General features: G+C 56.1%; 1 protein-coding gene across 1 annotated transcript; it reads left to right on the forward strand.

Moving 5' to 3' along the window:
- Nucleotides 1-51392: 51392 nt before the first annotated feature.
- On the forward strand, nucleotides 51393-113623 carry Elfn1 (extracellular leucine rich repeat and fibronectin type III domain containing 1). Its single transcript, XM_046428167.2, has 3 exons — nucleotides 51393-51526; nucleotides 87751-87896; nucleotides 109872-113623. Exon 3 carries the CDS (start codon nucleotides 110166-110168, stop codon nucleotides 112647-112649), a length of 2484 nt encoding a protein of 827 aa, XP_046284123.1. The 5' UTR covers nucleotides 51393-51526; nucleotides 87751-87896; nucleotides 109872-110165; the 3' UTR covers nucleotides 112650-113623.
- The last annotated feature ends 792 nt before the right edge of the window (nucleotides 113624-114415 follow it).

A 114415-nucleotide genomic window follows, 5' to 3' on the forward strand; every position in this document is an offset into this window, starting at 1 on the left:
TCTAGAAGGTGCGTCCAGGGACCCCCAGGTCTGCAGTCCTCCCTTTCTCTAGGGAGATCTAAGGCACACCCGTGGCCCCACCTTGGCCTGCCTGGACGGCTCTTGCATTACGGGAGTGGACCCAGGTGGGTGGCCCTCTTCAGAGCTCCTGGCCCCCAGCACGGGAGGAAGCCCGGCTGTCCCAGGTGAGTGCTGTCCTTCATGAGGGCAGTTCCCGGGTCCTTTGTGGGTTCTTCTGTGGCCCATCTTCTCGGCGGCTGCTTCTCCACAGAGGCAGGGACCTCTCTGCCAGTTGAGGTGACTTCTTCCTGCTCTGAGTGACCAGTGTCCCTGCTCCCAGGTGCTCTTTGTTCTTCTAAAAGTGATGCTCAGGGTCTCTGTCCCTTGTTACGGCCTTGCACCGCTATGGCGCCCTCTGAGGGGGGCTTTTCTGTCCATCACTTGCCCACGGGGCTGGGGAGCTGCTCTGAATGAGGCCCGTGGCTCCCTCCTTGGCCTGCAGGGTCTGGTGCAGGTGGGCAGGAGGGCGGTGCTCAGGTAGGGGCCATCCAGGAGCCTGGCTCCTTGGAAATCAGGTTTGGCTGCCTCCACCCCAGTCCCCGCCACCTCCTCTCCCTCCCGGCAGCTTCCGTCCATCCGGTCTGGCTTCCCTCTGCAGCCCCCAGGGGCTGTGGCCCGTGAAAGGCCACACTCTGGGAGCGGAGGGGCCCGAAGCCAGGGAAAAAGAACGCCGGGGCTTTGACTTAAACTCGTTAAACCCAATGAACCTTCCCGCAGAATGAGCCCAGTCTGCGCCGGGCCTTTTAATCTCGTTCGGGCCTCGGGATAATTTGTTTAGCTGGGCTGATCAGTGGAAGGTTAATTCAATTGGACTTGGGTTATTTATTTGTGCCCGGATTTGCTAAGTGTCATTGGAGGTACATGAGGTCTTTATTATGGGGGCGAGATGGCTTCATTAGGGTGGCACTGGGACCCTCCTCCTCGCTGGGCCCGCTCCAAGCCCTGGGGGTTGGGGACTGGGAAGCAGAGCAGGATGATGCCTGTTCCTGATGCAGCCTGGCGTGGGGAGTGCCAGGCACGGTCCTGAGCCAGCTCCCTCCAGCCAGTTGGTGTGGACAGACTGGAGTTCTGCCCGATCCTCGGAGCCAGGCGAGCGCACGCGATCCCAGGATCCTCTGTGACTTGTGCACATGGATACTGAGGTCGCAGAGAGGGCACGCACAGTCACCCAGGCTGCCGGAGCTCAGGCCCAGAGCTGCCATCCCTCCCTGGGCGGCTGCGGGTGATGGATGGTGATGGACGCCCTGGACAGAGGACTTCGCAGTCTGCCACAGGGGCTTCCTGTTCTCAGCCCCGCATCCTCCCACCCAGGCGTGGTGGATGGGGGCGCTCTGTCCCTGTGATGTGTGTCGGGGGGGTCCTCAGGCTGCTCGGCAGCCCCCACCTACCCCAGACACACATGGCCGGTGCCGTTGCGGAAGGAGGAACCCAGTCCCAGGAGCAGATATCCCCGTCTGGAGCCTGTTGAGACCCATGTCAAGGGAGCCGAGCGTGGGTGGCAGGGCTCCCAGGAGTGCCCCGGACGGGGGGCAGACAAGCGCTTGGGTTCATCACCATCTCTGCGCTGTAGGAACCCAGAGCAAGGCAAGGTGGGAAAGGGGCGCCCATCCCACCCACATCCCTCCACCTCGGATGGCGTCCCCTTCTATCCCTTCCAGGAGAGAATCCGTTCCACAGTCCAGAGCACAGGACCCCCCTCTGGGCTATGTTTCCCACATGATTACTATGGATTCTAAGAGCCCCAGGGACCTTGGACATCTAGGTCCATCCTTTTGTGGAACTGTGAAGAATCTGAGGCTCAGAGAGGGGCAGCAATGTCTCCAAGGTCAACAGTACACCAGGGACAGAGCAGAGAGTAATGAAAGTCACATGAGAGGACACTAGACAGGACCCTTCAGCCAAGCACTGCATCTGCATCAACGCCTCAAGAATACCCCCAAAGGGGGGCTATCATTACCCCTTTTCATATGTAAGGAAAGAAATGGAGACGCAGAGAGACCAGGTGCCTTGTCTAGGGCCACCCAGCTGCTTTGTCGTAGAACAGCAGTGTCTCGGCATCGTCAGCCCTTTCCTCTCTGTGGAGGGCAGCTTGGTTGTCACTGGGCTGGTTAACACCAGCCTCCCTGGGCTGGGCTCCCCAGAAGCCTCTCAGGAAATGCAGAGGGACGTCGGGGAGTACATGAGTCAGGGTCCCCCGGAGAAGCAGGACCAACACACCAAAGGAGATGGAGCGAGAGGAACGGGCTCCTGGTGCGTTGCACCTCGGGCGCCTACAAGCTGGACACCCCGGAAGCCAGTGGCGACACCCAGCTGCAGGCCTGGGGACCAGGAGAATGCCAGTCTTAGGGCAGGGGAAGGTGAGATGGGGCCCCCAGCTCGTCAGGAAAAGACGTGAACCCCCACTTCCTCTGCCCTTTGCTCTATTCTGGCCAGCAAGGGGTCGCAGGCTGCCGTCCACCCTGGGAGGACACTCTGCTCCCCTGAGCCCTCCGACCTGAACGGTGGTGTCAGGGGAGACAGGACCTCAGCCGCGCCCCCTCGGCCCAGTCAAGCGGACACACAGAATCAACCGTCCTGGAGTGAGATGGAGAAGTAAGACTGCACACCCCGGCTGGGTCCCCATGGGTCCCAACTGCAGCTCTCCGTCCTCATGACGTCCCACGGTCCTCGCTCACGGGTGGAGACAGTGAGATCTGGAGTCTCCATGGGCTGAGAGCAGAGAGCTCTGTTCCCTGGTCCCCTCCAGCTGGGCAGGGGCCTCGCCTGGGCTCCCAGTGCACCCTGCATCCCACCACGGCTGTCTGAGGCTTGCTGGTGGCTTGACAGGCATGCTCCTCACTCCCAGGGGACAGTTCCTTTGAGTGTCATCGTCACTGGCTAAGGGCTTCCTGGATGGCTGGATCAACAGCACTTCTGGGTGTGACCTGTAAGGATGGTTCTGGAAGAGATCAGCATTTTTTTTTTTTTGTACCATGGATTGAACTCAGGGGCACTCAACCACTGAGCCACATCCCCAGCCCTATTTTGTATTTTATTTAGAGACAGGGTCTCACTGAGTTGCTTAGGGCCTCTGCTGAGGCTGGCTTTGAACTCACGATCCTCCTGCCTCAGCCTCCTGAGCTGTTGGGATGACAGGTGTGCGCCTCCGTGCCCAGGAGATCAGCCTTGGAACTGGGGGTGGAGTAGGGAAGATTCTCCCTCCTGTGGGCAGCACCATCCCGTCCACAGAGGGTGGGACAGAACAAGAAAGCTGGAGGAAGTGTGAATTCTCTTTGTTCCTTGAGCTGTCCCCTCCTGCCCCGGGGACACCAGTGCATCGGGTTCTCGGGCCTTCATGCCTTGGTGGGTCTGTCACTCACCCCCCTGCTGCCCACTTACTTCTCAGGCTTTGGGATGTGGACTGAGCCACCCTGCTGTCCTCCCTGTTCCCAGTGTGCCTATGGCAGGTGCAGGGGCTTCTCGGCCTCCGTAGTTTCCTGAGCCCACGATCTCTGTCTCCCTGGCCTTCCCTGCACACCCACATCCAGGGGCTTCTGTTTCTCTGGAGAATCCCGACTCATTCCCTGGCCTCGCTGAGAGCCCAGGACCACACTCGAGGCACATGCAAATGTCACCTGGCAGTGCTGAGAGAGGCCTGTCGTCTTGGTCCCCGGCTGACCCTGTGTGGGGAAAGTTGGGGAGGGCCAGGGGGGAGCGTTTCTGGGAGGACCAAGCAGAGAGGGCCCAGGTGGGTCAGCTGCGTTGGGGTCAGCTGCACTCCTGCTCCATGGATGACATTCAGGTGACACAAAATGCCCTAAGGTCTGGCCAGCTCCTCTGAGGTGGCCAGAGACCACTCATCAGCAGTCTGCAGCATGATCCAAGGGGCTGGGCCCCCGCTGTCCTCACAGGGCCTCTGCTGTGGCTGCTGGATGGCTTCTTCCCACCGTCCTGTCTTGGCCCACACAGAAGTCACAGGGCTGCCGGAAGGCCTGGGGACCCAGGCCCTCGAGCGTGAGCCCCACCCAGTCCCCCTCTACCTTCAGACCAGGAGGCGGGGCTCGCAGAGGAAAGTGGGGGGTCAGGGAGGACCGTGGCGGCCACAGAGTCCTGGTGGTCTGTGTCCAACAGTGCTGGGCCCATGGCCTCGCAGCCACAGTGGGAGGGTGGGTGGGGGCGGAAACCCAACGGCAGACCCAGGAAACAGGCTCCGATGCCCCTTGGCTTGCTGCGTGGACCCGGGGATTCCTGAGAGCCACATAAGCATCGTGTGACCAACAAGGCACAAGTGGCCAGGATGTTCTGTCTCCAGTCGTCCCCTGGTGGCTGTCCTGCAAGGGTCCCCGTGGGGTCTGATGTCATGGGGCAGTTCCTGTCCTGCCGTCCCCCATGTCCTTCCCCTGAGCCTCCCACACCTGCCCTCCCTGCAGGGCCCCCACGTCCCCCACCCCCGCCGGCCTGCACTTTCCTGGCAGTCAGCCAGAACCCGACTCCCCCAAGACTCCGCGCTCATCAAATATCCTCTTCCTCATCACCATAATCTCCCATTTGCAGGCTCCACCGCACCTGGTTCTCAGCAATCTGCTAACTCTCTCCAACTCACAGGACTCAAGAGCCCCTGTCTCCCTCCTCCGTGACTCTGGGGAGGTGGCAGGTGGGTGTGGAGAGGGAGCCGTCCCTCACTGCCAGTGTGCACGGGGAGGGACGAGGGGTCCAGGCTCCCCAACCGAATCCACGGAGCCACTCACCGGAGAGCCTTAGGACAGAGGCCACATTCTCAGCCCCAGGGAAGGCAGGGGTCACCCATCTGTGTCCCTCTGTCCTTCTTTCCTGGCCTGGGGAACAGCCAGGCTCAGAGACGTTCCTCCAGAGAAGAAAGCACCCAGCATCTGGCACCTCCCAGGTTTCTGCAAACCTCAGCGACACTCACATATGAACCCTGAATCTTCACACACCCTATGGGCCCCATTTTGCACCCCCAAAACCGGGGCTCAGAGAGGGCAGGTGGTGTGGGCCCAGCTCCCTGGACAAGGGGAGGGGTGGTGGCAGGTGGGGGCCCAGGTCTCTGGGATTCAGCAGGGTTTGGAAGCTGTGTGGCACAGAGTGACAATGTCGAGTCCAGGGTGGGACTGCAGGGATCGGCCACAGGTTCAGAGGAGAGGACGGTGACTTCACTGGGATTGGAGTGCAGTGGACGCAGGGATGGCCTCCCTGGCAGGGGACACAGCAAAGGACAAAGGCAGGGGGCAGGGACACTTGGGGAAATGGCCCCGGGTCACTGAGTTCAAGAAGGGAGCAGAGGCCTAAGGCTGGCAGGGGGTGAGTTATTGCAGCTGATGGCCTCTGGCCGGGGGACAGGGCTTGGCCCCTTGGTAGAGGCCCTGCGGGGAGCTTGGCACGATACCAGGAGATGTTCACGGAGGTGCTGAAGCCGAGGACAGAGAAAGGACCCTCAGGAAATTAGGAGAGAAGCTGGACCTCCCCCAGCAAGGCGTCCTGGGACCTTGGGACCTGTCCACATCGGCAGGAACCCCAGAGCCGAGAAGCCCCTCTGCTGATTTCCCCAAGGCTCCTGCCTTTCTGAGATGGTCCCGAGGCCACCAGAAGGTACAAGGATGCTACTCTGCCTGCCTGTCCCCCTCTGTCCTCCCTCTCCCGCCCTCTTCCATCCATCCCCCCTCCCCAGGGCTCCTTGCCTGCCCAGGACAGCCAGGGAGCCGCAGCCAGGGAGTTTAGAGGCACAGGCTAGAAGGCCCTGCCTCCTCGGGCCTCTGCTCAGGAGGAGAGTGAGAGAACACACTGGAAACTCAGCCCGTGATCACACGTGCAGCAGCCGGGAGGGCACTGGGGACCCATGGGGGGAGGGGCCGGGATGGCTCTGGGGAGGGGAGTGCAGCAGGCTCTGGGCCTGGAGCAGATGCTAAGCCCCCCTGGGGGGAGGCTGGGAAGGTGGAGGAAGCCCGGGGCTCCAGGGTCCCACCACCACCGTGCAGCAAGCACACAGGGCAGGCTGGGTGGGCGGGATTCAGAGCAAGTGCCCCTTTCCCCACTCTGCCCCTCCCCCAGCCCTTTCTATAAGGCAGGGACCAGCCCATGCAAAAGAAAGTTCTGGAAAGTCAGGGGAAGGAGGGCCAAAGAGAAAGGTAAGTCCCCCTCCCCCAATTACTCTGAATGCCCTCAGGCAATTCTGGCTCCAGGGGGCGGCCCTGGTCTCCCCAGCAGCACTTAGGGAGGGGTGCTATTAACCCTCTCTGCAGAGGAGAGCTTCCTGAGAGACCTTGCGAACATGGCCTCACGATTAATTAAACTCTCCAGTCTCTCCCTGTCTCACAGCTGAACAACCCCCTGCAGCAGCCAAGGGGAAGGAAGTGGCCCTGTTTGTCTGCAGTGCCAACTTGTCCCCAGTCGGCGTCCTGGGTGCTGGGAGAGTGGGGACAGTTTACAATGCAGAGTGACAGAGACCAGATACGTGGGAAGATGAAGCAGTGGCCTCAGATAATGGGATTCAGAGTGCTCCAGCCCCAGGCCCCGTCCCCAGGACTCAGCTGTGAGAGGGGACATTCCCACAAAGGGAGCAAGGGACAATCGCACTCATTAGCTTCCTGGGTCTCACATCCTGGAAGTATCTCCCATGTGGGAGGTGACCCAGAGAGGCACCAGTGAGTGACAAGCCCCTGTCCTCTGTCTGAGGTCTTGCATCATGCACCCAGGGGTCCACCACTCAGCCCATGGCTCCACAGTGTCCTGTGTGTGCATGCTCTGTGACAAGTGCTGGGTGGGTTCCTGGGTCTCCCCAGGGATTGAGAGATGCTATGCCTGGCTCCATGGAGTTCACATGCAGATGGACAGGAAACAGAAAGCTCTGATTATTCAATGAGCCCATTTCAGATGGCCATGAACATCACGGAGGTACCAATGCAGAGACAGGCAGCGGTGCAGCAGGTGCTGGGTTGAGACCTTAATGACAAGAAGAAGTCAGGCAGGTGAGGCTGAGAACAAGCATTCATGGCAGAGGGATCAGCAGAGGCAAAGGCCCTGTGGCAGAAATTTGGCGGGCATTGAGGGCAAAGAGGGCAGGAGATGAGATCCTGCTGCAGTTGTAACAAAGTAACACACACTGGGCAGCTTAAAACAAGAGTCATTGTTGGAGTTCAGGAGGCCAGAAGTCTGAAATCAAGATGTCCGTGGGGCTGGCTCCTTCTGGGAGGTCTGAGAATCGGCTCGAGGCTTCTCCAGTTTAAGTGGTGCCAGCAATCCTCGGCATTCTTCAGCTTGTAGCCACCTCTGTCTCACCTGGCCTTTCTTTGTCCTCCTTCCTTCTCAGAAGAACATTTGCCATTGGATCTGGGACCATTAAATCCAGGATGATCCTTAATTACATCTGCAAAGTCCCTTTTCCCAAATAAGGTTTGGGGTCAGGATGTGGACATTTTGGGCAGCATGTGCTTGGCAAGCGGTGAGGCCAGAGGAATGTGGGACCACAGGAAGGAGTACAGGGGAGGGGGCTGGAGTCCATGAGACCGTGGACGCTGCTGACCAGGGGTGTGTCCCTGGGAAATGCACCTCAGGGCGCCCAAGGACCTGGGGCCTGAGCCAGCGGCCGCTGCTGGATTCTGCTGGAATCTGCAGGATTCAGCCCGTCGGATCTCTCCTGGGACACAGCCCTGGCTGCCTGGTAGGTGGCAGGCTGCAGGGTGACCAGGTATGAGCCTGGAGATCCAAGCAGGGAGCTGGCAACTCAGGGCTGGGGCCCTGGGGGAGAAGTGGCCATCTCGCACCCTGGGCTTGGGCTCAGGAAAACTGGTTTTCAGGCTCCCAAGGGGTCCTTGGGGACCAGGGCCTCTCCCACTTTGTTGATGGGAAAACAGAGTCAGAACTCTCCAGTGTCCTTTGGAAAAGCTGAGCAGTTAACAGGAAGAAGCGGGAAACTCCAGGAGGCCTGTGAGAAGCAGATTCTAGAGCCTCCTGACAAGGCGCGGCTTGCAGGGTGGGACACCAGGGGAGGCCGTGCACACACACAGGCATGGTGTACGGACCCGGAGGAGGAGGTTTGCCCTGAGGCCATGGCTGGACAGGATGTGATTTTAAGGCCTAAAATTACATTTATTAAAAAAATAAAAATAAAAATAAAGCCATTGGCCAACCTTGGGTGTTTGGGCCAATCTTCTTCTGGTGTGTTCTGGGGGGGGGGATTTGAGGGGGCAAAGTGGTGCTGGGTGCTCGCTCTGTGACCCTGGAGTAGCTCCAACCCCTGGAACCACTTACTTGTCACCTACATGGTCCCCAGGCCCCTGTCACCCTGAGACCTGCAATCCCCCAGCTCTTAGACCCATGCTCTGCTGAAAACCCAGCTCCGGCTAACGGGCACTGATAAGGAAGGTTCCAGTTCCTAGGTCCAGCAGGCCCTGTCCTGGGACTGCGGATGCCAGCCAGCCAGGCTTTGGAAAGCAGGTAGCCAGGTGGTGGGACTTCCTGGGACCTGCTGGGGCAGGCTCAGCCAATGTCGGCTGCAGGAGGAGGTGTGTCTGAGAGAGGCAGGACAGCTGGGGACACAGGCATGGTGTGCGGATGGACAGGTGTGGGTGGCCTCCACACCTAAGCCTCGGGAGACCAGCGCTGTCCAGGCCTCTGAGCCCGGCAGGCACTTGGAAACTGGCTTCCACTGACCACAAGCCCCAGACACAGGGGAATAACCCAGGAGGACTCGTTATCAACTTCTGACGAGTAGCAGCGTGACAGCAGGAGGAGGACATTCATCAGCAGCTCCGCGCCGCGTCCAGGTGAAGAGCCCTCAGGGTGCGCCCTGGCCTGGCAGAGGTGCCCGAGTGAACACTTAATCAGGTGTGAGGTGACATCTGGATTGGCAGCCAGACAGGAGGACCCAGAACGGAGGAGCCTGCAGCCGAGGGTCTCGAGTAGGAGAGAGGGGTGCAGCTGCCTCGGAACCAAGGGGGCTCTGATGGTGGGTGGGGGCCCCGCTCGGGCGCCGGCTGGGGCTGTTTGTGGTGCAAGCGGGGTCCCTGGCAAGTCTCCAGCGGAGGGGTGCAGGCTTCTGGGGAGTAGGGATCAGGAAGCCAAGGGGCTGTCTTCTTGAGGCCCCAACCTGGGCCCTGGGAGGGTCCCTGGGAAATGCACCTCAGGGCGCCCAAGGACCTGGGGCCTGAGCCAGGCAGTGGCCTATGGCCCATGTGATGACTGTGGGCCCGGGAGGAGCCGTCCAGGGATCCCAGTGTGGCCAGGGCTGCCCTGGGCAAGTCACCTGGCGTCTCTGAGTTGTGCCAAGTGTTAGAACACAGAGTGCCAGACTCCATCACAGACCGGGGCTGCAGAACTGGCCTCGCGGAGCTCAGAGTAAGGAGACAAGCCCCCAAAGTCAGGGTCTGTGACTGAGAGAAAGAATCTCCTCCACTGCATTTCAAGGCGAGGTGGCTGGGGACGTCCTTTTGACCTGCTGACCGTGACAGGTGAAGAGCCCCAACAGGGTACAGGAAGCAGTTCCCGTCCTGTGGTCGGGGAGGCAGGGGGTGGGGAGGAGGAACCCAGGAAATCTGGGCCTCCCCTTCAAGGCTGGGGCCTCCCCCAAGGTTGGCTGGGGACACCGGAGGACCAGTGCAGGGGTGGCAGGGCCCCTTGGCGAAAGCCTGCCCACTCCCAACAGGGAGGGTCTCTGGTGCTCAGGTCACTCAGAAGCCCAGGAGTTCCAAGAGAGGACAGAGTAGCTGAGCAGCTGCCCACAAGGACAAAGAGGCCACAGGCTGGGGGACGCTGTGACTGAGCAAACATCCTTGAGAGAGGACGGTGCCGAGCCACCCTCCTGGACACGGAGGCAGGGTGGACGCTGGCCCTCCCAGCTGATGTCCCCGCAGAACTCCATATGCCAGCGAACTTGGCAAGCGTCCCCGGATTCTAATCTGTGGGAGAAGCGACCTTTATATTTCAGATCACATGAAGTTAATTTGCACTCCAAGTTCAAGAGAGCTCCTGAGAAGGTAAAATGTGATTTCTCAACAGCTGTTACCGTGGGGCTCAACATGACAGAAAGGATGAGAAGCAACGATTCATTTTTAGATACGAAGAAACACTCTCTCTCTCTCTCTCTCTCTCTCTCTCTCTCTCTCTCTCTGGAGCTGACCCAGGATGGCAGCAATCAGGAGAAAGAGCCCAGGGGAGCGGGAGGGCAGGGCACTCACCTTGCACAATGTCCCCAGCCCATGGCTGCCTGATACTGTTTGAATGCCTCCAGTGGCGGAGCGCTCATTACCTGTAAGAGCAGCTGAGTCGAATCCTGTCAGGTCTGACGATGAGAAGGACTTCCCAGTGTTAGGTATAGAACTTGCTTCCATTGGTGCTGGGCTGCCCTTTGGAGACAGACCAAACAGTCCCCCTCCTTGTCCCTTGCCAACCCTATCATGTTGGGAGTGGCCAGCTCATCTGACCATCTCAGATTCCTTAACCATGTATCCCAAAGCTGATATCCGGGTCCAACACACCCTGGTTCCCCGGGATCCTTCTGGTTTGCCAATGTCCCTAAGGTGAGGCACTTGGTTGCAGAACAACATTCCTTCTTCAGCAGAACAACCGAGATTCCCAGGTGGTGGGAGAGCCCTTTTGTACTGAGTGTCCTGAAGCCACAGGTCAGGGTCCATGACATAGGCATGACTTGCTGGTCCTGGGCCCATTACAGCTGGAGGGTGGGCGGGAGGGCAGCCTGCTGGGGGTAGATCTGACCAGGCCATGGAGCTGGGCCCGATGAGGGCTGGTCTCAGGCAGAAGCTGTGGGTTCCTGGTGGTCCTTCTATGGGGGACCCCGCCCTCACACCCCACCCCTGGTGATCAGACCAGGACTGGAACGGTCAGGTACTCCTCAGGGATGTGGGGGAGTCGAAGTAGCAGGTTGGTCCCTCCCAGTGGCCGGGGGCAGTCTTATTGGCTCTGGGAAATCAAGGTTGGTTTGGTCAAGGAGGCTCTGGGGAGGGGAGAGGCAGGCACGAGCACAGGCAGGGAGAGTGGGGCGAGCACACTCCTGTGCACCTGCTCCTGCCAGCCCCGAGACCCACACCCAGGGTCCCCTGGGTGTCCCAAGACCTGACTCCACTTCCAACCTGTCTTTATGGATGAGGAGCCAGGAATATCTGGTGTCCTGGGGACCCACCTCCATCCTCCATCTTGGATGCCCCAGCCTGTGTCCTTGTCCTCTCCCTTGCTGCCTGGGGGAGCCAGGTTCGTGGTCAGCGGTGGTGGGCAGCTGCCTCACCTGGGCCCCTCCCACCTGGGCCTCGGGAGCCCTTAGTACCTCCTTTCCAGCCCCTCCCTGAGGGTGCTTCTAGCTGCAGGGTAGAGCCACATGCTAAAGAGGGGATTGAAGCCGGGTGCGGTGGCACACGCCTGTAGTCCCAGCAGCACAGGAGGCTGACGCAGGAGGATCGTGAGTTCAAAGCCAGCCTCAGCAACTTAGGGAGGCCCTAAGCAACTCAGTGAGACCCTGTCTCTAAATAAAATACAAAAAGGGCTGGGGATGGGGCTCCGTGGTCAAGTGCCCCTGGGTTCAATCCCCAATATCAAAAAAATAATAATAAAAATAAATAAAGAGGTGACTGAGGTTTAAGGAGGTTGTTGGGTGGCCCTAGTCCAAAATGCCTGGGGTCCCTACAAGAAGAGGAGATGAAGACATAGATACACACAGAGGGAGGACCCTGAGAGAACAAGGCGGGGGCTGGGGGACAGCCACAGATGGTGGCCTCAGGAGGAGCCATCCCTGCCTACACCCTGACCTTGGACCTCGGCCTATAGAACAGAGGAACAAATATCTGTAAGTCTCCTTGTGTGGCCATTTGTTACAGCAGCTATGAGAGGCCAATACAGACTCCTCTCCGCCTCACCCTGTTCATCAGGCCTTTAGAAGCCTTATGCAGGCAGGGGAGGGGCATGCAAGACTCCGCCTCTGAAGAAGATTCTAGAAGAGTGTGTGGCCCAGAGCACACGACTGGCTCTTGTGGAAGAGACCATCTGGTCCCACTGGAGACCGTGGGTCGGCTGTGGACAGGCTGGGATTCCTGTGGGGAGAGTGGAAGGTGGGGCAGGGTGCCCAGAACATAGGGTCGGGGTGCGGGGACAGCATGGCAGCTTGGAGCCCTGGTGGTGGTGACAGAGCCCATGGAGCGCAGCCTGTGGTGCCACAGGCCTTGTTCCCAAGGCTTCAGAGCAGCTGCTCACTGCTGAGCCTCCCAGAGCACAGGAAGCGCCAGGAGAGGTTCTCGCTCTGGGGAGGGAGTCAGCCGCAGCCTCAGCAGCTCCGGGGGCTGGGGGCAGCAAGGCCCCTGATGGAGACACCGTTGCCCAGGGCCCTGCTCTCTGGCTGGGACCTCAGCACCTGGACTGTGTCCACACCTGGACTGTGTCCACGCCTGGCCCCATAACTTCAGGATTTGTGCACCCGGTGGGCTGCAAGTCCCCGCGTCTCGGTGGCTTTTATTCCTGTCATTATTTTGTTTAACAGGCTGTTCCTGCCGCCTTCGACCGCGTGGAGCGGAAAATGACACTTTTTCGGGGATGTTGTTAAAGAGAGAGATGGGAAGGGATGACTCAGGGGTGAGGGCTGAGGACCCTGGGGCCAGAGGAAAGTCCAGGGCGAGAGGCCGGCCAGAGCCCAGATCCCTTCTTGGCACCTAGGCACAGGGACCCTGGGGTCCCTGCCAAGCCAGTGCTCAGTTCCCAGATGGCGAAACCCAGGAGTCCCCTTCTGTTTTCTCTCCCCCTCCTGCCCCCACATTCCAGAAAGAAAGCAGAAGGGTAAGGGGTGGGGGGAGGCAGCTAAGGGACGCAGGGGGTCTTTGGGTGGATGAAAACATTCTGAAGTGGGCACTAGTTGGCGTCTCTGAGACCATGCTGAAGGCCACTGAATCGTGCCCATCAGCGGGCGAATTGCTTGGCACATGAATTACGTCTCAATAAAGCAGTTAAGAAATAAGTGTCTACCTTCATGGGACTGTTAGGAGAATTAATTATTTTCTGTAAAATATAAAATACTCCCTGACACATGCTAAATGCTCAATAAATGTTAGCTACTTAAAAAGAGTCACTTCCCACTGTTGGAGAGTCTGAGGCGGAGGATGGCTAGAGCTCGGGAGTTTGAGGCCAGCCTGGGCAACATAAGGAGACCCCACCTCAAATAATAATCATAATACCATTTGACTGGGTTATCCCACTCCTCATTGTAAATTCAAAGGAGTTAAAATCAGCATACTATAGTGACGCAGCCACGTCACTGTTTATAGCAACACAACTCACGATAGCTGAGCTGTGAGGCCAACCTAAGTGCCTTTCAACAGATAGATGTATAAAGAAAATGAGGTCTGTGTACACAATGGAGTATTACTCAGCCATCAAGAAGAACGGCTTTATGACATTTACTGGAAATGACTGGAACTGGTGGCTATCATGCTAAGTAAAATAAGGCAATCCGAAAAAAACAGGTTAAATGTTCTCTCTGATACGTGGATGCTAACACACACTGAGGTGGGGAGAGAATAGGAGTTCAGTGGAAGGGCATGTGGGTGGCCATAGGAGAGACAGTGGGATGAACCTGACGTAACCTTCCTATGGGCATCTTCAAATCCACCACAGAGAGTCTCCTCATCACGTACATCCACAAGACTGGGATCCTAATCGGAATCAGATCTGCTCCATGTTTGTAAAACTGTGTCCAAATTGACTCTACTGTCCTGGGTAATGAAAAATATAATGATTTTTTTTAAGTCCCAGAATCCCTGCCTCCCTGAGGCCCCTGGGCCTGGACAGGCTGGGCCTCCTCAGGTAGGTGCTCAAGACCCTGCTGCCCAATGTCCACCCGCCCCTCCACCCTCAGCCCTGTTTCTTTTGACCATCGGGGTTTCAGACACAGAGGTCTTGGTCTGCCTCCTCTTCCTTTCCCCTCCCGCCTCCTCCTCCCCTTTCCTCCCCTTTCCTGAGGTCCCAAAAGCCCAGCGCCCTCGGCTGTACTGCCTCTTTGGAGTTTGTCCCCTGGTCCTCCCTTGACTCCCTTATTCCAGACCCCAGCTGCCCTGCTGCCTGTCTCTGTCTCTCTCTAGGTCTCTCTGCCTGTCTCTGTCTCTCTCTGTCTCTCTCTCTCAGTGTCTCTCTGTCTCTCTCTCGGTCTCTCTGTCTCTTTCAGTGTCTCTCTGTCTCCCTGTCTCTCTCTCGATCTCTCTCTCTCTCTCTCTCTCTCTCTCTCTCTTTCAGTGTCTCTCTGTCTCTCTCTCTCTCTAAGTCTATTGTCTCTCTTAGTTTCTCTGTCTCTCTCTCTCAGTCTCTCTCTCTCTCTCTCTTGGTCTCTATCTCTCTGTCTCTCTCAGTCTCTCTCTCTCTCTCTCGGTCTCTCTCTCTCTGTCTGTCTCTCTTGGTCTCTATCTCTCTGTCTCTCTCAGTCTCTCTCTCTCTCAGTCTCTCTCTCTCTGTGTCTCTCTCTTTCTCTCCCTCTCTCTCTCTCTCTCTCTCTCTCTCTCTCTCTGTCAGTCTCTCCGTCTCTCTGTCTCTCTCTATCTCTCTCTCACACACACACACACACACACACACACACACACACTTCTGACTGGCCCCCAGCACAGGTGTCGTGGATGTCGTAAATGATGACCTGGCCCTGGAGGCTGGAGCCCATCTGTCCCCAGACCCTGGCTGGGGGCTGTCTCAGGGAAGCAGGTGGATTTCTGCTCTGGAGGACAGGACAGCAAATCCATGGGCGAAAATTTGTAGATAACATTAAACTGACAGAATAGCTAATAATTTAGATGATATTAAAACTATCCAACTTCTTCCAAGTAAATTAGGAGAATAAAATGAGATTTATGAAGGGCAAAGCCAGCATAATCGAAAAAAGAGAAGGAATCAGAAATAGCAATGGAAGAAAATTTGGAACAATGGCAACATAGAGAAAGACCCGGAGGTAATCTCTGATGAGAAATTAAATATTAATCATGTTAATAAGCCCTCCAATTCCATCCGGGGAGCTCTATGTGCCTTACGATGTCACCTGGGCCACCCTGCCACAGCCCTGGGGGCACGAGGGGCAGGACTCCTGGCCAAGGGGTGGGAGCTGAGCCCCAGGTCCCAGGAGAACCCAGACTCCCGGCCAGAAGCAGGCCACAGGCAGTGTCCGCACGAGCAGCGAGCAGTGGCTCCACCCTTTGAGCACCTACTGTGTACGTGGCACAGAGCTGGCGGGGGGCGGGGGTGCCTTTTAAAACGCATTTTTTGAGCTGGTACCTTCTAGACATTTTCTCACTAAGTGCCCAGAACGACTCCTAGTCCCTGGACAATGGCTCAGAGATGTTCCAAACTGCCCAAGGCCACACAGCCAGGGGGTGGCAGAAACAGGGCTCGGTCCCTGAGCTGCTGAGTTCTGCAGGAGGTGGCTGTGGGGAGCCCAGAGCAGCTCCTGTCCCCGGCATGCGGCTGAGAAAGGGAAGGGGAAGAAAAGGACTTGCCTGTGGCACATCGAGTCCTCCTACGGTGACGTGGGGCTTTGGAGCAGGCACAGGCCGGTCCCTGGTCAGGGCAGAATGGAGGAGAGCCGGGAGCTAGCCCCGCCGTAGGTGGGGGGGGGGCGTGGGGGTGCCATGGGAGAAGTGTCCCCAATAGATGACAGGACAAGCACAAGGCTTGTGTCCCTGGAGAACTGCAAGTCACTCCAGACAGAATCTCTGCATGGGGGGCAGTGAGGTCCGAGCCGCTGGGGAGGTGGGTATGCCCTCAAGGGAGGCTGGACCTCGTCCTGTGGGCCCTAGGGCGGTGGGGCATGTGCAGGGGTGAGCAGGCACGGGCAAGGGCCGGCTGGGTGCTTTGGGGGCCACCTTGTCCAGAGACTAGACTGGAGGGTTGACTCTCAAGGCAGGGAGGTGGGGCAGGAGGCTGCTGAAGACGGTCCCTTGGGACTTTCAGAGGAGGAGAAGCCAACTCTAAATGAGTGGGTACAGAGAGCTTCTGTCTCGCACAACCCAGGGCTCAAGGTGTGGCAGATTGGAGGTGCTATTAGTCTCCCTCCCCCTCTCCTGCCACCTGAGGATGCTTCCTCCATGTAGCGGGGGACAACGCCCACAGAAGGTCCAATCCCATGTTCTCCCAGCATCCTGACCCAAAAGGTTCTCTGAAAGACATTCAGTGTCTCTGAAAGACAAACCCTGGCAGGGAAGGAGTTGTGTCTGCTGGCGCTGCGCTAGTCACAGTGGCCAGGGGGGTCAGCTGGTCACCTGTTCAGGAGAGGTTAAGCACCTTGACTGGCCGCCGTGGCTCAGGCCCTTTGGCACTGGGGAGGGCAAGGCTCATGCTCTGGGTCCTGCCCCTGTGGTAGAGGCCATGGGCTGGAGGCCTGGGCCAGCCTGGAGCAGGGGAGAGACGCAAGATGGGGAGAAAGTGGCCGGCAAGTTGTCTCATGTCACGGCAGAAACTGTGTCTTGAATGAGGGCCCCTGTGCCCTCCCCTACCCATGTCTTAGGGCATCCTTTGACAGAAGCAGAGGACAGTGGGCCTCTGGGAGTCCAGATGAGTCCAGCTCAGGCTCAGGTGGACACCACTGTTGCTTCCCAGGGCATCCAGCACGCCCCAACATGAACCCAGCCCCATGTCCCTCATGGTCCCCAGTAGCCAGCACTGAAGAGGCCTCACACTCTCCAAGGAGGCAGGCAGCAGGTGCCAGTCCCCTCAAACACTCCTTTGTCTTCCCATGGGCCTGGCTGGGCGAGGGACGCTGCCTGCCAGCAAGTCCCAGGGGTGGGGGGGACGCTGAGCCGCTGTGCTATCCCCAGTTCCCACGCCTGGTCAGCTTCCCCCACCCACACACTTAATGAGTGCGGTCCAGCTGAGGCCCACCCGGCCAGGGAAACGCTGGTAATGAGGGCAGGGGAGGCCTCAGCACCCAGGAATTTGACCAACCCCCTGATGGGGTGTCTGCATGGGGACAAGCCTGGCTTCCTGCAGCAGCCACCCAGGGGCCCTACAGAGACAGGGGAATGGGGTGGAGTGGACCTGCTGGGGCCAGGGCTTTGAGAGGGGCAGAGCGGGGAGGACGGTCCCCCATCACAGAGAGCTGCCCAAGAAGCACTAATGATGGCTCCGTGTCAGAGTGGGCGCCGTGGCTCTCGCCTGTGCTGGCATCTCCAGCGGCACCATGCCAATTAAAGATGAGTTGAGCATATCGTTAGTTTCCAAATTGTCAAGAATCCAATTAGGGCCGCCTTAGATCCACTTGAGCAGTTCTGCCGATGGTCGGTGCCGGAGAAGCCGGGCTGGGAGGGGCAGCTGTACTGACAGCGGTGATGGGCCTGGCCAGGCAGGGGGCTGGATTAAATTGGCCCAGCAAGGGCAGATTCGTGGCACCTCTGTGCAAGGGCCTCCGTCTCCTGACTGGTCAAGTGTGGGTTCTGGGTGTGAGGCTCCCTCCCCAGGGGGTGATGGGCTAGCCTGGCAGCTGTCTACTGGAAGACAAGTGCAGATGTCACTGTGCCCTCAGAATTGGCCATCTGGTCTACCCTTTATTTTAGAGCAAGAGAAACAGGTCCACAGTGGGGAGGGGGCCTGGGGCCACAGCCCCAGGGCTGGAAGGGACCCTAAAGGTCAACCTCGTCCAAATCCCAAAGTCCCAAACTGAGACTTCTCTATCTTCTCCCAACCAAGTGACCATTTGGCTTGGGTTCCTTTAATGTCGAAGGAGGTACCCTCCCAGGGCAACTCATTCCAACTGTGCAGAACAGCATTCTTTACTAGAAAGAAGCAGAGACCTGGCTCAAAGTTGCTGAGGCAAGGCAGGGATTTACCAGAAAGCAGGATTCTGAGGATTTGCCCATAAAAAGAGGATTGAGAGGGCCCAGGACTTCTTGACATCTCAGCACACCTGTTCCCTTTCAAAGCAAGCCTCTTTGACCTGGGGCAGGTGGGCTGTTGAGGGACATGGCCACCGAGAGCTTCAGAGATACATGGCACATCTTTCTTCGACTTCATTTGGAAAAACCCTAAGGAGGAACCATGTGCTTTTTGGTCTGGCTTGGTCAGGAGCTCACCAGAGTCTGAAGGAAGATGGCGGACCCATCAGAACTGCATGGTTGGGATTGAGCGATTCTGGGCCATGGGCTGAGAGACAGACCACACATAAGATGAAGATAATTCCAGACAGAGCTGGTTACTCTGAAGACAGTGCCACATGGTGTCCTAGAGACTGTAGACAATCTTTAGGACTTGGATACCTTGGGATGCTGTAACAAAACACCACAGACTGGGTAATTTATAAACAACAGAAATTTATTTCTCACTGTTCCAGAGACTGAAAGTCCATGATCAGATCTGGCAGATTTGGTGACCAGTGAGGGCTGCTTCTTGGTTTGTAGATGGCACCTTCTTTCTGTGTCCTCAATGGTGGAAGGGGCAAGGGTCTCTCTGAGGTCTCATTATTAATCAGGACACTTATTCCATCCACAAGAGCTCTCCACCATAATCCCAAGGCCCACCTCCTGAGACCACAGTGGCACACGCCTGTCATCCCAGCAACTCAGGAGGCCAAGGCAGGAGGATCGCAAGTTGGAGGCCAACCCCAGCAATTTAGCGAGGCCCTAACCAACTTCATGAGACCCTGTCTCAAAATAAAATATAGGAAAAGGGCTGGGGATGTGGCTCTGTGGCTAAGCACCCCTGAGTTCAATTCCCTGGTACCAAAAAAAAAAAAAAAAGGAATAAGTACCATAGTACAGTAAAACATTTTGGGAGAGAGAAAGAGAGAGGAAAAAAGAGAGAGAAAGAGCAAGCACATTTACATAATTCCATTACGCAGCATTGTTATTATAATGGTTCTATTTTATTGTCAGGTATGATTAATCTCTCACTGTGTCTAATTTATAAATTGAACTTGATCACAGATATGTATGTCTGGGGGGCAAACAGCACTAGATAGGGTTGAGCACCATCCAAGATGGGGGTCTTGTCCCCTGCAATGAGGATTCCTATGTCAGAAGGCTTCTAACGTGACAGCACCAATTTCCTCTGCCATCCCGAGGGGCGTTCCCATGGTTCTCCGTGGTCCTCAACAACCCTCCATCCTGCCAGGCTGCAGGTATTTGCCCACCTGGTGGTTTTGAGCAGCACCTCACCGAGGTTTTAATTGGTTTCTTCCTGATGATTACTGCAGTGGAGACCCCTCAGCAGCGGCCACCCACCAGGCTTCCTCTTCTGGGACCCGATGGAGAACTTCTACGGTTGCCAGCTCTCCGCTGAGCTATTCATCATTTTTTATTGATTTGTGGGCGTCCTTCATAGATCTTGGATATTCCTCCTTGGTTGGTGATGTGTGCTGCAAATATCCTGCCTGCGTCCGTGGTTGTCTTGCTGCTTGGTTTATGGCATGCTTTGTTATACAGAAATTTCTAATTTGGCTCTAGTTGGATGTATCAATCTTCCGCTTCATGATTTGCATCTTTGGTGTTTATTGAAGAAATCTTCCCCAACCCAGACATGGTAACAAAATTTGCTTTGCACATTGAATTCTTGTAATCTAGCTGGGGTGTTTGCAGTGGTATGAGGTTCGGGGGGTTCATCTAGCATTTTCCATCTGATTAGCTGCTCCTCCTCCTCCTCCTCCTCCTCCTCCTCCTCCTCTTCCTCCTCCTCCTCCTCCTCTTCCTCCTCCTCCTCTTCTTCTGTTCTGGGGATTGAACTCAGGGGTGCTTTACCCCGGAGCCACATCCCCAGCCCTTTTTAAATTTTTTTCTTTTGAGACAGGCTCTCACTAAGTTGCTTAGAGCCTAAGTTGTGAGGCTGGCTTTGAACTTGCGATCCTCCTGCCTCAGCCTCCCCAGTCTCTGGGAATACGGGAGTGCGCCACAACGCCCGGCTCCTCAGATTTCTTGCATAATCTATCTTTTCCTCTCTGACCGCCACTGCCACTCCACTGGATCCCAGATTTGCCTGTCTATGTCCCTGGTTTCTGGATCTTGATCTGCTCAATGCTTCTTCATGATAAAAGGGATGATTCGGAGATTTGGGGATTCCAAGGGGAGGAGCCCAGGAGTGTAGAAGGAGGATTTGCAGGTGGCGGGGAAGAGGTGGTGGGGAGCTCCTGGTGTGTGATGGGGGGGGGGAACACTAAACCACACTTAGAATGCATGAAAACTAGAGATTGTGGAAGGGGTGGGCAACATTTGGGTTCTGTGGTGACATCAGCATCCGTCACCACCAGATCTTCCTGTGGGTCTGCTATGGACTGACGGCCTTCCAGGGTTAGACTCAGGCCCTGCTGGCTCAGCCTGCCCTGTCCTGTGACTTCACGCCGGTGTGTGAAGGGGGACCAGGCTGTGGGCTCATGCTCCCCAAGTTGGCCCAGCCTCCCCACCCACCTGCCTGTGAGACTCACCCAGCGCCAGGGTGCTGAGGCTCCCAAAAGGCCAAGGTTAGATCAAGTGAGGAGACCAGGACTGGACCCAGGGCTTGGCTCAGTGGGGGTTCCTCCTGTGAATAACAGCGGCCACCACTCAGCGAGGGGACACCCAGAAATGCACATGACGTTCATTCCTGTGTCTCCTCCTCCCTCTCATCCCTAATCCTCACTCAGCCTCGGGGCTCTAGGTCCTCACCCCATGGTCAGTCGGTTTTTAGTTAAAGCTCAGAACTCAGGTAAATGGAGGGGCCTGTGGCATCGATAGGAAACTAGGGGCTGTCTCCTGCAGACTGCAGGGCAGAGGTCCTGGGGCCCTGGGACGGTATGCATGGGCTCTAGGGTAATTTGCTAGGAAGTCTGAGCTCAGGGAGTGGCAGGGCTGGCTCCTCCTGAGGCGGCCTCCTGTGTCCTCACATGCTCGTCCCTCTGTGTGTGTCTGTGTCCTGATCTCCTCTTGTAAGGATCCCGGGCAGGTTGGACCAGGGCCCACTCCGGTGACCTCCTTTGCACCTAATCACCTCTGAGCCATCCTGTCTCCAGCTGCACTCCTGTCCTGAGGTCTCCTGGGACAGCCCTTCAGCACGTGAACTTGGGGAAACACAATTCAGCCTATCAAAGGGGGGCAGTTGCTTAGCACCTCACTTTTGCTGAGGGAGAAGTGTGAGGAGTGTGGTGTAGGGACCTAGAGTGAGGGGCCTCAAGGGCCTCAGGAGCTGAGGGGACCTGGCCTCATTCTCTGCCCCTAGCCTGCAGGAGGTGACACAAATGGGGGACACTGAGGTGAGGGTGTATACAGGGTGTGCCATGTGGGACACGGGCCCTCCGGGAGAAGGATGCTTTGGGAGTCTTTGAGTTGCTATTGGTAGGAGATCTCAGTGGCAGGTGACATGAAGAACCACCCCCACCCCTGACACACATCCCTGGGAGCTCAGATCCCACTCTTCAGGGAAAGAAAGGGGAGCCCAGACGGACACGGAGAAGCAGAGGCCTTCAGCCGTGGTACAGAGACTCCTCATTCCTCTCTCTCCTGGCACACCTCAGAGCAAACAGAGCTGGCCCTAAAAGGAGCCCATGTCCGGGGCCTGTTCTTCGAGCCTCACTTCCCTCCTGAGCTTGGAGCTAAGTCACCAAAAAAGCCCAGGCCCCTCCAAGGCATAAGAAGTACCCACAGTCGCAGCTGTTAGAATCCCCTCACCCAGAGACGGTGGCAGACCCAGAGTTAGGGTCCACCCACAGGGTGCTGGGAAGGGGGGCTCCCTGGTCCCTCACCTGCTGTCCCCTGGCTTGTAAGTGGATCTGGAGCCACAGGGCTTTGGCTTGGGGAGGCAGTGGGGGGAGGGGATCACAGGATCACCAGGCCTCAGACTCCACAGGGAGGGAGCAGCGTCCAGATGTCCAACCACTAGGGTGGAAGCCAGGTGGGCGCAGACCTTGCATGTCCTGGTTCTGGGGTTCAGGTCTCCCCCTGCACCTTGGCCCTCACAGGCCCCCCTCCTGGCTCCCACCTCCCACAGCTCCTCAGCTGGGCTGAGGCCACCTGCCCTCCCACTGGCAGGATTAGATGTGAGGCAGGGCTGGCTGCTCAGGCTGGCTGAGCCCCGAGGCATTAGGCATCTCCTTCTGACCTTGACAGGCAGGTGTCTGGGTAGGGAGCAGCCATGGGGAGGAAGAGGGCAGAGTGGCAGGGGCTGTGGGCTCCCTCGCACCCCATTCCCTTATGTCATTCAGGTCTTTTATGTTGCTTCCATTTTTTTTGGTAGTAAAATTCATGCACCATAAAATTTACCATTTTCATGATTAAATTCATTCACCATAGTACACAACCACCCACATCCTGGTCTAGTTCCCACACTTTTTTGGGGGGTAGGTACTGGGATTTGAACTCCGGGGCACTCCACCACTGAGCCCCATCCCCAGCCCTATTTTGCATTTTATTTAGAGACAGGGTCTCCCTGAGTTGCTTAGCGCTTCACCATTGCTGAGGCTGGCTTTGAACTCACGATCCTCCTGCCTCAGCTTCCCAAGCTGCTGGGATTATAGGTGTGTGCCACCGTACCTGCTCCCAAACAGTTCTGACACCCCAGAAAGAAACTTTGTACCCATGAAGCAGGCACGCACGCACCCTCACACACACCAGCCCCTGGCAGCCACCTGTCTCTTTCTGTCTCTGTGATTTTTCTCTTCTGGATATAAATGGAATCATGCAGCATGTGGGGTTTGGGGGTCTGACTCTTTCACGTAGCACAATGCCTTCAAGCTTCCTCTGCACCTTAGTGTGAGTCAGTCCTTTGCTCCATGCTGTTCAGCTGTGCATGTGGACAGACCAGTTTTGCTTATCCATCCATCCACTGATGGGCAGAGGGTGGTTCTCACCTTTTGCCTATTGTGAGTAATACTGCTATGAATACCTGTATACAAGTTATTTTTTTTTGTATCAAGGATTGAACCCAGGGGTCCTCTATCACTGAGCCCCATCCCCAGCCCTATTTTTGTATTTTCTTTAGAGACAGGGTCTCACTGAGTTGCTTAGCACCTCACTTTTGCTGAGGCTGGCTTTGAACTCTCGATCCTCCTGCCTCAGCCTCCCGAGCTGCTGGGATGACAGTCATGTGCCACCGTGCCCTGCATGTACAAGTTATTGTTTGAACCTCTGTGTCCAATTCTCTGGGGAACACACCCATGGGTGGGACTGCTGGGTGATATGGTAATTTCATGCTGGACTTTCTGCAGAATCACCAGACTGTGCCCTAGCACCTATACACCTGCCAGCTGGCTCTCCTAACAGCTTTCCCAACGTCCTTGGCAATACCTGTGATTTTTCTTTTCCTTTCTTTTATCCTCTCCTCTTCTTTCTTTCCATCTTCCTTCCATTTTTTCTTTTGATCAAAAAAAAAAGAAAGAAAGGAAGGAAGAAAAGAAAAAAAGTTACTCTCTAGCTTCTGGCTTCTGTGAGGATGCGGTGGCCACCCCTCATTGGGCTGTGTATTTTCCTGATCCTTAGTTTTGTGCATCTTTTCATGCCCTTGCTGCCATTTGTAAATTTTCTTTGGAGAAATGTCTGTTATTGAGATACTTCGCTTGCTTTCAAGTTGGGTTGTTGGTCCCTTGTTCCTGAGTTTTAAGCATTCTTTATGTATCCTGGATACAAGGCCCTTATCAGGTATAGAAAATGTTTTATTTCCTCCCAGTCTGTGCATTGTCCTTCAATTCTCTTTTCCGTTACCTTTAAGGTGCAGATATTTTTAATTTTGATGAGCTTCACTCTCTTTTTTTTTTTCAATGGATCATGCTTTTGGCAAAATCTCTAAAATATGTTTACTAAGCAAAGGTCATGAAGATTTTCTATGTTTTCTTATAGAATTTTATAATCCTAGGTTTTGCATTTAGGTCAATGATACATTTTGAGATTGATTTGGTGTGGAGTGCAATCTGTGGGTCCAGGTTCACTCTTTGTACAGGTGGATATTTACATGCCCACACCACCTGACGACCCACCAAACTGCCTTTGCATCTTCATCAAAAAATCCTACTCTTCAAGGGGCTAGAGTTGTGGCTCAGGGGTAGAGCACTTGTCTAGCATGTGTGAGTCACTGGGTTCGATTCTCAGCACCACATATAAATAAATAAATAAACAAACAAATAAATAAAATAAAGGTCCATTACTATCTAAAAATATATTTTAAAAAGAATAAATAAAATACCATCATTAAAAAAAAATTACTCTTCGAGGCAGGAGCCGTGGCGAATGCCTACAATCCCAGCATCTCAAGAGGCTGAGGCAGGAGGATCTCAAGTTCAAAGCCAGCCTCAGTAACCTAGCAAGGCTGAGAAACTTAGAGAGACCCCTGTCTCAAAAGGAAAAAAAATTTAAAAAGGCTGGGGATGTGGCTTAGGGGTTAAGCACCCCTGAGTTCAATCCTTGGGACCAGAAAACAAAACAAAACAAAAAACCTACTCTTCCATATATGTGTGTAGCTACTGTTTCTGGATTCTCTTTATTGATCTGTCTATATTTGACCATATGACGCTGCTTGGATTACTCTCATTTTATAATATGTCTTGAAATTAGGCAGTACCCGTGCACCAATATTGCTCTTCCTCACAGCCATTTTGGTCTGTTTACGTCTTGGCATCCCGTATGAGGCTGACGATTGTCTTGTCAATGCTCACTGGCTTGCTCTCAGTCTGAGACAGCTGCCACTTATTATGATTTATAGTGGGCTGTTTTTTCTAGGATCCTGCTTTTCCCTGACGTGGTCCTTCTGCCACTCTGCCTGCTCACATCTCTCTCCCTTGTGCACAGACACTGGGTCCCTTGCTTAGCCTGCTGTTTTTTTATTTTTATTTTTTTAAGGCTGGGGATCATTGCTGTTTCTCCACAATCCCAAACCCATCAGGGTTGGGTATGCAGAATAGTTTGTCCTAAGGTTTTGATTAAATCCCCAGATTATTCCTTTGTTGTATGGACTAAAGTCAGGATGCTAGTGGGGTTATCTAATGCTGTGGGTTTCTTATCTGCCTGACACTCTATCCACCCATCTACTCCACCTGTGCACACCAAGAGATGCTTGCAGCACCTGTTCCCCTCACCAGGCCCAAACACACTTTGCTGTGTGCAAGTGTGCAAGGCAGTAGCTAACGTTCCAGGCAATGCCCGCCAGGGTGTAGGGCAGGCAGAGGGCAGTCAGGGATATTGACCCTTCCCTTTTGTCACCCGGGCTCCCCTTAACCTCCTGAGCAGCCAGTGCAATTCAGACATGATGCACTTTGAAAGCACAGCTGAGGTTTTTATCTTTTCTACAATTTTCTTTTTGCTCTATGGCCTCTGCCCGTTGAATCAGGGGCCCCAGCTGCCTCGAGGGGGGGAAAGGTGGACAGAGCTAAGAACAAATAAATCAATGGACTCTCTGGGGGAATTTTAAAAAACTCACAGCAGAGGTACTGTTCAGAAAGTTCAGAGGATTTCTTTTGCAAGAGCAGGGCTTTTTGAGGAAGTAAAAGGTTTTAGACAAGGACATAGATGTCATTGACATACGCTGCAGGGGCTTTGTCCTACCTGAAGAGGGGCAGTAGTTTACCAGGGGAAGCCAAGAGGGGTTCATGAGCCCCTCACATGGCTGCTGGGAAATCCAGATGAGTTGGAGGTGTCAGTCGAGAGCTTCAGAGGAAAAGCTCATGCTGACACCAGCCATGTCCCCGGGGGACAGGAGCCTACAACCAGGGCTCATGCAAGCCTGTGGGACAGCTCAGGTACTGGGGGCCTCTGGAGGTAGGCCAGGCTGGCAGGGAGGAGGGTCTTGAGGTCAGCATGAGGAGCCCCAGAATGGTAGAAGTGGACCTGGTTGCAGGGTAGACAGGCTAGAGCTGGAGACAGGACAGGTGGGAGTCCTCCCTGGGCCCACCCCCTGCCCGAAGTGCAGACAGTTGAGGGGTAGGTAGAGGCGGAGAATCAGCAAGGATGGATGGTGGGTATAGGTCCCAGAAACGGAAAGAGCTGAAGGCGTTGGCCAGAACAAGGAGGCCCCTGGAGAAGCTGAGAGTTCTTCCTGCCCATGGGCCGGTCCTGCCAACTGGACACCATTGAAACTGCCTTCCACCTGCCCCCTGGCAGTAATGTCCCTCCTGTGGGGTTTTGGGCATGGCCTTCTCAGGATACCCCAGCCCCACGAAGGTCACTGGCTAGGAGAAAAGGCTGCTTTGGGTAGAGCAGGGGCACTGGATGCACTTTGAGGCCACAGGTGAGTCCTCATCACTGCCATCCAGGACTAAGCAGGAGACGAAGGTCCCTGTCATTTGGGTCACCCAGTGGGGGCTGTGTTGCCTCTGGCAGAGATGTTGAGGGGGACTGACATTTGTGCATTAGGGGCGGAGGGGTCACAACGCTCATGCTGCCTGGTGCTAGTGGAATTTTCTGGATAAGAAAACAGCCCTCCCTCGACTTGGGCTTCTCCTGGGCTGGGACTGCCTTTCCCTGACAGTGGGGTTTGGGGGTCTCCCCCATTCCTGCAAAGATATGAGCTGTACTCCATGTGCCCCTTGCAGGTGTAAGGCAAACAGAGTTCCTTCCATCCCCATGGCCCCCTCTAGCCCTGGCCTGCGTGGTCTGAGGCCACTCACAGAGATCTCTGGGTCCCTGCCTCCCTTTGACTCTGGTCTCTCTCGGACTCACCTTGCAGGTGGGTGGGTGCTGTGGAGGCATGATTTGGAAAGGTAGGGGTTGGGGGCAGCCCTCCAGGGACCCCTCTGCCCCCACTTCAGGCTCTGCAGCAGTCTGCTAACTCCTCAGCAGCCCCCCGCCCCTGGGAGCACCTGGACTCCAGCCCCCTCCCTGACGTGATGCTGCTGAGTGACTGCGTGGCTCACTCCTCTCTTTTCAATGCGAGTGGCCCCTCTCGGGGCAGTCACCATGAGTCAGATGCTGAGCACGGTGCTGGGGACACGGGGATGGACCCAGCATGCCCAGGACTCAGGCTCCTCCAGCCCCTTCCAGATATTGTGGGAACTGAAGCTGATACCAAAGGATGCTAGGGCCCCTCCCAGGTACGTTAACAGATCCTGAGAGAGCCCAGAAGTTCTCAGAAGTTTCTAGAAACATCCAATTCAGGGGCTTGGCTCCAGGCTGCCAGTTTGCCACCCTTCAACCCCCCTCCCCACTCCTGCACATTCCACGGATAAATAACCGTTCTTTCAGCGATTTCAGCGAGTGGATGTGAGGGATGTGAAGTATCTGTAAGACCCGTATTTAAAGGTGATGCTAAGAATGTTGTTTATTAGGTGTGGTGGTAACCGTGCCAACCCGGGGGACGTAAGTGTTTACCACACTGTAAAGCTCCTGGTGAAGTGTCTCGACAAACTTCTTTAGAGACACTTCTTCGGTTGGGTTTTCAAGCCTTGTCATGAAGTGTTATTGCAGCGAGTGGTTATGATATATGTAATGACCTGCTTGTGGATACATTTTTTAAAAGATGATGTTTAAAATGTTACGTGGTGGTGTAGATCCACACTTAAACACTTAAATACACTTAAATACAGTTACCAACTGTGTCAGTCAGCTCCTCTTTCCGCAGACAAAAATACCTGAGATAATCAACTTGGTCAGGGAAAAGGTCTATTTTGGTTCACTGCCCATGGCTGCATCCTGGCAGGAGTGGGTGGTGAGGGGGACTGTCACCTCACGGCAGTGGGGAGGCAGAGAGGAAGGGGCTGAGGTCCCACTCTCCATTTAAGGGCCCGTCCCTAGCAACCTGACTCCCCCCCGCCCCCCCGCTAGGCCCCACCTCCCAATAATGCCACAGGCTGGGGATACGTGGGCCTTGGGACATTCCAGATCCCAACAATGGCATCCACATCTCCCACAGGGACAGTTGACAGCTGCTAGCCTGATAACTGTTACAGCCATAGAGTGACAGCTGCCCATTCAATGGTGTCAGGCAACAATGTTCTTTCATCTGTACCTTTGACAGGATTCAGTGGGGGAAGGCTTGTCTCCATCCCATGTGGCATCAGCTGGAAGGGCGGGACAGCAGCTGGAGTCCACTTCCAAGATGGCACATCAGACTGGCCATCCAGCTCAGGTGGTAAGCCGGGTGCTCAGCGGACTCTAAGCGTGAACATCCCCAAGAGAGCACGGAGGAAGGCCGGCTTTTGCGTGACCTTGCCTTAGTGATTGAGTGTACCGCTTAGTGTAGGGTGGCCAGCATCTCGCCAGGGAATTCTTGCCTGCTCAGAGAGAGAAGTCTCCGGAGAAACTCAAGTCTAGAATAATTAGTGAAGAACAAAAGATAAAGTCAGAAAGGATAGTTTTAAAGATGGAGCCCCTGATCTGTCCAGTCCACACAGGAGCTAGAGCCAGACAATTAGAAAATGGCTCCTGTGGTTTTTTGAAGGGGCTCCATCAAAGGCAGAGGAAAGATTTCAAGGGTGGAGTCTCGCTTCCTGACGTTTTGCAGTTAGCAGGTTGATTGGTATCTTGGCAGGTCACATTCATCTCAGAGGAACTGTGCAGCTGGGTGGTTGTAGCAGGTCCCCCATCTCCAGGGCTGTGTGGGACCTGACACAGGTTGCATAGGACTCACAATGTGTCTGGGCAAACAACCAGAGGAAATGTCCCCTGGAAGTTCCCAGACACCAGATTCTCCTATTCATTAGCTTCGAAGAGCGACAGTCCACATACAGCCCACGGACGGCTCTCAACTTCTGCTGTACTCTATGGGACAGGTTGGCCCGGAGTCAAAGGGAAGGTCAAGGTCATGTTGCAAGAAGAGAAACTATCATTGCAGCTGTCTTTGGAAAATGCAGCTTGCTACACACTCCCAGAGAGCTTGGGCCAGTTATCTGGGCCCTTCTGTGAGTGATATAAGTCCCATCAGGGACCTGACACTCACCTGGGGACCCTGAAAATAAGAACAGAGCCTGGAGGAGCCCAGAAGAGCAGTCACAGGGGCCCCACCATCCAGTCCTACTACTTCCCAGGGCCCTGTCTTCCACCTCTGGGGACAAGTTAGCTTTGCCTTCTGAAGATAAAGTGTGGCAATGGTTTAGGGAAATCTTAAAGTCTGACAAAGTGCTCTCGAATTTACAAATTTATTTTGGTTTCTTATTGTTCTATTTCTTGTTATTTTGGTTCACAAAGCAAATGGTTTGTGCATTAGGTATCTATTGCTGCATAACAAATTCCCCCCGAATTTAGCAAAGTAAAACAATTAACATGTATTGTCTCATACAATTTCTGGGGTATCTCAAGTGGCTGGCATGTGGCTCTGGCCAGGGACTCACATGCAGGTGTTGCAGTCAGGAGGGGGGTGGGAGGACCCTTGGGCAAGGTGCATGCTGTGTGGCTGGTGGCTGGTGGCTGCAGGTCTTGCTCCTCACCACATGCTGCTCACAGGCTGCTCCTGGGAACACGCAGCACAAGGTCACTTGCCCCCAATGTGAGAAATCCCCGACAAACAGGAGGAGTGACGTCTTTGTGACTCCACACAGAAGTCCCACTCTGCCGTTCCCATTGTCCTGCATCCTGTTGTTATCACGCTCCTCAAAATGCAACACCACTACCAAGGACAGAAGTGCCACAGGAAGGGTGGCTGGAGGCCTGGCTTTTACTGCAGCCACAGTGTGTGAAGTGCCTTTTGGACTCCGGAGCGCTTGAGTTTCCATGGCTCCTCCATCCACATCACGTTTTTGCTCACATTCTTTCCAGAACCCCAAGACAGTCCCATTTGTCCTGTGAAGGGGCTGAGGTGGGGATCTGCCATCACTGTGGCCCTCAGGCTGCCTTTAGCTGGGCCTCAGGGGTTGTCTGGGGCCCAGGAAGGCCCAGGCCCCAAAGACAAGGCCAGGACCCCAAATGAAAGGTCAGACTGGGTCTGCAAGGAACAGAGTGGGCAGAGGAACTGGAAATGTAGCACAGCCCATTGGGGACGGTCTGGATGCCAAGCTGAGATAATGCCCGGCAGGGACCATGTCTCCTGCATTCCCTCAGAACAGTTCACGCCCCAAACATAGGGTTCCTAAGATTTCCCCAGTGAACACACAAGGCACAGCCTGGGAGAAAATGTTTCCAAACATTTATCTGCCAAAGAACTTGTATTCCGAAGATGTAAAGATGTTTTACAACTCAATGATGAGAGACTAGCAAACCAATTTGAAAAATGGGCCACATGTCGAAGCAGACATTTTGTTAGACACACACACACACACACAAATGCTCACCATCATGAATCATTAGGGCATTGCAAACTAAAACTGCAATGAGATACCACTGCATGCCTATTACAATGGCTACAATTAGAAAGATGGACAGCAGTAGGTATTGGTGAGGATGTGGGGTCACCGGAACTCCTGTAGGCTAACTTCTGATGGGAGACTGTAAAATGGTGTGGCTACTTTGAGGAAATTGGACAGTTTCTCAAAGAGTTAAATATACTCCTAAGACCCGGCCCCACCCCTCCTGGGCACCTGACCAAGAGAAAAGAAAGCATCTGTCCACACAAAGTCTAGGGCACCAATGTTCTTAGCTGCTTCGTTTTTTAAACAGGGAGAACACGAGTGCTGGCCTCTCTGGACTATTATGGTTGGTGGATGCCAATTACTTGGCATAGCTTGGCACATGAGATGCTTTGAATATTTGCTGCCATTAATTTTAGACACTCCCTCCCAATTTCCTTCATCATACCACTGTCTGCATATGGGGAAACTGAGGCTGGGAGAGGGCCAGGGTGTTGCCAGCAGGTCAGTGTCCAAGCTGGGCCCAGCTCCGGGTCTCAGCCCCTGCCCTGTGCTCAGCCTGGGGACGTCTATCTCCCTTCCTTCCTTCGTCTTGGTGGGACCAGCTCCCTGCTGTTGAACCTCCCCATCTCAGGGGATCAGGGTTGTCTCCAAGCTTCCCTCTGAGCTGGCTTATGGCAGCATTAATTGGGCAGAATCCGGAGCAAGTTCCCCTCCCTGAACCACCCAGCTAATAAGCACACCATTAAAACCCGAGCGGGAGCGCTGCCCGGAGCCCTTGCTGGGCCGGGCTAAATTAATCCAAAGAGCCAGTGATGCCGAGCCCACTTCTCCTAGGCAGCCTTGACAGTGGCAGAGGTAGGGAGGGCTTTGAGCGTCTGTCCCCTTTGAAAACTTGAGCCCTTGAGTTCCCAAGTGAGGACAGGAAGGTGGCAGCCTCCCTCGCCGCTGATGAAGGAGGCTCAGAACAGTCCTATCTTCCTTCTTTCCAAAGCAAATCAGGTTTGGGCGGGGGGGGGGGGGCGGCTAAGAGGTGGGCGGGCTGGGGAGGCGGGTGGTGCAGGGTGGGAGGGGGCGGGTCAGGGCGGTGGGTGGGGCTAGGAGGTGGGCAGGGAGGATCTGGGAGGTGGGCGTGTTGAGTCTGGGGCAGTGGGCGAGTCAGAGATGGGTGGGCGGAGTCAAGTTGGGAGGCGGGCAGAGTCGTGGTGGGAGGTGGGCGGGGTCAGGGTGGAAGGTGGGCGGGATCAGGGTGGAAGGTGGGCGTGTCAGGAAAGTGAGCGGGGCTGGACGGGGAAGTAAGTGGGGCTGGGAAATGGGGACCAGCGAGGTAGGTGGGCGGGAGGGGACATGGGAACAGGTAGGCAGGCGGGCAGAGTTTTGGCCCACCTTTGGCTGCCTGATGGAACAGGTTTCCCTCTTGTTTCCATCCCAGATTCGGGGCTTAACACAAGGGCAGGCGTCTGTTCTGCTTGAGCATCTGCTCTTTGGCTGAGCAGGGAAGTCTCTGCCCGAGTGGCATTGGGAGGGGCAGTTCCACTGGGGGCTGAAAGACCCTCACTTAAGATGGACCACTCACTTGCTCTGGGGCTGGTGCTGGCTGCGGGTCTCCTTCTGTGGCTCGGGTGTCCTCAGAAGAGTATGTCTGGGTTCCCAGGGCTGGTGTCCCAAGAGGGAGTGAAGTGGCTCTCATGGCACCTTCTGTGACCAAACTCCTCATTGCATAGCACCATATCCACCGTGCTGTACTGGTCCAGGCTGAAGCATCCACCTGTTCAGGTTCAGGGAGTAGCAACATTGGCTCCATCTTCTGATAGGGAAGTGGCCAAGTCCTGGAAAGGCCTGTGGGGTGAAGTAGTGCTGTAGCCATTTTAGAAGGATAATCTGCCACATGCACGGAACCCAGCCACTGAAGACACAAAGGGTGCTGGCTCATCTGGCCCAGCGTCCCCCAAGAAGGCTGAGTGGGGACATGGCCCCTGGTCCCAGGAAAGGACTTAGTTCTTCCCAATCGGAGGCTGTAGCCCCTCTCTGACAGTGGGAAACTTTCCCCTTGGGAACGCTCGCCTTCCTTAGTCTGTATCAGACTCGTTTTCTCCCTCCCTCTCTCATTCACCTCTTTACAAGCATTCCCAGTTGCCCATGCCCCAGGAAGTCCAGGCTGGGTGAAGCCAGGGCCCTGCAAAAACGTGGACCAACCACTAAAGCAATGGCTCTGCTGGTCAGGGTCCCTCCCTCCATGTCGCTGTCAGCTGGAGTCACCGGGTGTCCCCAGGCCTGCCTTGGGGCTTTTCCAAAGCATCAGGGACTCCCAGGATCCTGCCACACCCTATGAGATGGTTCTGCACATACTATAGCGGGGTTCTGGGTAGGAGATGGACTCATCTCAGACATGCAGCAGGCCCTGAGCACATCACTTTAACCTTTGTCCAGCATGATTTTCCCCACTGTTGCAAGCCAGGGAGGCTTCCTGAAGGAGTGGGCCTGGCCTGAGCCTCAGACCACAGGCAGGGGTTTCCTTCACCACTTAGGGAGGCACAGACCCAGCGAAGGCCTGGTGGTGGCTCTGCGTATTCCTGTGGGCCTTGGAGGGAAGGGGGTGGCTCCCAGGCCCAGGCACCTGAGCAGAGAAGGGAGGTCGGGGGCAGGGCCTGGAGGATCTGATGACCAATGTAGCTGCCCCTGTGGCCAAGACCCCTGTCCAGCCTCCACCCAGATGATCAGCCCAGGGCAGGAACCCTGCTGCTAGGTGTCCTCAGAAGGGCATGTCTGGGTTCCCAGGGTAGATGTCCCAAGAGAGAGAGCTCTGTGTGACCTCAGGCTTCTCCTTAATTTTCTTTCCTGTAAAAGGGCATGAGCTTCCCCTCCCCCACCTCCCAGATGCTGAAGGTGACAACCAGCAGGCGAAATGCATACTGCAGAGCTCCCTGGGCCCCTGTGGGATGTCAGTGAGGACCCTGGGCTCTCTTCTAGGTGATAAAGGAGGGGACTTCATGTCCCCTCAACTGAGCCCTAGTCCCAGACTGGCCCAGCCCTTGGCCAAATTCTCCAAGTTAACAAGTTCAGGGCCTGGTGATTAACTAGATTCACAAAGTTGATGAAAAAACTGGGATATAAATAAATATTCCTGGAGATATTCCACCCCCTGCAGGCATGAACTTTGAATAATTGGAGAGAATTATGCTGAGGACTAATCAAAACTTTTTTTTTTTCTTTTGCTAATTACCTCTGGGTTTCATCAGTGTCAGAGCCTAATCAACTCCAGACATCTTAATTGACCCTCGGGAAATGCTAGGAACGGGGAGGGCTTTGGTGTCATATGGAAGGGGGCTGGGAGCTGGGGAGCCAGGGTCCTGGGTCCAGAGCCACCCTGGTCTGGGGAGGGGTCTGGGGCTGGGAGGGTGAGGAGTCGGCTGGGCCACAAGCCGCCTCTGATCAAGAGAAATGAAGCCCCCTGCCTGGGCCTCAGGCCCTGGGGCTTCCCCCTTACTCGCCCAGCTCCGGTTTACTGGGTAGATGGATGGGCCCAGGTGGGGTCTGGATGGAGCTGGGGGAAGCTCAGGACTCTCAGCGGGGGCGTCGTCCGAGGTTGAAGGAGGACTTGGTCTTTCTCCGGGAGGAGATCACTTACAAGGGATGAAAAATTCCTCTTCCAACAACGTAACTGCAGAGCCTGAGAAGAGAGGCCTCAGGAGGTAGAGTCCTGGGAAGGGGGTGGCTTGGGGGAGGTAGGAATGGGGACCCTGGATGAGCAGGGGGCCCCAAGAAGCCAGGCCAGGGCTTCCTAGGGATGGAGAGGGGTGAGACCTGGGTAGACAGGCTGGGGTGTCGGGGTCCTGGGAAGTGTCTCTGTGTCTCTCCTCCTGTCTGCCTGTCCTCCGTCTCTCGGATTCTTGCCTGCCTTTCTGTCTCTCTCATCACTTCGTGGTCTCCCCACCTGTCCCCACCTTCCAGCCTTACTCTGTCCCCATCTGCTCCCTTGGGGTCTCAAGGGAGGATGCTGAGTAGAACAGTCTGGGCTCCCGCGGGCACACAGCTGGGCGGGGGGGAGCTGGGAAGCCCTCAGCGGCCAAGGCCAGGATGGGTCTGGCCGTTGCCTGGCTGCCTGCCCGTCATGCTGCTGGCTGGGCAGGTGGTCACCACGGTCACCCCTCAGGGAGGGAGTGGCCCAGCCACCTCTTCACACCAAGGAACCTGGTGTTCTGACTACTACCTCCATTTCCGGAGGTCTAAGAGGTGGAGTCACGGGGGTTCCCTGCAAATGGGTCCCAGTGCCCCCAGCCCTGGCCAGCTCTGCCCTTCCTGTCACCCCTCCGACCTCAGTCTGACCTGGAAGCTGTTTATTTCCTGACCACAGTCAGGGCGTCCGCCATTGATATCAGGGCTGAAGGGGACCTTGAGGGATTCTTGGGGCCTTTTCTTTTGCTTTGTATGGGTCAAGGGCCAGTGTCCCTGTAAGTTTCAGGAGTGTACCCAGCTGAAGTGGCATGCCCCTATCAGCCATGGGCATACTGGGGCCCACTTGGCACCAGGCATTGGCACCCTTCACCCTGGGCTGGATTGCTGAGGTGGGGGACTTCCTGGGGCCCGTCGGCTAAGGAGGGACAGGCATGACTGATTCCCTGCCCCCATCCAGGGAGAGGGGGTGCTGCGATGACCATGGGGACATGCCAGCAGAGACCCAAGATGCTGCCTCTTCTCCTTCCTCTGGGAGGGAGCCCTCATTTAGGGGGTCCAGGGTGCTGTCCCACATGGACCCATGCTTACAGCATGGGGTCGGTACAAGTAACCCCAACTGGGTGGCCACCTTCAGCCAGGACTGCCAGAAGCCCCACCTCCAGGCAGAGGGCCCCCCAACCCTGTGGAGGCCCAGGCTCCAGCCCCAACACCAGACCAACGGGGCCTCCTTGGCCATGACAGGAACCATCCATCACTGCCCCGAGAGGGATTATCTGTCCCTCCTCTGCCCGCAGCTCTTGCTACTGCAGTTGGGGGACAATGTTTATCACCCACACACCAGTGCCAGCCCCCCCAGCACCCGCCCTCCCGTGCTATGGCCTTCAGTAGGTAGCAGGACATTTTCTTGGGCTTTTTTCATGATTTTAATTTTCCATTCCCCATCCCTTCCCTTCCCCCCTTATGACATTCTGGGCTTTTTTGGGCTCTAGAATGAGCATACTTTTCCTGGTGATATTTTTTTTAATAAAAACCATCATTTACGATTATTTTTCTTCTGCACACTGTCAGCCTCCTCATTTGATTTCTTATCAACGCGGCTTCCCTTCTGGCTCGTCCCCGACACAGATGGGGTCGGTGCCTCTGCTTGAGACTTTACTCTGGAACCATAGACCTCCCCCCACATCTCAGGATCCTCCCCGTCCCATCTCTGCCAGCCCTGATGCCTTCGGTCCAGACAGCCCATGGTCTTCTGGGCTTTCTGTCTTTGCCTTCAGGTGAGTCTCACCTGTCCATCTCTCTTGGCACACCTTACCTGCAAAATCTGGGTCAGCCCCTTCATCTCCAAGCCTCAGTTTTATCATCGTTAAATAGAAACAAATTTAGCATTATGGATCTTTCATTCACTCAGTGCATACTACCTGGAGGCCTAATATGTGCCAGGAATAGAGTTCTCCTTTGTCCCAGGGTAGAACCTGCTCAGATGTGACGGTATCTACCTGCATGCCCACTATTAATAGAATGGAACCTTAGGCTTTTTTGTGATTTTGCTGTGCGACCTTGGGCAAGTCACTGACCCTCTCTGATCCCTGCTCTTTTCATTTCTGTGAAAGGAAAGGCGTGGGCACTGAGCAGCTCCATTCCTGGCTCAGTCTTTCCTTCCCCCTTAGCCCCCGGTGATGCTTGTTCTGAGCAGCTGCAGCCAGGCCCAGCTCCTCCATGGCTGCCTGCCAGTCACCAGGAGAAGCCAGGCCGGCTGGAGGATCTTTCCTCAGCCTGCCATGCCCAGGTGTCTGGCCAGCTGGGCTCTGGAGCCCTCATCCAGGTCAGGGAGAACCCACCTGTCCTCTCACTCTGGCCCCCGGTCCTCAGCAAGCCTTAGAGAAGGGCCCTGCTGGGTTGGCTGGGCTGGCGGGCTCCGAAGCCCAAGGCCACTGCTGGGTTCTGGCCTTGAAGTTGGTCCAGGAGGGAGTGATCTGTCCTCCCTCGCAGCCCAGCCTCTCCCTATCAGTGGTAGAAGAGGTTACCATGAATATTCATAATTTTTGCATGAATATTCAAGACAATAATGATGCTACCCTCTCTATCCTCTTGCCCTTGGGCACCTCCATGGCTTGCTAGTTCTCTGCACCCACATGTCTCTGTCGCCGATGTGTGTGAGCCAGCAAGGCAGCTCTGTCCAAGGAGACCCCCACCCCAGGTATCTGGTGATCCCTGGCCAAGGGCTCAGCAGACCCAGGCTCTCATCCTGCGTCAGGACCAGTCCTGCCCTGACCTCAGTTTCCCTTCTGACCTCCACGGGCCCTTTGGGTCTGGGGAGGGCTCAGGCAGTCTGGGTGCTCCAGCAATAAAAACATCTCTGATTCCACTTTCCAGGTGCTCCATTGTGCTGGGACAAAGCTGGGACGCTTGGGTTCCCCAGAGGGATGCCAGGCCAGACTTCAGGTTACACAGGATGAGTAACCGGAGAGGCCTACGGCCAGGTGTCCCTTCTGCACTCCTGACCCATGGCCTGGGATAGCTCAGCCAGCCATCCCCTGGGACAGACAAGACCAAGGTGGGCCAGGAGCTCACAGGGTGGGGCAGAGGGGTTCCAGGTGCATCAGAGAGTAGATCAGATTGGGGAGCCCTGAGTCAGGGGACCTTCACCTTCAGGATCAAGATGAGCCAGGACCTTGGTGCACAGGGGCTCTGCTGCTCATGCCTGCATGACCTTGGGCAGGCCCCTCAGCTCTGTGGCTCAGTGTCCCTCTCTGTGGATGCTCCCCTGCCACATTCAAGGTCCAACAATCTCTTGGTGAGTGTGGCTGCTCTGTGGTCAGGAGACCTGATCTGAGGACATTTGGCTCTTTGTCCAGAGGGACCCCAGGTCGGGGAGCAGGGACACAAACACAGAGCCAAAAGCCAAGACCTGCTGCTGACCCCAGAACCACTTAAGAGCATCCCTCTGCTGGGTCCAGACCCCTCATTCCTCTTCTGCCCCAAGTCTGTCCCAAGTCTCATCTTGCTCGTGTGACTTACAAGCCTGCAAGCCCTGGACTTTCTGGGTCCTAGTCCTGTGTCCCCACAGGATGGACCTTCCTTCAGGGGAAGGGGAGGGCCTTGAGCTGCAGGCCTTGTCCAACAGGAGTGGTCAAGGAGAACAAGCCCTGCCCAGCACCTTCTGGAGAGTTCCAGGACACCTGGGCCTCTTGGCGTGCCTTTCCAGGATGCCTTTCCTGTGCAGTGACCTCTGTGGGCTGGGAGCTTGGCCCAGTGTGAACCAGGGCTCCTGCCTCTGTGCTAGCACACTAAAGGCCCTGGTAAGTCCTGACTTCTTGCCCTGCCTTCCCCAGCCGACAGTAACTCTCCTTGGGTGCTCAACTCTGACCTTGACAGTGTGGGACATAGAGGTTCAGAGTGGTTCAGTGCTTGCCCAAGGTCACACAATGAGTGAAGAGAGGAACCAGGGCCAGGCCCATCTCATTCCAGGGTGGGGGAAGGATGGAGGGCCCTCACACTGTGGCCCTTCCCACCAGCTCAGCCTGCAGAAGCTCCGTGGCCGAGACCCAGCCTCCTCTGAGCCGTTTGCCTAAACGCGTTCAACCTCCTCTTCCCATGGGACCGGCGCAGCTACTGCCAACATCTGTGGGGACAACGGCTGAGGAATGCCTAATGAGGGCTCGACGTGGCCCTGCCACGGAGCGCAGGCTGGGACAGATGGTCTATCATTACCCATTTTTATTAATTACTGGCTCCCCGTGCAGCGATTGGCTCCCGAGCTCAGTCTTGTCGGACGTGCTGAGGTCCCAGCTCTTTTGGAAGAGAGAAACGGTCCTTCCTGTAGCGCGATGTGCCTTCCCTCCCAGCTCCCTTTGAGGCCACAGGCATTTTTGGCTTGGTGAGGTCCCAAGGGGACCAGGCTAGGCTAGAAACAGCTGCTACTGCCCGAGAAGCCAGGGCAGAGGGGCTGGTGCGAGGATAGGCGATCTGTCCTGGGGGATGCACAGAGTAGGCTCCAAGCTTGCAGAGACCTGGGTCAGTCCTTCTCCCATCTCAGGCTTCACATTCCCATCTGCAAAGGGGACAGCCCCTCGTCCAGTGCCCCCATGGTCAACAGAGCTGCCGCCCAATCCTGCCGCCAGGGTTTTAGTGCCCAGACTGCAGGTGCTGCTGTTCCAAGTTCAGCTTGTGGCAGGTCCCCTGCAGTCTCTGCACCGCCCCCCCCCCGCACCCCAAAATGGTGTCCTGCCTGCCCTCCAGGAAGGCAATAGAGCTTGCATTAGGGTGAAAGGGGCCCAGCTGGTGAAAGTGGGGGGCCTGCTGCTGCTGGAGGACCAGGACACCCCAAGTAGTATCCAGGGCCTGAAGGCTGAGGGCCAAGAGACTGGGTTCCGTGTCCCCACCAGCCAGGACAGTGAGAGCCTGGCAATCTGTCAGCCAGGGAGATAGTGGAGTTTGAAGCACAAGATCCCCAGTCAATAAAAAGAGGCTTGGAGACTTTTTATATATCAAATTTGTCACATGGGACAGGCATTTTATCTGCTGGCCACTTGATGGCTTGTCATAAAGCAGGGACTTGCTGGAGTCCCCGGTGTAGCGATCTTGGGCTGGCTGTGCCAAGCCAGCTAGAGATGGCTGGCTTCTGCAAAGGGAGCACCTGGCACAGGACCCTGTGGACCAGCTTCCCCCCCCTGCTGTGGTCCCAGAGTCCCCAGCGTGGAGACAGGAAGCCCTCACCTCTGTCAGTCTGCTCAGCTGCCGTAGCAAAGTGCCACAGATGGGGTGACTTAAACCACAGCAGTGTACTGTCTCCTGGTCCTGCAGGCTGAGAGAGACCAAGGTGGGCAGGGCCAGCTCCTGCGGCCGCCCTCCTTGGCTTGTAGCCTCCTCTCCGGGTGGCTTCACGGTGTCGTCCCTCTGTGTGTCTGTCTCTTGACCTCTTTTATAAGAGCCCCAGCCGGATTGGACTAGGGCCACCCTAGTGACCTTGTTTCACCTTAATCCCCTCTCCAAATGCCCTTCTCCAAGTACACTCACCTTCTGAGGTGCTGGGGATCAGCGATCAGCACGGGAATTTGCAGGGGACCCAGGTAAGCCCATCACCCGTCCTCTCCCCAGGAAGTCCTCTTCCAGGGCCACCCTCATCACCTACTGAGTGACTCAGGGAAGGCCCCTCCCATCTCCCAGCCCCCTCGACCTTTAAGAACTGTAAGGACCTTCAGTGACAGTCAAGGTCATTTATATGAAAACTGCACAACCACCGAACAGGAGCCTTATGGGTGAGAAAAAGGAATATAATGGCCCAGCTGGCTGAGCAAGTGCTGAGCAGAGCCGGGCCAGGCTGAGGCTCGCAGGCCTCCGACTGGATGCTGGTACGCGGGCTTGGACCCCAGCCCTCACTGACTAGTTGCACGACCAGTGAGAGGGTCCTGGCTTCAGCTTTCTTCTCTGGTAAGTGGGGGATAACCCTAAACCCCACCCCTAGGGTCTGGGCAGGGAATAAGTAAATGACATAAGCCTTGTGCCCCTGGCCATGGTGTGTGGGCTGAAGAAGTGTGTGGGGGGGGTGGCTTTAAGGAGGGGGTGGAGGTGGTGGGAAGGAGCCTGAGCCCTGGAGCGGCATTGATTCCATGAGCAGCGAAGGAATGTTAGGATTTGGCCCAACGGGGACACTTGAGAGACACCCCAGCAGAGTGACACTGATGGCTGAGAGCCATCAGGGATGGACCATGTTGTCTTGCCCTGGTGGACATGAGGGGAGCAGGAGTGAGCTCCCTGACATTGGAGGGAATCAAGCACATCCTGGTACCCACTGGGGGAGGAGGCTGGAGAGTGGGAGGAGCAGAAAGGCCAGCACTGTGGAGGGGGGCTTTATTTTTGCCAAAGGCAATTGAAGGGTACAGAGTCTTGGAGGGAAGCAGTGGCAGAGATGGCCCTCAGGGTGCAGGGATGGACCCCTCCACACATGGTGGCCGTTCCATCTCCTAATTTGTGCTTTCATGGAGGCCGAGGGGCCGGGCAGTGTTGAAGGTCAGGTTGAGGTGTAGGATCCACCCAAAAGCAGCCCCAGAGGAAGAGAATTTTCTGGAACTGGCTCTGCTCTGCAGGACAACCATGCTGACCCCAGTGTGGCCATCAGGGTCTGTGTGCCTGGAGCTGGGCTGATAGGGTGCTGTGGGTGTTGGCCACCATTCTGACTCTCGTTCACAAGCCTCTGACCAGTGGGGTCATGGCCGACCTGGAAGGCGGGAGACACTGGCTTCCCTCCAAGGGGAGCACAGACCAAGGCTCCGGGCAGAGTGCAGCCTGGCCGGGATCCGTACCTAGGCCTGGTTGTCCACCATGAGGGGCCTTGGGGTGAGCGGCCAGTCTATTGAGAGGCAGTGAAGAGGCATCTAGGGAGGAAGGGGGAGGCAAAGGGAGGTGGGTCTGCCAGGCTGGCAGGGACAGGGACAAGTGGGGGAGTGTCAGGACCTTGGTTCATCACCACCAAGGCCCTTGCTCCTGGACCCCCATGCCCATCCATCCCCCAGACTGCTCAGCCCCCCGTAAGGTGAGTGCAACCCTGTGACTCCAGTATGGAATGAAACAAGCCCCCTGCAGGGTGCTCCTCCACAGGGAACCCACAAGCCATTGAGGAGTGGGGGCAGGCCCAGTAGAGGTGTCAGCATGGGCTAAGGCCTGGTGGGCATGCTGGAACACCCCTGGGGCAAAGTGTCAGCCGGAGTGGTGGCCGGAGGTAATTCCACAGAGAACAGGGGCCTGCCCAGGAAGGCGGTTTCTTCTTCTACAAGGAGATGTGAGATTTGGGAAGTCTCCCTCAGCCAGAGCATAAGGGAAGTTTGGTCAGTATGGGCAAGAGTGGACACCCAGAGGCTCTTCCACGCCTGGGGAGATGGGTCCAGGTGACTGACATCCCAGGCAGCCTGGCTGCCCCCCTCAGGCATGGCTGGGCCTATGTGTCTCCAAGGGTGTGGGGTCTCAGAGACCCTCAGGCCCCTTTCAGACACTGTGCAATGTCCAGCTCCCTAGGGAGAGGGCCCCCCTGGAGGTAGGAATGGTGTGTCCAGGGGTCTGGGGGGATGCAAGGACTGTGTTTGGAGAACTCACATTTCCAAATGCCAATTTTACTCTGAACATCCAGAGGGAGTTTAGTTCTTGTGCTCAGTCCAGGCGAGCACAATGGCTCTGCAGATGGGGGAAGGCAGCAGGTTAGGGACACATTCAGGGGCAAGATGGATGGACCTCGGGGACCATTCATTGCCAAGGCTGAGGAGGAGCAAGTCCAGCTTTCAGAGAACAGAGGGACTTGGAGGGGAAGAAGAGGGATGGTGGCACTGAGGGGCCCTTGTAGCCTCAGAGGACTGAAAAGGGGGCCTGAGCCCTGAGGCCTGCTCTGGGGGGTGGGAGGGAAGGTTGGGGGAGTGTCAGAACAGACAGGATTTTCCCTGGAACTTGACTCACAGAGCTTCTGCAGGCAATAAAAATTCTCAACAGAAGAGGCCCAAATCACATGCTGCCCCTTCCAGGAGGCCAGGAGATGGCCCGGGTTGCCCAGAGTTGGCTTGCCTCCCCCTGAGCATGCGCGCGGCACCCGCCTGCTGTGACTATCAGTCCCCAGCCTGGGAGATCCTGGGCCAAGGGCTGGAATTGCCGAGCCTCAGCTGCCCTTATAAAAGGTGGCGGAAGTAACCAGGATGTGGGTTGTCATGGGCTCAGTAGAGTCCCTGAAAGGATATGTGGGTGTCCTAACCCCCTTGGAATGTGACCTCATCTGGAAACAGGGTCTTTAAAGGAGATCAGGGTAAAATGGCATCATTGGTACGGCCAACTTGACTGTCCTTAGGACAGGGGGAAATTGGGACCCAGGAGAACATGTTCAGAGAAAGTGTCGTGACAAGTCTCGAAGCCACAGAACTGGAACACCAGAGATTGAGTGGGTGGGTGGGGAGGAAAGGTAGAAGCCCCTTGAGAGCCATCAGAGGGAAGGTGGTCCTGATTTTTGGCTTCAGGCCCTCAGACTGTGAATGAATAAAGGTCTATTGTTTTAAGCGACCCAGTGTGTGGCTCTTCGTGACTGTCACCCCAGGACAGGGAAGCAGGGTTAGGTGTGGCTCACCTGGGAAGTGCTCTGAGGCTGTGAGCTCCTGGTGGTGACCCATCAGCCTCACCTGCACCTGTCCCCCTTCCTGAGCCCTGTGCCTGGGCATGGAGGGACTCATGGCCTCTCCAGCCTCAGGTGTTCCACGTATTGCTGATAACTAACAGTGGAGTGCAAGAGGGTGCCCATGAGCAGGAGTGCACACACACACACACACACGCGCGCGCACGCACGTGGGTATATATGCAGACACACACGTGAACATGTGTGCAGACACATAGGCATACATGCATTTTAACGTGTACACGTTTTTGGATACAGGCTCAGATTAGCAACCCCCTGGAGAGACCCGGCCAGACCCTGCCTAGCTGGTCCCGCCTGCCTCCTGGGGTTCCGGGCCTTTGTCCAGTGCTTGGCTGCAGCGAGCTAGACCTGCAGCAATTTGTCCCTCTCAGCTCTGGGAGAGAACCAGAGGGTTGGGAAATGGGGCCCACCTGGAGCCAGGGACCCCAGTGCATAGAAGCTATTACTGAGGGCACATCTTTGGGGAAAATCATGCCTGCAGCTCAGCTCTAAAGCACCTACTGTGAGTACCTACTGTGTGCAGGAGGGACATGATGATCAAACCAGCCTGATCCCCAAAGGGCTCACAGCAAGAAGCCAGGGAAAGGAACCTCCTGTAGCTCTGCCATCATAAGGGGCAGGAGGGGCACACTGAGTTCAAGGCCACACCCACAGGTGGCCACTGTCAGTATGTCCACCCTGGAACCCCTGGAAAGACCCAGGGGCCCATGGGCCATGTGGCTGAGCACCCTCCTCTACTCGCTTGCTGTTCCTAGACATCTCCCTCCGAGTGAAATGTCCTCATGGTTGATACTATTTTTTTTTTTTAAGAAATAAAATACCTCTGGACACTGTCCACTTTAAAGCTTGCAAAATGTCATTTTTGTTATCTTCTCATTAAGCCCCATTTTAGTCAGAATCAAGCAGAATGAGTCACAGGGGAACAGGCCTGGGATCTGGGCCATTTGCCTTCAATACCGAGGAAAGCACCCCCAACCTTCAAAACACAGGGATGGAAAGGGGGTGCCCACCTGGTCTCCTGTCCACTCCACCCAGTAGGGCCAGGCAAGGGCCCCTGGGCTTCTGGACAACCAGAGACAAAATGGATGCAGCACAGGGCTGGAATCTTGTCTGTCCATCTGTCTTTCCATCTCTTTTTCCTCCCACCATCATGCAGCCAGCAAACATTGGCTGGACAGAGATGGTGGCCCTAGTTCTCTGAGGCCTTCATAGGTGTTGGTGGTCACTGGAATCTGCAGTGTATGTAGAGAGTGGTTGATGGACACTTGAACTCAGAAATGTGGTGGAGAAGTACAGCAGACCTGGGATGCAGGCAGCAGGTGTCTGGGTCCTTGCTATAAAATGATCCCAACCATCCCTTAGTGGATGGGGTGGCCTTGGGTAAGTTCCCCAGCCCCCTGGGGCCTCGGTCTCCTCATTGTGCATAAGGACGTCAATGGAACCAACTCCCATGACTGGGATGAATAAATGCATGTTGGGTACCTACAGCAGTTCCTGGCACACAGTAGGTGCAAAATGGATGTGTACTTTGTTCATAGTATTTTGCAGTCCCAAGTATGGGGGCTACTTATGTGCCTCATCTACTCAGAGGTGCCCAGGGACAATCCAGAGTTTGCAATGCACATTGGGTTCAAGAACCCCACAGAGTCAAAATAATCTTGAAAAAGAACAGAGTTGGAGGACTCACCCTTCCTGATGTCAAGACTTCGTGTGGTAATGAAGGCAGTGTAGTACTGTTGTAAGGGTGGACACATACTTCAATGGACTTGAACTGGGGGCCCAGAAACAAACCCTTAGTCAACTTATTTCTGGCAGAAGCATCAACACAATTCAACAGGGGAAAGAATAGTCTTTCAACAAATAGTGATGGAACAATTGGATGTCTGCCTAACAAAGCAAGACTTTAGACCCCTGCCTCACACCATATACCAAACTCAACTTACAATAGAGCCAAGACCTAAATATCAGAGCTAAAATCATATAAATCTGAGGAGACAAACTAGGAGTCAATCTTCATCTCAGGTCAAGCCTTCTGAGAGGTGACTCTTGACCAAGAGCACAAGAAACAGAAGAAAAAAAATTAGTTTTCATCAAAATTAGAACTTTCTGAGCTGCAAACGGTACCAATACAAAATTTTTTTTTTTAAATAACCCCCAGAAAGAAACTATTTGCAAGTTCTTTATATATTCTGGACATATATAAAGAACTCTGACAGCTCAATAATAAAAAGATAAATATGCTGATTTAAAAATGGGCAAAAATATCTGAATATTCATTTATCTAAAGAAGATATGCAAATGACCAAAATGCACATGAAAAGATGTTCAACATCACTAGCCTTCGGGGAGATGCAAATCAAAACTATAATGAGATGCCACCTCACACCCACCAGGATGGCCATAATCAAAAATGACAAAATAACCAGTGTTGGTGAGGATGTGGAGAAGTTGAAAGCCCATACACTGCGGTAGGTGTGTAAAACATTGGGTCTGCCGTGGCAGAGGGTTTGTTAGTTCTTCAAAATGTTAAACACGGAGGTCCATGTGACCCCACAGCTCCAGCACTAGATGTATACCTGTGAGAATTGGGAACATTGACCCCACAAAAAATGTCCATGAATGTTCATGACCACGCTGGTCATCTGTCCCCAAAGAGGGAACAACCTAAGTGCTTGTCAGTTGATGAGTGGGCAATAAAATATGGTATGACCATACAATTGAATATTATCTGGCAATAAAAAAGAACGGAGTGCTAACACACAGTACACCATGTAGGAACCTCAAAACAATTATGCGCAGTGAAATAGATCCGTCACAAAAGACCAGATTTCATCTGATTCAATTTATATGAAATATAAAGAACCATCAAATCCATAGAAGAACAAAGCCGATGGGTGGGTTGTCTAGGGTTGGGGTGGTGGTGGGAAACCAGGAGTGCCTGATAATGCCTCTAGGGTTTCCTTTTTGTGTGATTATATGTCCTAAAATTAGATAGTGGTTAATGGTTGCGTAATTCTGTGAATATACTAAAACTCATCAACTGTATACTCTAAAGGGGTGAATTAGGTGGTATGTGCTTTATACCTCAATAAAGCCATTTAAAACAAAACAAAACAAAACAAACTACAACAAAAAAACAGCCTTGGCCAGGTATGGTGGTACATGCCTGTAACCTGGTAACAGGTTGAACCATCTGGAATTAAACTGTGACTTGACCAATTACCAGGTTTATTTGACAGGCTGAGGCAGGAGGATTGCAAGTTTAAAGCCAGCCTCAGCAATTCAGGGAGGCCCTAAGCAACTCAGGGAGACCCTGTCTCTAAATAAAATATGAAAAAGGGCTGGGGATGTAGCTCAGTGGTTAAGTGCCCCTGGGTTCAATCCCTGGTAAGAAGAAAGAGGGCGGGGGAGACAGCCTTGGGTTCAAGCCCTGACTGCCCTGTGGGGTCCCCTAATCAAGTCGTGGTCACCCCATGAAAGACACTCTTGTCACCTGTTTAGTGGGGCTGGAGAGATTTGATTCCCTGAGTTTCTTTAGGCAGGAGAAGAAATGACAGGAAACAATTTTTCATTTCTATTCTTGAATTCCATTCAAGTTTATTATAAGGGGAAACATCTGCACGTTGCCCAAAATTCAAACGACATGCATGGGTACACCATGAAAGTCAGTCTCATTTTCTGGGGTGATGGCCGTATTCAATATTCTGATCCAGGCAGTGATTACAACAGATGTATACATTTATCAAAACTCATAGAACTGTGTAAACAACTGAATACAGAACTGTCTACGTCTTAAGAACACTGCATTTCACTATCCATGAATAAATAATATTTAAAAAGTGCATCCCTCCGGCCTACCTGCCACCGCCCCCCCCACAGGAGGCTCCTTGTTTCTTGGAGTGTGCTCCCAGAGATCAGTCTACGCACACACAGCAGATAAAATGTTCTTTCTCCATCTTTTCTTTTGGAATTAAAAAAATGTGCCATACAACATTGGTCTCCCACTTACCTTTTTCCCCCCAAGGATGATCTTGGAGATGGATTCAAATTAACTCAACTCTCTAGGCCTGAATGGGCCATGACCTAGCCGAACACCCTGCTCCCGCCCATCTGAAGGCATTTAGGGTGTTTCCAGTCTGTTGCTGTTAAAGAGAGCCTCAGCAAACAGCCTTGTTCACTGTAACATGTCACTTTTCACATTCCCAACTAGTATCTGGAGGACATACTCCTAGAAGAAAATGCTGGCCAAAGGGTGTGGGGATTTGGAATTTCTGCATCCCAGAGTGTCTTCACGGAAGCCTTGGGCATGTCTTCAAACTTTCTAACCTTCACTCACCTGATGAGTAAAAAAATAAATAAAATCATCCCAGAATAGCTTTAATTTGCATTTCTGTTAGGAGTGGACACTTTTTAATTTTTAAAATATCCTTTCTATATCCTTTCTTTTTATTTATAACCTCTGCTCATTTTTTTTCCTCTTGGCTATTTTTTCTTATTGATTTGTAAGAGCTCTTTAGATATGGGGAAATTAGCTTTTTTCCTGGGATACAAATTGGACAGTGTTTCTTTTATGGCTTTGGGGATTTATGGGTGTTTGTTAATGCGGCTGTGAAGTTCTGGGTACAGGATAAAATTGTCACCATTTTTCTCTGGGTACCATTTTCTTAGGATGGCTGTGGGCTCTTCTCCCTATTAATCCCAATCACTTGTGTCCCTCCCTCCTTCCATGAATGCCCTCTGGCAATTGTCCTACCTGGATCATTTACTCCCAGCCAGGCCATCTTTAGTGGACAAAGGACACAGGAGCCACCCATGAGGGTACAGAGATGATAGAGCCACTAGCGGGTTTATTTGACAGTATGTGTAGTCATTCCCTCTGTCAATTGTTGAGCCTGCACTCTGGTGGAAAATATTGATAATCTAACATGGTGAGCACTTGGTAGGGCACCCAGGGGCACAGGCACAGTTGAAGTGCTTCTCCCCAAAGAGCACTTGGGTGGGCCAAGAGGTGGTGATGATTTTCATTAAAAGGAGACTTACTGACCCAGCTGGCATCCTGGCCTCCCTCCTAGTGGGGTCTCTGTAGAGCCAGCATATTTTTTTTTCTCTTTTTCAAGCTTATAAAGAAAAAAGATTGGGAGGCTGAGACAGGAGGATTGCAAGTTCAAAGCCAGCCTCAGCAACTTAGTGAGGCCCTGAGCAACTCAGAGAAACCCTGTCTCTAAATAAAAGACAAAATAGAAAATAGGGCTGGGGATGTGGCTCAGTGGTCGAGTGCCCCTGAGTTCAGTCCCTGGTACAGAGAGAGAGAGGGGGTGGGTGGGGAGAGAAAAGAGAGACAGAGGTGTGTGAGATTTATTTTTAGCTCACGGTTTTGGAGATTTTAGTCCATGATTTGTTGCTTTGGGGTAGGAACAGGAAAAAAGGAGAGGAAGAGAAGGACGCGGCTGGTGGCCTCATTATCCCCTTCAAAGGTACGCCCCCAAAGACTGCTCACTAGATCCCACCTGAGCCAGTGTAATTCTGAATGAGGAGCTTGTGGGCATTGGAAAGGCAGAGGGAACTCCCAGAGCCCGGGAAGCTACCTCATGTCCAGCAGGAAGAGTGAGCCACTATCCCTGCTCTCTCTATCCATCTGGTTGATCCAGGTGTTTGCTGAGTCTGGGGCTTACCCAGCAGACACCCTTGCAAAGGCCTGAGCAGTCGTGTGTGGTGTGTGTGTGTGTGTGTGTGTGTGTAGATGCATATGCATGAATATGACTGCAAGCAGATAAGAAAATAAATATTAAGTGCGGTAGTTTTACAGTTGGACCATCTGGATTTAAATTGTGACTTGACCAGTTACCAGTTTATGATGACCCTGGCACAGCACCCCTCGGTTTCACCGTATGAGACATGGAGACCTTAACAGCATTCCTGGGCCGTTGTAAGGCCTGGATGGATGGATGAAGCAGAAAGCACCTAGTGACCATTCATTTCATGGGGCAGGTGTTGAAATTCCCGGCAGCGTGTGCGCATGTGTGTTAGCAAGGGTCCCATGTGGACCCAAGGTGTCACCATGGCTGGCTGCAACAGGTACACCAGCAGCAGTTTAGGCAGGGCCTCTGTGTGGAGGGCCCTGTCCTTTCGGTCTAAGTGGCTGCCATTCCTCATAGGTGGATGGGCTGAGGGTGAGTCAGAGGCAGTGTCCACAGGGTGTGAGTGTGTGTGTGTGTGTGTGTGTGCAAGCTGTGGGGATAATGGTGTGCACCACACATTGCTTTTGGGAAGTGAATCAGGCTGTGTGTGTGTAGGGGGTGTTTTAGGAGGAGATAGTTAGAGAGAGGAGAGAGAGACAGAGTGGGAGGAAGAGAACCGGAAAAGTCAGAGGTAGAGACAGAGGGAGGGAGAGATAGAGATGGGGGACTTGGGAGGAGAGAGAGACTTAGGGTGACAAGAGGAGGCTTGTGGGGAGGGAGAGATAAAAGGGAGAGAGAGAGACAGACACTTGGGGAGAGGGAGAAAGGGAGATAGAGATGGGGGAAGGGAGAGACTGAGAAAGAGAGGGAAGAAGAGAGACAGGAGGAGAAAGAATGCTTCAGACAGATAATGAGGGAGGGAGGGAGAAAGCCCAGAGGAAGATCTCCAAGGGGACCTCCCTCCAACTTCATCTTAGGGTCTGCCCTGGGGTCTGCCACCTGTCTCCCATTCCCAGCCTGGGAATCTGAGGGGGTCTGAGGGTTTTGTGGGGGCAGCAGCCTAGCCAGCCAGGCCCAACAGGGTTTCTGGCCTCGCAGAGGAAACAACATCTCAGAGAGCCACAGAGGGAGTTAGGGGGTGAAATATAGGACATCCAGGAAGTCCTGGACAGTTCCCTTCTGGGGAGCCCGGTGGGTGGCGATTTGGGAGGGGAAAGTGAGAAAAGAGCCCTGAACCCATCCAGGCTACTCCAGGCCACAGAGGGTCAGGCCACTCTACGAAGGACCTGGTCAGAGAGACCCCGAGACCAGGCTCTGCGGCCTCCAGGTCCCCTTTCCCTGGAGGTCTGTGCCCCTGCGTCTGGATAAGGATGGGACAGCCCTCAGGCAGTGGCTCCGTCCTTGATCATCACCCTTCGGGGATGATCCAGGGGAAATGTGGTGAACCCTCCTCCACCCCCTGGTCCTGGTTGGGGTCGCGTTCCCCCGGTCTTGCAGGAATGAAGGGACTGGCGAGGCGCAAGGTCTGGTGCGGGGACTTGGGCAGCCCGAGGAGCCGCAGGCCGGACGGAGTTTATGGGCTGCGGGGCGGTCTCCGGATCGGCCCCTGGACTGGAGCTCACACGCGCCCATCCCCGGCGCTCTGGTAGCGCTTCTGAAAGCTTCCCGCGCCACTCCCACGCCTGTCCCGGGCCCCCCCCAGGAGGGAAGCCCCAGGCGGTAGCCCCCCATCACCCCCGGCAGCCTCCTGCCCTTTAGAGCGTGCACTCCAGCACACAGCCCTGGCCGCCGCCTCTCGGAGCCTTTGCAGGGTTGTTCCGGGTAACCTGGCCCCCGCCGGGCTGGGCGCGGCGTTCGGAGGGTCGCGCCGGAGATGCCGGCGGGGTCCCGGGTTCCGCAGCTTCGTACTCGGGGCTCGGGAAGCTGCGCGCAGGCGGTACCCCGCGAGGGCGCTCCTGAGCCTGATTTGGAATTTTAACCCAACGCCAAAGCTGCCGGCTGAGGAAGGGGCGGTGGGGAGTGGGAGCCGCCCTGGGAGACTACGTGGCCGCTTGGAGAGTGCTCTGGGAGAGCTAGAGGGCACCTGGGCTTAGAACCCCAGGGAGCGATTTCCGATCCTCGGGAATCCGAGGCAAAAGAAAAGCAGGGAGGATCGGTGGGAGGGAAATCCGCTAAACAGAATCTTCCGGGAATCGGAAGGTGTCAGGCTGATCTCACGCGCCCCCTTCTCCCAGCTGAGAGGGGGTGGGGACGAGCGAGGAGGAGAGGAGGGACAGTGGGAGGGGGTCGGCGACCTTGGGGGAGAGCTAGTCCCTGAGGGTATTGGGCCTCGGGGGACCTGACTACGTTCTCGCCCCACCTCCCCACCCTCAGGATGTGCCCAGCCCTCCCCACTCCACGAAACGCGCGCCCCTGAAGGCCGTGCATTGACACTCACGGACGCGCGCGCCCACACGGGGGCTGACTTCTGGTCAACTTCCACGCGGTTCCCGGTGTGTGTGTGTGTGTGTGTGTGTGTGTGCACAGCCGTGTCCGCAAGCGCGTGCACGTCCCCGCCTCACGTATCCACCTCCCATTGACACGAAGGGTCCCAACCCCTAGACATTCGGGGGCTTGGGCTCCACCGGGAAGCCTCGGAGCGGCTGGTGGCCTGGGGCGGGGTTAGGGGGCCGCAGAGCGGGCGGGGAGGAGGGGGCTCGGGTGCCTCGCGGCTTCTCACGCCCTCCCCACGGCTCGCTGCAACTTCCCCTCCGTGTCCCCCTCCGGACAACCCCCTCCGTCCACCGACGTGAGGACAGCGACACCCGCCGCCCGCCCCTCCGGCGGTCCCCCGGCCCCCGCCCTCTCCTCCAGCCCTCCCCGCGCGGACTCCTACATTAAACCTTCCTCACACTCAGAAAGAATGTGCTACAACCTCAGCGCTGCCTTGGCCGCCGCCACCGCGCCGGAGCCGGAGCGGGAGCCGGAGCCGCCCGGCCCATCGGCGTTGCTGGCGCCGCCGCTGCCCCGCCTGCCCAGCCGGCCCTGGGCTCCAAGCGCGCGGTCCTCGCCGCCGCCCGGCGCTCGCCCCGCGCTTGACGCAGTGAGCGCCGCAGCCCGGCTCCCGCCGGCTCCTCTCGGCTCCCCGTCGCAGGCCGAGCCCAGCCCGGCGGGCTCCGGGAGGGGCGGGCAGGACGGGAGGGGGAGGAGGTCTGTCTGGAGCCAGCGAACCCCGAGGAGGAAGAGGAGGAGGAAGCAGGGGAAGCCGCCGCCACCCCGCTCAGCGGACCTGGGCGCGCGCGTTGTGCTCGCCGGTGACCGTGCCTCAAGCCCCCAACCCACACCCTGGTTCAGGTAGGAAGGGGCCTGTGGGGAGGAGGCTGCCCCGGGCTGGGGGAGAGGGCCCACTCTGCCGCAGCTGCGGGGTCGACAGGTCCCTGCCCCTGGGGGGCGGGGAAGATGCTCTCCTGGTGGCAGCGCGGGGTCCTCAGCGGCTCTCGCTGCCCTGGCTGCCCCAGCCCCTTTGCCCTGCCCAGGGCGTCCGAGCGGGGGCTGAGTCCCCCCGCCTGTAGGGCTTTGGATGCAGCGCTTTTAGTCCGTGGCTCGCGGGCGCCCCCCACCCACCCTCCGGGTTCGAAGGCAGGCGCACCTGAAGTTCTCGGTCGCCGAGCTCCGGGCTTACAAACTTCCCTCCCCGACGAGATGGCTCGAAGAGCCAGGGCTTGGTACCCCTCGGGCTAGGAGGTGCCGCAGGGACCCCGAAACTTTGCTGAGAGCTCTGAGAGCGGAAAGGTGGGCGGAGTAGGGAGATGGGGAAGGGTGTGTGTTCTTGCTTTTGAGTGCACAGGCATAGCCGCGGCTCCCCAAGTTGGCCCAGAGACTGTCTCCCCGAAATCTGAAATGGTCTCATAATCGGAGGTGAAGAGGGAGTGGGTTTGGGAGTCCAGCCTTCACGCTGCGGGCTAGGAGCGAGCAGCGGCTGGCCCCGCGCTGCTGAAGCTCTGAGAAGGGTATTGCAGGACCCGCACCCCCACCCCAGCCCGGTTGCCGGGTTCTGCCGGCGGTCGCCGAGCTAGCAGGAAAGGCCAGGCTCGCGGCTATTAATAGGCGCCAGTGCCTCGGTCCCGGGAGGTCGGCGCGGTGGACTTGGCTGCTGGTTGGGGTGAGACCCCAGCCAGAGTGACCCCTCTCTATGTTCCTCACTCTGTCCTTCCTTCTTCCTCACCCTCTGTTCTCCTCCCACTCTCTCCTCTCGTATCTCGGGGTGTCGCCCCCTAACTTTTTCTCTTCCCAAACTGTACGTTTTGGACTGTGGCCACCCGTCAGGGGCCCGGGCGGACTCGCGCCATCCGAGCACCGTTCCAACTGAGTCCTCCGCTGGATAGGTGTGAGGCCCTGAGGCCAACCTGCCAGGGAAAAGCGGGGATCCCCAGTAACCAGTCTCGGGTCCTCCCACCCACCACCCAGGCCAAACACATTCACCTGCCCTGAAGGGTCACAGCCAACTCATCTAAGGGGCCTGGGGAGGGGTCTACGGGGGCAGCCGAAGGGGCTAAGGAGAGTAGAGGGGACCTGAGAAGCTGCTGGAAGGATTTTGGGGGTGTAGCTACAGTTACATGTGTAGGAAGGCGGCAAGTCTTAATGTCGCCCGGACCAGCGTAGCCTTCGCGCAGCCTAAGGGCCCAAGAAGGTTCCGATGCTTCCACCCACACCCCACCCAACACTCAGGTCAGAACTCTAGTGGGTTCTAGGATTTGGGGGACAAGTAGTAAGGGATACTTCTTTCGGTCTCGGGGTCTGCAGAGCCAAGTACCCAAACAGCTCGGGGATCTTTGTCCCCAGGGCTGGTAGCCGGCCCCGCCCCCCTCCCAGTTAACTCGCGGACCCTGACGCCCTCCAGCGCTCGCGTGCGGGCGCCAGCAGTCTCAGCTTGGTAAGCTAAGTGTCGCATCCTTTCCGCTGCTCTGAGTCTAGGGGAAGAGCAGGGGGGCGTGGAGCGAGGTGTTGGGCCCCTGACAGATGTCCTCTGGCGCCTCGGTAACAGAATTAATGACTTATACTCAGGCCTCCCATCCGCCCATCCGCGCGGCTACGGGGGAGGGGTGGCATGGCGGGACTCCCGGGACTCGGTCGCAGTCTCTGTCTGGGGGTGGGAACACAGGATCCGACCCCTGTGGGTCAGCCCCACCTCCAATCCCGCACCGCCCCCCACCCCAAGCTGGGCCCTCCGCTTCGGCGGGGGTCCGGACCCTCCCTCCGGGACCCCTACTCGCCTCTGCAGCTGACCTCTAGTGCCGCGCCCCTCATCTCTCACCCTGAGTGGCCACGTATTTGCCTGGGGTTCCAGCAGTACAGGTCAAGAGCACCCTGGAACCTCTGCCTCCCTTGTACTCGGTGGAAACCGGCTCACAGTGCCTTTGCTGCGTATAAGGGAGGTCGTGGTGTAGCACCGGTCAGGCGCCCAACACAGTCCCTGGCACATAGGAGACGCCCATCAAAAACCCATGGGCTCCTTCCAGATCCCCAACTGTGCTTTGCCAGCACAGGCCTGGGGGAAGCCTTGCCAGAACTGGGGAGCAGGGTATTTCTCTCAGAGGTTTGCCTTTGGCCGGTTGATGATGAGGCCCTGCCTCTGGTCGATCTTATTCATTTGCTTCACAGGGCTGGCCAGTCCCAAGAACCTTGCAAGAGTGACCAGGGAGACTTTGGAGGATGTTCACCTTTTCCCCAGGTGGAACTGCAACTGGGGAGGCCTCTTAGACTTGGCAGGGAGAAAAGGATGCCCCCTTGCTTCCCACCCCAGTATCCGTGGGCGCAGGTCTGGCACATCACAGGCTTCCAGTGTCTGTTTGGTAGATAAGCAAGGGCCTGCCCTTGGCCTGGGGCCTGGCTGTGACTGGAGTCCAGATTCTGGGTAGCTGAAGGAGAAAGACTAGAGCTGAGATGCCCCCCAAAGGCCCTGCTGCCCTTGTCTCTGCTCCACCAACCCTGGGTGTATTTCCATGACAGACCCCGGGACTCACATATAACTGTGGGGGCACAATGGTTTTTGTCCAAGCCCCCCCCCCCATCAGAGCCCCACCCACCTGGCAGAAGGAGGCCACAAAGCCCTAAATGCCTAAATTCCATCCAGTGCTCTAAAGTCCTGGCAGGGAGAAGGCAGGTCAAAGCCCACTATCCCCATTGAGGCTCCTGGAAAACCCTGCATACTCAGGTCAGGTCGGGGCCTGCCGCCCCCAGCCACCCCCGGGGCCAGGCTAGTCCATATAGCACTGGCTGGTGCTGTGGGCGTTCATTCACATTCCTTCTCCGGTCCCCACACACGATAGGATTTATCTTGATTTGCTGCCTTTGAATTGAGTCAACTCTTTTGTATGCTCGGTGAATTGCCCAGCTGCTGGCGAGGAGCGAAAGCGTGCCGGGGGTACTGAGGCCGGGAATCAGAAGCGGGCGGGGGACGGGAAACGGGGAGGGGGCCCCCAGCGAGGACCACGGAGGGGATCAGAGCGGCTGAGGCGTGCGTGGGGCGAATCGGACTTGTCCAGAGCACTGTCTAGGCATGCCGGCAGGGTGAGAAGTCCGAAGGGCTCGGTCTTGAGGGTCCCTGCTATCCTTGGGGCTCTGCCTCGGATGCCCTGGGTGGCTTGGCGTAACCCTCTGGAACGCCCCCTGCCTCAGTTTCCCCTCCTGTAACACGCGGACTGGGGGGCTTCGGCTCACGCAGTTTGTGTCAGACCGAGCTGAAGGAGTACTCGAGAGCCCTCCCCCCAAGTCATCCCAGAGGTTGGGGTGAGTGAGGGAAGGAGGGGGCCAGGGCTGGGACGGGGAGATAGCCCTCTCTGTTCCCTGGGTTCTGGGCCCCTAGGTTCCAGCCCTCTGAGATTTGAGCCCGACCCAGGGGAGTACCAGGGTCCTGAGAAAGCCTTGGCTTTGCTTTAAGTGGTGGGGGTCATGCGAGGCTCGTTCAGGCAACAACTGCCGCCCCCTCTATTTGGGTGGGAGGGACCGCGAGGATGCCCACCCCCTGTGCTTCCTAACACCCCCCAGCTTGTCCGTGCAGCGCGAGCCCTGGCTCCGGCGGAGAGAAGGAGCGCGAGAGCAGAGGGGTTGGGGAGGCGGGGGAGGGAGCGGAGGGTGCGCGGCGCGGAGCCGGACTCGAGCCGCGGAAAGGGGGTGGAGGAGCGCGGGCGAGCGAGGGCGGGCGGCGGGGGGAGGGCGGCGAGAGCGAATTCCCCCCCGGCCGCGCGGCGAGGGGCGGGGCGCACGCAGATCGATGGGCGAAGCTGGGGAGGAATTTCAATCCTGGGAGCGAAGTTAGAGCCTGAAGGACGGCGGCGGCGGTGGTAGCGGCGGCGGGCGCAGCACCGGAACGGCGGCGGGGCCGGGCAGGTAAGCGTGGAGCCCGCGTCGGAGCGCGATCGGGCGCCGAGCCGGGGGGCGTGGGACCCCGGCCACCAGGGCAAAGCGCAGGCCCCGTTACCTCGAGTCTCTGGGCAACCTCGTATATTCTGCGTGCGTCCGGGCTCTGGGTGCGCCCCGGGCCCCGTGCGCGATCTCAGCGCAGCGGGCAAAGTTGGAAGAACTTGGTGGTGGATCCGGTGCTGGCCCTGCCAGGCAGAGCCGACCGGGGTCGGGGTCCAGCTGTGCCCTCGGAGTCACTACCGCAACCAGCACAATCTCTCCTCTCGGAGCTGCCTCTTCCCCAGCACTTCTACCCCTCTTCCTTCCTCCTTCACTGCCTCACCTGAGCCTGGTCTCCAGAGCGGTTGCCACTTGCCCTCGACCCTCGGCAGCCCCTGCCCTACCTGGGAACAGTGGTGCTGCCCCTGAGTCCCTGTCCCCCATCCTACCCAACGTCACCATCCCTGCCCCCTCAGCCCTCGGTTAAAACCTGGAGAGCCTCCTCACTTAGCACCCCGGACTGGCCATGTTCCGGAAGGGCCACTTTCCGCGGTGTGCACCAGTGGACTGAAACCCTGGCATGAAGTGGGGGACTTTGCTCCCAACTTGGTGGATACCCACCTGGGACCGTCCTGATGGTCTTCTTCTGTGGGATGGGGTGTGTATGTGGGGTGCTGCTGAACCTACTTCCTCCAGCCTGACTCCAGGTTCTCCTCTCCATCCTGCTTGTTGCTCAGGAGGGTGCCCTGGGGCTCTGTCTCCCCTCTAACTCACAGGTGGACAGTGACAGCCTCTGAGGACAAAATCAGGTCCTTCCAGGCATCTACTGTTTGACCTTGGGTTAGATGACATAGAGCCTCAGTTTCCACATCTCTAAGATGGGAATATAATCAATATAATGATAATGCCTTTTGTGAAATGAAGACTTAGCCAGCACACAGGAGTCGGGGAAACCTTTCCTCCATGCTGGGAGCCTCGCCCAGGTATAGACCTCCCAGCAAATGCTCAGGTGAAGGCACCTGTCTTCCCACATGTCCAGACAGAACCAGTTGACTGTGTCTGCCTTTTGACCCCAACACTTAAAGGGGGCTGTGCAGAAAGTTTCCAGGAGATCCCAGGATCCTTGGGATCAGGAGCTCCAGATGGATGCAGATATAGAAGCACAAAGGGTGAACTTCCCCACCCTGTATCTTGTGGAAACTGCCTCCTAGCCTCTACCCAGCACGGAGAGGAAATAGATTGAATGGGGTTTATGTCTCTTTAAAACCCAAATAACCTCATTTTTTTTTTCTGCTTAGCTAGTCCCCTGGCCTCCTCTTCCCTGTCCTTCCTGCTCTCATCTTTTGATTGACAAGCGTTGAGGAGATGGACTCCTAAGTCCCTCTCCAGTTTGTCCCTCGTTACCAACTCCAGATGGCCCTGAGTTTTAGAGGGGGACCTCCCCTTTGAGGGGGTTTGGAGCCTGGCCAGGACCTCAGTACCTTGGTCCCTCATGGTGGCTGGGAAGGTCTGAACCCCTGTTAGGCAGAGGGCCTCAGGGTCTCAAAATCAGAAAGGCTGGTGACGTGTGTCCACTCCTCCAGCCCCTTCAGGCTTCCACACATCCCCGGCCCTGGTGGCAGGGCCACTTGCAAATCCTCAGGATGATGATACAGCAGGCCCAGCACAGACAGGTCGTGACTCCGAGAAAGGCTGGGACGGTGCCTTCACCAGAGCCACACTCCCCGGCCTGACAGACCTGGATTGGGGGCAGGTCTGCGGGTGCTCACCTGGGGCCAGAGTGGCGGAGGGAGGACGAAGCCCCTTCCCTACTGCCCCCATAGGACTCTCTCTAGAAAACAGCAATTTATAAAGTGCCTTGAAGTGGGGTCCCCACACTTGGGCTGGGGAGAGGCTGACCCCCATTTCCTCCGCCAAGAAACAGGTGCCTGGGGCCCGTAGGAGAACCTAGGATTGGAACTCAGAGTAGCCCCTCTTTTGGACCTTGGCCTTGGAATCACTGGGCCTAAATCCTTGGACCCTGAGTCTTTGGACCCTAGTCCAAGAGAGCAAAATTAGTAGGACCTAAATTACCACAGAGACTTGGATCAGTGGATGACTACCGGAGCTTCTGCCTGGGCCGGGTGCCTGTGTCTGTGTCTGTCCCCAATGTCCATGCACCTGAGCACAGGAACCCTAGATTTCAATAGAATTTTCCAAACACTCAAGAAATCTTTCTCCCATCTCCCTGGGTCATACCCCTTAGCCTGTAGTCCTCTCCTCAGTCCAAGGGATACAGTCCCCTTTAGTAGGGGACCTTATCTGTGAGTGTCTCCAGATTCGGATACCAGAGCATCAGGAGAAATTTACGAGCAGCGATGCATGGACCCGGGGTGTTCATATTTCTCCTCAAAAACAAACAGGCAGACCCTGTAGGTGCCAGGGTGGGTGGCGTATAAATATGTACAGAGGGAGGGCGGCAGGATGAGAAACGCTAGCAAGTGACAGGCAGGAGATAGATCTCCAGGGCCAGGTGACGGGGCCATAAATTTCCTGCTGTGAACCTGGAGCGGATGGTGGAGTTGCCGCGGACATTGGATACATTCGTCATCTCCCCCACCTTGCCCTTCCCCTTTTTGTTTTCTGACATGGATTCTGTTTCTTCTGATGGAGCCTTAGATGTCAGCTGGCCTTGAGTGGCTCTTTGTTGGGTGGCCGTTGGGGGAGTTACTGCAGGGATTTTGGTGTCATCTGTCCAAGATACACAGGAAGAGACTGAGGCCCTGGTAGGGCCCCGTGTGGTCCAGGGTTGCACAGTGAGCGGGGGCAGAGAGGTGGGGCAGGGAGGTGTTCGCTGCGTCCTGTTGTGCTGGTTTAGGTCAGGAGTTTGAGCAAAGCAGGGGTCACCTTGGCTGCTGGGGCACCTATTTCCCCCATGTAGTCCCTGCTAACCAGTAGCACCAGAGGGGAGCAAGAAGTAGTGGTGGCTACAGCCATATGATACTTCTCTGCAGCCCCCACCCAACCCGGCTACTTTCCTGAGACTCTCCCTGTTGGTCTCCTAGAAGGGGCGGGCAGGGCAGGACCTGGGGAGACCCGGGGCGGGCCCTGCCTCAGTGTTGAGGAGTCCCAACAAGACCAGGTGCAGCAGGGAGCTCAGCAGGGCCTGCGGGGCCTTCTTGGGTAGGATACAGAATGGCTGTGGCTCATCCCCCTTCTCTCTCTGTGCCCTGGGGGGTGAGCAGGAGTGGGTGGGGAAATTGAGTCATAGGGTGACCCAGTGTCTGAGCACTGAGCTGCTCCACAGCAACCCTTCTTCTGCCCACTTGGCCATGACTCCTGGGGCTCTTCCGTCCTGGGGGACCCGAGTCTCAATGACTCAGCCTCCCTTCTTGCCCTAACAGTGAGCCTTCTCTCCTCAGGACTCATGGCCCAGTTCTTCTTCAGGGGTCCACTGTGCTGTGAACCGTCCCCATGTTCCTCTGCCCCAAGCCCCGGGCCCTTGCAGAGGAGGAGTCCGGCTGCCCTTAAGGTGCAGGCAGGAATCACGGAGGAGCTCTGTCAGCAGCTGGAGGGTGCTGGCCAGCCGAGGACTGGACTGTGAACATCTGCTGCCCTGGGGGTTTCTGCTGCAGGCAGCTCCTGGGCCATCTCTGGAATGGTCTCTGGCAGCTGCAGGGAGAGAGCCTGGTGGAAGGACTTTAGGGGCTAACGCAGGGACACGGCCTTGCTTCTCTCTCTCTGCAATGCCTCAGCTCCCCAAAATGAGGCCGGGTTTGAGAGGGCTGGGTTTGGTGAGCCACAGCCCGACCAGGAAACACCCCTCAACCCTGCCCATCGGCTACTGGCCACTGAGCTGGCAGAGCCTCTGATGCAATCCCTCCATCAGACAGATGGAGAAACTGAGGCCCAGTAGGACAGTGAGCTAGTGTCAGGGCAGAGAGTCACCCAGGCCCAGTCCTGTGCCTGACCACCTCTGCCCCTATGCCTGACCTCCTCCCCCCAACTCAGGGAGGGTCAGCATCTTTTTAGACCCCTGCCTTACTGGTGGGGGCTGACTCTCGGGGTGGAGGGGAGGGTAAGCAGCCCACAGTCCACTGTGACTGTATCCTGCAAAACCCCCAGCCCTCCGAAGCTCTCTGCCATATGCCCCTCCTACGGTTCTTCTGTGAGGGGTGGTGGGATCCAAGGCATTTACAGGGCACTGAGGGAGTTGAGAGCTTCTCATGCGTGCAGGGAGGGGGTGACAGGAGGCTCCAGGGTCTGCCCCATGCAGTGTGCACACCTGGCCAGCACCGCCCCCACCTCTGGAAATGGTTGGATCCAGCCGGAATCCTGCCTCGGATGGGAACCCCGGAGATGACTGACAGCCAGGAGGCTCCCTCATGTTTACCGACAGATCCGAGTTTTATTTTCAGCAGGATCAAACTCAGGCACCTCTTAGTCATTAACTTCTTCTAGTTTAATAAACACAGAGGCACAGGCAGCCACATGCCCACCCCACGCAGGCAAGAGGATGGCTCCTGGCTGGCCTTGGGGCTGGGAGTCCTCTATGGAAAAAGGGGCCGTGGGCACTGTAGAGGCCTGGGGGAGTGCATGGTGAGCAAACCTCTGGACACTGTCAGCAACAGCTGCGTGGCTTCATCGCCCCTGTTGCTGGGGAAAGGCCTCAGCCAGTGCCCCGGATGTCCCCCAGCACAGACGCTCTGCCAGGTACCTCCAAAGGCCTCCCTGGAAGCCCGAGGGACTGGGGCCTTCAGGATGTGTTTCCTGATTCTGGACCATAGGCCAGAGCCTATGCTGGGGCTCCTGCGTTGGGCCCCATCTGGGAAGTCAGAGCGCTGACCAAGAGGCACCCAGTTGAGATGGCCCAGGAAGCTCCCTGTGTGCGTCAGGAAAAGTGGTGATCCCTGACCACCTTGTGAGAGGTTGCCTGCCCTCTGCGGGATGGGGACATTATGCAGCATCAGGGCACTCTGGCCCCCTGTCCAGTGTCCCCAGGAACCTCTAACTTCTTGGTTTGCTGTGGTTTCAGGAGAGAGGTCACCCTCACCCCCTGTTTGTTGGTGCTCCCTGAGTGGACTATGTACCAGGGCCTTTGCTGTCCCCTTGAGCGGCCTTCCTCAGGTGTGATAGCCCCCGCAGAAGCCTCTGGGGGGTGGGTGTGCCCAGCAGCAGGTCAGGGGTAGTCCAGCAGCTGCTCATGTGACCTGGGAGCAGGCCCCCTGCCTTCCATGTGTTAAATGGGTCTAAGGCAGTAGCCAAGCCCAGGGTGCCGGGGCTGGGAGCAGAGCCCAGAGTGGGTGCTCTGGTCCCAAAGACTGCCCTGGGCAGGGAGACTCAGATTGTGGAGCCTCTGAGGCAATGTGGCCTGGGTGGTCCCTTCCCCTCCCTGAGCCTTGGCCTCCCCTCTTTAGGTGGGGGCTGGGGGTGGAGCTCAGGGTTAGAGCGCTTCCCTGGCAGGCACCAGGCCTTGGGTTCGATCCCCAGCACTGAAGAGAAATTGTCCACACATGTTCTGGGAAAAATACAAAGCTGCTTGCAGAATTCCCCAGGGGACCCTCACTCAGAGCCGCCGTGGCGCTGGAGTCCTGTGGTGGCGGAGGAGGAGCTGGGGGACAGGAGGAGACCTCTGTTTGCTGGGCACTCAGCGTGGTGCTGGGCACTTTGGAGGAAGGGCAAGGCCAGTGTGGCCGAGCGCAGGGCTGGGAGTCGATTGAGAAGTCACGGGTCCAGGCTGCCAGGGAGCCGGAGTTCCTAGGAAGAGTCTGTCCTGGGGAAGCTTTGGGGTTTGCAGCAGCCGAGAGACCAGTGGACGTGTCTATTTAAACGGCCCCTCTGGCTGTAGGTGAAGAAAGAATTTTAAGGCTACGAGTCTCCATGGGGAGACGGCTGGTGTCTGGGAGGGTAGCCTCAACTGGGGCGATGAGGCTGGTGATGGGGGGACTCAGCGCATGAAACTTGTGTTTCGACATTGCTTAAAATGTTGGAGCTGTGTTCCTGTGGAGAAAAATATTCTGTAAAGCAAAACCCATTTTCCCGTTTATATCCATTAGGAGATGAGGGACGCAGCCCTGGAGAGTATGATTGCATAAAGCAAATCCTGCTTCCCCTTTGACATCCGCTAAGATTTATTTTGGGGGGAGACAAACCCCTTGGGATGCCTGGGGGATGCTAGTGAGGGCAGAGCTCAGGGCCCACTTCCCCGGGTACCGTCGGATCTTAGCTGCGAGTGGGTGCAGATGAGTGTCCTTGTGAGCACAGGACATGCACACGCATGTGCCTGTGTTCACACACGTGTGCATGGGCACACCCTCTCTGGGCCCTGGCCCCTTCCGCCCTCAGAGACTGGAGCAGGTGGCAGATGCGGGTTCTGAACGTGCTGATGAACGTGAGACCTCTCTGTCTGAGGGCTTGGGTTCTATAAAATGAACTTGGCTGCTTTTTCTTTCTTTCTTTTTTTTGCAAATTCACTCGAGTGGATGGGGGTTTAAGAGGAAGGTGCACATGGAGCTGCCTGGGCTCCTAATGGACCCTCACCTGTTGGGTCTGGGAGCCACCTGGCTCCCCTATCCTGGGGAGACTTGGGGATAGACTTTGGGTTCCCAGGCATTTGCCATCATCTGGTTTATTTTGGTCCCCACCTTATGGTGTCCTCACAGAGCAAGAACAGGCTGGATCTGAAGGATGTGCTTAGCCAGAAACACTCTTTTAGAAAAAACAACTTACCAGAACTCCAGGGCGGCCACTGGCCTAATCCACACGAGTCAGGGATCAAATGGGAGGGCCCTGAAACAGGCAGCCCCAGCGCTGCACAGCTGCCCCCAAACAGGAAAAGGTGCACCCTTACAGAGCAGGTGGTCGCATCACCCACACCCTGACAGGTACCCCCAGAGGGAGGCCTACGCCTGCATGTCTGCTGGCACAGACGCACGCACGAGCACAGTGTCACGGGATCCTGGACCTCAGCCCACTGCCCAGATGGGACCTCTGCTCTTATGCCACCCCGACCATCCAGCCACCTGCTGCCACAGATCCTTACTCCTGCCCAGCCTGGGCGCTCGTCAAGCCAGTGCCTCTGTGAATCTTCACACAGCCGAGGCAGGTGCTGTGTGCCCATTTCACAGATGGGGAGGCAGCGGGGAAGTGACTTGGTCCAGGCCCATATCCACAGGGGCCAGAACGCAGCTCTGCCGGTCTCTGAACCCCACTCCCATTTTACGGAAGAGAGTGCTAAGCCTCAAGGGGAAGGGAAGACCCGAGAGCTGATACTGGTGGTCTGGGTGGAGGGTGACTGGCCAGTGGGGTCCAGGCTGCCTGGATGGGCCAGCCTCCAACCCCCACACGCTCCCTCTCCATTCCAACCCAGGGTTCTACATGCCCAGGGTGCAGGCTGCCCCCCACCCCCAGGCCCAGGAGTTGTTGAAAGTGCAGCCCCCCCGCACCCGCCCAGGCTTCCTGACCCCTTGGCTTCTCTACCCCTCTAAGGTCCAGTGCACCAGGTGCATCCTGCCCTGCCTGAGTGGCACCCTCGCCCCTGCATGGGCACCAGGGTGACCTCTGTCTTTTCATGCCTGTCCACCAGAATGAGTGAGGGAGTCAGCGTCACAGCCCTAGTGACACAGGACATTAGAGCGAGGAGAGAGCCAGCGTAGAGAGGGCCGTCATGGGCACATGGACACACCAGTGAGCCTCCCAAGTACCAGGGACGCCTGCGTGGGAGGTGCCACCCCGGTTCCCACTGCCCATTTCCAAGATGGAGGGGAGGGGAGGGGCAGAGGCTGAAGGCAGCACAGAACCAGCAGCACATGAAGCAAATGAGCTTTTGATGACACCGCAGGCGTGTAAGAGAGTGAAGGCACTGTCACAGCTGTCACTCACATGACGGTCTATCCACAGGGCAACGTGCACCTTTCAGTGCACATGGAATACGGAGGACTATTAAGAACTACTTTATGACAGCAGAGGGGACAATTTAGGCAGAGTGGACAAATTCCTAGAAAGATAAAAATCACCAAAACCGATTCAATAAGAGACACAACATCTGAGTAAGAAAAAGACCAATTAATTTACAACTTCTCACAAAGAAAAGCCCAGGACCAGATGGCTTGATTAGTAAATTCTGTCAAGTATGTCAAAAAAATATATATATCAATCCTTCAGAAACTTTGAGGAAAAAAAAAGGGAAACATTGCACATATTCTGTGACATCAGTGTTTTCCCTGATGCCAAAGACAAAGATGTCACAGGGACAAACACAGGACCTGTCTCAGGAACAAAGATGCAAAGATTCTTAACAAAATAGCAAACCAAAGCCAGCAACACACAGATAGACCCCATGGTGGGATTTCTCCCAGGAATGCAAGGTTGGTTTGGCTCCTGAGCATCAATCCTGTGACATACACACTAAGACAGAAGGACAAAAGCCACATCAGAACCAGATAGATGCAGAACAGCGTTTGACAAAATCCCAACACCCACTGTGGAAACTCGGAAGCCAGCATCAGGAGGGAGCCCCTTCCTCAATGTGATAAAGGTGGACCCCACAGCGGACGTCATCATTCCCGGCTCCTGGCCAGGAAGTCAGGACACAGGACTCATTTGTCAAAGATGAGGGTGTTCCTTCCCTCACTCATGTGGTGGACACCTTCTGGGCCTGGGTCTGGGACTCCAGATACTGTCCTTTTAATCGTATTGTCTTGCTGCTCCCACCGGGCATCCTAGGCCCATTCTGAACTGGTCTGTGGCCCAGAGTGGTACTGGAACACCTTAGTTATAGGTGCATCCAAAGAAAGATCATAAAAGAGACAGAATTCCAAGTTAGATTTTAGGAGTTCCCCTGCTTTGAGTGCAAAGCATCAGATGACTGGATGGCTTCCGGGGTTTGTGAGGTGATCTGGGGGCCATCCTCTGTTGGAACAAGACCCTGGGTGGCTTTGAGAGAAGCCTGCTCAGCTTACAGGCATGGCCGTGGCGGAATGCTTGCTCATTCACACTGTGCACCACCCCTTTCTCTGAGCACTTCCCCAAGAGATAATCCATGCACCGCAGGTCTCGAGTGCACGTCCATTGTTGTAAATGTGGGATTCAGTAATATTCATACATTTATGGTGTTGCACAACCAGGGCTACAAACCAGTGTTAGAGCACTTCCATCAGCTCAGGAGGGTCCCTCCTGCCTATTTGCAGCCAGTTCCCCATCCCAGCACCGACCCGCATCCCCTCTCTACAGAGTTACCCTTTGGACGGTTCACGTCAACATAATAACAAAATGAGCACAGTGCTCCGTGTCGTTCATTCATGTGGTGCTGTGTGTCAGCGGCCTGTTTATTTTATCACTGACCCGTATCCCATCATATCACCGTACCACGGACCATGGATGGACATCTGAATCGTTCCCAGCTTGGAGCCATTGTGAACCCAGCCGTGACGTTAGTGCACCAGCCTCTGGGTACACAGGTCTTCATTTCTCCTGGGTAGATTCCTTGGGGTGGAATTGCTGTGCTATCTGATAAGTTTGTATTTAAATTCTTAACCCACTGCCAAATCGGCAGGCTTCCAAATTGGCTGGACCATTTTGCATGCTCATCGGCAAATGCAAAAGGGCTGCTTGCTCAGACCACTTGCTGTTTTAGGTCTTTTTTTTTTTTTTAAGAGAATCCAAGCAGGTGTGCAGAGGTATCTCATGGTGGTTTCCATTTGCATTTTCCAGGTGACCAATGAGGTCGAGCATCTTTTCCTATGTTCGTCAGGCACCCATGTTTCTTCTTCGATAAAATGTCCATTCAAATCTTTTGTCCATTTTTAATGGGTTGATCTTATTTTCAAAACTATGGTGAGAGGTCTATATATTTTTATGGATGCAAGTTCTCTATCAGAATTGTGATTTCCAGAGCCAGGTATAGTGGTACATGCCTATAATCCTAGCAGCTTGGGAGGCTGAGGCAGGAGGATCTCCAGTTCAAAGCCCGCCTTAGCAACTTAGCAAGGCCCTAAGCAACTTAACGAGACTCTGTCTCCAAATAAAATATAAAAAAGGGCTGGGGAATGTCTCAGTGGTTAAGTGCCCTGCTTTTAATCCTTGGCACAAGGAAAAAAAATGATTTCTAAGCCTCTTGTTCTCAACTGTAGCTTGTTTTTCCTTTTCTTAATGGTTATCTCTCTGGATGTGCACCTTTGAGTCAAAGTCCAATTTACCAATATTATTTTCTTTTATGAATCATGGTTTTGGTTTCTTTGCCTAATTCAAGGTCACAAAGATTTCCCTCTGTCTTCTTCCAGGAGTGTTATAGTTTTAACTCTTAGGCACAGATTTACTGACTGATTTCAGTTAATGTCTGTGTATGGTATGTAAAGATCAAAGTACTTTTTTGGGGGATACTTTTTTTTTTTTTTTGAAAAATACTGTCTTCTCTGCATTGAATTTTCTTGGAACCATGAACGTCAGAATTTATTTCTGGATTCTCACTTCTATTTCTTTGATGTAGACATTGATTCTTAGAGCGTTACCACACTGTCTTGAATACTGTAGCTTTGTGGTACATTTTGAAATTAGGTAGTTGTCAATCCTCCAGATTTGCTTTTTTTTTTTTTTTTCTTTTCAAAATTGCTTTGGGTCTTCTAAAGTCCTTTGCAATTCAATGTAAACTTTAGGATCAGCTTGTCAATTTCTGCAAAAATGCCTGCTGAGATTTTGATGTGCTTGTGTTTAATTTACAGATCCAATGGGGAATCGTAAGCCTTCTAATCCACAAACATGCCATGTCTTCTCATTTATTTGGATCTTCTTTAATTTCTCTTAGCAATTTGTTCACTGAATGTCTTTAGTTAAATTTATTCCTTAATATTTTGGTCTTTTAACGATACTACAAATGGAATTATTTTCTTAATTTCATTTTCAGATGGTTTGTTGACAGTACAGAAGAATAAGATTGAGTTTTGTATATTGATCCTCTTTGTCCCACGACCTTGCCAACGCAATTATCAGGTTATTAGTTCTAGACTTTTGTCATTTTGCTTACAATTTTCTACATGCTGGATAATGTCATTTGCAAATAAGGAGGGTTTACATCTTCCTTGTCAAACGGCATGGATTTTTATCTCCTGTTCTTGCTTTGTAACACCGATTGGGGCCTCCAGAATAATGCTGATCAGTGGAGGTGCTTTGTTCCCCTAGTCTTAGGGGAAAAGCGTTGGGTCCTTCCCCATTAAGGATGACGTCCGCTGTGGGGTCCACCTTTATCTTGTTGAGGAAGGGGCTCCCTCCTGATGCTGGCTTCCGAGTTTCCACAGTGGGTGTTGGGATTTTGTCAAACGCTGTTCCGCATCTATCTGGTGCTGATGAGGCTTTTGTCCTTCTGTCTTAGTGTGTATGTCACAGGGTTGATGCTCAGGAGCCAAACCAACCTTGCATTCCTGGGAGAAATCCCACCATGGGGTCTATCTGTGTGTTGCTGGCTTTGGTTTGCTATTTTGTTAAGAATCTTTGCATCTTTGTTCCTGAGACAGGTCCTGTGTTCGTTCCTGTGATATCTTTGTCTTTGGCATCAGGGAAAACACTGATGTCACAGAATAGGTGGCAATGTTTCCCTTTCTTTTTCTGAAAGTTTCTGAAGGATTGATATATTTTTTTTGACATACTTGACAGAATTTACTACTCAAGCCATCTGGGCCTGGGCTTTTCTTTGTGGGAAGATTTTAAATTCATGGATCTTCTAAAAAATTTTTTTTTATTCAGAAGTTCTCTTATTGAATCGATTTTGGTGATTATTTTTTCTTTCTAGGAATTTGTCCACTCTGCCTAAATTGTCCCCTCTGCTGTCATAAAGTAGTTCGTAATAGTCCTTTATGTTCCCATGTGCCCTGAAAGGTGGATGGAGCTCTCTAGGTAGACTGTGGTGTGTCAGCTGTCAGAGCCAGTGACAGTGCCATCCATTCTTCTTCAGGCTGCTGGGTTCTGGTTCTTCCTGTTGTTGAGAGCACAGTTTTGAAATCTCTAGCTATTAGGTCTCAGCAATCTATTTTTCCTTTCTGTTCTGTCCGTATTTGCCCTGTATATTTTGGGACTTTATCTTTATGAGCATATTCAATTAGGATTATTGAGGTATTGACATATTTATCACCATGAAATTATCTCTCTTTGTCTTTGCTCATATTTCTTGTCTTAAAGTATATTTATACTTCTTCTGGCTGGGTTACGGCTGCTGTCTGTTTGTTGTTTTGGGGGTGCTGGGGATAGTTCCCAGGGCCCCTGTGGTGTTGAGCAGGTGCTGTGCCCCTGAGCCACACCCAACCCTGGCAACAGTTGGCATCCAGATCTTTTTCTATCCGTTTACTTCCAACATATTTGCACACTGGAATTAAAACACGGCTCTTTAGACGATATATATATTTGGATCTCGTTCTTTCAATGCAGCCTGACAAATCTCTGCCTTTTAATGGAGCCGTTCAGCCCATTCATTTTAGTGTTTTTTATTTCCTAGGGCTGCCATTTTTCTTGTTTTTTTTTTTTGTTTTTGTTTTTGTTTTTATGTCTCATGTCATTTTCTCCTTTGCTGCTTTTTTTTTCAAAATTAGGCAAATATTTTGACTGTGCCACTTTAATTCTGTGGTGCTGTTGAACTTTCCATTTCAGTTATTATATTTTTCAACTCTGAATTTTCCGTTTTAAAGGGAATCTGTCTCCTCGCTGAAGTTCTGTCGTTTTTTACTCATTGTCATTCTCTCCTTTTAATCAGTTTTCTTCGTTTCTTTGAACATATTTACGCTGGCTGCTTTGAAGCCTCTGTCTGCTCGGTTGGTGTCGGGGGTGGGGGTGATGGAAGTTTCTATTTGATTTCTCCTTCTCAGCCAGGGCCACCCCTTTTCTGTTTCGTTCCATGTCTCATAATTTTGTGTTGAAAATGGACAGTTTGGCGATGGATCGTAGTGGCTTTGGATTCTGATTTTTTTTTTTTTTACCCCTGAGAGTTGCCAGTATTGCTAGGTTTTCTTGTTTCCTTAAGTGTTTGGTCGTTTACCTGGACTAGAGCTGTGAAATCCATTTTCCATCAGTGACCACGGATGTCTCTGTTCTTCTTCCTTTAGAATCCCTGCTTTTAATTATTTACTTGTTCTGATTAGTTACCCATGGCCGTTAGAATGCATTTTGACGCCTCAAATATAAATGGAGCATAACTTCTCATTCTTCTGGTCACACATGATGTAGAATCACACCGGTTTTGTAATCATAAATGCACACTGGGTCATAATGTCCGATTCATTCTGCTATCCTTCCTGCCCCCATACCCCTGCCCTGTCCATCATGACCCTCTGCCTAGTCCTTCACTAGCCCCACCCCTTATTGCAAATTAGCATCCATGTATCAGAGACAACCTTTGGCCTTTGGTTTTGGGGGACTGACTTATTTTGCTTAGCATGAAAGTCTCCATCCATTTACCTGCAAATCTGGCTTCCTGGGGACCACCTCTCTGTGTAGCTTTGAGGTCAATGACTGGCTGAGGGTTGGGTCAAACACGGGGAGCTGGGAGCCGGCCAGATTCCTGCTGTCTGGGGACCCATCTGCAGGCGGATCTAGGAGTCTATGCAAAGATCAGCCAGGTGTGAAGGCTTGCTTCCTGCCAGACCTGGGGGGAGTCTCTCTGAGGGGCAGGAAGGGCTGCACGGCTTGGTCTCTGTTCTGCTGGTGTGTACCCGCCGCCCGTCACTGGGCTCTGTGACTGTCACATTCCGTGTCTCTCTGTGTCAAGTTCTGACTACCGTCTGTTGCTGCCCTGCCTGGATCCCAGTTTCATCCCTGAAGACTCTCGCTGGCCTTCCTCCTGCGCTCCTCACTGAGACAGGCGGCTGAGCATGACTTCGGTGTCTCTGCTCCAAGCCAAATCAACCCCTGGCAGAGAAGCTTCCAGCGTTCGTTCGCGGCCTGCCCTGCTCACGTGACCGCAGGAACTGATCTGGGGTGGAGCCGCGGAGGCAGGAGGCAGGAGGCGTTCCTAGTACAGATGCCCTCGTCTTAGCCAAAGTTCTGTCATTTTTCATAAGTAAATCTCTTTGGTCAATTTCCAGGATGATGAAATGATTATTTTTGAGGACTCTGGTTAGTTCATGGCTGTGTTTTTGTAAGAGGATTTGGCAAATCTTTTACTACGTTTTGTTGGAAGTCCCCCACTCCATGATATGCTCTTTTAAAAACGTTTTTACTTTTGGTACCAGGGAATGAGTGAACCCAGGGGTGCTTAACCATTGAACTACGTCCCTGGCCACCCCTCACCCTGCTTTTTTTTGAGACAGGGTCTCACTAAGTTGCTTAAGCTGACCTCAAATTTGGGATCCTCCTATCACAGCCTCCTGAATCACTGGGATTACAGGTGTGGGCCGCCACGCCCAGCAAAACAAAGTTTTAAAAAAAGTAACATAAGTAGCTCCATGAAATATCACAAGGTGAAATCCATACAAGAACCACGAAGGTCAAGAAATAAAATATGGCCTTCATCTTGTGTCTTGTGGGGCTTTCTGAAGGCTGTGTGACCTCTCCATTATCCTGATTTGCAATCCCACTTTTGGACTTGATATAGGTGGAACCACAGTAGTACATGTTCTTCCAAGGCTGGATGCTTTGTTCAGAACAGTGTATCTGAGAGCCAAATTGTTGTAGATGTAGCCTGTTCATTTTCAGTGCTGTGTAATATTCCTATCTATTCTACTACTGGTGGCTATTTAGGTTTTCAGTGATTATGGATAGTGCTTCCATGAATGTCCCTGTACTTACCTTTTGGTGGACATGTGTGCTTACTTCTACTGGACAAATACTTGGGTAAGTAATAAAGTTATAAGTTATGAACACTTTCAATTTTAGTAGATTCCGCAGAATAGTTTTTCAGAATGGTCGTACCCTCCCATGAGCACTAGGTAGATGTTCTGCTTGTTCTGTTTCTTTGCCAACTCTTGATAGTTTCCGTCCTTTCCACTTTAACCCTTCTAGTGAGGACATTTTTTTTGTAATTTTATTGGCCATTTGAAATATCCTCCTTGCAAAGTTTGTGTTCAAAAGTCTCACCCCTTCTTCTGTTCGATGCTTGTCTTTATCTGATACATTGGTAGGAATTCCCTCTCAGTTCTTCTTTTCTTGATTCTATGCATTGGTTGATCTTTTTACTCTGCCGTTGTGTCTTCTAATGAGAAGATGCTTTTCGCTTTAAGGTAGTCCAAATTATCCTTTAGGATGGCTGCTCTTTGTTAGCTCATAAAGAAACATTGACCCCAACCATTCTTGAAGATGCTCCTCCATGTGATTCTCCGGAAGCCGTGTTGTTTTACCCTTGATGTTGGAAACATCATCCCACCTGGAATTCATTTTTATCTGTGGTATGAGGAAGGAATCAAGTTTCAGGTCTTCCCATCTCTATTGATCCAGTTGGTCTTTTGCTTTTTTTTAAAAAAAAAAACCTTTATTTTACTTATCTATTTTTATGTGGTGCTGAGGGTTGAACCTGGTGCCTCACACATGCCAGGAAGTGCTCTAGCACTGAGCCACCGCCCCAGATGATCTTTTTCTTTTTAATGAAAAGTGTCATCTATTTTCGATAACATTTCATTTAAATTTTTTGAGATAATCGTACAGTTCTAACGCAATAATTCAGAGATTCCATGTACCCATTATCTGGTTTCCTCCAGAGGTAACATCTTCCAAATTATAGCACCATGTCACAACCAGGACGCTGACGTCAATCAATCCGGACACTGCAAGTCCCATCACACAGAGATTTCTCTCATTGCTTTATTTAGGTATTCAGCGCTGGGCCTCGAGCGTGCTAGGTGGGCACTCTGCACTGGGCCACACCCACCTCTCTGACTCCCAGCCTCCTCTCTCACCCCTGGCCACCTCTAATCCGTTCTCTATTTCTGTAATTTTGTCATTTCAAATATGATCTATAAATGGAATCATCCACCGTGTAACTTTTGGGGATTAGATTTGCTTTCACTCACCCAAATTTCCTGGAGATTATTCCAAGTCGTTAGGTTTATCAGTCGTTTTTCTTCCTCCTCCTCCTCCTCCTTTTTTAATAATTGAGTGGTGACGTCCTTTTTTAACCTGGGCCTCTCTATATGCTCCACTGTATGTAGAATAAACACGTGTGTGGGCCCACTCGTGTGTGTCCCTGTGAGTGTGCAAGGGGGATGCAGGGAACAACAGATTCCCAGCTCAGTCCCCAGAGCCACAGCTTGCTAATGAATGGTGCATGTATTTCTGGGTGTTTGGGACATTTGATCTGGGGGCTTCTACACTGAAGCAGCTCAGGTGCCCCATGGAGCTGACGGACCCTGTTCCCCTGGGATCTGCAGAGGCTCAGCTGGGCAGCCTCATCCTGCCCCAGGTGGGTGGAACCCAGGTGCGTCAGACACCCCTGAGAAGCTGTGGAGTTGGTGGCAAGGACAAAGTGTTCCTTGTCCCTTGATTTACTTTGTTGAATCCCCTCCCCACATTGTCTGTTCACAGCCCCCGGAGCCAGCCAGCTTCCCCGGAGCCTCTGCAGTCATGTGCTCGTGGCAGACAGAGAAGGTCTTGGCCAGGTCTACCCAGTCCTAGGGCAGCGCCAGTGTGTGTGTATATGGGAGGGACAGGGACAGGGGTCTGATCCCTTCGCTTCTGAGGACTTCGTGAGGCCCAGGAAGGATCAGAGCCAATGCAGTGACAGAACGAGTGCCCCTTGAGCCATCTGAGCACCTGGCATCCTGGAAATGCACTAAGACAGGAGTCGGGGACCTGGGCTCCCACCCTGGAACACTACATTCTTGGAACATGAGCTTCATAAATGAATAAATGGGTGGGTAGGTGGATGGATGGATGGGTGGATGGTGGATGGATGGATGGGTGGGTAGGTGGATGGATGGATGGGTGGATGGTGGATGGATGGATGGGTGGACGGTGGATGGATGGACGATTGGGTGGGTAGATGGGTGGGTAGATGGACAAATGGGTGAGTGAATGGATGAATGGATGGGTGACCCACCGAATGGAGGGGTAAGTGGATGTGTGGGTGGATGTGCGGGTGCATGGATGGGTGGATAGATGAATGCATGGGTGCATGGATGGGATGGATGGATGGATGGGTGAATTCACATATGGATGGGCGTATATATGGATGGGTGGGTGGATAGGTAGATGAATGGCTGGGTGGATGGATGGGTGAATGAGTGGATGGATGGGTACATGGATGACATGGAGGGGTGGACTAGTGGGTGGGTAGGTGGGTGGGTACCTGGATGAATGGGTGCACGAATGGGTGGATAGATAGATGCAAGGTGCCTGGTTGGGTGGATGGATGGACAGACACACACATGGGTGGATAGATGATAAGGGAATACATAAACATATTTCTGGGTGACGCAGGATGTAGAATGAATGATGAATATAGATGTCCCTACAGGGATATGGAAAATGACAATGTCAGTATGCACAGGGGTTTGGAAAAAAGCGAGTTTGGAAGCCCCCAGATCAAGAGACTCACCTACGTCACCAAACTGCATATAGAGATTACAAAGCCCAGAGAAGTGGCTTGACCAAATTCAGAGGGTCAGGCAGTAGCATGGCTGGCCAGATGGTTTTTTTCTCCCACCACACCCTTCCCGGGAGAAGTGGGGTCTGAAGCAGGTCAGGTGCCCCAGTGGAGCTGACCGATCCCAGCAGACAGGTCAGTTAGAGACCCTGGGGCTGTATGTGATTACTACTGAAGTTCTGCAGCCTCGGAGGGCAACTCCTGACCACAGTTATTGAGCGCCTCCTGTGTGCCTAGCCCTGTACTAGACCCCGAGGGATTCAAGTTGGACAAGGCCCTGTGGTTTGTGACATGAGGGGACTTTCACACCCCCTCAGTTTGCTCATCTGTGGAATGGGGTGGGGGTCCAATCTGTGCCTCTGAAGACTGGCTGGGCTGGGCCTCCAGCCTCCTGGGCCTACCTCCTCCTGCCCCCCGGTTCTTGACCGCCCCAGCCCTACATCCTGCATGTTGGCCATGGGGGTAGCTGTCCCCTTGGCCTGTGATGGGTGTGAGAAATGAGGGCCTGGCAGATACCGCATGGCGGACGGCTCCCTGAGGGGCTGTCTTGGCTCTCTGCAACCAGGACGTCACCAAGCTGTATCTAAAGGTTGGGCCAGGGAGCCCAGGAAATGTTTAACTTTGAAAAATGGACCTTCACAGCTCATTAGGCCTCAGCAGCGTGGCCCTGTGCCTCCAGCGGCCTGGGGGAGAGGGAGATGCCAGGGCATGAAATCGCTGAGGTATTTAAAGGCCGATTTTGCATTCCTGACCAGCAGCGTCTGCCTGCCCAGCCCAACCATACCAGGCTCTGGGTCGGGTTGGCGCACTGTGTCCACGAGCCCAGAGCCCAGGGCGGGCAGGGGGGCTGGTGGGCCAGAAGGGCTGGGCATCGGGGCTCCTGTTGTCTCCTGAGCCCTGTGACCTGATCCCACGTTGGACCCTCCTGGAATCTGCCACTGGCTCTGTGACCTCAGACAAGGCCCTTCTTGACTCTGGGCCTCAGTTTCCACAATTGCATGGTGGTCTGTGTGCCAAGCGGCACTTCAAGTCTCAGAAGCGGAGACTGGTTATAAAGGGCCCCAAGGGACAGCGGAGAGGCGCTCAGGGGCATAGCAGCCTCACTCAGGGAGGCAACCACAGGGCACCGGCCTGGACCCAACTGCAGGCCCCCAGTGGCCCAGTTTGCACCGTGGAGGCTGCAGGGACCGGCCCCGCTGCTGTATGGGCTCCCTCGGCTCTGGGTGTCTGCTCATCCTCTGGGGGTGCTTCTGTCCCCCCGAGCCTGGCAGGTGGGGTGAGGGCAGGGAGTAGGGCTAGGAGCCAAGAGTTGCACCGAGGGGCACATCTGCATGGAGCCAGGAAAAGACAGCCAGGAAAAATCAGAGCTGATCATTAGAGGTGGCCGCTGCCACAGCTCTCCAAACACGGAAAATTGCATTACGTTAGCTTCTGGTCTTCGTCCTGGATGGGCCGCAGCAAAGTCGTGAGCAGGCGGCTGGGGGCTGGTGACCTGCCCGGCTGCAGCTGCCTCTGGCCGAGCGGGGGCTGGAGGGCAGGGCTGTTCCAGGAAGTTTTCTGATTCTTGGGGCTCTGTCTTCAGTCCTCGCCAGCTCCAGAACTTTCTGAGGGCTCTGTGACCTTGGGCAAGTTACCTCCATTCTCTGAGCTTCTGTTTCCTTAATTGGAAACCAGAGGAGCTTCCTGAATTCCGACTGACCTCACAGAGTCGTGGAATTAAGGCAGAAGCCTGAGTGGCTTCCTTCCAAAGTCCTGTAGGGAACAGTGGTGCTCCCTGCCCTGGAGGAGGGGGGTCTCTGTGCGTGGCAGTCCTGCTCTGCTGCCCGGGCTGTTACTCTTTCAGCCTCCGTTTTGTCATCTGTGTAGTGGGCACAGGCCAGTCTCTCCATTAACATGACCGAGGATTCAGCCCCCACCCAGGCAGGCCCATCTCGACCCTCCTTGGGGTTGGGGGTCTCAGAAAATGAGTGCCGTGCTGTCAGTCCCCCAGTGGGCAGGTGCTGGGCTCTGAGTACAGGCGTTGTTTCCTTCCTCCACATCTTCTTGGGTTCCGGTAGCTCCTGGGGGGTGGGGACCCCAAGCCCTGGAGACGTTTACAGCTGTATGGTTTCATTCAGGAGAACTGGGGCGCATGGAGAGCTCAGGAGAGCCAGGAAGAAGTGGGGCGGGTTTGGAAGGAAACGCAGGGCAGAGTCCTGTCGGGGCTCCCAATGTGCGTGCTCAAGCGGACAGGTGTATGCAAATCCCGCAGCGAGGGCTTGGATGGCCTCCCGCGCCCGGGTTGGGGGGGTGTGCACCACGTAGAACATGAACTTGGGTAGGCGGGGGGACCCCCACACGGCTGCAGGTCCTCACACGGACGCAGACTCCTGCACAGGGGAGGCACACTTACAGAGGTGCCTGTGTGCACAGTCGTGTCACACCCTGGTGGTGCCCCGACTCACGGAAACAGCCCGGGGCTGCAATCCACACACGTGTGCATCCTCCGTGCGTCCAGACAGCTGTGTGCACCCACACTGGCCCCTCCTGCTCGTCCCCATGGCAACCCAGCAGTGTCCTGGTGAGGCGCAGAGCAGGTGTCTGGGAGCCCTCGGTTGGTACCAGGAGCCACGTGATGGCTCCCCAGAGTGGCCGGGCCAATCGGAGACCCTGGGCAGAGGCTCCGGGCTGGGGAAGCCTTCCGGAAGCCCCTGTCTGGCTGTGATTTGTGCAAGGATGAGCAGGACACCCCTGTCTGGCTGGGCCGCCTGCCAGTGCTCAGCACTGACGAGCCCTGGTGGGACCGACTAGCAGGTGGCCCTTCGTTTGTCGTCTTGATCCCACTTTCTGGGAAGGGAAATCGAGGCTTGAAGCTGCTGCTTCCGTGAGCCCCCAGCCCAGGCAGACACCGGCCCTTCCCTTCCCTCTCCCACCTCCATGGAGGACGGAGGGACCTGCCCCCAACTCCAGCTCCAGCTCCCAGGCTTGGGGAGGAGAAATGCTGTCACCTGAGGACCAGTGGGTCCTCTCTGCCAGGTGGCTCCCTGCTTCCCCTTGCCATTTGGCTAATTGTCAAAGATCTTTGCTGCAAGACCCGGGGCTCGGCCCCTCCCGTCTGCCTGTGAAGTCATCCGCTCAGTTGGCAGGGTTCCCATGGCAACGGCAGTGACGTCACAAAGGGCTGGAGGAGGACGGCTGGAGGGAGGCTGGGGTGAGGCCAGGAGGGAATTCCTGGTTTCTCTCAGGCCTTCTAGAAAGATGAAACTCTGGCCACTGGTCACCCAGTAGGCATGGGCTGTGACACTGGAAAATAGGTCCCCAACCTTCCCTTTACCGCTCTGTGAGTTAGGAAAACCCTCTCTGAAGCCGTCAGCTCACCTGGGACCCAGAGCCTCTCCTGTCCAGGTGCCAAGTCCCTTGCAGGAGCAAGGACATGAGGCATGAGCCTCAGATGCGGGGATGTCACCATCATGTGCCTGGCTAGCCTGACTGCTCCCGGCAAGGACTGCCTGGCTTTGAGGGTGGCTGACAGCTCCTCACCAGATCATTAGCTGTCCCCCGACAGCTGTCTTTGGGGCACACGGGTCCACACTGGAGCTTCTCTTTGGACTGGCTGAAGAATCGTCTCAGGACAAGGAAGCCGTAGGACAGGGGACCCATCACACCCTGATATCCATAGCAGCAGCAGGGCCACCAGGTGCCCCAGCCCAGCGGGGACAAACTCCACTCCCTGCAAAAGTGGATGCACAGCCCAGTGCTGGAGAAGGCACTTTGACACCCTCTCAGGTCCTCATCCTGCTGCTCCAGACACATGTCTTGGGACAAGACGGTGGTCTCCACAGGCCTGGGGAGGGTCTGCGGCAGCGCTCTAGAACTGCCTGGCGCTGCAAGGGTCCTGCCGGGGGAATCCTGTGCTCCTGCCCTCCCCCACCTCCTCAAGCCGGCCTCTGCCCCCCTCTGCTACACCCCGGGGCTGAGATGCCCCTGGGAGAGGGAGTCCTCTGAACCCAGGGCAGGTGTGGACCCAGGCCTGGGCTGCATCCTGCCCAGGGGCAGGGAGGGGGCGCCTCCTCCCGACTTGTAGAGCCAGGTGCATTCTGGCTGAACGGTCCCACGTTCATTCACTGGCCAGCTGTTCACTTGGCAAATGCTGTTGGGCCTCCCCTGTGACGGAGGGAGAAGGCCTCGCTGGGAAATGACCAAGGGCCACGCACTAGCCGGGACAGCGGCTCCTCTGGGTAGAGCAGGCTGGAGGGGCTTCGCAGAAGAAGCAACCTGGAGGTGACCTCCCCGGGCCGAGCTGCTCCTTCCTCACCTGGAGACCTCGGAGAAGTCATGTCCTCCCAGACCTGGGCTTCTCAGCAGGGTCAGAGATGGTGGAGATGCAGGGCAGAGAGAGCCCCATCTCTCCCTTGGCAGGAGAGATGCCAAGTCAGGCTCCAGAAAGGAGCGGGGAGGGCCTCAAGCCCGTGCTGCCCGCTGCTGAGACCTCTCCTGCCCCTGGCCAGCAGAAGACTGACTCAGGTCAGTCCTGTGATGGTTCTGCCCCGGTGCCCCTCCAGGGGTGCTGAGGCTCTCAGAGGGGTGTGTGCAGGAGGGAGCCCCTCTCTTCTCTCAGCTTCCACTGCCCCCTGCCCCTCCAGGAGGGACAGACACCTGCAGGCTGACCCCGCTGGCTCGGTCCTGGAGCAGCCAGGGCAGGCCTGGGTGGCCCGTGTTTGGAGTTTGGCCCTGGTTCCCATCCATCCACGGGGTTCAGTGTGAGAGAACCGCACCCCAGAAGCACCTTTGCCCAAACCATTCCACATGTCCAGTATGATTTCAGGCCCAAGGGTGATCCCGCCTCTGGCCCCTGCCCTCTTTCTGGAAATCCACCTCCCTTACCCCTGCCTGTCTAGAACATGGTCAGCCTTTGCTGCATTCAGCAGGACAGGGTTGCAGAGTGGAACACAAGGCTCCTCCCAAGGCCACCGTCCTGTTGGGAGCAGGGTGACAGTTTCGAATCTCCGGCAGGTGACTTTCTGCTCCTCAGTTTCCTCCTCTGTGTGTTGGGTCTGTGACGACCTCTGCAGATTCTTGGGGTTGGAGTGTGGAGAGATGAGGAATAAGGTCGGGCGTGTAGTGAGTGCTCCACAAACACGCCCACTGTCACCGTCACCCTGGCCAGGATCAGGGTGAAAACGGAGGCTGGCTCAGGAATTGCTGGAAGAGGGGAGAGGAACAGGTGTCCCCGCTGTTGGGGCAAGAGCTGGCCCATCAGGTGCAGCAGGGAGGAGCCAGAGCCAGTGGGATGCAGAAGGAAGAGGCATCGGTGACTGTCCTTCCTGTACCCAGGGAGTGTCCTAGTGTGCTCCGGGCAGTCCGAGTCTTGGGGATGTCTTACATCTGTATAGATGTCTCTTTTATTTCGTGCCAGCATTTGAGCATCTCACCAGATTTGGAGCCAATTAGAGTCCAAGGAAACCTCAGCCTTCATTTCAGGCAAACAAGCAAATTTCAAGCCTCATTTTCATATTTCTAATAAGCACTTATCAAATTTACAGCTCTTACCTACAATTCGTCAGGTTAATGCCTTCGGAATATTCCCGCCACCCCTCTGCAACAATTTTCTTCTCCTGCCTTGCGCGGCTCACTGGGGGAGCTCTCTCTGACTTGCCTAAGCAAATTAGCACATCAGCTTCCTGGTGGGGCAAGGAGTGATTGTTTGGGCTGCCGTCATGAGGGTGGGTAGAGTGAGGGGTCCCCAGGCATCGCTAGCTCCAGTGTGGTTCTTCCACAGCATCCAAAGCACTGTGCCATCTCGGGCCACCAAATGCTAATTACTACCAAGACTATATTGCCTGGCATTGAAAGATGCATATATATTATATATATTACATGCAATATAATATATATTATATGCAATATATATATGCATACTTTCTTTTTTAATTTCAAGAGCCATATATATAGTGTATATATATATGTACAAATATATATTATATGTATAATACATGATTGTTTTTTTCACTTAATACTAAAAGGAAATATAAACTGTGGCTGCCCATCCAGAGGAGCTTCAGAACCATCTCCTCCCCTTTTTCTTCTTTAAGGGTCAGTTTGTTCCAGGGTTGGTACCACCCTTGAAGAAAAACTTTTAAAGAATTAAAATTGTGAATTTTTTCTGCATACAAAAAAAAAAAAAGTTCACAGGTCCTAAGTGTACAGCTTGGCAAATTTTTTTTTTTCACAAGGTGTAACTAGAACCTAAATCTAGAAAAAGAACAAATTCAATTCCCAAAGCTACTTCAAGTCCCTGCTCCTGGCTTCTAAGGGCATCAAAAAGTTCCCTTGGCTTGGCACCTTGTGGAAATGGATCCTAGTGCGTGCTCATGGTCTGGCTCCTTCTGCACGGTTCACTGTGAAGTTCATTCTCCCTGCAAGTTGCAAGAGTGCTGCTTTAGCTTCATGGAAGGGACATCCCCCAGCTGACTCCACCTCCACCACCAGGGGCATTCAGGTGGCTTATGTATTCAGGGCATTCAGGTGGGCTACTGCGAACAGTGTCGCTAAAACATCCTTGTGCCTGTGATTTGAGGATATGTGCTCTTCTCTCTCTGTGCTGGGAATGGACTTATAGGGTCTGCTCATTCACTGATCTTAAAAGATTCCAAGTTGCTGGGTGCAGTGGCCCATGCCTATAATCCCAGCCACTGGGGAGGCTGAGGCAGAAGGATCGAGAGTTCAAAGCCAGCCTCAGCAAAAGTGAGGCACTAAGTGAGACCCTTCTCTAGATAAAATACAAAATAAGGCTGGGGATGTGACTCAGTGGCCAAGTGCCCCTGGGTTCAATCTCTGGTACCACAAAACAACAACAAAAGACCAAAAAAAAAGAAAAACCCCCAAAATAGTTTCCAAGTTGCAATATATGACTTAATGTCCTTAAAGTGATTGTGCAATAGTTAATAAGAAGGGGGTGCATGGTGGATTTCATCATTCTGCTGTTGAACACTTTGGTGGTTTTCTCTCTTCTATACCAAATGGCAATGGCACTCTTTGGCCACACACTCATTCTTTCCTCCCTCTGGGATTATTTTCCTATGATGCATTCTCAGGAGGAGGACATTGTGGACTGTCAGGTGTGTGGCAGTGATGCATACAGTAGTGTGTGCTGTATATGCAGAAGGGAAGGAGTCCTTAGGGACCTTGTGTGAATGAGCTGTGGGACCCCCGTGGAGGGGAGACCCGCCCGGGAGCCTGGGGCATTCTCCTCCCTGGTCAGAGCAACGAGCATCTCCAAATGGTATATCCGGTATATCCGGCTGCCCGTTTCTGGACTCCACCTCAATGTAATCATCACGTGCATATTCTTTTCTAACCTCGTTCTTTCTGTCAACATTATCTGACCCCAATGAGTGGCACCTGCTTGTTTCCTTGCAGAACATTCCATTGTAGGCAAGATCATGGGCTGGTGCAGTCAGGGCCGTGAGGGGCCCTCTCTGTTGCACACCGTGGAGTCTCTCTGAGGCTCATTCCCCATGGTCTCAGGTGCGTGCAGCCTCATGCCAAACTGTGTCCCAAAGCAACCCTCAAACCCTTGCCCTTGGAGCAGCACATGTGTCCCTGCGGCTCCACACTTTCTTACCCCACCCCCACCCCAGGACCATGGTAGACCTCAGGTTTGCAGCAGCTGGCACATTCCTGCATCTTATCTTTTTAATTTGAATTTCCCTGATGCATAATGCAGTTGAGCATCTTGGATGGGGTCTCATGGCCACTTGGATGTTGGTGGGCTTCTTCCAGACTTCTCCTTGTTTAATTATTGTGGTGTCTTGCAAGGGTGGGAAGAAATCCTTCCATGCCCCCACATCATCAATGTATTTTCCCATATTATCTTTGAAAATGTACAGCTGTGGGGGGGGGGGGCTGAGGTTGTGGCTCAGTGGTAGACCACTTGCCTTGCATGTGTGAGGTACTGGGTTTGAGACTCAGCACCACATAAAGATAAATAAATAAAGGTATTGTGCACCTACAACTATGCACACACACAAAAAAAGGTATTTGAGAAGAAAATGTACAGTTCTTTTCCCATTTAGGTCTATACTCAACCTGGATTGATTTAACACATGGTGTGAGGAAGGGGTTCGATTGCCTTTTCCGCATAAAGACATCTAATGTATTGAAAACTCTCCCCTTTTCCTATTGATACGTTGTATCTCCTCTGTTACACCAAGGCCTGGGTCACAGGTTTTCTGTGTGGTTCAAGGGTTCACTCATCTAATCCTTTACTAATTACCATAGCTTTATATCCAATTATAATTCCATGGTAAAGTAAGAGCACCACTCAACTATGCTCTTTTTATTTAGGCTCTTTACCCTTCCCTATCAATTTTAGAATTGATTTGTCAAATTTCACAAAGAGAGAGAACAACACACAAACACACACACACACACATATTTTCATTAGGATTGAATAGAATCTATAGATCAATTTGGAGAGTCTTGACTGTTTAAAATCAATGTGTATTTTTTACTTATTGCAGATGTATAGAGACACAGCAGGCCTTTGTATGTGGATTTTCCATCTAGAACCCCAAAGAAGCTCTTATTAATCATTATAATTTTCACCTTCTTTTTGAATTTTATGTACACAACCAGATCTGTGAATGCCCAGAGTTTTATTCTTTCTTTTCTGAGTCTTAGAATTTCGTTTTCTTGCCTTACTGCAATGGCTCAGATCACTAGTGTAGTTTCAAACAGAAGTGCTCCTAGCAAGTGTGTCCTTGCTTTGTTCCTGATCTCAAAGGAAGAGCTTTAGTTTCAGCATTACGTGTGTTGACTGCTGTAAGTGAGGTGCATCGATTTCTCTTTTGACAAATGACTTTGCAGAAGAATTGGGCCAAATCACCACACCTCACCAGCACTGTGCTGCCCTGGATGTTACCTTCGGTTTTGCTTTGTCTTTTTGCTGTTGCTGTTGTTTAGGTCATTGTTTATTTGATGAGCACGATTGGTATCTCACGGTATTTTGTAAAAATCTGCAATTCTCCCTGATGAGGTGAGAGGCCGAGTTTATCTGTTCATCAGGTGACGGTTGCTGGCGCTTCCCTAATCAGTTTGAATGTGTCCTCTACACAGTGAAGACAGTTATCCTTCCCCGCCCACAGTCACCACAAATGTTTCCCATTTTTGTCATTTTTTTCAGTGTTCCTTCTTGTTTTTATTTGGTCAAATCGGCTTCTCTTTTCTTTTACCACTTATTCTATTCCTTCTGAGCTTGGAAAGCCTGTCTCTCTCCTGAGGCCTGATAAGTATTGGATTCTGTTTTCATCCGGCTTTTTTTTTTTAATGGCTTAATATTTCATATTTAACCGTTTTACTCCGTCTGGAATTGGTGGGGCCATGGGATGGGAAGTGAGGAGTTAATTGCCACTTGCAGTTTACCAGGGGAAGGGGCCTCATTTGCACTTCCGGAGTCTCTAGGGTCTGTCTTCCCAGGTCTGTGCTGAGCGGGGAGAGATTAAAGGAAGGAGGGAGGTGGCATCCTGGGCTGCCCGCTCTGGGGTTGTGGAGCCTCATTACCACTGGGACAGTCCTGATGGCTGCTTTGCCTGAGCTTATCCAAAGCAGAGCACTGTTACTCCAGCTTGGTCATCTCCCTGGAACCCCAGGTACCTCTTAGTGTTTGAGACTTAGTTTCTTACCTGTGCAGTGGGGTGGGGGTGGGGGTCTAATGACACCTGTGCTGCAGAGGGCTGTCCCTAGAGCAGACAAGCTGAGGACATGTCCTGCAGAAAACAAGAGCCAGGCGGGCTCAGGACAAATCCCAGCTCTTCTGTGAGACCTTGGGCGAGTGACATCACTTCTCTGAGGTTCCGTTTCTGCATCGGAAAAGCGGGATAACAGTACTGTTGTTCCCACCTCAAGGGGCTTGGGGATGGTTCAGCAAGACAACCCACCAAGTCGCATGGCACTGGGGGCCCTGCACTGTTGCTGTCTGGGAGGATCCTCCTTCAGAGATGGGGCCTGCATCCTAGCCTGGCTGTTTCTGGGTTTTGGACCCTGGACCAGCTGTGATGGGGGTGGGGAACTGGCACATGGGCCCAGCTCCCTCCCCAGCTCTGAGGGGGCTGAATCTGTCCCTCCTTTCCCCAGACTGGGTGGTGAGAGGTCTCTTTGTCCCTGATCCAGGCAAAAGGATCGGCACGGCTTGGAGATGACTGTAATACACACACACATATGTGCTTACACACGAGCACACACATGCACCCTCACACGCCTGCATGGACACACATGCACATTTGCAACCAGACCCTCTGTATACACCTGGTCACACCTAGACACAGCGACTCGGGCACAAACCATAGACAGTGTCGTCCACTTACGCTGTGCTCACATTGGCTGCTGGATTCTGCTCCCCCACCCTCACCCCTCCCAGGGCCTGGCCAACAGGCTTTCCCTGGACAGCCCCTTCTGAGCCTCCTGGGGACACAGCCCAATGTCCTGACCACCAACAGGGCCTAGCTCCTCGTCTTGGACAGGCTAATTCCTGAGGGTCTGCCCATGGCCTTCCCTGGGACATTTACACTGTATTCAAGGTCTGCCCAACAGGTTGTGGCACAGAGACCATCTGTGGCCAAGAGGGCAGGGAGATGAGTGGCCAGTGGGTCTCAACCAGGTCCCTGGTGCTGTGGAGTCCCTGTGCCCAGAGAAGGAAGGTGGATGGGGCCTGGAGACCTGCCTGAGGCCCCCCAAGAACAGCCACAGCCAGCCCTGGTGTGGGTCACCCTGGATGCCCAGGAAGCCCCTCGAACCACAGCACGGGTTGGCTTGGGATTCTGGAGGTAATGGGTGGGTGTGGGGGAGATGAGCTCACCAGCCCACCTCTCCCACCTGACTCCTCCTCCTCAACTCAATATCCCCCTGAAGACGTCTGTGAGTTGGGGACCCCTCCACCATGCATCCCTGGGAGGCATGGACATGCCAGGCCTGGACATCCTCAGCGGCTTAGTGTCCAGCACACAGTGGAAAGCAGGCAGGAACTTGGGTCAGAGCACCTCCTATTCGCTGAAGACCTACTGTGTGGCAGAGCCAGGACTGGTGGGCTCCATACCAAGTAAAGCCTCAGCCCTGTCCAACAGGACTCAAGGTCGGCTTCTGGCCTGGTGGAGCTCCTGGAGTGGCGGAGGGGGTGACCAGTAGCTGGACTGTGAGTGGTGAGGAGCCAGCTGGGTAAATGCAAATATGGGACAGAGGCTCCCAGGCAGGGAGCCCGCCAGCGCGGAGGCCCAAGGCGGGACTTGCTGGGCGACAGGGAGGGACGTGTTGGGGGAGACCTCAGTGTCTAAGGGCTGAGCTTGGAGGAGCCAGAGCCCGGCCCCAGGTGGGCAGGTCCTAGGGGTCAGCACAGGGCCAGGCGGGCAGGGTGGGAGGTGGTGGCGACATCCTGGGGCGGGGTGGCACAGCTGCGGGAGGCCGGACTGCTGGCATCAGCAGGCCCCCCTCCTCCCACCTCGCTAAACAATCATTGCACAAAATATGCAAATGGTATAATTACTGTTATTTGTTTTGCTGATATAAGTGTTTGAAATGCAAATGTCAAGTTTGGGCGCTGTCGGTTTTTCCCACCCCTCTTACCCGGACATTTGCAAGTCGATGAGTTGTTCCCCGTCCTGGCAGAAGGAGGAGACTGGGGTGCCCCCACTTCTGAGGCCCCTGGGAGCCTCCAGGCAGCAATGGAGTGCTGCTTCTGCATCGTGTGTGGCTGCCCGTGTGTGTGCTGCCCGGGCCTCTCCCTGCTGCGCACAGTGGGTGCCCGACACTGGAGCCCTGGCTTCCTTTTCCCGCCTACCAGCTGTGCAGTCTGGCCCCCGAGAGCCTCAGTTTACCCCTCTGTGTAATGGGAACCCCTGGTTCCTGTCCCGGCCCCACCTGACCCATGGCCATTGAGTTGATGGGATTGGGCCTTCGTTCTCATCGGCAAATTTCCCCATCTGTCCTAGGCATTTAGAGTCCGCCCATGGTCTTGGGGGGCCTGATGAGTCCCCAGATATCATAGAGAAACCTGTGTGTGTGTTGTCGGGTGTGGTGGCGCACACCTGTGATCGCAGGTGCTCAGGAGGCTGAGGCAGGAGGATCTCAAGTTAAAGGTCAGCCTGGCAACTTAGTTAGTTAGACTCTGTGTTGAAAATATAAAGGGGGCTGGGGATGTACCACTGTGGCAGAGGGCCCCAGGTTCAACCTCCAGTAACACACACACAACCGTGTTATTTCCAGGGCTTCCTCAATGGTCACCTCTGCAGCCCAGGTGGCCTCTGAGGTCAAGGGAAACCAAAGCGGGGTGGGGAGCTTTCCGGAGCTTATTAGGGGCACCCCAGCAGGTGGTGTGGCTCAAAGGCCAGTCCTATCCCAGTGCCTACAGGTGCCACCTCACGCCCTGCGGCCCTGTGGCCCTGTGGTCCCAGCAGCTCCACCTCCTGGGCCGCCTGGATCCGCGCCAGATGCAGATGGGGCGCTGCCTCCGCCCCAGAACAGCCCCCAGGGCCGTGGTGGCTGGTTTCCCAACTTTAACTTCAACTGAGCTCCCCCCCTCCGCCCCCCCACCAGCACGTCCACAGCACGTCCACGTCCACGCAGCTGTTACTGACGCAGGCCCTTCGGACGCGTGGGTTTCTGGTGGTAATATGAGTGCTAACTTAAAGCCACCTTGAGTCACCTGCCTTCCTGTGGAGACAGAGCACAGTCCCAGAGACCCCCACCTGCCCGGCTCCCTAGCGGGTCCCTGCATGGGCCTGAGCCTCGCCCTGGCCGAGTGGCCTCCCGCTCAGCCCCCTGGGGGTCCTGGCAAGATGCTGCACTCAAGCTCAGGGTTGAGAGACACGTTGGATGCTCAGGCCAGGTGTGCCGAGCAGCAGCTGTGAGTGTGTGCACGTGTGTGCAGGCGTGCTCCTGTGTGTGCCCACACATGCATGTGTCTGCGTGTTCACATGCGTGTGTGCACTGGTGTGTGCTCACCGTGTGTGCTCCGGGACAAGAGCCTGACCTGGGCTCAGCACCCCTCACTGGGTGTAAGCCACGCAGAACTGGCACAGCCGGGGAGGGACCAGCGGCCCCGGACCTGCCCGGTGGCCTGGCCTGGCTCAGTGGCTCCCGGGCTCAGGCCCTTGTTGCTTCCCTGGAAAGTCAGAGAGCTGGACACGGTGTCTGGGGTCGGGCCTCCCACATTTTCTCTGAACTCAACGTCATTGTAAAGTGGGGCTCTGCACGAGGCCTCCACCATCCTGCCCTCCCCTGGGCGTCCCTGGCTGCTGGACCGGGCGGAGGACCAGTCAGTGCCCTGTGTCCAACGTCCATTCGCAGGGGATCCTGGGGAGGAAGCCCTTGGGCCTGGGTCCCCGGGCTCCGTCTCAGCCTGGAACCTCCTGCTGTTTTTATTTCAATTACCTTTTCCAAGACAGGTTTAGCCTCATTAGCATATTCAAATACAGTCCATTATTATTTGAATTAGCTGTTAAGTAATTAGCTCTAATTGATGAACATTCCCCCCACTTCCCCACATATTTTTTGGTTATTTACATCCGCTTCTAACCAACAATTTTAGGTAATTACATGCCAGTCACTCTTCTATTTGCACACACGCACACTTCCTCCGGCGACAGGTTCTCCTCCTCGCCTGCCTTCAGCCCGGCTCCTGCCTGGCCCTGGTGGGGTGGGCGTGGGCAGGCCTGGGCTGGTGGCTCCCGCCCCGCGGAGGGTTGCTGTGGGCAGCACAGGGCCCCGCCCACCCTGCACCACCTGCAAAGGCCTTGTCCTGCAGATGCCACCTCCTCTGGTCACTTGTCCTCCTCTACTTGCGGCACCTTCCACCCGGCCCTTCAGCATCTTCATTCACCAAGAGCTCAGAGTGGTGGCATCACACCTGGGACCCGGCCTTGTCTACGATGTGGCTCTGTCACCACATCCAAGCTGTGTGACCCTGGGGAAAAGGATTCCTCTGCGCAGTCTCAGCGTCTCCATTTGCAAAACAGGGGTGGAGTGCCACCTCCCAGGGACAGAGAGTGGAATGAGAGGCTGCCTGGGGTGGACATGTCACCTTGGGCAGACCGGGCGTCTCAGCACTTGTCCATGCTGGGCCCTGGCCTGAGGCTGCCATTTCTTTCCTCATTTTCTCCTGCATTCAGGATGGTCTGGTTGGCATTGGTGTCCTGCCTCCAAGCAGCAGGTGCCCTGGAGTGGGGAGGGACCTTCTGGGACCCCAGGGCTGGTGAGCTCCCCAGGGTCATTGCTTAGCCAGACTGGCCTCCATCTCATGGAGGTCAAGTGAATCAGGGGACACAGGGAGCCTTGAATGTCCCCACTAGGCTGGTCCCAGAGCCTCCAGGACTGCAGCCCAGAAGGTGACCAACCCCTGGGCCACAGCAGAGTGGCCAAGGATGGAACTGGTGTGGTGACCACCTGCTCCTGGGTGCCTTGCAGCCCAGCTGCTGCCTCAGACCGGCTGTCTGTGCCTCTGCCCCGAGGGCCCTGGTGCAGCAAGAAGTCCCCTGCTCTCTCCTGTCATCGAGGCATAACCACAGCAGTAAAGTGCACAGGGGACCAGCGTCTGGTGGCTCTGACAGGCAGGACCTTCCACAGGCTGAAGCCACCGTGGGTGTGCGCTTCAGACCTCTCCTCTGTCTCTCCACAGTGGGCACTGCCTTGGCGACCGTTTGTCCAGCCATTGTCCTTCTGTGTCCTGAAGCCAGGAGAAGATGCCCGTGACCCCTGCAGGCACGAGTCCACTCGTCTGTACTCCTCAGCTGTGCTGGGTGGCTGACGGGCCCTGACCCACAGGTAAGGGACAGTCTCGCTCATCACGTGCTCGACAAGGGGGCAGGGCCGCCTCCTTAGGGGCTGTGAGGTAGGCCCTGGGCTGGCGCAGTCCCGGAAGGGGACGAAGCCAAGCCAAATGTCCTTCAGGAAGAAGTATTGCTCAGGGACTGAATCCTGGTCAGAGGTGGCTGTCCCTGCAGGTGGGTGAGGGCAGAGGGGCTGCCTCAGGAGTGGGCAAGAGCAGCTGGGGGTGTCGGGGAGCTGGAAGGGGTCCAAGTAGGTGGTGGCCTTGCTGGGGGCCTGTCACAATGCCCCCTGACGAGCCAGGACAGCCCTGAGATTGATGTGCATGTGGAGTCACGTGGTATGGCCTGGGTGACAAGGTTTACGTGGCTTCATCCTGAACCCAAGGCAGGTTCTTGGATGCAACAGTGCCTCCCGGAGGGACAGGGGCTGGGTCTGCAGCCTCCGTCCAGTGCTAGGCCAGGCCCTGCTGGGGAGTGCCTGCTGAGAGTCTTGCCTGCAGGTGGCAGGTGGTGGGGTGGGCTCATTTACCGCAATCCCATGGGCTGCCTCTCAGGCAACTGGACTTTGACTTCCTCCTGGTGGTCTTGCTTGCCCAGTTCTGGACTGAGATTGAGCTCAGATGCAGGTGCTTTGGCTCAGTGTGTGGTCCTGCAGAGCTGTGTCGTCATACCTCACGTGACCAGGAGGAGGTGCTGTTGGGAAATAATGTAGTGCTTTTTTTTTGGCACTGGGGATTGAACCCAGGGTCTCTCTACCGCTGGACCACATTCCATTCAGCCTTTTTTATTTTTTTATCTTGCGGCTCAGTTGCTCAGACTGGTCTTGAACTTGAGATCCTCTCGCCTCAGCCTCCCGAGTTGCTGGGATTACTGGTGTGCGCCACTGTACCCATTTCCATTTGGAAATTTTGGATTTTAAGCTCTGGGTTTTCTCAGTGGGTGGCTGCCTCTGCGTTCAGGACTGAGCGTTGCCGGGTTTTGCATTTGTTTAAAGTGACCCAGGGTTTACTCAAGGCCGGTTTTAAAGGCCAGTGAGAGAAAGGGGTTCGGGACTTTGTGGGGCTCTCTCTCTGATCACATGGGGAACACAGGCATCTCGACTCTTCCTAGATGTGCCTATTCTACTGGTGTCAAATGGCCACCAGACTTCTCAGAAGACAGGGTGGACCTGGCTCTGGGGAGGGTCCCAGCGGACTTCACTCCCCCTGCTCCAATGGCTAGTGAAGTTATTCAGGGGCCTCGCGGGGCCTGGCCATCTCCAGTGGGAGAGGCCCCCAGGGTCGGCCACGCCACTCTCATGTTACAGGTGGAGAAACTGAGGCCCACAGGGCGTCCCAGTGGTTTGGTCTGGGCATGGGTCTCCGGCTCCGGCTCCCAGTCTTTCTCTTGCACAAGGGTACAGGAGTGAGCAAGCGTCTGCCCTGGTGCCGGCCACCGGGGTGTCACCGGGCAGGAGACGTGCCCCTGCCTCCGCAGCCTTTCCTTCCCGCCCCACATCAGCAGGGACCTCTGAGCTGAGTGCTCCACCAGGGAGTACGGGGCGATGAGCCAGATCGGGGAGTACCTTCCCATTCCAGGAGCAAAGTACCCCAAGACCAAACCTGCGCCTGGACCCCCTGGGAGGTGTCTCTCGGGCTGGGGATCGGGAGTCCTTTTGGGGGAGGTGACCATCCTCAGCTGGAGAGGAATCCGCACTGGAGAGCAGCTGAGCCCAGGCCAAGGGGCCAGGGAGAGTGAAGGGGGGTGTCGCCCAGGGACTGGCAGGGGCACCGTGAATCCACCAGTTCCCTTAGGTCACCCTTCAGACTCCCGTGGAGCACCTGCCATTAGCCAGACCCAGGTGGGGACTTGCCTCTGCATCCAGGCTCCCTGGGAGGCAGACAGCAGGCGCCCAGTGTCCCCAGGACAGAGGGAGGGGCAGCAGCTCTGGCCACTCTGGTCCTCGGAGACCCCCAGGCATCCAGATAAGCCCCAGGCCGTGGTGGGATGTGGCTCTAGCAGGAGATGGGACTGGTGGAGAGTGGAGGTCAGGGAGGTGGGCAGCTGGGGGCGGCTAACTCAGGCTGGGTGGCCTCGGGCGAGGTGGCGCAGGCAGGCGGGATCCTGCTGGCTGCACCCGCCCGCCTGGCCCCTTCCCCAGGCACCCTGCAGTCACTTCCCCTCTCCCAGGCCCCCCTGTCCCCACCCACTCTGCTGACCTGGGACACGGGGCAAGTCATTTTCCACTTCCAACTTGTCAGTCTGTCCAAGGGCTGGTGTGTCCCTCCTTCGAGGTGGGCATTGGTGGAATCAGGAGCTGCCCTGGACAAGGGGGTGACGGGGACATCCGTGGGTGCCCAGGGCTCCTGCTTTCCTCCCTCCTGGCCGCGCTGTGCTGTGCTGCGCCTCCCGAGCCTGGCAGGGGGCCGACGCTTGTTGAATGGAGGGACGTTCCCCAGCCCAGCTACCTGGCAAGGCAGGTGGCGAAGCAGATGGCACCGCGGCCCCCGCGGCGGGGTCTGATGGCGGTGTGGCTCTGCCAGGGCTTCCTCAGGAACCTGGGGGTGGGACGCACTGTTTCCAGGGTCCCCACTAGATGCACCGCTTCGTCATCGTGAGGAAAGTTTCTGGGCTCCTGTCCCCTCCCTCCTCCTCCCCGTGCCACCAAGGTTGCTTTCATTGAAGCAATGACTAAGAATCCGGAGGGGACGCTTCTGCGTTCCAGTGACCTCAGGGGACCTTGGATGGACTCTGTGTTCAGCACCAGGGACAGAGGGACAAGCCAAGGTGTGAGACAGCAAGACAGACAGACAGACAGACAGGAGGAGGCAGGTGTGGATGGAGGTGGAGCAGGGCTCTGTGGGGCGATGCCACTCCCTGCGGGTGTCCTGCGACTTGCCCAAGGCCACCAGCACAGGCTCCCGTGCCGCCCCTCCCCCGCCCCGCAGCAGGGCCCTGGGCGACAGGCCGGGGTTGGCCTGTTGAGCTGCTGTCCAGAGATCAGCCTGCGGCTGCAGAGCAAATAGCCCAGGCTAATTAGCCAAAGGTCACCGCTCTGGAGCCCGCGTTGGAAGTCCTGCCTCTCACAGGCGGTTGGGAAGGAGCCTGGGACTCTGACTTAGCAGCTTGGTGGCCAGGACAGCTCCACCCCCCGCCCACAGCTCATTGCCCAATCTCGCAGCCCATGACCACGACTCTGACCCTGGGCCTACTAGGAACCCCCCAGGCCCAGGAGAAGCCATTCCCCTCTCCAGGCTGGACAAGCCCCTGGACGGCAGAGATGCAGCCCCCAGAATGCCATGGGGCTGTTTTGACCTCCCCCCCCCCCCCCCCCCCCCCCGCCCAGGGCTGAAGGTCCGTCGTGCCGTCTCCCACCCCACGTCCCCGCTGGGGCGTCCCCTCACAGACCCCTCCACCCTTCCGGCTGGTTCTGACAGTCTCTCTCTAAATCAATCTATTTTTTTTTAAACTTAAATACATTTATTTTAAAAGGAAGCTTTATAGCACTACACAAATTGCCAACAAGGCTCCCTTGCCATAAATAGAATTCATAATCATAAAAATAAATTCAGTGGAAAGAAAACAATGTTATTAAATTCTAGTCGGATGCTATAGCCCGGGGGGAGGCTGGGAGCCCGAGGTCTGCTATTGCTTTATTAAAAAGAAAGACAGAGAGGAAGAACAGCAAGTGCACAGAGGTGTTCAAGACTCACCAACCCCGATATGAGGCTTTCTTTTTGATGTAATCAGGAACATCGAAAAGAATTAAATTGAGAGTAACTTTCTAATAAAAACAATCCAGCGTTATTTTATACCTTGTCAGTGAGGGATTGGATTTGGCATATAAGACAGAAATCCAACCACTGTGTGGTTGCACCCCAGTGGGGGTGTTTTATTTTTCTCATGTAAAGAGGGTGACAGGGGAGTTGGCACACAGCCTTGGGATGTTGTCAATGATTTAGGTTCTTTGTACCTTCCTGTTGTATCATTGGTAGCATTTGTCCTCATGGTCTCAAGGTGGCTGCTGCACTCCAGCCATTGTATCTGTGTCCAAGATGAGAAAGAGCTAGAGGAGACAAAGGAGAAGGGTGTTTGCCAGCTAAGTCTGTTCCTTATTATCCAGAAGACAACAGGGGGCACTGAGCCCCTTCTCCTGCCCACGAGGTCTGCTCTCCAAATACTTCACCCATTTGCCACGCAGCTGCTTGGTGTCTACTAATTGCATGGCACACGCGCAAGGTCCATGATGGCATTTGTGAGCTGAGTCATGGCGTCCTCCAAGTTCTCCCTGCCCCTAGCTACATCCTCCCCTCTTCTTCCCTCCACCCCACACTTCTCCTGCCCACGAGTCCCCACCCCGGGGCAGCCCCTGCCTCAGTCTCCTCATGTCTCCTCCCTGCAGACCCAGAGTCCCTGCAAGAGCGTCCAGGTCCAGCAGCGCTGCCCTCTGGCCCCTCCCTCCCCCGGCTACCCCAGGGCTGCGTTGGTCTTTGTATTTCCTCAGAGGATTCACGCTGTGGTTCCTGTGATGTCATTAGTGGGGACAGTGCCCCTTGCAGCTGTGGCCCTGCCTGGGCCTCTCTGCCAGAGACCCTTTTCCCCTGGCCAGGGACCCTACAGGGCTGTCACTACCAGGGACCTTTCCTTCCACCTGGGCTGGCTCCTCCCCTCCACGCCTGCCCCCCCTCTGGCTCTGGCCCTGTCCTTGGCACCCCATGCAGGAGACCTGTCCCAGCCCAGGTCCAACTCGAGGCCCGTTGCTAAGCGGCTGTTCTATCTGAGGCAAGTTGCTTACCCTCTCTGTGCTCTTCTTTGGCGAGCTAGGGCTGGGGCAGCTCTGGCTGGGTCTCCTTGATGAAGGGAGCGGGTGGCACCTGGAGGCACCAGAGCCCCTGCTGTGCCTCTTCTTCAGCCCTGCCCCCCACCCCTGCACCCGGGCCCCTGTGTGGCATCCTGTGTTGGCCTCCATCTGTCCCCAGGTCCCCCTGCGGCTGGGGTGGTCCAGTGACACAGCACCACCCCGGGGGCCGGCATCTGCGGGGGTGAGGCCCGGGTGATGCCTGGGGTCCTTAGGGGCCAGGGGCTGGGCCAGCCTCAGGGCAAGTGCCCGGTGGCCTCTCCTGCACTGGCCGGCTGTGTCTGCGGTGCCCCAGGCCGGCTGGGCCTCGTGTCTGAAGTGTGCACCGTGCCCAGGCCCCACCTCCAACTGTGGACCCGCAGCCAAAGTGGGTGGGGGGGAAGGGGGAGGGGAGGGGAGGGGCCACAGGGTGGTGGGGGAGGGGCGGGGAGGGGCGGGGCCAGGAGGGAGAAGCCCTCCCAGGGCTCAGAGCCCATCCTGCTTCCTGCTGGACACGCAGGAGGGTGGGGGGAAGGCGCCCTGGGCATCCTGAACATCTACTGTGTGCAGGCGGCTCGCCTGAGCTCGCCCAGCTCACCTGAGTGGCACAGTGTGGGCACAGGCACGGGGGCAGAGGCCCAGGCCCAGCGAGGGCTCCCGGTGGCCCCTGCCACGCCCTGGCACCCAGCAAGCCTGGCTCCGGGCTGCTTACCTGACTCAGGCTCTGAGCCACCTAGGAGGGCGGCGCGGCTGCGGGCACCTGCTGCAGACCCACTATGCGCTCCGCCCAGGAGGTGTGGGGAGCCGGAGCCCCAGCTCAGCCCTGGAGCCCAGGCTGCTGGGGACATGGCTCCCACAGAGCTCACGGGCAGACGGACAGAGCCGGCTTCCAGGAGGGGAAGGGTGGCCGGAGGGCATTGGAGGGACTAGAGGAGGCCTCCCCAGGGTGAGAAGGGGCACAGGGGCAGAGCACAGTCAGCCGGGGGCCAAGGGAGGAGGAGGAGGAACGGATCTGTGTTCCCACTTCTTCCCCCCTGCCCCATCCCCGCATCCCCGGGATATCTCCAGATCCTGCCAAGCCTCCTCCCTTGTGATAAGTCCCTGTTAAGACAAGCTGTGATACACAGTCCTCCAAAAACAAGCGACTTTAAATAAGATAGATAAGTTGTTGCTCACTTACCAAAAAGCCCAGCGGGCTGTGGCCCAGGGCTGTTCCCCTGACCTAGAGCTCCGATGTCTAGAACCAAAGTGGCTGCTCTAGTTCCTACCATCACATCCTCATCTGTGCCCGTTCTCTTTAAGGGGGTGATTTGACCCCGGAACATGGCAACTGCCTTCTCATCCCACTGGCTGGGCTTTGCCCTGGGTCCTGCCTGGCTGGAAGGTCTTCACGAAGACCCTGCTTGAGCTTTGGGCTTTACGTTTAAAGGAAGGAGAAAAGAAAATGGTGACCCATGAGAGGCCTTGGCCTCACATTCTCGGACATTCTGAGCCTTCGGACCTTGAGGGAGGCCTGTCAGCAGGCCTGGACAACACGTGGGGACCGGGGCTGGCCACCCTGGTCCACTCCAGGGCCTCACCGTGGCCTGGCCTGCCCTCGCCGGTCAGGAAGGCAGAGCAAGTCAGCGCACAGTGTGGATGGGGAGGGCCCCGGGGGACGGCGACGGTGTGCATGATTCAGTGTCCACACTGCGCTCTGCTAGGAGCAGAAGGAGGCCACATCAGTGTCCCACAGAACAGCAGAGGCCAGGAGGCACCTGAGACCACTCCGCCCGTGCTCTGGCTGGGGAAGGCGAGGCCCAGGCCGCATTAAAGCTAATGAGAGAGCAGGGGGGGACTCGGAAAGGCCTCCCGCCCGCCCTGATGGCCGATTCCCTCCTCCCTCGCTGGCATGGACCTTGTCTCTCTCTCTTTTTTTTTTTTTTTGGTACCAGGGAATGAACTCAGGGGCACTTAAACACTGAGCCACGTCCCAGCCCCCTTTTTATATTTTATTTAGAAACAGGGTCTCGCTGAGTTGCATAGGGCCTCACTCCATTGCTGAGGCTGGCTTTGAACTTGCGATCCTCCTGCCTCAGCCTCCCCAGCTGCTGGGATTACAGATATGTGCCACCGCGCCCGGCCTTGGACCTTGGCTCTGATCGCTGTGGCATCCACGGGCAGAGGGTCCCAGTGCCAGCTCATCTCCTCCTGAGTATCCCCCCTCCGGGTCCAGATTTTTGATGTCCTGAGGATGGGTGCCCCGGCACAGGGTCTCTGAACACGGCCCCACCAGAGCCTGGCTCTGCCAGGGTCCTTTGGACACCCCATCCATGAGGTGCCGGCCTCTCAGAGATGGCCACACCCACAAGCTGCTTCTTCAACCCAGAAATGAGGCCCAGCCGGCAGCCCCTGGGCAGGGTCCCCTCTGAATTGACGATGCTCCTGTGGCAGCCACCCAGTCCCTCTCCCAGCGCAGGAGGGAGGAGGCCAGGACCTGCAATCGGGGAGAGGGAGGGGAGACGGGGTGGGGGCTTCCTCTGCCTGCCTCGATTTCCCCAGAAAGCTTTCCAAAGGTCCCCTGCGTCTGACGCCAAGGGGCTGTGTGACCCCAAGAATGGGTCGGGAAGCCACATCCCCGTCTGCAGTGAGCTCCCCCAGGCCCCATGCCAGGGCACGGGCTGGAGGCCTGGGCAGAGGGAGCCGGCTCTGCAGAGCCCTGATGCAGGCAGGAGGGGGACCAGGTGACCCCTTGGGGGCATCCAGAGCAGACCTGAGCCCCCGCAGCACCACAGAGCTTCTAAAGGTCTTCCTGCTCGGGATCTCCGGGCCTGTAGCTCAGCCCTGCCCTTCCTGGGCTGGACCCCGCTGCACACCCATCTCTGGCCTCCCTGATGTGCCACGGTCACTCACTGCCCAGCGTCCGGAGGCCTGGCCTGGGGCGGGAGGGACCCCACTGTGCCGCTCACTGCCACGTCCCCTGCTCTCCACCTCAGTTTCCCCGTCTGTGAAATGGGATGGTCCCGTGACTCTCTGCTCTGTCCCAGTGGGACGTGTGCCAGCCCCCGTGAGATCAAACACGTAGCGGGGGACGGTGGCCATGCCGGGGACGCCAACTCAGCAACTTAGCGAGACCCTGCCTCTAAAATAGAAAAAAACTAAAAAATAAAAAGGGCTCGGGGGGTAGAGCACCCCAGGTTCAATCCCAGTACCCCCACCCCCCAAAAAAACCCTCAAAATATAACATGTGCCAAGTCAGCTCATGTCACCAGGGCCACCAGCCTCTGAGTAACCGCAGGCTTTCCACAAGGGGGTGGAGGCGGAGATCTAGCCCTGGGCTCGAGGCCCTTGATCTCTGGGTGGCAAGTTGGGTCCTGTGCCCCCAGATGGGAACTAGGGGGCCCTGGGAGCCAGCCGCAGGGCCAGGGGATCGGCCTCCCCTGGCCTTGGTGGAGGCGGCTGCCCGGGCCTGCCCAGCCCTACTGGACCCGACCCCAGAGCTTGGTCGTGGAAGCCCAGTGTCTGGAAGCTCCTGGGAGAGGCTCCCAATTTAGAGGTCACGGTTTAGTCCCCCTCCCAGGGCTGAAGGGTCCCCTCTAGGGCCCTCTCCCCACGTACCCCACCCACAGGGCCCCTGGCCTCACCGCAGCCCCAGCCTCTTCCAGATGCTTTAACACGAGCTATAAAAGATTCACGGCATCTCAGATATTTAAGGAATCCCTCATGAATCTTTCACTAATTGTAAAATATTTAATACGATCAAAGGTATAAAGAATAATACAGTGAATACCTGAGCAGTGACCCCCCTCCCGGGGCAGAACCGATCCCTGTACACTGGGCACTCCCTGGGTACCCACTCAGGTCCCCTCCCGCTCCCCGACTTTCTTCAAAAAAAGGTGGGTTTTTTGGTACCTGGGATTGAACTCAGGGACACTTAACCACGGAGACACATCCCCAGTCCTTGTTTTTTGGTGTGTATTTTTTATTTAGAGACAGGGTCTCACTGAGTTGCTTAGGGTCTCACTAAGTTGCTGAGGCTGGCTTTGAAACTCACGATCCTCCTCCCTCAGCCTCTCACGATGCTGAGATTATAGGCGTGGGCCACCGCATCTGGCTTCTTCAATTTTTTAATTGTGGTAAAATACATGCAGCATAAACCTGACCATCTGAACCACTTGTGGGTGCACAGTTCAGTTGTGTGGTGCTTATTCACACAGCTGTTAAAGATCCTGTTCTCATCTTGATCTCCTCCTCCTGGTCCCTAAACTTAGTGATGATTATTCTCACACTTTTTTTTTTTTACATTTTGAACAAATTTGTATGAGTTCCAACACAGTTACACTGTTCACAAATCCAGAGCCTTTATATGTGGGCACAGTATGGCAGGAGGTTTGGGATGACCTACCTGGCAACTGGATGGTTTGTTCTTTTTCACTGCTGTATAGTACTTCACAGAGCGTATGCCCCATGATGCTTCAGTCCCTTGTCTTGGGGACATCTGGAGTCATGATAAGCTACCTTGCTGTGTACATCCTCAGACATCTCTCACAGCTCCACAGGGATATACCCAGGCCAGGATGGGGCTCCTGGACTTGTACATCTTTACCTGTTGTGTGGTAGTTGGGCTGGGCTACACTCACCAGAACAGTCAGTGTCCACCCACAGTCTGGAGGCTTCTGCACACACTCATCCTGCAGGCAGGCTCTGCACTCCCTCCCTCTCCACGTGGGCGGTCCTGTCCCCCATTGTGGGGATGTGCCAGCCCCTGGCTGGCCTCGTGACCTAAGGTGATCCCCGGGGCTCTCTGGCTAACTGACTCATGTTTCAGTGCCTCCTCTGCAACACAGGGACCGCGGCATCAGCGCCCAGGGTGATCATCACGGGTAGACGTGAAGCGCTCAGAACAGTGACTGGTGCATGGCGGGTGCAGTGGCTTCTGTCCTCTCCCCGAACTCTGGAACCGAGCTCTTGAGGGGCCCGAGCAGACGCCACCTCCTCCATTCTGTGCGGCACCCCCTCGGGTGGCCCCTTTGCCCTTGTCTCTCTTTGCCCTGTGCGGACCTCCCTGTGCAGTTGGGTGGTTCCAGCCACAGTCCAGCTGCAGGGAGTCTGGGGTTCTGACCTGCTGCGGCTCTCAGTGTGGGTGCAAACTGTGCTCACCCTGGGGAGCTGGGGAGAACGTAGCCCACGGACCCTCAGGGGACACCCCAAGGGCCTCTGTCCCTTGAACCACTGGCTCACGTGCAGGGCTGGCCAGGGCCTTGCTGGAGGCTGGGACCCCCAAGCGTGGCCATCAGAGAGGATGGGTGTGTCCTGCCTGGGTCAAGGCCCCAGGTCAGGATCTCCCCATCATGCTCAGCGCTTCCTCCCTGGGGCTCCGGAGGGAGGGAGCCGGGCTTTCCTCTGGCGGGGCATCTCCTGGGGGCTGGCTGGGGCTGGTCTTCCCGTCCGAGGGGCTGCATCTTGGGACCTTTGGCAGTGGCCAGGGACCCTCCTGGCCCCCTGTTGGGGACTTCCCTCCCTCTCTGTGGACACCTGCTGACCCCACCCTCTTCCTGGGTTCCGTCCACCTGGAGGCTCAGCCTCGATGCCAGTCTGTTTCATCCTGCGGGACTCCTGAGCCCGGGGACGTCCCCTCTCCACCTGTTTGCAGGGAGGGCCTGGGAGGCCAGAGGTCCAGGCTGCCCCGGGCTCCCCCACCCTGGGCTGGCCGGAGGAAGCAGGACCCTCTGCCGGCTCCCCACTGGCCTGTCCGCCTCCACCCACTGCCCCTTCCCTGTCCCCAATCTCCCCTGCGCCTGTCCCCTTGGCCAGAACCCCAGGCCCTGCGAGGGAGCCCCGGGTCCCTGATACGAGGCGTGTCCTCTTCCAGATCAGTCCTCTGTGGCCTTTGGGCTGTAATTAGAGTTTGCTGTTATTGGAGTGAGTCTTTATCGTCTCCGGGGGCCGAGGGGGCGTCACAGGCTGGCCTGGGCCTGCAGGGCCAGCTGCTGGGCTGCACCCCTGGACCCCTGCGTCCAGGTGCAGTCCACGTCCTTCCCCAAGGCAGTGCTCCCCTGACCCGAGGGCCCCTGGTCCAGTGGCACCTGCTAGACTTTGCTCACGTCCCACTTTCTCTCTCGTCCCCCAGCCCCGTCCCCCCAAGGAGAACCCAGGCGGCTTGCAGGGCCCTCACAGGCACTGGGCAGAGGCCCGCTTTCCTGAGACCCCTCGATGGACCTGCAGGGCAACATCACTGTCCCCTTTCCAGGACACAGAAAGCAGACACTGGGAAGACCGAGTGCTCTGCAGGCATCAGGATGGGGTGCAGGGTCCGTTCCCACCCATGCCAGGTCCAGTAGGGGAGTGGGACCTGATGTGCCGGCCACAGTGAGCCCGTGTGTCCACAACCACCTCGCAGCCCACTCTCGTGGTGCCATTAGTGACCATCGACAGCCCCGCTTGTCAGAGAAAGAAACTCAGGGCCAGGTGCTGTGGCGCACGCCTGTCATCCCAGTGGCTCAGGAGGCTGAGACACGAGGATCATGAGTTCAAGGCCAGCCTCAGCAAAAGCGAGGCGCTAAGCAACTCAGTGAGATGCCGTCTCTAAATAAAACACAAAGTCGGGCTGGGGATGGGGCTCAGGGGTTGAGCACTGCTCATTTCCATCTCCGGTACAAAAAAAGAAACTGAGGTTCAGAGTTTAGAAAGTTCCACCCAAATCCCCCAGCTGGTAGGAGGGGCCAGGAGACCAGCAAGGTTCAACGCCACCTGCCCCGTGAGGCGGGCATTGGCCAGCTGTCCCTGACCCCAAACCCGGAGCCCTCTGTGCTCACGGGTCCTTCCCATGACTCTCAGGCCAGAGCTGCTTCAGACAGATGGGGAAGGGGTCCTTGGGGAGAGCAGGGTCACCAGCTGCCCCTCTGCCCTGGTGCTTGCTCTCATATACCTGCCCCCAGACCCGCTGTTCTATGCTGGGCTTTGTGGTCAGGTGCTCGGGGCTTCTGTGGGCATCTGCTCTGCTTGGTCCTGGCTCCTTCACTCCCAAGCCAGCGCCGAGGCCCGAGGCCTCTTTCCAGATGGCACCGCAGCTGGGGACCCACCTGGGCCTGCAGTGTCTCCCAGCAGTGTGTTGGGAAGCCACTTCTGTCCTGTGCTGGGGGACAGAGCTCTGCCTCAGCCAGGGCTGGTCAAAACGGGCTCAGCCAGAGGGCCCCAGGCTGTGGAGAGGACCCAACCTCTGACAGGGAGGCAAGGGGGGGCAAGGTCTCATTTTTTGATGAGCAACGGGACATGAAGTTGAAGCCACCTTTCAAGAATCGGATCTGCTGGACGTCCCTGCCGCCGGCCTCGCCACTGCCCCCGTGACTGCCCGCAGGATGGATGTTCTGTGGGGACCGGGGCAGGGTCTTTCCTTTCCTTTTGCATTATCTGGGTCCCCAGCATCTATTGCAACGTCCTTCAGTCCCCGCGTGGATGACCCAGAACACAGATCGGCAGGCCCTGGGCAGGGGAGTCAGGGACAGTCTCCAGGCCCATCCTCCATGGCCTGCAGCAGTTCTCCAGGGCCAGCCCCTACTGGGTGGCCCTGTTGTCCAGGATGGCGGTTCCAAATCCACCTTCTGAGCCACCATGTTCCCAGGGGAGATGGCTCTGCCCTACCGGGAGCCCACCCTGCATCAGGAAGACCCAGAAGGCATGAAGGACAAAATGGGTGACCTCCCACTGCCGAGGATGACCCTTCATTTACAAAGTGGCTCACAGGGCCGCCTTGCGCCCCTGGAACCTGGGGTGGGGGTGGGGGTCCCCATCCCAAGCATCACTTGGATGAGTTGGTGGCCACTGTTTGGAGGAGGGAGTGACACTGGTCCCCACATCCCAAACCGCAAAGATGTCCAGGAAACGGAACCCCACGGCAGTCTCGCCTGTGAATATTGAATCCAAAGTCCTCCACAAGACACAAGCAAATCCAATTCGGCAGAATATTAGAGAGATAATCTGCCGTGATTATGTAGGATTTGCACAAAGAATTCAAAGATGGCTTAATATTAGAGAAATCTATTAATATAATACACGGTATCCGCAGGTCAGCCAGAATGTCGTGTTGATAAATGACAAAAGGTATCTGACAGAAATCCAATGCCAAGTTCTGACTTCAAAGTAACTGCTAAAAATAGACCAAAAAAAAGGTACTTTTTTTTTTTATCACATTAAAGAATCTGTCTCAGTTCAACAGCCAGCCTCATTCTAAACGATGACGTTTTTAATGATTCCCATTCAAAAACTTCTATTTAAAAACAAAAACAAAAACATACTTTTCTTATTGTCCAGAAATGCAGGACAAAGCAATAAGACATGAAACAGGATTACACGGCTCGCCTGTAGGAAAGAATTGCAAATCGTTTGCAGCCGGTATGATTCTGAGGCCCTAGAGACCCGAGAGAACAAACAGAGAAAATAATTTAATACGAGAATTTAATACGAAGGTACCGGGTTGGATATAAAACAAACATGCTACAAATCAATAATTTTCATTTGTACCAAGAACAGCCAGTTGGAACGCATAATAAAATCAACAGTCCCCTGCTCACAATGGCTACAATAAAAGAACAACAACAAAAAAATTTTAAAAATAATAAAAAAAACCCCAAGGAATTCTCCAGAATAAATTTACAAGAAAAATTGAGGTTCTTTATGAAGAACTCTATAAAGCTTTCCTGGGAGACCTAAGGGAGAGCAGGAGGAGTGCCGTGTGCCGCGCTGGAATCTCGGAACTAAATTTTTTGCAGATTCAGTGCCATCCCCTCTGCCACTGGGTGGCCAGTTTGGAAAAGCAAGAGAAAATAATTGCTCTTCAAGTTTCCTCTGAAAGAACATTCGAGTTAAAAGAGCAAAGAGAGCAGGCAAAGGGAGGGCAGAGAGAGGGTCTTTACAGGTGGTCGTGTCTCAGTGATGCAAACATCCATTTCATGGAGGGAGGGGAGGGAGGGACTGCCCCAGGATAGCTCAGTGTCACTGAGTGTCACTGAGCGTCACAGGAGGTCCTGCTGCGTGAGGGCTGGTTCTGGGCTTGGGAAGGGAATACTGGCCTCACCCTGTGCCATGAGCTTGCAGTCTAGACGACTTGAGATGGGGAAAGGAATCAGATCGCCGCCGTCCTGACTGGGCCTAGTGGGACTTTGTGGGTGCACAGGGCAGCCCAGCCCAGCCCCAGCCTGCAGTCCAAGCCCAGACCGACACTCAGCAGAGAGTGGGTGGGGTGGTGGGACGAGTTAGCCTTCCAGGTATCCCAGATGGCATCTTCCAGCAAACCCTAGAAACCCAGGTGGAGTGCATCCTTACACGTGGGAGGGGGGAGAGATGCAAGGACCATCATCAAGGCTTTGTGGATCTTGCTATGAGGCATGGACACTCTCTTGAGGGCACTGGGGAGCCACGCGGGGCTGTGGAGGGAGGAGGGAGAGACGGGAGCCTCACAAATCAACCAGAGGGAATTGATTATTCAATAGACGTGTCAGGACAATTTGTTGCCTGCTTGGGGGAGGGGGAGGAAATCAATTCTGATCCTTCTTTACACCAGAGAAATACGTTCCGGGTGGATTGAACGTTAAATGTGAGAATTCAGACCGTACGGCGCTGGCAGCTGCAGGCGGGCGTCCGGTCTCAGGGTGGCTCAGTGGTCCCCAGGCTGCCTGAGGAAGGCCGGTCTGGGGCAGACGGGGAAGGTGAGGGGCCTCAGGCCTGGGGCTGCCCTTCCTGCCAAAGCCTCTCAAGTGGGGACCCAGGTGGGACTCCTTGCAGATGAGCCCTTGGTGAAGACCTCCCGAAGGGTGGCCGTGGGGGGACTTGGTGTGGCGTGTGAGAAGGCTGGTGGCCCAGGAGCCTCCTGGAGGGGCAGGGCCTCTGGGGTGGCAGTGTCCCTGACCTTGGCTGTGGGAGTCGTGGGTACCGTCACAGCCAGACGTACAGGAGTCCTGGGTGGGACGTGCTGTGCTGGGATCCCCGGAGAGGGGACCCAGCTCTCCCCAACCAACAGGAGCATTTCCAGGCTTGGGTTGTGAGGGACAGTGACTGACCATTCCTGCCTGCTCTGTCCTCCTGGGACTCCGTTTCCAAGGAAGCTGGAACCCCCAGCACCCCCGCAGGCCAGGTCCCCTGCTTTATTAACATGACATTTGAGGGCTAATTGCTCATTCATAACTCCTGCTCAAAACCACGCCCACCATCTTTAGCTCAATTCACAGCAGCCACAAGTGTCTGAAGTCCCGGAGATGGGGGGGTGGTGGTGTGGGAGGGCTCCCAGGGTCCCCTCCCCCTCCCCTCCCCCCCTCCCCATGAGGGGCTTGCAAACAGCTGCTCCATCTCTGTGCCTGGCCTGGGTTGGGGAGCTGGCCTCAGGGTCCTCCAGGGGCCCATCCACCTCCTACAATGAGATCCTGCTGTCCTGCCAGGCTGGGGTCAGAGCTCAGAACTGGGACAAAAAAATCCTCGAGCTCAGGGTAATCAGAAAGGGCTTCCCAGAATTCAGGGGCTCTTGGAGGTGAGAGTACTACTAGGAAGAGAAGAGCAGATCTCCGCCTTCTGTCTCAAACCAGCCATCCCTCAAAACCACTGGAGGGATTCAGGTCAGACTAAAGATAGAACTTCCCAGCTGCCAGGGTTAGAAGAGTGTGGTGGGACGGTGCCAGGCGTGCACTGGACACCTAGACTCATGCCTGGTTTAAGCGATGTGATTTCCAATGGCGAGGGGTGGACCCGTGTTCCTGGAGAGGGTCACGTGCCGGTCCCTCGTCTCCAGCGGAAAGGGTGACACGCCGCCGCCGTCCCTCATCTCCAGGGGCCAGCCAGGCACCCTCCTCCCCGCAGCCCTGCCAAAGCCTGAGCGGGGAGCCATTGCAAAGTGATTTCTCCCTCCAACGGTGCCATACATCATGTTTTTTAATTTAAAAAGAGGCCCCGGTGGAAGCACAACAGACCATTAAATGTTTGGGTCCCTAATTAACTTGCGAGCAGCCTGGAGCTGCCGGACCTGGAGGAGGAGGGGTGGAGGAGCGGGGACCAGGCTGCAGGGGACCTGGGGATGCTCACACCACAGCACAGGGCCCCACTTGGCCCCAGGCTCCCTCTGGGGACGAGGGCGGTGGGAATCTCCGTTCCTAGCTAATTGCCTGGCCTCCCTCTGAGCCTCTGTCTCCTGGCCTGTCTGTGGGGGTGGCCCTGCCCGTCTCCCTGGGCAGAGGAGGGCTTAGTATCCAGCAGGCACTCAGTACGTGCAGACCACGGAGGAAATGAGGCCCCCTCTGTTGACACCCGAGGTCTGCAGAGGTCACAGACACCCAAGGCTATGGGTCACCTTCTCCAGTGACCCAAGTCTGACGGGAGGGAGGGGCTGTTGTGGGAAGTGGTCTCCGCAGCCTTCCCCGAGCCTGGCCTCCTGGAGGACAAGGTCAGGGCCCGCCCACTGAGGTCCAGCGCATACCAGATGCCACCCTGTGGCCAAGTCCCGGGAGCCAGGCCTGCTGATTCAGCGCTCCTGGGGACTGGGCAGGCCTGACCCGGAGCCAACCCCAGGGACAGCAGAGGAGCAAGGAGGCCAGTCCTTGGAGGGCATGAGGAAGCCCCTGGGTCAGGGGGAGCCCTCATGGGGCCTCCCCTACGTGGGCACCTGGGATGGTGGCCATGCTGTCCCACCTACCCACGCTCCTCTCCCCCACCGCCCAGGCCAAAGGACAGTTGGAGGAACAGGAGATAGATGCCCACAGGGAACCCTGCACCAGGCAACTGCCAAAGCCTTAAGTGATTGGGTCATGTCCCCACCCACAAAAAAAAAAAACCTGGGAGGGAGATGCCACAATTGTCTCCATTGGAGAGTTGGGTTCAGAGACGGTGAATGAATTGTCCAAGGTCACACAGCCAGAGTGTGGCAAAGCCAACATTCACGCTCTGGCCTGAGAGGGTCCTGTGCCTCTTGACGCAGCAGGGGTCAGGCCGGACTCCACCTGCTCTCGGCTCCCCCAGGTTGGTGCTGTTGTGTCCTGCAGCCAGGGGCCACAGCTTCCCTGACATGCCTGTCACACCCCAGAGGCTCTGCGGCAGAGCCAGGGAGACCGTTCTGGCCAGAGCCACGCTGCAGAGGCAAGGAAGCATCAGCAGTAAACATGATCTATCGGCCAAACATTGGAACGGTGAAAAGTTATCGATCTCTAACTTTCCGCCCATCTCCCCGCCTCCCCACGCCTGGCCCTCGGCCCACGTTTTCCCCGGGGGGTGGAAAGAAAGTCCATCAGCCAATGCCCGGCCCAGCCCTGGCCCCAGCCCCGGCCCCGCGGCAGGGCTACATGATGGAGGGAGGAGAGGAGGGTATTTTTAGACAGATGTGCTCCGTCCCAGCACGGCGGCTGCGATTATGCAAATCCGGTCATAAGAAGTTTAAAAGCCCGGAAACACCGTATTTCTTTATTTCATTAGCGGCGACAGGCCACAGGGTTGATGTGCCAGAGGGAACTTGTGGAGCCTTCCACACTGTCCCCGTCGTCCCCTGGTGACAGAGTGCTCTCAGCATGGGCACGGCGTGGGCGAGCACCAGTGGCCGGGAGATGTTGGAGTGACTCTGTGTCAGCGTGCACGGGTCGTGGGGGAGGCCAGGAGGCGTCACAAGGGCAGACAGACACCAGGTCCTGGACTTCTCACCGCAGAGTCCCAGAGACGCCTGGTTCGGTGATTCTGGGTGGGGAGCCTGGGTACTAGGGACTGAGTCCAGGGGCGCTTTACCTGGCAAGCTGTCCCCACTCTATTGCTATTGCTGCACCTGCCACCCACCGGGCGAGAGTGCTTTAGGGAAGTCAGATCCATGTCCTTCCGAGGGTCTTTTGGATGTTCCTGCCATATGCAAGATTCTAACTGGCCAGCTGTCCCCCGGGAATGTGGCATCTTTTACAGTCTCCCCCTAGGACAGGCAGCCCTGCCCCTCTGCTCCAAGCTCCAGCTGGGACACCCGTGGTGACTGGGGTGGGGTGGGGGGACCTACTTCCCAGGACTAGGTGGACGCTGCTCCTCAATGGGTCCCTCGGAGTGCCCCTTTCTGCAGGGGCCAGCAATGGTCCCCACCCCAGCCCCGTCCTCTGGGCTGAGTCTGACCTCCCAAACCTGACCTCGGGGTTCTGTGCCTGCCCCAGGTCACACACCAGGTCACACGTCGTTTGCAGATTTGGGAGAGTCCCCATTGTAACCACAAGGAACAAGCCTACCTGGGGAGCATTAGAGGAGGGACCTGAGGACACTGGGCTCCAAGGACAGCCAGAGGTCCAGGTGAGGACCCAACAGTGGGGACAGGAGAGAGTGGCCCATCTGAAGCCTGGAGCCGAGGGCACCTCAGCATCGAAGGGACCATCGCTGGCCCCTGCAGAAAGAGGCCACTCCTAGGGACCCAGTGAGGAGCAGCGTCCACCTAGTCCCGGCAGGTACCTGGGCCAGGTGCTGTGAGGGCAAGATAATAAAAGCACGCCTTTTGGACATGGCAGGAGGAGGTGGCCAGCGACCTTGATGGGAGCCAGCCGCAGAGCTGCGGAGAGCTGGGGTGGACGCTGGACGCTGGACAGGAAGGGCTGAGAGAAGATGAAGTCAGGAGATGGGACCAAAACTGCTGGCCTCTCTTCCAGGAAAATTTGCTATTAAGGGGAAGGGGGGGGCAGGGTGGAGGTTGCTCAAGTCCAGTCAGTTGGTTGCTTTGACGGAAGGTTCTAGAAGTATGCAGTCCAACACCGCAGCCACTGGCCACGTTTCTGGTGCTCATAGCCACAAGTGGCCAGCGGTGCTTGGCTGGACAGCACACGCTGAGCCTCTGCATGTGGCGCATGGCCCACGGCTGTGGATCACCTGCCCTGGGACAGGGTGCTGCAGAGGGGAGAAGGGATCACAGGGACCCGAGGGTGGCACCTTCCATGTCTCCTGAAGCCTGAGACACAGAGGAGACAGTGCAGTAGGTGGAGGGAGGGGACCGCTCACCCTTCCAAGAGTTGCAGTCGCCAGGGCCCAAGGCTCACCTGTGGGGCCCTGAGTCTGGGGTGACAGGTGGGCTGAGGGCCGCCCTGTGCAGGGTCTGTGCCCCGCCTCCGGCCAGCCAGGCCCAGCACTCTAGCACAGCCCCCGGGGCTTGATGGCTGAGAACCTGAGCCCAGGGAGAAGGGACTGGAGTGGTCAGTGAGGGGTGCCCAGGGCCGGGGAGCGAGGGAGCCTGGCCAGAGGGTCTGTTCAGCACCCGCCCAGGGGATCCTCATGTCCCTGCACAGCTGTTCCTGGTGTCAGGCCGTGGCCTCCATCCTCAGGGCCCCCAGACCCGTGCGGGGGACAGTCTTTCCCGGGGGGCCAGGGTGGAGACTCAGGCCTGTGTGGCTGCCGCTCAGTCACCAGCCCCCTCCCTCCAGTCCCTGGCAGGGGGAGGCTCCGGGCTGATTCACTCGGTGACCTTGGACAGGTCCTTCTCTCGGGCCTCAGTGTCCCCATGTGTAAAGTTAGGGGTGGAAGGAGAACTTGGGGGTCCTTCCTAGGCTGAGGATGTGGGGCTAGAGAGGGGCAAAGGCCAAGCTTCTGGCCACACGGGGACCAGCCACCGGATTCACATCCTAGCCCAGCACATCTGCACCTGGGAGGTTTGGTGACAAGGCCAGGTGGGGGCAGGTGCAAAAGCTGGCAAGAGCCTGGCAGGGTGGCCACACCTAGAATCCCAGCAACTGGCGAGGCTGAGACGGGAGGCTGCAAGTTCAAGGCCAGCCTCAGCACTTCACCTAGGCCCTAAGCAACGTAGTGAGACCCTGTCTCAAAATAAAAATAATTTAAAAATGTGTGTGGGGGTGGGTGGGTGGGAGGCTGGGGATGTAGCTCAGTAGTTGAGCACCCTTGGGTTCAATCCCCAGTACCAAAATAAATAAATCAAAAAATAAATCCAGCACAAGATGGAAAACCAGGCCTGCCTGCCCATCACACAGGCCGGCCCAGCCTGATGGAGGAGGCTGCAGGGGGGGAGGTAGGAGAGACTCTCAGCGGCTTGAATGGACGCACAGACTCTTACACTGCCACATGGGGACGGGGGGGGGCAGGGGGGGCAGGAAGGGGAGTCCCAGCAGGGGCTGCCGCAAAACCCCTGGTACAAGTTCCCACACGTGCACACGTGTGTAGGTGGACATATGTACGTGGCCCGCATGTCGGTGGCACCCCACCCACACACACGTGCACAGGCCCACCGGCATGAACCCCTGTGCCCACGCAGCCCTGCCCTGGGGCCCTCATGGCGGGAGACGCGCGGCACCTGTGATAGGACTCTGTAGACCCTGTAATCCTGCTTAGCTTGACTTTGGGTTATTTTGAGCAAGAGATTAAGGTGATTACGATCACATTGCTGGGGCGCCACACTTCCTCGCTGGGCCTGCGGCAGCTCTGAGCACCCCCTTCTGGAAGCCTGGGGACAGTCCTGTGCTTTCCCAGCCCCTACCTGACACCCTCCACCTCTGCTGGGCTTCGGGCCCTCGGGAGGCCCAGGCGACACAGATCACAGGTTGGCACAGGTTCCCGGGCATCCCGGGCAGACGGAGCCTGGTAGGAAGGGAGGGGACGCCCTGGGGGGTGCAGGCTGCAGGTACCCCGTACTGTGCAATGCTCGAGAGGACAGTGGTGACAGAGATGAGCCCTCAGCCTTTCCTGGATGTCACGGAGCTCCCCTGCGACTGGGTTTTACGTGACCAGCCGCGTCCTCCGGGGGCCTCACTGCGGCTCTCCTGGCAGGCTCCCAGGCTTGGCCCCATCCTGCTGAGCCATTCCTGACCCCAGGTGTCCAGGCTTGGCTGGACCCTGCCCTGGGGTCAGCTCCTCGGCCTGCCAGGACCCCTCCACAGCCCCTAGCCCCTCTGATCTCTCCCCGTCTTTAGATCAGAAATAGCCTCTTCCCAGGAGCCAGATCAAAATGGTTCTTTATGAAGTTTCCAAAGAGGGGAAAATCCATTTCACATCATTATATATTTTTTTTCTCCTAATTTGAACCGCCTCAGTGCGGACTAGTTGCAGACGTCAATATCGGTGAAATACACTCGGCTGGCTGCCTGCCAGGCCAGAGAGCGGTGACAGAGGCCGGCTGTAAATCCAAACATTAACAAGCAAACACAAACCCATTTCTCCCTCCTGCAGGGAAAACACGAGGGGGCAGGGAGGTCGTCCTGCTGGGTGGGTGGCAGGGTCCCCCACACCTCGGTACTCTCAGCCCCGGCCTGCTCCCCGTGAGGCTCCCCACAGCCTGCAGCCCCGTTAGCCCTTGGCTGCAGCAGACACTGGGTGACGGATGAGGCACCTGTGCTCGTGGGCTGCGGGGCGGGGGGGACACCCTTGCCCAGCCACAAGGTGGGGGTGGAGGGAGACAGCTCAGGCCCTGGGACTGCAGAGTGCGGGGACTTCTTGGCCGAGCGGGCTCCCCCACTTCCAGATCTCGTTGCCAGACTCCACCAACGTGGGGGTGGGGTGCGGAGAGGGCACAGGGATGGGGTGGTGGCCTCAGAGGCCTCCCAGCTGATTCATTTGGGGAAACTGATGCTCAGAGAGGGCACAACTTGCCGGAGAGCTCAGACCAAGCCCCAACTGCTGGTGGCCAGGCCAGGCACCTCAGGATTAGTCTCTGAAGGAGCTTGAGAGGAGCCATGCTCCGGAAGGATCCTCTGTCTGGGCTCAGGACATCCGCAGGGTGCACTGGACCCCTACAGGGGGCCCTCTCGCAGCAGAAGTGGCATCTCAGCTCCCAAGTGGAGGGCACAGAGCCCAGCAAGGTCATTCAGACACATACATGTCCCCACTGGGGCAGCCCCTTCACCTGTTGGCCAGGTGACTCTGCCCCGTCTCTGGGCCTCAGTTTCCCATCTACCCAGGGCTATGCTCAGTGGGGAGTGGGCCACGTGGGTCCCGACTGCACGCAGTCACAGTGCCTGGGAGCCCAGCCACACAGGTGGCGTCACATCCCCTCTGCAGATGAGGAAGCTGAGGCAGAGGTGGGAGGAGCCCCAGTTTTTCTCTGTCCTCCTGCCTGCCCCCCGTGCCCCCCACCCCTGCGCCCTGAGGAAGCTTCTGGCCCCATTTTCCAGCAGAGGCTCTCGGGAGCCAGGACTCAGGCCACACCCGTCCAGGGGGCCTTGGTGACCTCTCTCCTCTTTTGTCTTGCAGCAGGGACTTCCACGGAGCAGAGGCACCAGGCGGAGCTGCCAGGACACGCAGGCCCATGGGGAAGGAGGCTGTGGTCACCGCAGACCTGGGGCAGACTACAAGGGGCCGCGGGCCGTGACAGAGGTGTTCCCCGTCCCCAGCACTCGCACCACGTGGCCATGCAGCTTGGGACAGGACACGGCTGAGAGTGCGGACCGCTCCCCGTCCCACCCCGTCTCCCCTCTGGGAGCTGCCGCCCAGCCCCCCACCGGGTCCCCTTGGGTAGGCTAAGCAGGGTCTTCCGCAAGGGTCCCGATGGCCGGGCGCGGGTGGGGTGTGCTGTGGGTGTGCGTGGCGGCTGCCACCCTGCTGCACGCGGGAGGGCTGGCCCACGGCGACTGCTGGCTGATCGAGGGTGACAAGGGGTTCGTGTGGCTGGCCATCTGCAGCCAGAATCAGCCTCCCTACGAGGCCATCCCGCAGCAGATCAACAACACCATCGTGGATCTGCGGCTCAACGAGAACCGCATCCGCAGCGTGCAGTACGCCTCGCTGAGCCGCTTCGGCAACCTCACGTACCTCAACCTCACCAAGAACGAGATCGGCTACATCGAGGACGGCGCCTTCTCGGCCCAGTTCAACCTGCAGGTGCTGCAGCTGGGCTACAACCGGCTGCGCAACCTCACGGAGGGCATGCTGCGGGGCCTGAGCAAGCTGGAGTACCTGTACCTGCAGGCCAACCTCATCGAGGTGGTCATGGCCAGCGCCTTCTGGGAGTGTCCCAACATCGTCAACATCGACCTGTCCATGAACCGCATCCAGCAGCTGAGCAGCGGCACCTTCGTGGGCCTGGCCAAGCTGTCCGTGTGCGAGCTGTACAGCAACCCCTTCTACTGCTCCTGCGAGCTGCTGGGCTTCCTGCGCTGGCTGGCCGCCTTCACCAACGCCACGCAGACCTACGACCGCATGCAGTGCGAGTCGCCGCCCGTCTACTCCGGCTACTACCTGCTGGGCCAGGGCCGCCAGGGCCAGCGCAGCATCCTCAGCAAGCTGCAGTCCGTCTGCACGGAGGACTCCTACGGGGCCGCAGTCGAGGTGATCGGGCCCCACCTGGTGCCAGGTCGCTCACAGCTGGGGCGCTCACCGCCACCACCGCCACCTCCCGAGCCCAGCGACGCGCCCTGTGCCTACGACGAATGCTTCTCCGGTGACGGCACCACCCCGATGGTGGCCACGCTGGCCACCCAGGCCGAGGCCCGTCCCCTCATTAAGGTCAAGCAGCTGACCCAGAACTCGGCCACCATCACTGTCCAGCTGCCCAGCCCCTTCAACCGCATGTACACGCTGGAGCAGTACAACAACAGCAAGCCCTCCACCGTGTCCAAGCTGACCCAGGCCCAGGAGGAGATCCGCCTGACCAACCTGTACACGCTCACTAACTACACCTACTGCGTGGTGTCCACCAGCTCCGGGACCCAGCACAACCACACATGCCTCACCATCTGCCTGCCCAAGCCGCCCAGCCCACCCGGGCCGGTGCCCAGCCCCTCCACGGCCACCCACTACATCATGACCATCCTGGGCTGCCTCTTCGGCATGGTGCTGGTGCTGGGTGCCGTGTACTACTGCCTGCGCAGGCGGAGGCGCCAGGAGGAAAAGCACAAGAAGGCGGCGGCAGCGGCGGCGGCTGGCAGCCTGAAGAAGACCATCATCGAGCTCAAGTACGGGCCAGAGATGGAGGCGCCTGGCCTGGCTCCGCTGTCCCAAGGCCCACTGCTGGGCCCTGAGGCTGTGACCCGCATCCCGTACCTGCCCGCGGCCACTGGCGAGGTGGAGCAGTACAAGCTGGTGGAGAGCGGAGAGACGCCCAAGGCCAGCAAGGGCAACTACATCGAGGTGCGCACGGGGGAGGCTCCGGAGCGCAGGGACTGCGAGCTGGGCCGGCAGGGCCCGGACAGCCAGAGCTCCGTGGCTGAGATCTCCACCATCGCCAAGGAGGTGGACAAAGTCAACCAGATCATCAACAACTGCATCGATGCGCTCAAGTCCGAGTCCACCGCCTTCCAGGGTGTCAAGTCCGGGGCTGTGTCCACAGCCGAGCCGCAGCTGGTGCTGCTGTCCGAGCCGCTGGCCGGCAAGCACAGCTTCCTGTCGCCCATGTACAAGGACGCCTTCAGCCACGGCCTGCAGCGGCACCACAGCGTGGAGACGGCGCCGGGGCCCCCGCGGGCCAGCACCTCCTCCAGTGGCGGCTCCACACGCAGCCCGCGGGCCTTCCGCGCCGAGGCCTCAGGTGTGCACAAGGCGGCCGAGGCCAAGTACATCGAGAAGAGCTCACCAGCAGCCGACACCATCCTCACTGTGACGCCCGCGGCCGCCGTGCTGCGGGCAGAGGCCGAGAAGGGCCGCCAGTACGGCGAGCACCGGCACTCGTACCCCGGCTCGCACCCGGCCGAGCCCCCGGCACCGCCCCCGCCCCCGCCCGCCCACGAGGGCCTGGGTGGACGCAAGGCGTCCATCCTGGAGCCCCTGACCCGGCCGCGGCCCCGCGACCTGGCCTACTCGCAGCTGTCCCCACAGTACCACAACCTGAGCTACTCCTCCAGCCCCGAGTACACCTGCAGGGCCACCCAGAGCATCTGGGAGCGCTTCAGACTGAGCCGTCGGCGGCACAAGGACGAGGAGGAGTTCATGGCCGCCGGCCACGCCCTGCGCAAGAAGGTCCAGTTCGCCAAAGACGAGGATCTGCATGACATCCTGGACTACTGGAAGGGCGTGTCCGCCCAGCACAAGTCCTGAGCCCTCGGCCGGGCACCCCGTGCCTCGCCAGCCCTCCCCGAAACTCGTGATGCCCACTGGACCAAAAAGGATACGAGATCCACCGCAGCTATTTGTAACTCAGAGACTCTCACCGGGGAAACCCGACGCACGCGCACAACACAGGAAGGTCAGAGCCAGGCCCTGCGGACCGCGGGGAGGGGCCGTCAACCCGGACGGGTCAGGCGCTTGTCCTGAGGCGCAGCACCTGCGCTGAGGTGCGCGGGCCAGCAGACCGAGGGAGCAGCGCGCGTGCGCACACACACGCACATACATGCACACACACGCACGCACATACATCCACACACACGCACACACCACACACACATACACGCACCCATACACACACACGCACAGAGGCACACGCACACACATGCACACCGGGGACTTCGGAAAACTGTGTCTTAGGGGTGGGGGTGGGGGATTTTTTTTTTCATTATCTTTCCTCTTTTGACTCTTCTCTGCCTTTTCTCTTTTCCTCTTTCTCTTTCTTTTCTTCCTTTTTTTAAAAAAAATAATAAAAGTAAAATTCTTTACAAGATAAAACCCTTATCGTGGGGGGGGGCGTGGCCAACATGGTCGCCTCATACCCCTCACCCCGCGGGACCTCCCAGTCTGTGGTCTTCTGTGGACTCTCTGTCCAGCCCGTCTCTTCGTTGCCACCTCCGGAGGCCACCGCAGAGGGACAGAACAGATGCAAGGCGGAGCGGCCTCCAGGACCGTCCTGAAGCTGCGGACTCGGTTGGGAGGTGGAGGCCGTGCCTGTGGACGGGCGGGGTGGTGGAGGGGCTCGGCTGGGAAGCACTGTGCACCCCCAGCCCGGTCCCTGGTGTATACTCGAGTCGTTCCATTGTACAGAAAAATATTTCTATATTTGCAATGTTTGCTGTAAAATGAGAAAGAACAACAACAAAAAAATGACTATGTCTACTAAAAAAATATCTGCAAAGGAAAAAAAAAACCCAAATACCTGTTTGTACTGGGTTTTTACTTGCGTTTCAGGGGAAGATTGGGGGCTTCTTTGATGTTTAGTCAGGGCTGGCCTTGGGGTGGAGTGGCACCTGGAGTGGGTGACCATGGTGGGGGGCTGCATGTGGGGGAGCTGGGCAGCCCAGCTTGGTGGAGGAGAGTCCAGCAGCTTTGGGGGCAAGAGCCAGCGTGAACAGGACAGGAACCAGCCGAGTGCTCAGAGGTGGCAGTGGGGGTGAGCAGGGCCAGGGCCCAGGGTGTGCAGCGGCTCCTGGGTCCCTAGGCTGCTCCAGGGCCCGGTGTGTCTGGCTGTGCACACGCAGCTGAGGGAGTGTAAGCGGGCCTGGGTCTGCAGGAGTGAGTGTGACCTCGAGACAGGAGGGGGATGCGTCTGCATGGGGGCCCTGTGATGGCCAGAGCCCCCTCCTCGGATGGACCCCATGATGAACTGGAGCCAGCCCTCAGCCCACCACCATGCCCTGCCACCCCCTTCTCCCCACTCACCCACACCTGTGCCTCCAAGCAGCCTGCTCTGGTGCAGCCTCTGCTGAGTGAATGAGTGGCCAGAGTCCACCTGGGAAGAACATGGGCTTATTTAGAACCATTAGAGGAGAGGGGAGAAAGTCCCTCCCTGAAGCTAACTCCAGTGCTCCTTGCTGCCAAGACCAGTTACCTGCCATCCTGCCCTCGGAGCTGAGCAAGACATGAGGACTGGCCTCCAGCCCTGAGTCCACCTGCATCAGCACAGGTGGCCAGGAGCCACATCTCCCAACCATGTT

This window comes from Marmota monax, unplaced genomic scaffold, assembly GCF_021218885.2.
Source record: "Marmota monax isolate L192 unplaced genomic scaffold, Marmota_monax_Labrador192_F-V1.1 WCK01_AAM20220418_F8-fsc00368, whole genome shotgun sequence".
In the NCBI taxonomy this organism is placed as follows: domain Eukaryota; kingdom Metazoa; phylum Chordata; class Mammalia; order Rodentia; family Sciuridae; genus Marmota; species Marmota monax.

Excerpts from the sequence above, each read along its gene's own strand:
- Elfn1 (XM_046428167.2), top strand. The coding sequence starts at position 110,166 with ATGGCCGGGCGCGGGTGGGGTGTGCTGTGGGTGTGCGTGGCGGCTGCC.